This window comes from Hypanus sabinus, chromosome 3 (genome assembly GCF_030144855.1).
Source record: "Hypanus sabinus isolate sHypSab1 chromosome 3, sHypSab1.hap1, whole genome shotgun sequence".
NCBI lineage: Eukaryota > Metazoa > Chordata > Chondrichthyes > Myliobatiformes > Dasyatidae > Hypanus > Hypanus sabinus.
Genome location: NC_082708.1, coordinates 98,628,345 through 98,752,730, shown reverse-complemented (window position 1 = coordinate 98,752,730; position 124,386 = coordinate 98,628,345). Strand labels below are relative to the sequence as shown.

The 124,386-nt window shown below is 43.9% G+C and overlaps 1 protein-coding gene across 1 annotated transcript; it reads right to left on the bottom strand.

Annotated features, from left to right (window-relative positions):
* Positions 1–15,700: 15,700 nt before the first annotated feature.
* cpe (carboxypeptidase E) lies at positions 15,701–104,736 on the bottom strand. The gene is made up of 9 exons (XM_059964862.1): positions 104,410–104,736; positions 51,187–51,383; positions 47,071–47,235; positions 42,444–42,561; positions 36,574–36,756; positions 25,393–25,532; positions 24,789–24,888; positions 23,312–23,430; positions 15,701–16,888 (listed from the first exon to the last, which is right to left on the bottom strand). Exons 1-9 carry the CDS (start codon positions 104,666–104,668, stop codon positions 16,790–16,792), a joined length of 1,380 nt encoding a protein of 459 aa, XP_059820845.1. The 5' UTR covers positions 104,669–104,736; the 3' UTR covers positions 15,701–16,789.
* Between the last annotated feature and the right edge of the window lie 19,650 nt (positions 104,737–124,386).

Below are 124,386 nucleotides of genomic sequence, written 5' to 3'. Positions count from 1 at the left end.
GGGGTGCGCTAAGTTGTGAATGGAGTTGAAAACGTGCTGCCGCCAGGCTGCCGGAACGACGGGGCGGGGTAGGGCCCTCTCACCTGGGCCTACGGGGTGGTCCTGGAGCTGCAAACCGGAGACTGCGGTTCTGTAACTAGGGATCTCCGTGTCTGTCTGCTGAGCCTCTGCCAGTGCTTCATATTCTACCCCCTGGGACAGGGCTTGGATGTTAGGGCGGGAGAGGGCGTCCGCCACGACATTGTCCTTTCCCGAGACATGCCGGACATCTGTCGTGTATTTGGAGACGTAGGACAGATGTCGCTGCTGGCGGGACGACCAGGGGTCGGATGCCTTCGTGAACGCAAAGCTAAGAGGTTTGTGGTCCGTGAACGCGGTGAAGGGCCGACCTTCTAAGAAGTACCTGAAATGCCGGATTGCCAGGTAGAGCGACAACAGTTCCCGGTCGAAAGCACAGTATTTGAGCTCAGTTGGTCATAGGTGTTTGCTGAAAAACGCCAGGGGTTGCCAGCGACCTGCGATGAGTTGTTCCAGCACTCCACCAACTGCCGTGTTTGATGCGTCCACTGTGAGGGTGGTAGGGACGTCCGCTCTGGGGTGCCCTAGCATCACGGCGTTTGCTAAGGCTTCTTTGATTTTAATGAAAGCGGCGGCGGACTCCTCGTCCCAGGTAATGCCCTTGCCCTTACCCGACATCAGGGTGAACAGGGGGCGCATGATTTGGGCAGCTGAAGGGAGGAAGTGGTGGTGGAAATTCACCATACCCACGAATTCCTGAAGGACTTTGATTGTGGTGGGTCGGGGGAAACGGTGGACTGCGTCTACCTTAGCGGGCAGAGGGGTTGCCCCATCTGTAGTGATCCTGTGGCCCAGGAAGTTGATGGTGTCAAGCCCAAACTGACATTTGGCCGGGTTGATTGTCAGGCCGTATTCACTCAGTCGGGCATAGAATTGACAGAGGTGGGACAGATGCTCCTGACGACTGCTGCTGGCTATGAGGATGTCATCCAAATAGATGAAAGCAAAGACCAGGTCCAGTCCCACCACATCCATTAACCGCTGAAATGTCTGTGTGGCATTCTTTAGGCCGAATGGCATGCAGAGGAACTCGAAAAGGCCAAAAGGGGTGATGAGTACCGTTTTGGGGATGTTGTCAGGATGCATCGGGATTTGATGGTATCCCCGGACGAGGTCTACCTTGGAGAAGATCCGTGCGCCGTGCAGGTTTCCTGCAAAGTCCTGAATGTGCAGCACAGGGTAGCGGTCCGGTGTTGTAGCCTTATTCAGCCTGCGGTAGTCACCTCATGGTCTCCAGCCCCCTGTTGCTTTGGGCACCATGTGCAGGGGCAAGGCCCATGGTCTGTCGGGCTGCCGTATGATCCCCAATTCCTCCATCCTCTTGAACTCCTCCTTTGCCAGTCGGAGCTTGTCCGGGGGAAGCCTTTGAGCACAGGCATGGAGGGGTGGTCCTTGTGTCGGAATGTGGTGTTGTAGGCCGTGTCTGGGCATGGCTGCCGAGAACTGCGGCGCCAGAACCGATGGGAAATCCGCCAGGACCCTGGTGAAGTTGTTGTCGGACAGCGTGATGGAGTCTAGGTGTGGGGGTGGCAACTGGACTTCACCCAGGGAGAACGTTTGAGAAGTCTTGGTGTGGACCAGTCTCCTCCTTGGCAGGTTGACCAGTAGGCTGTGAGCTCACAAAAAATCTGCGCCCAGGAGCGGTTGGGCCACGGCAGCCAGTGTGAAGTCCCATGTGAACCGGCTGGAGCCGAACTGTAGCCGCACCATACCGGTGCCGTAGGTCCTTACCATGCTACCGTTCACGGCCCTCAGGGTGGGTGTCGTAACTCGTCAGAGGTAAGACGCTGATCTCGGCTCAAGTGTCGACCAAAAAGCGGCGTCCCGACCGCTTGTCCCACACATACAGGAGGTTATCCCGATGGCCAGCCACTGTAGCCATCAGAGGCGACTGGCCCTGGTGTTTCCCGGGAACTTGCAGGACGGGCTACAGCGGTGGGTTTCTGCGCCCCACCGCTGGTGGAAGAAGCACCATTGTTCGTTGGTCTCCTCACCCCTGCCTCTGGGGTTAGCGGGCTCTGCGGCCGGGCCTGGTCTGGTTTGCTGCTGGGAGCGTAGCCTGGTGATCTGTACTACAGATGCCCCACTCTCCTTCTTGGCTTTCCACAGCACCTCCGCCCAGGCCGCCACCTTCCGGGGGTCGCTGAAATCCGTGTCAGACAGCAGCAGGCATATGTCCTCGGGCAGCACTCCAGGAATGCCTGCTCAAACACAAGGCAGGGCTTGTGTCCTCCGGCCAGGGACAGCATCTCGTTCATCAAAGCCGATGGAGGTCTGTCTCCCAAGCCATCCAGGTGCAGTAAGCGGGCAGCTCGCTCGCGCTGAGAGAGTCCGAAAGTCCTTATGAGCAGGGGTTGAATTCTGTGTATTTGCCATCTGCTGGAGGCGACTGTATAAACTCCTCAACCTGGGTGGCTGCCTCCTGGTTGAGGGAGCTCACCACATAGTAGTAACGTGTGGCCTCCGAGGTTATCTGCCGAATGTGGAATTGGGCTTCTGCTTGCTGGAACCGTAGGTGAGGTCGCAGCGTCCAGAAGCTTGGCAGTTTCAATGAAACTGCATGAACAGATGCAGTGTCGTTCATCTTCGGCCCAAATATTGTTTGGGCCATCGGGGTCACCAATTGTAGCGGTGTGCTACATGCAGCACTGGAATAACGACACGGAGTCAGTGAGCTGCAGTTGCAAAAAGAGATTTATTCAAACTTCGCGGCCTTGCTTTAAAGCCTTCCTGATCCCGCCCTCCCCGGGTGGGAATGCTGTAGGGGCGCATATTCACAGTCCCGTCCCACGCGTGGGCTTTTCCCCTTACTGGTGAAGCAGGCTCGGTGCCCTCTTTGGAACCGGCCTCAATGCCAGCACACGCCACTTTGTGAGCCGGTTCGAGTGCGCTGGGAATTGGGTCGCCACAGTACCGGCAATTCCCACTCAGTTTTCCAATCTATCCAGTAATATGCCATGGTCAACTGTGTCAAAAGCAGCTCTAAGATCCAGTAAAACCAAAGCTGAAATGTTATCATCATCATGGTTTAAGCTGATGTCATTTCAGACCTGGACCAGAACAGTCTTCGTGTTATGGTGTCATCGAAATCCAGACTGGAAAACATCCAGACAGTTGCTTAATGCCAAAAAGCTAGTAAGTTGCTGATAAACAACCTTTTCAATGATTTTACTTAAGCATGGTAAGTTTGATATAAGCCTGTAGTTACTAATTACTGAGGCATCTCAGTTGTTCTGTTTAAAAGAGGCTTAATAACTGGAGTTTTCAGGGCTTTTGGGAAGCAGCCTGATAGAAGAGAATTGTTGACTTTTTTTCAAAATGTTTGGCTCAATGCAACTAAAAACATTTTTTTTAATGTTGTAGGTAAGATGTCAAGGGAACAGGAGGAGGATTTCAGGTGTAGCACAATTTCTTCTAAAGTTTTATAGTTAATAGGTTTAAATTGTGTCACCTTAACTAAGTTATTTCTAAGTGAGTGAAAGAATGACACTGGCTTCTGACATTGTGCAGAGACTGACAGCACATCTAATCTTCTGAATTTTGTCAGTAAAAAAAAACACAACACCATTGCATAAAGTTGTAGATAGAAATCAGGAGCTAGGGTGAAGGTAATTGTTTCTTATAGTCACATGTACTGAGGTACAGTAAATGAACTTGTCTTTCATACCCTTCACACAGTTCATAATGACACAATCCAAGGTAAAAGAATAATAGAATAAAATGCCACAGCTACAGAGGAAGTACTGTGCAGATAGATAATAAGGTGAAAGATCATTACAAGATAGTCTGTGAGGTCAAGAGTCCATCTACTGAACTAGGGAACCATTCAGCAGTCTGTAACAATGGGGCTAAAGCTGGCCGTACAAGGTTTTTGCATCTTCTTCCCAATGGAGTGGGTGGGCCTTTGATAATGCTGGCTGCTTTACAGAAGCAGTGAGAAGTTCAGAGTCTATAGAGGGGAGGCTGCTTTCCATGATGTGATGAGCTCTGTCCTCGACTCTCTGCAATTTCTTGCTGTCATAGGCAGCAGGGCAGTTACATTCACACAGCATGCTTCCTATGGAGCACCAATTAAAAATTGGTAAGGTCCATTGGGGACGTGCCAGATTTCTTTAACCTCCAGAGGAAGAAGAAATAACATCTGAGCTTCCTTGGCTATTGTATCCACTTGATTAGACAGGGACAGGTTATTGATGATGTTCACTCCTCAGAACCTGATGCTCCCAGCTCCTCATTGATGAAGATATCAGTAAGGGCACCACCCCACTTCCTTCAGTCAATGACCAGTTTTTGTGCTTTGCCAACTTTGAGGGAAAGACTGTTGTGAAGACACAAGGTTACAAAGCTCTTGATCTCCTTCCTGTACTCTGACTCATTGCTTTTTTGAGATTCAGCCCACTACAACAACATCATCTGCAGACGTAGAGCATAATCCAGCCACACAGTCATGTGTACAGGGAGGAGCTGAGGATATAACCTGGTGGTTTAAAATAATCATGCAGAAACGTTGCTGCCTATCCCTACTCTTTGCTGCCTATTGGTCAGAAAGTTGAAGATCCAGTTACAAAGGAAGGTATTAAGCCCCAGGTCTCAGAACCTGTTGATAAATTTACTTGAAATTATAGTATTAAGACCATAAGACATAGGAAGAGAATTAGGCCATTCACCCAATTGAGTCCTCTCCGCCATTCCATCATGGTCGATTTATTGTCCCTCTCAACCCCATTCTCCTCTTATTTGACTCCCTTACTAATCAAGAACCTCTGCTTTAAATGGCTTGGCCTCCACAGCTATACTAGCAATGAATTCCACAGATTCACCACCATCTGGCTAAATAAATTCCTCCTTATCCCTGTTCTAAATGGACATCCTTCTATTCTGAGGCTGTGCCCTCCGGTCCTAAGCTCCCCCACCACAGTATTTGAACCATCCTCTACGTATCCTCTCTATCTAGGCCTTTCAATATTTGATAGGTTTCAATGAGAGTCCTACAATATTGAAGTAGCAGTAAACCTGGCATGCTTAGAGAACCTTGGCTTACAAGTGATATTGAGGTTGTGGTCAAGAAAGTGAAGGAAGCATGGATTGGGATTTGGAGGTTGGGGACAAGTTAATCGCTGGATAACTATAGAAAGATTAAGATTATTTTTAAGAAGAAAATCAGGAGGGCAAAGAGGGGGTATGAAATGAATCTGGCAGGTAAAATTAATGAAAATCTCAAGAGGTCCTATAGCTATATCAGGAGTAAAAGAGAGGCAAGAAAGAGTATGTGGCCCTGCTGAGATCAGCAAGGTGACCTGCATTTAACAACTACTTCTCCTTGGTATTTGGTGAGGAGAAAATCATGGTTGCTCAAGAGCTAAGGGAAACAAATGGAAATGTTTTGAAGAACATTGACATTACCAGACAAGAGGTATTTGCAGAGCTACAGTGTATTAAGATAGACAAATTCCCAGGGCATTCTCATACTTTGTGGAAGACTAGAGAAGAAATTCAAGAGCCCCATTCTGAGGCATTTGCTTCATCATTAGCTACTGGTGACGTTCCTGAAGACTGGGAGATGTCTAGTGTTTTTCCATTGTTTAAGAAGGGTAGCAAAGATAAGGCAGGGAACTACAGGCCAGAGAGTCTGATGTCAATCTTGTGGAAGTTACTGGAGGGATAGGATCCTCCTGAGGGATAGGATCTACCAGCATTTAGATAGACAAAGTCAGATTAGGAGCAGTCAGCTTGGCTTTGTGCTTGGAAAGTCATACTTGATAAACCTTTTAGAGTTCTTTGAAGAGGCAGGCAAAAATATAAATGCGGGTAGGGTAGTAAATGTTGTCTATCTGGACTTCAAGGCCTTTGACAAGGTTTTGAGTGCTAGAAGCTCAGGTCTCATGGAGCCGGTGGGAACTAGGTAGGTGGATGCTAATCTGGCTCAGAGGTAGGAAGCAGAGGAAGGTGTATTAAGGTTGTTTCTCCAGATGGAGCCTGGTGACAAGTGGATTACGGCAGGTCAATGTTGAAACCTTCGTTATTCTTTATTTATATAAATAATTTGGATTGGATACAGTTGGGTTGATCAACAGGTTTTCAGATTACACAAGATAAGGAGATATTACTAATAGTGAAAAAGGTCATCATCAATTCCACGGTCAGTTACTGATCATTACTTGATCAGTTAGGGAGACAGACCGAGGAGTGACAAACAAGTGCGACGTGATAGTCAAACTGGAGTAGTACTTACACCATGAAGGGTAGGGCACTAGAGAATGAACAAAAGGATCTAGGAGTACAAGTGTTTAGATTGTTGAAAATGGAGTCACAGATAGAGTAGAGAAGGAAGAGTTTAGCCTGCTGGCCTTCATCAGTCAGAACATTGACTAAAGGAGGGCCACACTTGGACTAATGGATACAGTTTTGCTCACCTTCTTATAGGAAAGGAGTGGTTAAAATGGAAAGAAAGCAGAAAAGATTTCCATTCCTGTTCTGATGTGTTGATCCACAGCCTCCTCTTGTGCTAAGATGAGGCCACTCTCAGGTGGAGGAGCAACACATTATATTCTGTCTGGGTCCCCTCCAACCTGATGGCATGAGTATCTATTTCTACTTACGGTGAATTAATTCCAACCCCCACTTCCTCTATTCCCCACTCTGTCCTTTCACTTCTTCACACCTGCTATTACTTCTGCATGTCCCCTTTTCCTTCCATTTCTCCTATCGTCCACTCTTCTACCAGATTCTTTCTTCTCCAGTCCTCGACCTTTCCCATTCAAATGACTTGATCTTCTAGCTAGCCTCTTTCTCCACCCACTCCGCCCCTCCACCATTTTATTCAGCCCTTCTTTCCAGTCTTGAAGAGGGAGCTGGAGTGTTGGTAATTATGTAGGGAGGCTGTCTAAAATGCAGTTGTCCTCCACTGAACAAAGGAGATCAAGAGATCTAATCACTGTGCATGTAATTGTGATACCTAGAAAGGGTGCAACAGGAAGGATCTGCCTCCCTCAGTGCGGCAATTGATAACTGGGGAACCTAAATTGGTAGTTGGGTCAGCAACTGACTGCTGTGAAGGTGATGGAAACAGAACCTTCATCACCTTTCAAGATACTGGGCTGAGAGTCTTAGACAGTGAGTTCCACTCAGGTAGTCAATTCTACACACTCACCAGTCTTTTTTGTAAAAGCTTTTTCTTAACTTCAATCTGCTCCATCACCTCATGATTTTTTTTTTATTTCCTCCTCTTTGTTGAAGCATCTGCTTTGAAGAAAAAGATCTTTCCTGTTTATCCTGTTGAGGCCTGTCTTAATTTAAGCACTTCCAATAAACCAGATTCTCAAATAAATATTTATTATACTTAGTTAATTTAAATATTTTAAAGTTATGAACTTACAAATCGATTTTGAAATGTCTTCTATCAAAATTATGAAACAAATTAGGTGCCAAATCTCATGTGAATTCTTGAGCCCAATCTCATTCTTCCCCATATGTGTTTATTTAAACAAGGAAAATGATTCAGCAGGCATAGGGTAAGATTTGTCTGACCCAGCCTCTGACACCAGAAGCTGTCAAGTATCATTACGGGGTTCTGAAACCTGAGGCCAATTTACTGCTTTCAACTGATCCCCTCAGAAGGACCAGTTTGCTTACAGCTGGAAAAAATACATTAACAGCCATGGGAATGGTGCAGAAGGCAATCCTGAGTTGCAGGCTTGGGCTTATATAATCTGGCCCCAAGCTTGCTCAATAAGGTTCTAAATAAACAGACTTAAGATCCTTTTCACCAATGTAAGCACAAGACACAACTGTCATATTCTGTCTGGGAACAATATAGCTCTCAGGTTTCAATATTGAATTCAATGAGCTCAGTTAGCCAGTTTGTTTCAGAACTAGCTTGTGTGGCAGGGTGGAGATACATCTCTACTAAAGGAGGTGTAAGGTACTCCTTCCCTCCACTTGCCTGCAGGTCACCCTTACTTAGCACCTCCGATCAGAGTCACGTGAAGCCATGGAAGCAAGTGGTGGACGGTCGTATCAGCAGCTGGTGCAGATCACAAGTCCTGGTTATGTGACAACTGACAACCTCGGAAGAGTATTGATCGTGGCTGGGGTCACCTGTCTTGTAAACACTCTGATCAGAAAGTGGTAATAGCAAAACACTTCGGTAGAAGAAAATTGCCAAGAACAATCGTAGTCATAGACCGTGACTGCCACGTCATTCAACATGGCACATAATGATGATGAGGAGCTTGTTCTGGTGAAAGGTAATCCACTACATCCCCATCTTGCTCATGCCACAGATTCTGTCTAATCTGTGTAACTCCCTGGGTCGCCTCAGGCTCGCTCAGCTCATTTCGTCTAGGGGGAGCAGCCTTCGGCCCCGCCAAACTGGGTAATCAGCTGGTGTGGATGCTGTGTGATGTCCCCGCCTCACCCAAAAACAGACAGTACACCATATGCGATTAAATGAGTACAATTTATAAAGGTTACTATAACTAAGTGATTAATAACTATACAGTATATATGAAGAGAAAATTAAAGAAAAGGCGCCAAACTTATCAAAGTCCAAACCACTTCGTGCACAGCCGTTGGAGCTCAATTATTGAAGTCTTCTGGCCACCATTCGATCCCCTCCGAACTCCTCGACTCGCAGCTCAGGACCCTCCGAACTCCTCGGACTCTCCAAACAGCTCAGGACCCTCCAAATGGTCAACCAAGCACATCTAGCTTCATCCCCCCCTCCGTCCTCGGAGAATCTCCCGGCCTCGGACCCCCCTTTGGGGTCCGATCCTCGCCCAGCTTAGAGCATTGCGTCCTCTCTCTCGACCCCCTCGCGCCGATCTGCCCAAAAGCCCATCAACAAAAGCTTACAGACTCAGAAGAAAGAACATTAATCCCCATTTGGTTTACAAAGGAATACCATTCTCGTTATCAGTAAATTAGCACTCCTGCTAGTTAACAAAAAGAAGAAACCCTCTTTACACTCTCCCTCCACCAAATAAAAGTCATGTCCTCATGACTACTAAATAACTCGCCACTTTTCCTGCCAACACACCGTAACCCAAGCACAAACAGTGACATCTTCTCCCCACACAGTAACCCTCACACCCTGTTTTTCAGGCGCTACTTAGGCCAACTATCTGGGAGTTCCCTAACCCTTCTGAGACCTCTGTACCCCCTCACCTAAACCCTTCAGGCTCGGACACAACTGGGGATACCTTGGGCCCACTACCAACTCCTCTCTCAACCTCTCACTCATGCCCCACACTGCACACAGCTAACCCTCCCCGCTACACCTGACTCAATGGGAGAAGGGCCAAAGGTCTCTTCCTCAATCGAGGGAAAGTCAGCAAAAGGCAGCATGTACCACACATCCAGCACATCATCCATCGAATCTGTATTCTTCCTCATTCCTGTGATCGGTAGCTGCTGTTTGATCTTCTCCAAACGGAAACACGTGGCCTGCACTGCTCCCGCAGTCTCTTCAGCCTCCTTTTCAGTATTCACTGCACTTCTCTCCAGCTTTTTCTTCCTCATGACTTCTTCCAGATCAACTTTCAGGTTTTGCACTTCATTTGAACTGTCGATGATCACCTTCAGGTTCCCTTCAAGCCTCCGCTTCTCTCTTCTGAGATTTGTCTGTAATTTCTTCACCTCTGCAAACTCCCCTCTCCGGGTTCTCAGTTTGCTATTACCCTCAGTCAGACAACTTTCTTCATTCTCTCCAACTTGTAAGTCTTCCGAATGGTTCCAGATCACTTTCTCCAGTCTCTCCGTCTTCATTTCAAACTTGGTTCCGTAGAGACAGTCACTCACGAGCTGCGACCTTCGCCAGCCCTGGCACGTGTCCCGAAAACACTTTAACTCGGTGGTTCTCAGCTGCTCCTACAACGACCTCACTTCATATTCTCCTGAGGCAAATCCAAATACCAATAGATCATCCACATACACCAAAACTCCAAACGCCTCCACATCCCCTATGGTCTTCCACCTGCCCCACAGGAAGGTTGCAAGGGCTCCAGATATGTCCTGTGGCATCTTTTCGGACCCGAAGACTCCTAGGGAATTTATAACGGCCGTCTTCTCCTTGTTGGCCCCACTCATCGGGATCTGGCAACATCCACTCCTCAGATCCAGCACCTTAAACCACTTCACACCACTCAGACAGGCCATCGCCTCTCTGGCCCTCAGGGCCATATTCGGGTCACTGACAGTGCGCCTCTTCAACGCAATATAATCCATACACACACTGCCTACATCTTCCATGGCTGTAGGGGCCAGTCGCCGCAACCTCTCTCTCTCCGTAGTGTCTTCAGCAGTCAACTCCCCTCCCTTGTGGTATTTCGCAGCGTCCACGAAGAGGGTCTCACCATCAGATACTTCCCCCAGGCCGTACCACCACTGGCTCTTGTTTGAATTCGGTATCAGCCCAATGCTGCTACACACGTCTGCACAAGCAGCTCGAAACCCTGGGTGCATCGACAATGCCTCCAAACAGCGCTCACCCGCCTCCTCCGGGCAGGCCCCCAAGCGCACCAGCAGGATATTGGTTCTCTCTAGAACAGAAACCCTGCCCGTCTCAACAGGGTCCAGACACATCAGCATTAACGATTCATGAACCTCAGTCTCCTCCACATTTGCCTCTAAGAACTCCATTTTCACTGACCAACAACCGTTGTCTGGATAATCACCGGCACTGGTACCCCAAATCTCCAGTGTCCTCAATGTTGTCAAGGGTAAATGCCTCCAATAACGGTTATGAAACAAACTGTACAGCAACTTCACCGGTGCCCCAGTGCCGAGGATGGCTTTAACTTGACTTCCATCCATCCGTAACAACACCTGTGCCCATGGCCCCTCTAAGCCTTCAGGAATAGGGTCTGTTCCTTTCGGGAGTTCCTTGGTACATTGCTGGGAACGTGCTCCCCCAGAGACCCCAAGCCGTTCCCCCACTGGGCCTCCTCTAAGTTTCCCGACACCTCTCGAATCAACGGAACAACTGATCCCCTTGACAGATCCCCTTGGCACCACAAGCAATTTATCTGCCCCCCTAGGCAAAAAGGGATACCCTAAAAACTTCCCACCAATCTCCTGCCACAGATATAGTAAGCCCCCCAGCTGCAGCATTTGACTTCCAGTCGAACCACACGCATTTTCCCACACTTTCCCAGAACTGGCAGCGGTCACTTCGAGGTAATTGCGCCTGACAGTTCTAACAAAGTCACCAGCCCGCCTACTCAAACTTTCAACCCGTCCCTGTCGCTTTTCCTCAGCCAAGCACTGCCACTCACCCAACAACTGAGAGGTCCGCTCCGCCCACACCTCCGCCCCTTTAGGGCTGGACATTATTCCAATAACCGGGCGGAGCTCACCACTGCTGAAACATCCCAACCTGTCACTCCTCAATCTCCAAACAGTACGGACAACCCATGGTCCCACCACCATTTCGTCAGCCAACAGCAACCACCCCACCCAACACACACACCGCGATAACCAGCAATCGCACACCCACAAAGGCACACCAGCTCTTCGCCGCAGACACAATTTAAAGAGGGTGATCACACAGCTTCCACAGAAATCAATCCCGGACGAGCCCCCACAATGTAACCCCCTGGGTCGCCTCAGGCTCGCTCAGCTCATTTCGTCTAGGGGGAGCAGCCTTCGGCCCCGCCAAACTGGGTAATCAGCTGGTGTGGATGCTGTGTGATGTCCCCGCCTCACCCAAAAACAGACAGTACACCATATGCGATTAAATGAGTACAATTTATAAAGGTTACTATAACTAAGTGATTAATAACGATACAGTATATATGAAGAGAAAATTAAAGAAAAGGCGCCGAACTTATCAAAGTCCAAACCACTTCGTGCACAGCCGTTGGAGCTCAATTACTGAAGTCTTCTGGCCACCATTCGATCCCCTCCGAACTCCTCGACTCGCAGCTCAGGACCCTCCGAACTCCTCGGACTCTCCAAACAGCTCAGGACCCTCCAAGTGGTCAACCAAGCACATCTAGCTTCATCCCCCCCTCCGTCCTCGGAGAATCTCCCGGCCTCGGACCCCCCTTTGGGGTCCGATCCTCGCCCAGCTTAGAGCATTGCGTCCTCTCTCTCGACCCCCTCGCGCCGATCTGCCCAAAAGCCCATCAACAAAAGCTTACAGACTCAGAAGAAAGAACATTAATCCCCATTTGGTTTACAAAGGAATACCATTCTCGTTATCAGTAAATTAGCACTCCTGCTAGTTAACAAAAAGAAGAAACCCTCTTTACATCTGTATTCATTTTTTCAGATCTCAAGGGATTGAATCTTACAGTTCCCAAATGTACTTTATACCTCACTTATTGACTGTCTTTCTTTACTTGTTAACTAGCTGACTCAAAAAGCTTTGCCTCACCAGGACAACCTCAGTCTCCACCATTGCTATTCCTTTTATTTTTCCAACCCATCTCCTCTCCCTCCAACCTTCTCTGCCCCAGGTGAAGAGTTACTGACCTAGAATTAATTCTGTGCTCTCTCTCCATATGATGCTGCCTAACTAACTGAATATTTTAGCACCCTTTTATTTTGATCCCAGACTTCCCACATCTGCATTTCATTACTTTCAGTCACTCAGAAGGATTAAAGACAGCATCAGATCAGTGATGGGGTCTTTAGGGACTTGGGTAACTGGTGAGACATGTATCAATATTGGTGGTTGTGCGCATGGGACACCAAACAGGTGCTGAAGATTTGGCTAAGTTCATGACTTAAGGGAAAATTCCTAATGATGAATTCCTCAAAGTCTGTTTAAAGTAATACTGAAACAACCTAGATAAGTGCTGTCCCTGCTTCTGCATCAGTGGCGTATGTGTGTGAATGAAAATCCAGGCACCCATTGCATGCCATTAGACTCCACTGCACATGTGGACTCTCCTTGCTTGAAGGCATTTGCCACAGAACATATGGTTTGTGGTCCCATCCAGCCCACAAAATCCTTCCTTCTAGCCATGGAGCTTTTTGCATTGCAATGTGGAATTAATAAATGGGAGGTCCTCAGCTCCCTTCCACTTGGGCATTAGATACTTAGCATTCCAACTACCTAAAAATGTTACTGCTTTTGTTTATGAAGCCTTCCTTTATTGCACATACACATCATCTTAAACAGTTAACAAAACCAGCCAACATCCACAGACCAGTCCAGACGATTTCAATTCTCCAATGGCTATGAAGATTTATTTCCAACAGTTTATCTGAAAGCAAATGCAATAATGATAAATTCCATTTGGTGCCGAGGAAAGATCCAGCTGGTTTTATCAGCAGGAGGAAACGTGGTTGGGTTCATCAACATGCATTTTGCCAAAAACATGCCAGAAATGTTGAGCAAAAATCAAGACAAGGTTTCCAGACCATCAGCCAACAATGGTGTCTATGGATTAAAGCTATTAGTTTGAATCTTTACATACAAAGGGTATAGCTAAGTTACAAATATTGAAGAAAACTGAGGACTGAAACAAAATACCCACAACCTCAAATCTGGAATATTAGTCTTGTTCTCTGGCTGTCTTGAGAGGACCTCATTCATTGTGCCCTTTCCAACACCATGCTGATGCTGCTCAATTTCCATGGGATGTGCTTTCATTCAAAGTACATTTATTATCAAAGTGTACACATTATACAACCTTGAGATTCGTCTCCTAACAGGCAGCCACAAAACACAGAAACCCAAAAACAAACTGCTTATACTTGAAAAAAGACTGTCTAACACACAACGTGCAAGAATAAAAAAAACACATCATACCATAAAAACATAAAATAAAACAACCCATAAAAAAAGACCATCTTACATCCAATGTGCAATGGAAAAAAAGACAAAATGCCAACAATAACCACAAGCAAATAGTGTTTCTGAACTTAAGTCCACAAGAGGGTCCCATAGCTCAACGCAGATCCAAGTAACCATTGTGGAGCAGCCATCTTAATTGGGCTGTACCTTGTCTCAGGCCCCGACACCTTGACCTTTTCAATCTGTACCAGCGCTTAACTCTCCATCCCAACAACAGGCTCTGCTGCTCGGATATGCCAGACTTTGCCACTTCCATACGACCTGTAAATCTCTGTCCACACATTGTGCTCAATCGCCTCCGGTGCCCAGAGCCCACAGCTTTGATTCGGTCTGTGCCCAATCTTTCACGCTCTCGGCAATGGGCCCGCTACCTCGCCTTGCCTCAGTTCTGTCCCATCAAAATACTTCTAAGTCCAAAGGGAAGTTACAGCCCATCACCAGCGATGATCGTTTGACATAAAAAGTGTGGTTAGCAAAGTGTTTAGTTGCTGTCCTTGTTTCGTTAGCCACCAGCCAGAAGTCACAGAGGTTCACCAGCACCATTATTCAGTCTCCGCAGTGTCACTTATTCATTTATTTTGTTTTGGTAACTACTCAACATGAACCACAAAAAACCAACGTTTTTAATGATTTATAATCAAATACTGAAATGCCTGAACTTCCAGAATTTCTGTTTGTCAGGCATCAGGAACATTATTCCTCTCATCAAACCCCTATAACACGACACCACTCCTCAAATCAGCCAGTCTTGTCACATACTAGATCAAAGTGAGTGGGGGGGGGGGGGAAATCCAGAAGAAATTCACAGTTTTATCTGATTCCAAGTAAAATTCAATCCTGGTTTTGGACCTACAATTTCCAAATGCTCTAATTAGGTCAAATGTTTTGATATGTGGTTTATTAAATACCATAAGCAGGACATTGCATATTTAATAACAGCCAACTCTTCCACCATTTTATTTGGAATCCGATAAACAATTTCCAGAAAACAATCTGCAAGTTGACAGGCCAAGACTGGGACCAGGATTGGAGATGCTCTCCGATTTTTCACTTGCTTATTTATTTTTGGTCAGTGAACCAAGAGACCAACAGTAAAAAAAACACTGTATGAAATTGGAAATGGAATTTTTTTTCTCTAAACATCAAAGATTAATTGTTAAGAAGTTAATGTTTTAAAATGAATTATATCATTTAATTTGGATGTAGACCCAGGCTGTGCCTCTGGGATTGATAAAAGCTAAAAATGATTTCACACAAATTATGTTGCCAAACACAAACTATAAGTCATAACTTTAAATATGGAAACCATTATTGGCTTGGTGTTCTTCAGTACATATTTACATTTGAAACTAAATTGTTCACAACTTCCAACATCCATCCATTCAAAAATGTGACTAAAATGATCAGTATCCAGTCATATGCGTAAATTAGAAAATGCTTCATGAGTGGACGTCAAAAGAGATTGTGGTTGTTAGTCTGACAACTTCCCCTACTCCCACCACACATTCTGTCACAGCCAAAATACATGGAAAATCTAGCAGGAAATTGTTTGTGCAACTTGCAGAAAGTTTCTGAATTTTCCCCAAGTTTTATTTTTCACTGAAACTGGAAAGAAAAAAAAAGAATTGCAGCTGCACAATCCAGTTCCTGGTTTAAACCCATAAGGCTTCGTCTGGTCAACCAAGTGAATGAGCAATGAGTGATCAATTGCATTGCCTGTGGGCACTCTCCTGTATAGCTGCTATTTTACACTGCTCCAAATTCTTCTCTGGCATTGATACGACCAAATTTAAGCAGAGAGACCACATGTGGACAAATTACAGAAATCCTTGATTATTGGACAATAATTAAATTTTAATCACAAACACAATAAATAAAACAAATCACAGGTCAGTTAATTTGAGTCCATTATGACCATGAATATATGTAGGTGTCATCCACTAATACTTCTGAGGTAACTATATAATGTTCAGTGTGCAGAAACTGTGTACAGTACCTTTCTATGGAGAAATGAGAGTAGCATTATGAACATTCAGATGCAACAGGATTATGAAGACATGGATGAACTATACCACCATATGTTAAATTTGTTAGTCTTAACTAACAAACAAATGGAAAGCATGGCTATTAAGTTAGACTGCTGACATACAAATTTAATGCATTTACATTCCCCCAAGACATAATCTAAACCTTTAAACTGTTTACCACTAATTTAATAACTTGGGTTTCAGATCTTCACATATGATTAGGGTCAGAACAGGAATGCATCATGAGCATGAAAAATTGTTTCCATTAAGTGCTTAATTTCATAGTTTAGGAATTATAAAATATCTGTTACTGTAGGATTGATTAAACTGTAGCATACAATGTACAGACAATATTATAACCATGATAGTATATTAACATTCTTATAACTAATCAACAGCAGTTTTGATGTGAGAGCCTCCATTCATTTGCCTTTAAAACACACTTTCCATTTCAATTTGAATACTCGCAATAGATAGTTACATAACTCCACAAACATCTTACAAAATTAATTTGTCACAGGCTACTTCAGAAAATTCCAAGCATTGCCTGATGTGACACACCTCATGGGATATTTTAATGAATCACTCCAGAGACACAAACATGCACAGTCGCAGTAATCACATGTATCTAAAAAAAAGGCCTTGGGGGAACAGAAACCAGCTTTCAGTAAGGTGAACAGTTGAAATTATTGGCAAATACAAACATGTATTGCAGCTGAAGTGGTTGGAATAAGATCAGATAGAATGCCTTACCTCAAGGCATCACTTCCTACATTAATCTCAAGTAATATTAAAACATCAAACATAATAATTAAATGACTTTTTAAAAAGGATCTATTTGCTGTCATTTTCCATGAAAGCACAAGTAGAATCCTCCTCTTTAAAAATTAAGTGTTTCAGACATCATCTTCCACCATTGCATTATTTCTGCCTTCTCCTCTTCTTTTCGCTCAGAAAATGATTCAAGGCTAAAGTCAAGCTGCAAAAAAAAGTGTACAGATCAAAATAAGAAGTTGGAAAAATCACTCCTTTATTTAGTAGGGAACATGTATACGTATGAAAATGAAAGAAAAGATGACACCATTCTGTCCACTGAGCTTGAGAGCCCACAACACCAAATCCTTCTGATCTACATACAATAGCCACATGGTTGGCAGGAAGAAGGATGTGTCATGCAAGACTGGTTTAAGTTTTTTAGTATCATTGAGAAATGCAGCAAGTTAATATTTATTGATATCATTATGTGAACAATCAGTTCAGGGTTGTTAACTTTGCTGAGAAATTGGACTACAGCCATGCAGAATTTGACTTCACCCAGACCAGATTGCACTTGTAAACATTTCTGGGTGAAATCAAGTCAGTCATGGACCTAAAAGGGGCATACCCATTTCTAAGGGACGTTAGCTCTTCTGAATTTTTCTCTGCTTCAGCTGATGGCATTATTCACAATTCACACATTCATTCCCACACTTTTTATAAAGTGTCCTGGAACATTTCCAGTAGAAGTAGGTTAATGCTATTGATGCACCATCAATAACTCACACTGAGACGTAGGCGAGATATCGGCTTTTATTGACTGGAAGAAGGAACCAGGAGTGAGTGTCTATCATACAAGGTCCTGGAGACTGAGGCCGATCTTCAGGCCGCAGGTCTCCTTTATACAGGGGCCTGTGGGAGGAGCCACAGGAGCAGTCAGCAGGGGCGTGTCCCGACAGGCACATAGTTCACCACATTCACCCCCCCTTCGTTTGAAAAAGTCCTCATGTAGCGAAGGTTCTTACAAGTCAAGCCGATCAGGCGGTCGAATCTGTCGCTGCGATCTACGTAGCACCGGCTGTGACCGCATAGGTGCCGGCAACATTGGCGATTGCACAGGGGACGGGGGTTGCGCGTGTTCTTACCCACTAGGCGCCGGTGATCCCTCATGCATGTGCGAGGCGCCTGGTATAAATGCGTACGAAACGCCCGGTATACAAGTGTCGTGAGGAGTCTGTGTAGGGCCTGGTGAGTACGGTGTCACCTCTGGTGCAGGGTTCACAGTTACCGGAGAGCCTTCAGGGTAGTGGTCTGCTGCACCTGCGGGTGCCAGGTCGCGGATGGAGACCGTGTCCTCCCGCCCATCAGGTAAGACCACGTAAGCATACTGGGGGTTCGCATGGAGAAGGTGAACCCTCTCCACCAGCGGGGAGTATTTATTGCTCCTCACATGTTTCCGGAGCAGCACTGGCCCCGGGGACGTCAGCCAAACTGGTAGGGTGGTCCCAGTGACAGACTTCCTGGGAAAAGAGAATAGGCGTTCGTGAGGGGTGGCATTGGTGGATGTACATAACAGAGAGCGGATAGAGTGCAGTGCCTCAGGGAGGACCTCCTGCCATCGAGAGACCGGCAACCCTTTGGACTTGAGGGCTAAAAGTGTGGCCTTCCACACTGTGGCATTCTCCCGCTCTACCTGGCCATTACCCCGGGGATTATAACTCGTGGTCCGACTGGTAGCAATGCCCCTAGCTAGCAAGTACTGGCGCAGCTCCTCACTCATAAAGGAGGACCCTCTATCACTGTGGATATAGCAGGGATACCCGAACAGAGTGAAGAGCTGGCGCAGGGCTTTTATGACGGACGTGGCAGTGGTGTCGGGGCAGGGGATGGCAAAGGGGAACCGTGAGAACTCGTCAATAACACTGAGAAAATAGACATTGCGGTCAGTGGAGGGAAGGGGGCCCTTAAAGTCAACACTCAGGCGTTCAAAAGGGCGGGTGGCCTTGACAAGTTGTGCCGTATCAGGACAGTAGAAGTGCGGTTTGCACTCGGCACAAATTTGGCAGTCCCTGGTCATCGTCCTGATGTCCTCCAGGGAGTACGGCAGGTTCCGAGCTTTCACAAAATGGTAAAATCGGGTGACCCCCGGATGGCAAAGTTGTGCATGAAGGGCGTACAGCTGGTCGAGCTGTGTGCTAGCACATGTTCCCCGGGATAGGGCATCAGGGGGCTCATTGAGTCTGCCAGGCCGGTACAGGATATCATAGGTGTAGGTGGAGAGTTCTATCCTCCACCGCAAAATCTTATCATTTTTGATCTTGCCCCGCTGTTAGTTGCTGAACAGGAACGCAACCGAGCGCTGGTCGGTCAGCACAGTGAATCTTTTGCCAGCAAGATAGTGCCTCCAGTGCCTAACAGCCTCCACTATGGCCTGGGCTTCTTTCTCCACCGCGGAGTGCCGAATTTCCGAGCCTTGGAGGGTGCGAGAAAAGAATGCTACTGGTCTGCCTTCCTGATTAAGGGTAGCAGCCAGAGCGAAATCGGAGGCATCACACTCCACTTGGAAGGGAGCGGTCTCGTCCACTGCATGCATCGTAGCTTTGGCAATGTCCGCTTTAATGCAGTTGAAGGCCGCGCAGGCCTCAGCAGAGAGGGGAAACGAGGTAGACTTGACCAGGGGGCGAGCCTTGTCTGCGTAATGGGGGACCCATTGGGCGTAATAGGAAAAAAACCCCAGGCACCGTCTGAGGGCCTTGAGAGTGGTGGGAAGAGGGAGCTCTAACAGGGGGCGCATACGTTCGGGATCAGGCCCAATAACCCCGTTTTCCACGACATACCCAAGTATAGCAAGGCGGGTGGTACCAAAAACACACTTGTCCCTGTTATAAGTAAGGTTCAGAGCTGCGGCCACTTGGAGAAACCGTTGGAGGTTGGCGTCGTGATCTGGCCTGTCATGACCACAGATGGTGATGTTATCCAGATAGGGAAATGTGGCCTGCAGTTGGTACTGGTCCACCATCCGGTCCATTTCCCTCTGGAAGACAGAGACACCATTCGTGACACCGAAAGGGACGCGCAGGAAGTGATAGAGCCGGCCGCCCGCCTCGAAGGCGGTGTAGGGGCGGTCCTCTGGGCAGATGGGGAGCTGGTGATAAGCGGATTTCAGATCTATTGTCGAGTACACCTTATACTGAGCAATCTGGTTGACCATATCCGCGATGCGGGGTAGGGGGTATGCGTCAAGCTGCGTAAACCTATTGATGGTTTGACTATAGTCCACCACCATCCTATTTTTCTGCCCAGTCCGAACAACAACCACCTGGGCCCTCCAAGGGCTTGTGCTCGGCTCAATGATCCCCTCCCTGAGCAGCCGCTGCACCTCCGACTGAATGAAGGCCCGGTCCCCCGCGCTGTACCTCCTGCTTTTGGTTGCCACAGGTTTACAGTCGGGGGTCAGGTTGGCGAACAGCGGTGGGGGAGGGATCTTGAGAGTGGAGAGGCTGCAAGTGTCGGTAGCGCAGCTGTTGGCCTGGTTCTGGATGGGATGTGTGTGTCCGTGTGTGTGTGTGGTCAGTAGCGGGGTATGTGAAGAAGTCCCACAAAACTGAGGATTCTTGACAGTGAGTGGTGGGAGGGGCCCGTCGTATACCATAGTCACACTTTCGAGATGGCTCTGGAAGTCCAGCCCCAATAGCACAGGTGCACACAGATTAGGCATGACCAGCAGTTCAAAGTCCCGATATACTGTGCCTTGCACCACCAAAGTCGCTACACAACCCGCCCGGATGTCTGCGGACTGCGACCCAGAGGCCAAATGGAACCTCCGACTGACCGGCCGCGTTGCAAGTCCGCAGCGTTGCACTGTGTCCGGGTGAATAAAACTCCCAGTGCTGCCCGTGTCAAACAGGCATCCAGTCCAATGCCCCTCCACCTGGATGTCCATCATGGATCTTGCAAGCTGGTGTGGGGCGCTTTGGTCGAGAGTCACAGTGGCCAGAGTTGGATCGCCGTCAGGGTACCCGGTCAGCATCGGAGGGTCGGGGGCGGGGCATGCTGACGCCGACAAAGATGGCCGCTCACATCCGGGGTACCCGGTCAGCATCCGAGGGTCGGGGGCGGGGCGTGCTGACGTCGACAAAGATGGCCGCCCACATCCCGGCATGCAAGATGGCGGCCCCCACGTTTCACCCGCAGCGCTGCACTCCGCTCGAGGTTGAGACTTACAGACCTTGGCGAAGTGGCCCCGCTTTCCGCAGCTGGAGCAGGTCGCTTCTCGCGCTGGACAGCGTTGTCGAGGATGTTTCTTTTGGCCACAGAAATAACAAAGCACGAGTTTCTTACGGGCCACAGCCATGGTCTGGGTCGGGGAGCTCGTGGAATCGCGACTGGCGGCGGCGTTGGCGAATTCGCTCCCGGGAGCCGGCGGTGGCGGGGTCTGAGGCGTCCACGAAACCGGCGGGGAATCGCGCGACTGGACAGCGTCGGCGTTATGCCGCGCAGCTTCTAGAGCGTTGGCCTTCTCTATCGCCGAGCTTAAGGTAAGATCCGAGTTCTCCAGCAGCCGCTGGCGCATGTACACTGACCTCAGTCCCGTCACAAATGCGTCTCGCACCAGCAGCTCCGCATGCTGTTCTGCCGTGAGCGTCTTGCAGTCACAAGCTCGGACGAGTGTCTGTAGTGCTCGGAGAAACTCAGCGCACGATTCGCCAGGCCGCTATTGCCGGGTAGCTAAGCGATGTCTTGCGTAGACGGTGTTCACCGGCCGCAGGTACTGTCGTTTGAGGGCGTCCAGTGCCCCTTCGTAGGTCGGCAGGTCCCGGATAAAGGAGTAAACTTTGGAGGAGACCCTCGAGAGTAGGATTCTGTGCATAACGGCGGGTTCAGTCGCACGAAGCTCCGCCAAGTACGATTGGAAGCATGCAAGCCAGTGTTCAAAAGCGAGAGCTGCGTCAGGGTCTTGAGGGTCCAAATCCAACCGGTCCGGACGCAAAACGGGTTCCATGTTTTAAAACTTCCAGTCAATAAAATTGATGCACCATCAATAACTCACACTGAGACGTAGGCGAGATATCGGCTTTTATTGACTGGAAGAAGGAACCAGGAGTGAGTGTCTATCATACAAGGTCCTGGAGACTGAGGCCGATCTTCAGGCCGCAGGTCTCCTTTATACAGGGGCCTGTGGGAGGAGCCACAGGAGCAGTCAGCAGGGGCGTGTCCCGACAGGCACATAGTTCACCACAGCTATATTGCTTTTTGCCACTATTTAAATGAATACTCTGCTGAGATCAGGAAATCTGACTGGGCATCTCCAGACCACTACAGACAGCTTAAGTGTCTTCCAAACAGAGTGTACTTAAACCAACAAAATGTTTTTGCCAGCATTTAATTGCAGAGGTGCTCATCCAATGGGTGGCTCAGAAGGACATTGCAAGCATCCCTCCATTATGGGAGGCATGGATATAGCCGTTGCTCCGAAGGCGACAGGAAGACAAACATGCCTTTGGGTGAAGAAACTACTCTCAGAGCTTTCAGAGACACCACATAATAACCAAAGTATTGACAGGCACCAGCTTTCCAAGGCTATCGTCACTGCAGTGTGACATTTTAATGAAAGAACATTCGCTTGTGTCCAAACTGCACTTTCTGTGGAGATCATCTCTCACCACCAATCCAAGTTCCACTGAGTTTCCTTCCTCTACAAACACTCATGTGCTTTTAACATAGAAAAAGCATGACAGAGCATACACAAAAGCGCCATAATCTTAACTATAACAGCAGTCAAGTACAAAAGCAATCCACAAGGATGCCTCACATTAGCCCCAAGTTAATGAGTAAAGTTAAAAGGCAACTCACTTTTTTTTAAGTTGTGAAAGCAGGCTAGTCTGTTCATTTTTACTAAATTCATTTAAAAAATCTTCTCATGGTAGATTCATAAGACTATAAGATATAGGAGTAGAAGTAGGCCATTCGGCCCATTGAGTCTGCTCTGCCATTCAATCATGGGCTGATCCAATTCTTCAAGTCATCCCCATTCCCCTGCCTTCACCCCATACCTTTTAATGCCCTGGCTAATCAAGAATTTATCTACCTCTACCTTAAATACACCCAATGGCTTGGCCTCAACAGCCACTCGTGGCAACAAATTCCACAGATTTACCACCCTCTGACTAAAGTAATTTCTCCGCATCTCAGTTCTAAATGGATATCCTTCAATCCTGAAGTTGTGCCCTCTTGTCCTAGAATCCCCTACTATGGGAAATAACTTTGCCACATCCAATCTGTTCAAGCCTTTTAACATTAGGAGGCCATTGTGCCTTGTCTCACTTGGAAAAGGCACCTCCATCAAGCCCCACTCAGCAGGCAAAGTGAGAAGCAGGAACTCTCACCATGTGGAATCCTGACCAAGACCCTTTGACACATCTTTGTGAGTCTTCCTCTGAATCACAACAGTTTGCCTGAAGACCCACTTCATAATTGCCTCAATGTCACAGACTTTTAGTAACATTTGTGGAATTGCAGAGTATAAACTCTCACCTTTTCTCTGGAATGCGACTGTAGGATTTTATCACTCTTATATTTCTTTCACATTAAGGGGGCAAAATGTGAAGCAGTATGCACAAATGATTAACCAAAATATGAAGCTTACCACCACAGCTGGGCTATAAGGGACTGCCACTTTCTTAGTTATTGCCAGATAGCCAGGAGCAGAAGCTGTTATTTTATAGTTTCCAGGAGCAAGGAGCCGCCAGTAATCACCATCTTTTGCTGAAATAAAGAATACAATGCTTATGTGTGGCTATTTTACTGAAACAGCAGATATTTTCCAGACTGACAATGCCTTGGACAGACTTAGCAATTTAAACTTATGCCAACGAAAGGTAGTCACATTGATTGCAACAGACTTTCCGCCTGTCTTGAGACTCATGCATATTGAGGCCTACATAGAAGTTGGACATTACTGTATCAAAAATGGTGGGATTAGGTTGTTTGAAGTGATGTGGATGCTATCATTGAGGCCTCATGAGAATGGATCACTTCAGCTGCAGAAACATTAAAAAAGTAACTAATTCACAAATCCCATGTTCCCTACCACCAATCTCATCCTTCCAGTGCCAAAATGGGTTTGCATAAATTGAAGTAAAGATGAAGAATAGTTAGTTGCTGAACTGTAACACTTAAAGACAAATATTTTAGAAAAACTGTGTGCAATAGTTTAGCCACCTAGCATCAGATTATGTGGGAAAGTAGTGTGAAACCCCATCTCCAACCATTGATCTTCTCAATATGTCCCCCAATTATTTTCCTCTCTCCCTCAACTTTTTTTCCTCTCTCAGCAGATAAATGCTTCATGAAATGATTTATTAGCTCCAAATCAACATCTATTCAGGTAATAACTGATTCCCACCCATCCCCCAGTTTTTTACTATATTATTGGCAGAAAAACCTAAATCAATATCATCAATGTTCTCAATATCTTTGTAATTTTATAACATCTATAACTTATGTCTGATGTCTCTAATATCTTTGTAGTTTTATGAACTTTTATAGCTTATGTCCTATTGTACATTTGGAGGAAAAACAATTTCTCTCACTTTCTTTCTAAGAAACACATTCTTAATTGTTTCGTTTGTTTTCCTAGGAGTTACAGCACAGACTGTGTGAAAACTGCCAGTTTTCATCCCTAAAGAATTACACAAAAAGTTCTGTTATGTTGTACAAATGGTAGAAATATTGCTTCACTCCTGTAGATAGATAATTCCTCACAATTCAGAGTAACAATCCGAAGAGATGCTAGGAGCGAGAACCAGATAAACTAAAAGAGGTTATTGTTCTTTACCAAATGTTTAATCATTGTTCTCCACTGCAGCTTGGCCAAGCTTAATTGTACCCAAAAGCAGATGTGATGCAGACACTCCCAGCTGAGGTCATGTTGGGAAGTTAACAAAGGTTTTGTAAATCATTTCACACACAGCATTCCCTTTCTCCTTCCCTCCTCTCATCACGAATAATTGTTAATAAGATTCATGATAGTTAATCAATAAAGATTACATTAAAATGCACCAGAATTTCTCTGAATTACCACTACCATTCCCAACACAGAAATATAATAATTTCAAACATACCAGAGGTGATATCATGATTTATGCCTTCAACAGATATCGTAGCATTAGCAATTGGGTTCTGATGATAATCACGGACAAACCCTTTAATGCCGCGGTGGATCTGAAACACAACACAGCGATGTCATTACCAGCAAATGAAATCTATACAACCTGCTAGTGTAGGAGGCAAGTTGGCTGTGAACTGGATTTTCTCATTTCAAAAGCCCAGCAGCATTATTGCAACAAGAAAGAGTCAAATAAAACTGTAAAATTATTTTGTTGCATTTAATAGCACCCAGATCATATTTTACAAGAAACAAAATTAAAAAAGTAAAAAAAGCATTAAGGATAAACTATTTGCATAATAGGAATCTTCAGCAAATTTATGTTCAATGTGCCAACATGCTTTTTGATGCCTGACCTATCACACATCCAAAAGCTAAACATGGTTTCTCATTTCCCCATTGCCAGATTTAATTGATTAAATTGATTTAACAGTAGGAATGTCATACTTTCCATAATCAGTACCTTCACTAAAAATAAAGTAAAAGATGAAAAATACAATAAACTACCCACACTGAACTTAATGGCAAATAGCTTGCTACTGCAACTATTGCTTGCTAACCTGCTGAATGTAATTAATCAGGGAGTCTTTATTCTCGTCCCAGTACTGTGAAAGTGTATCTGCTGGGGGGAACTTCATGCAGCTTAGTTCCAATGTGATCTCAAAGCAATTACTGCTCAAGTAGTTGAAATCTTGCATACCTGGGAAATAAAAGATTGAAAAAAAATACAAAATCTTATTACGTTAACTGTGATATACAGATAAGAACAATGATACAATGAGGGGAAAAAATGTTCAGCAACATGGACATATACTATAGAGATTAATAACGTACATAAGTGTTCAAAAGTTCAAAGTAAAATTTATTATCAAAGTATGTATATGTTACCATATACTACCTTGAGATTCATTTTCTTGTAGGCATATACAATGAAAAAGCAATTCAATATAACTTAAGAAAAACTGTACATAAACAAAAACTGACCAAAAACCAACTTGCAAAAGATGCAAGTAAAAAAAATACTGAGAATGTGAGTGTAAAGTAATAAGGAAATAATGGAAGGCATCAAAATAAAAGCTTGTGTATACAAAGTCGTGAAGAGTAGTGGGAAACAGTGGATAACTTTAAAAAGCAACAGAGAGACACTGAGTAAGCAATAAAGAAAGGGAAACTAGATTATGAAAATAAACTAGCACAAAATATAAAAACAGATAGTAAAAGTTTTTATAATTATATGAAGCAGAAAACACTGGCCAAAGTGAATGTAGGTCCCTTGGAGGGCAAAAAGGGCAGATTGATATTGGGTAGTGAGGAAATGGCTGAGGCTTTGAATGACTATTTTGTTTCAGTTTTCATGGCAGAAGACAGATCTAATAGAACCATAGAACATTACAGCACAGAAACAGGTCCTTCGGCCCTTCTTGGCTGTGCCGAACCATTTTTCTGCCTAGTCCCACTGACCTGCACCTGGACCAAATATGCCAAAAAGAAAAGATGTGGATGCAATGGGAGGTGAGGACCTCAATACAATATAGCTATTATTATAGAGGTAGTGCTGAACAAGCTTCTGGGCCTAAAGATAGACAAGTCCCCTGGTCCTGATGGAATGCATCCCAGGGTACGGAAAGAAATGACAGAGTTTCTCTGGACTCTGGGCACGTTACGACAGATTGGAAGAACACAGAATATAGAATCTACAGCACATTACAGCCCATGTAACCTACTATAGAAATTGCTTAGCGTTTCCCTAGTGCATAGCCCTCTACTCTCCTAAGCTCCATGTACCTATCTAAGAGGCTCTTAAAAGACCCTCCTGATGAAGGGTTTCAGCCCGAAACATCGTCACTACCTCCTCCCATAGATGCTGTCTGGCCTGCTGAGTTCTGCCAGCATTTTGTGTTTTTATTTATTTCCAGCATCTGCAGATTCACTCGTGTTGTCTAAAAAGACCTTATTGTATCCACTTCCACCACTATCGCTGGCAGTGCATTCCATGCACCGACCACTCTCTGTATGAAAAACCTGACATCCCCTCGGTACCCATTTCCAAGCACCTTAAAACTATGCCCCCTCGTGTTAGTCATTTCAGCCCTGCGAAGAAACCTCTGACTATCTAATGTCATGCCACTGTTCAAAAAAAGATACAGGCAATAGGTAGGTAAATATAGGCCAGTTAGTTTAATATCTGTAGTTGGGAAAATGCTTGAATCTATCATTAAAGAAGAAATAGCGAGGCGTCTGGAAAGAAATGGATCCATCAGGCAGATGCAGCATGGATTCAGCAAAGGCAGGTCCTGTTTGACAGACATACTGGTGTTCTTTGAGGATATAACAAGCACAGTGAATAGAGAGGAACAAATGGATGTTATTTACTTGAATTTCCAGAAGGCATTTGATAAGATGCCACATAAAAGACATAAGATAAGGATACATAGAGTTGAGGGTGATGTATTAGCATGCATAGAGAATTAGTTAACCAATAGGAAGAAGAGAATTGGCATACATAGGTGTTACTCTGGTTGGCAATCAGCGGTGAGCAACGTACCACAGGGGTTGGTGCTGGGCTCACAACGGTTCACAATACACATTAATGATCTGGAAGAAGGGACCAAGTGTAGTGTGTCTAAGTTTGCTGATAACACTAAATTGAGTGGAAAAGCAAATTGTGCAGAGGACACAGAGAGTCTGCAGAGAGATATGGATAGGTTAAGTGAGTAAGCAAGGGTCTGGTAGATGGAGTATAATGTGAGGTCATCCGCTCTGGAAGGAAAAATGGAAGAACAGATCATTATTTAAATAGTAAAAGATTGCAGCACACTGCTGAGCAGAGGGACTTGGGACTTCTTGTGAATGAATCACAAAAGGTTGGTTTGCAGGTGCAGCAGGCTATCAAGAAGATAAATGGAATGTTGGCCTTCATTGCCAAAGGAATTGAATTTAAGAGCAGGGAGATTATGCTGCAACTGTATAGTGTACTGGTGAGGCCTCATCTGGCATACTATGCGCCGTTCTGGTCTCCTTACTTGAAGAAGGATATACTGGCTTTGGAGGAGGTTAGACTATGAGGAAAGATTTGAGTCGCCTGGGGCTGTACTTGCTGGATTTCTGAAGGATGAGAAGAGATCTTATAGAAACATATGAAATTATGAAAGGGACAGATAAGATAGAGGCAGAAAAGTTGTTTCCACTGCTAGGTGAGACTAGAACTATAGGGACATAGCCTCAAAATTCTGGGGAGTAAATTTAGGACAGATGAGGAGGAACTCCTTCTCCAAAAGAGTGAATCTGTAGAATTCTCTGCCCAATGAAGCAGTGGAGGCTACCTCAGTAAATATATTTAAGACAAGGTTGGATAGATTTTTGCATAGTAGGGGAATTAGGGTTATGGGGAAAAGGCAGGTAGGTGGAGATGAGTCCACGGTCAGATTGGCTACGATCTTATTGAATGGAGGAGCAGGCTCGACAGGCCAGATGGCCTACTCCTATTTCTTATGTTCTTACATTCTTAAAGAGTTCTTGGAAGTGAGTCTGTAGGTTGTAGAATCAGTTCAGAATTGTGGTGAGTGAAGTTAATCCATTTTAAGCAGAAGCTCCCATTTAACCATCTGTGGATGTGAACTTCCTACTATTCAGGACATTTACAAGTACAGGTGTGTAAAAAGGGCCTTGAAGGATCATTGGAGACCTGAGTCACCCCAACCACAAACTGTTCCAGCTGCTACCATCCGGGAAACGGTACCGCAGCATAAAAGCCAGGACCAACAGGCTCCAGGACAGCTTCTTCCACCAAACCATCAGACTGATTACTTCATGCTGACGCAACTGTATTCCCATGTTATACTGACTATCCTGTTATACATATTTATTATAAATTACTATAATTGCACATTGCACATTTAGAAGGAGACTTAATGTAAAGATTTTTACTCCTCATGTATATGGAGGATGCAAATAATAAAATCAATTCAATTCATTTCAATTAACCTTGCTGCTCCCAAACCAGATAGTAAAGGGTGCAAAGGGGGTGGGGTGGGCAGAAAGCACCTAACTACTACACAACACAGTTCCCAGTGGGGGAAAAAGACTGTCAACAGGTCAGGCAGCATGTTTGGGGGTTCAGGGATTGTTGACATTCCGGGTTAAGACCCTAGGTCAGGACCTGTATCTCCAACATAGTTCCCACTTTACCTTAGCTCGTTTACCGAATGTCTCCTCCACACTCTGGTCATCTTTAAATTTGACCATTCTAGTGCTTTCCTGTCAATCTCCCTCATTCTACTTTCCATAGTCTGAGGTCATCCTGTGCACTATAACTTCAGTGTTTGCTGATGTCTGTGGCCACTTTAATAAAGAATAGAAAAGTACATCACAGGAACAAACACTTCGGGCCACAATATTGTGCCCAACTAATTACCTTAGTAATCAAATGCCCAACTGAACTAATCTCTTCTGCTTACATAATGTCCATATCCTTCCCTTTCTTGCACACGCAAGTGCCTAACTCAGAGCCTCTTAAACACCATTAGCATATTCGTCTTCACCACCACCCCAGCAGCGCACTACATATATTCTTGTGTAAAAAACTTGTTCCACACATCACCTTTGAACTTACCCCCCCACCTTAAAAGCAGTCCCTCGGGTATTAGACATTTCAACCCTGAGAAAAAGATCGTGGCTGTTTACCTATGACTTCTTCATAATTTTAAAAGATCTCTATCAAATCTTCCCTGAACCGCTGCCAGTCCAAAGAAAAACTCATTTGTCCAACCTCTCTTTATAGTGCATGTGCTCTAATCTAGACTGCATCCTGGTAAAACTCTTCTACACCCTCTCTAAAGACTCTATATTCTTCCTATAATGAGGCAAGCAGAAGTGAATAGAGTACTACAGATGCAGCTTCACTGAAGCTGAAAAAACTTCCTGACTCTTGAACTCAATGCTTAATAATTGCAAGAATACCATACACCTTCTCTGCTGTCCCATCAATCTGTGTATCCACTTCCAGGGTCCTATGGACTTGCACACAAAGATCCCTGTCCGCATCAGCATTGTTAAGGGTTCTGGCATGAACAGTGTGCTGTCTTTTTACATATGATCTCCCAACGTGTAACACTTCACATCTGGCCTGGTACACATCATCCACCATTTCTCAGCCCATGTGTGCAACTGATCTGTAGCCTGTAGCCAGTCTTCTCCACTTCATACAAGAACAACAATCTTTGCTTTGTCGGCAAACTTACTAACCCACTCACCTACATGTTATTGATAAACACTGAGGCAACTTTACCTGGTACAGGAGGTACATGTTCATGGTCTCCTGCTGCTATAGTCCATCCCCTTCAAGGGTGAATGCGTTGTGCATTCAGAGATGCTCTTCTGCACACCAGTGTTGTAACACATGGTTATTTGAGTTACTGTCACCTTCCTGTCAGCATGAACTAGTCTAGCAATTCTCCTCTGACCTCTTTCATTACTAAGGCATTTTTGCCCACAGAACTGCACTCACAGGATTTTATTTTTTGTTTTCCACACCATGCTCAGTAGATTCTAGAGACTGTTGTGTGTAAGAATCCGAGGATATCAGCAGTTTCTGAGATACTCAAACCACCCATCTGGTTGTCATGGTCTGGTCCATGAATTCCACGTTCCGGTTCACGGTCTGGTCTGTGGACTCCAGACTCCAGGTCTTCCGGTTGTCCCTTGTTTCATTTGGGTTTAATCATAGGCACCTGATTCTTGTCTTGGGGGCGGGTTCATCTTGTCAGTATCCTGTCCTCGCCTCTGTGGGGTCTTTGCCATTATGCTGCAGTTGGATCTGTCCCTCCCTGCCCTTGCCTCCGTTGGGTAAGCCAGGCAGTCTTTGCCATTACCCTGAGGCTAGTCTGTTCCCTCCCCTTCCCCTTCTTTCTGCTATCCACGCCTGTATTGCTGTCAAGTTCAGCCGCCGGAGTGAGACCGGAGCCTTGCCACTCCAACAAAAGGAGCTATCTATCTTTGAGCTTGGAACTGTCTCTTTGTGTCCCTGTGTTTAGTGTCTGTGTATGAGTCCCGGCCCTATGTCCTGTTTACAAGGAGGGGTCCTGACTCTGTAAAACTCCGGCCCTATGTCCTGTTTACAAGGAGGGGTCCTGACTCTGTAAAACTCCGGCCCTATGTCCTGTCCCCAAGGAGGGGTCCTGACTCTGTAAAACTCCGGCCCTATGTCCTGTCCCCAAGGAGGGGTCCTGACTCTGTAAAACTCCGGCCCTATGTCCTGTCCCCAATGAGGGGTCCTGACTCTGTAAAACTCCGGCCCTACGTCCTGTCCCCAAGGAGGGGTCCCGACTCTGTGTAAAACTCCAGTCCTATGTCCTGTCCCCAAGGAGGGGTCCCGACTCTGTGTAAAACTCCGGCCCTACGTCCTGTCCCCAAGGACGGGTCCTGACTCTGTGTAAAACTCCGGCCCTACGTCCTGTCCCCAAGGACGGGTCCTGACTCTGTGTAAAACTCCAGCCCTACGTCCTGTCCCCAAGGAGGGGTCCTGACTCTGTAAAACTCCGGCCCTATGTCCTGTCTCCAAGGAGGGGTCCCGACTCTGTGTAAAACTCCGGCCCTACGTCCTGTCCCCAAGGAGGGGTCCCGACTCTGTGTAAAACTCCGGCCCTACGTCCTGTCCCCAAGGACGGGTCCTGACTCTGTAAAACTCTGGCCCTATGTCCTGTCCCCAAGGAGGGGTCCCAGCTCTGTGTAAAACTCCAGCCCTATGTCCTGTCCCCAAGGAGGGGTCCTGACTGTAAAACTCCGGCCCTATGTCCTGTCCCCAAGGAGGGGTCCCGACTCTGTGTAAAACTCCGGCCCTATGTCCTGTTCCCAAGGAGGGGTCCCGGCTCTGAGTTCTGTGTTCCTGTGCTCCAGTCCAAGGCTCTGTGTTCCTGTGCTCCAGTCCAAGGCTCTGTGTTCCTGTGCTCCAGTCCAAGGCTCTGTGTTCCTGTGCTCAAGTCCAAGGCTCTGTGTTCCTGTGCTCAAGTCCAAGGTTCAGTGTTCCTGTGCTCAAGTCCAAGGCTCTGAGGAGGTTCCAGTCATGTCCAAGTCATAGCCTAGGCCCTGAGTCCTGGTCTCATCCAGGGCTAATATCCGTGTCCAGCTACGCCTCTCTCCACTTTGCTCTCCCTCGACCTAGACTCTGCGTTCCTGCTCTCCCTTGACCAAGACCTAGTCTAAGCTTCACATCCTCGTCCAGCCCTGTAGTCCCACATCCTGCCCCCACATTCAGTCCTGTTGCCTTGCCACGTCCAGTCCTCGTCTGGATCCGGAGCCCGAGCCCGAGTCGAGACCCAGGTTCCGGCTCCCTGTCCAGTTTCTGGCTCAGTGTCCTTGTCCAGGTTCCTAGTTCCTAGTTTCTCATCTAGGTCCCACTTTCCTAGTCTAGTCTTAGCCCAGGCCCTGTGTCTTGTCAAGCATTGTTTCTCCCCCACTTGCTTTCTGACACACCAGGTCCCACTTTCCCTGGTACTTCAGTGTCTGTGTCTTGCATTTGGGTCTGCTCTCAATGCCTACCCTATGACACTGGCACCAACAACCATCCACAGTCAACATGACGTTTCTTCCCCATTCTGGTGTTTGCTCTGAACAACAACTGAACCTCTTGACCGTGTCTGCATGCTTTTATGTGTGGAGTTGCTGCCACATGATTGGCTGATACAAATACAGATATTTACACTTACATTAATGAGGTGTACAAATGTACTGAGTGTATATTTTAAACAGCAGATACCCTAGTACAGATCCCTGCAGAACACCATAAGTCACTGACCTTGAGCCATAATAGATCACATTGATCATTCCCCTGGTTTCCATGGACAGGCCAATTCTGAATCTAAATGGTCAATTCACCATGGATCCCTTGCATCTTAACCTTCTAGGTGAGCCTCCCATGAGGGACTTTGTCAAATACCATATTAAAAACCAAGTAGGCAACATCTACAGCTCTACCTTCGTCAATCACCTTCGCCACATCTTTGAAAAACACCATCAAGTTTGTAAGAAATGACTCGTCCAGCACAAAGCCATGCTGACTGTCCCTAATTTGGCCATGGTCTTCCAAATGCTCATAAATTCCATCCCTGATTCCTCTCTAACTTCCCCAACACTGACTTTGGTGAGATTCACCGGTCTAAAATGTTTACCCATTTTGCTTCTGGAATAATGGAACAACATCAGCTACTCACAAGTCCTCTGGTATCTTCCCTGTAGATAAAGGGGACACGAAGATATTGGTGAACAGCTCAGCAATCTCTTCTCGTCTCTCTCAATAACCTGGGGGACATAGCATCAGGCCCTGTGGATTTATCCACCATAATGTTCTTTAAGAGTCCCAACACTACCTCCTCCTTTACCTCAAGGTGCCTGAGCAGACTAGCATATTCCACGCTGATCTCACTATCCTCCATGTCCTTAGCCTTGGTAAATTATGATGCAAAGTACTCATTTAGGACCTCGCCCTCACCCTCACCTCCAAGCACAAATCCCTCCTTTATCCTTGAGTGATCCTATCCACTCCCTAGTTATCTTCTTGGGATTCTCTTCAAACATATTTGCCTTGGACATTTTATGGCCCCTCCTGGCTTTCCTAATTCCCTTCTTGAGTGTTTTTCTGGCTTCTTTATAATCCTCCAGGCCTCTGTTTGATTTTAACTTCCTAAACCTTATATGTGTTTCCTTTTTCATCTTGACTTTACGTGACTGTATGTGTGCTCACTATCTTGAATGTGCTGCATACGTTTTGTTCCTTGGCCCCAGAGGAACACTGTTTCCTTTGGTTGTATTAATGCACGGCTGAATGATAATTAAACATGAGGAAGCTTGAAATCATCGAGGCAGGTGCAGCAGCAAGTACTCAGGGCTGTCTACTCCCACTCGTTCGCTGCTGCTGGAGGAGGGTGTCTGCTCTTCCTCTCACTTTCTGCTCCCGAGGAAAGACCCTTGTGTTTGTGTTCGAGCCTTCAAGGCTGTCGGAGGATGGTGCTGGAGCATAGTTCAGTCACTGCGGTTTGTAGATTTGGACTCTAATTCAGGTTTATGATGTATTCTAGTTTCTTTTTTCTCGTTGCTACTTTTGGATGATTTCTGAACCAACGTGGCCTGCAGAAAACGAACACTGAGCTGAACTGGAATATGCCTTTGGATTTTGTGTTTTATACTCAGCGCTTTTTATTGTTGTGGTTTGCATGTTTTTTTTTGCACGTGAGGGTGGGGAGGGTTGTTACTTTTCTTTGAACGGGTTGGTTCCATGGGTCTTTGTTTCGTCCGTCTGTGGGGAAGATGAATATCAGGGTTGTATGCTGCATACTTACTTTGATAACAGATGTACTTTGAATTTCAATCACACGGTCAGATTTATAATCAGTCACATCAGAATGTTTAATTCTATGCAAATGTTATCCTTTTCTCTGTACACCAAGCAGAACGTTGGGGAGCTGTCCATAATCACCACTTTCCTTCTAAATTACTCATCATCCATTTAATTACAATTTCCTTAACATCTAAATCAAAGTTAAAATATTTGTGAATGTTTACTCTTAAAGCACAAAAAGCTAGCCATTGAGAGATGAATGTTTCAACTAGGGAAACATATTTTGAAAGTGGATTACAGTCTGAAGCTAACCTCAATGTACTTGGCATGTAGCACACACAACAATTTGTGGCATACATTTCCAGGGAAGTGGAAGCTGTCCTCTTGATGAACTTGGCCAAATTCAGCCTTCAGCTAAGAGTATTAAACCATCTTAACCAGATACTTATCTAATTTTATATACATCTTCTGTCTCAGTTGCCTACTCAACAAAGTCACTACACTTGAAATAAAGTCAACAGCTGTGCAGTCCTTTGGGTGTGTTCTGGGAAAAGTGAAAGACATTGTATAAATTTTTCCTTCAGACAAAGACAAGATTTGGTTCTTCTATGACAGGGGTTCTTAACCTTTCTTATGCCATGAACTCCTTTAGCAGTCCTGTGAAGCTAATGAACCCCTTCTCAGAACAATGTATTTAAATATACAAAATGAAATACATAGGATTACAAAAGAAACCAATTATTCTGAAATATAATAATCAAAACTGTATTTCAGGACCCTGGTCAGACCCCACTTGGAGTACTCTCAGCTCTGGTCACCTCACTATAGAAAGGATGTGGAAACCATAGAAAGACTGCAGAAGAGATTTACAAAGATGCTCCCTGGATAGGGGGGCATGCCTTATGAGAATAGGTTGAGTAAACTTGACTTATACAAAAGTTGGAAGTGTTGTGGATAGTGTGGAGGGCTGTCAGAAGTTACAGCGGGACATTGATAGGATGCAAAACTGGGCTGAGAAGTGGCAGATGGAGTTCAACCCAGATAAGTGTGAGGTGGTTCATTTTGGTAGGTCAAATTTGATGGCAGAATATAGTATTAATGGAAAGACTCTTGGCAGTGTGGAGGATCAGAGGGATCCTGGGGTCTGAGTCCATTAGGCACACAAAGCTGCTGCGCTGGTTGACTGTGGTTAAGAAGACATACGGTGCATTGGCCTTCATCAATCACAGGATTGAGTTCGGGAGCCCAGAGGTAATGTTGCAGCTATATAGGAACCTTCTCAGACCCCACTTGGGAGTACTGTGCTCAGTTCTGGTCACCTCACTACAGGAAGGATGTGGAAACCATAGAAAGAGTGCAGAGGAGATTTACAAGGATGTTACCTGGATTGGGGAGCATGTCTTATGAGAATAGGTTGAGTGAACTCGGCCTTTTCTCCTTGGAGCGACGGAGGATGAGAGGTGACCTGATAGAGGTGTACAAGATAATGAGAGGCATTGATCGTGTGGATAGTCAGAGGCTTTTTCCCAGGGCTGAAATGGCTGCCACAAGAGGACACAGGTTTTAGGTGCTGGGGAGTAGGTACAGAGGAGATGTCAGGGGTAAGTTTTTTTTACGTAGAGTGGTGAGTGTGTGGAATGGGTTGCCAGCAAAGGTGGTGGAGGGGGAAATGATAGGGTCTTTTAAGAGACTCCTGGATAGGTACATGGAGCTTAGAAAAATAGAGGGCTATAGGTAACCCTAGGTAATTTCTGAAGTACATGTTCGGCACAGCTTTTTGGGCCAAAGGGCCTGTATTGTTCTGTAAGTTTTCTATGTTTATAAAATATTTTTAAAATAAAATAATTTAAGGAAATGTTAAATTTCAGTTAGCGGTTAGTGAAAATAAAGATGCAACTATTTTCCCATCCAAATTCACAGACTCCCCCCCCCCACCCAGAATCTGTCCACAACCACTCTCCACCCTCCACCCTGATGGCTCCACAAACCCTAGGGTAGAAACATAGAAAACTTACAGCACAATACAGGCCCTTTGGCCCACAAAGTTGTGCCGAACATGTCCCTGCCTTAGAAATTACTAGATTTCCCCATAGCCCTCTATTTTTCTAAGCTCCATGTACCCATCCAAAAGTCTCTTAAAAGACCCTATCGTGTCCGCCTCCACCACCGTTGCCGGCAGACCATTCCACACACTCACCACTCTCCGAGTAAAAAACTTAACCCTGACATCTCCTCTGTACCTACTCCCCAGCACCTTAAAACCTGTGTCCTCTTGTGGCAACCATTTCAGACCTGGGAAAAAGCCTCTGACTATCCACACGATCGATGCCTCTCATCATCTTGTACACCTCTATCAGGTTTATGCATTTTATAACAAGGGTGGATTGTTCATGGATAGATTTCCACTTACCCCCCGGAACACTGTACCAAGCTCCTCCATTTGTCGTTCCATCAATGAAGCTGGTGTCATCATCATTCTTGTGACATGGTTTTCTGTGAGGATTTGACATGACTGGATGCAAAGAAGCATAGGCTTCAGCCAGGCTTTTAAATATCTTATCATCTGGGCTGGCACTATATTCACGTGAAGAACCTGCCAAACAGAATGTATGTTGGAACAAACAAATACAAAGGGTTTTATTCGAAATTTAAATTTCACTATTGCAATCATTAACACTAATTTATAAAATGCAATTCAGATTGATCCCAGCTAGCCATTTCATTTTCACCCAACTTACTGCACAAATGAAAGGATGGGTTTGCCAGAAATCAGGAAATCCTGGCTGAGTATGGAGAAAAAAAATTACACTCACAATTTTGGGCCTTGGCCTTTATTAGTTTTGAAACAAAGTAATGAACAGTCATTAGTCTAAGACATCAACACAGTTTCTCTTTCCACAGATTAGAGAGTAGAGAGGTTATGTTGCAACTCTACAAATCTCTGGTGAGATCACACTTAGAGTGCTTAGTGTTCAGTTCTGGTTACCTCATTATAGGAAGGATGTGGAAGCTATGGAGAGGGTGCAGGGAGATTTACTAGAATGTTGCCTGGATTGGAGAACAAGTCTTATGAGGCAAGGTTAGCAGAGCTGGGACTTTTCCTTCTGGAGTGTAGAAGGATGAGAGGGGACTTGATAGAGGTCTACAAGATTATGAGAGGCATAGATAGGGTGGATAGTCAGTACCTGTTTCCCAGGGCACGAATAGCAAACACCAGAGGGCATATGTACAAAGTTCAGGGAGGGAAGTTTAGGGGAGACATCAGGGGTAAGCAGAGATAAGTTGTTGTTTTTTTTAAAACACAGAGGGTTGTGAGTGCCTGGAATGACTTGTTAGGGATGGTAGTGGAGGCTAAAACATTAGGGGTATTTAAGAGCCTCTTAGACAGGCACATGGATAAAAGAAAAATAGAGGGTTACTGGGTGGTGTGGGTTTAGTACTTCTTTTTTAAGGAATATATTGGTCGGCACAACATCGAGGGCCGAAGGGCCTGTACTGTGCTGTACTATTCTAGTGTCTAGTGTCTAGATTCTGCCTGACTTGTGGGTTAATTCTGGCATTCTCTGTTATTTCAGACGTCAAACATTTCCACATTTTACTTTTGCCAGACCACATTTCAAACTTTGGGTCAATTGGGTGAATCTGTACAAATCCCATGGCTGAATAAATTCCTGTTGCTTTTACACAATTCACCATGCCTGCAACATCACAAATGCCTTCAAAACAAATTTGAAGTCCAGGGAGCACTCCCTAGGTAGAAAAAAAAACTCGCACCGACTATAGAGGACAGCTGACACACAATACTGCAGAAGTTGGAATCTGCAAGGAAAAAAAATAAAATCTTGAAGAACTCGTATCAAAATGCAAATGGAACCACAAAGGCAAGGGATAGGGGATGAGAAAGGGAAAAGAAATGCAGGTATACAGACGATGGTCAGATGGAAGTTGGTGGGGTTAGGTAGCAAATCTTGGCAACAAAGAGAGAAGGGATGGAAAAAAGGGAGAGTGCACTTTGGTAGAAGGAACAGAGGGGGGTGTGGGTTACCAGGAAAAGTAAAATCCAATGTTCACAACATTTGGAAGTAGGTTACCCAAGGAACCTGAAACATTACAAATGATTTTGTGGAGTAACTCGGCGAATTGAGCAATATTGGTAGGAGGAAATAAACTGTTAATGTTTTGGGTCAAAACACTGCATCAGGAATGTATGGCCAGGAGCTGCTCTACCTGCAGAATGTTTGGTGCTTCAGATTCCAGCATCTGCAGCAGGTAGTGAAATGTCATTACATTGCCAACTGGTGTTCAATTCCTGTCGCTGTCCGTAGGGAGTTTCTACGTTGTCCCCATGACCGTGTGGGTTTCCTCCAAGTGCTCCAATTTCCTTCCTCAGTCCAAAGGTGGATGGGTCAGGGTTAGTACATTGTGTCAGAAAAATGGCGACCTTGAGGGTTGCCAGCTGCATATACAACACATCATTTGCATCAACAACGGTGTTGGTTGTTGATACAAATCACGCATTTCACTGTAAGTTTTTATGTTTCAATGTACATGAAACAAATAAAGCTAAATCTCTTTTTAAATTTGTGTTAGGCCAAACTATGGCCATCAACAGACAGGGCTGGACCATAACACAGAGAAGCTGAATTAGGCCATTTAGCCCATCAAGTCTGCTCTGTCATTCCATCATGGCTGATCTATTATCCCTCTCAATCCCATTCCCCTGCCTTCTGATGCCCTGATTAATCAAGAACCTATCAACCTCTGCTTTAATACACATGGCCTCCACAGCCGCCTGTGGCAATCAGTTCCACAGACCTGTTACCCTCTGGCTATAGGAATGCCTCATCTGTCTTCTAAATGGACAGCCCTCATATCCAAAGCTGTGCCTCTGGTCCTAGACTCATCCACAACAGAAAACATCCTCCCCACATCCACTCTATCTAGGCCATTCAATAATCAAAAAGTTTCAATAAGATCCCCCCTCATTCTTGTAAACTCTAGTGAGTACTGGCCCAAAGCTATCAAATGCGCCTAGTATAGAAGACATAGAAAACCTACGGCACAATACAGGCCCTTCAGCCCACAATGCTGTGCTGAACATGTACATACTTCAGAAATTACCTAGGGTTACCCATATCCCTCTATTTTCCTAAGCTCCATTTACCTATCCAAGAGTCTCTTAAAAGACCCTATCGAACATTTGCCACATTTCTTCCGCACATTTCCCTGAGATCATCTGTTCCCAATTTATGCTTCTGAGTTCCTGCCTGAAAGCCTCCTATTTCCCCATACTCAAATTAAATGCTTTCCTAACTTATCTGTTCCTATGCCTCTCCACTGCTATGGTAAAGGAGATAGAATTGTGATCACCATCTCCAAACTGCTTTCCCACTGAGAGATCTGACACCTGACCAGGTTCATTTCCCAATACCAGATCAAGTACAGCCTTTTGAAGGCTTATCTACATATTGTGTCAGGAAACCTTCCTGAACACACCTAACAAACTCCACCCCATCTAAACCCTTGCTCTAGGGAGATGCCAATCAATATTTGGGAAATTAAAATCTCCCACCATGACAATCCCGTTACTAGTACACCTTTTCAGAACGTCTCCCTATCTGCTCCTCAATGTCCCTGTTACTATTGGGTGGTCCATAAAAACTCCAAGTAGAGTTATTGACCCCTTCCTGTTCCTAACTTCTACCCACTGAGACTCTGTAGACAATCCCTCCATGACTTCCTCCTTTACTGCAGCCATTACACCGTCGCTGAACAATAGTGCCATGCCCCCACCTCTTTTGCCTCCTTCCCTGTCCTTTCTGAAACAGCTAAAGCCTGGCAGTCAGAGTTAACCATTCCTGCCCCTGAGCCACTCAAGTCTCTGTAAATGGCCACAACATCATAGCTCTCAGTATTGTTGCACTTTGTTCATGATGCTTCTTGCATTAAAATAGACACATCTCAAACCATCCCTTCTCTATCACCTGCCTATCCTCCCTCTCGCACTGTCTACAAGCTTTCCCTATTTGTGAGCCAACTGCCTCTTCTTCCATCTTAACCCTTTCATTTCTGGGATCATTCTCGTAAACCTCTCCAATGTCAGCACAACTTTTCTTAGATAAGGGGCCCAAATCTGCTCAAAACACTCCAAGTGCAGTCTAACCAATGCCTTATAATGCTTCAGCGTTACATCCTTGGCATGTAAAATCTTGTCCTCTCATGATAATGAATGCTAACATTTCATCTGCCTTCCTTAACACTGACTCAGTTTGCAAGTTAACCTTTAGGTAATCTTACACATGGACTCCCCAGTTCCCTTTCACCTCTGATTTTTTAATTTTCTCCCTCTTGAGAAATGCTTTTATTTATCTACCAAAGTGCACTTCTATATGCCCTTCCTTTGCCCTTTCTCTCAATCTGTTAAGTCCTGCTTCCTCAACAGTACTTGCCACTCCATCTGTCTTTGTATCATCTACAAACCTGGCCACAAAGCCATGATTCAGTCATCCAAATCAATGACATATAATGTGAAATTAAGCAATCCCAACATGAACCCCTGCTAGTCACTGGCTGCCAACCAGGAGAGGCTTCCTTCATTCCCACTCTCTGTCTCCTGCCATTCAGCCAATCTTCTATCCATGCCAGTATCTTTCCTGTAATACTTTGTTAAAGAGCCTCGTGTGCAGCACCTGGTCAAAGACCTTCTTTACCACCAAACACAACATCCAGCGATTCTCCTATGTCTATCCTGCCTGTTATTTCCTCAAAGAATTCCAACAGGTTTGTCAGGCAAGATTCACCCTTAAGGAATTGCCTTATTTTATCATGTTCCTCCAAAGACCCCAAAAACTCATCCTTAGTAATCCACTCCAATTTTTCCCAACCACGGATGTCAGGCTAACCGGTCTAGAATTTCCTTTCTTCTGCCTTCCTCCTTTCTTAAAGAGTGGAGTGAATCTGCAGTTTTTCTGTTCTCCAGAACCATTTCAGTATCTAGTGATTCTTGAAAGATCATTATCAATGCCTCCACAATCTCTTCAGCCACCTTTTTCAGAACCCTGGGGTACAGTCCATCTGGTCCAGCTGACTTACCAATCTTCATACGCTTCAGTTTCCCAAGCACCCTCTCTTTAGTAATAGGAACTGAGCTTCTGCCTCTGACACTCTCACATTTCTGACCTCCTGCTTCCACTGTGAAGACTAATGGACAATACTTGCAGGTTTGTGTGGGGATGGGAAGAGAAGTTGCTTCAAGATGTCAGGAAGCTCAAGATGGCACTGGAGACAGAGAGCAGGTTCACCTAGTGTACACTTTGCTTCATTGACGTCAAGAAGCCACAGCATTGAACACTGAGTGCAGGTGGTGTGCATGCATCTCTGTCTCGCCTGAAAGGTGGACCTGAACAGCTGACAGTGAAAGGAAATCGGGAGTCGATGCTGCGCGTAAAACTGGAGAAACAAGTTTTTGATGGTGTGTCTTTAATGCCTATGTTATAGACAAAATCAAAGGCCAGTCATGTGACCTCCTGTACATGCCACACTGCAAGGTTCACCAAAAGAGAAGAGGTCAACATTCTATTATGAGTTAGTAGTGTAGCCGAGGGTTACTAGGTGGCGTATATCATCGTTTTCATTGTCGGGCTTGGTGAAATACCTCTTGCCCAATATTTAATTCCATTATGGGTTTCCATTATTGGTTGCAAATGGGTAACTAGAGCTCCACAATTGATTTTATCTGTCTACAACAGTTTAAACAACTGTCCAGAAAAGCATATTAAAGATGTATTCATCAGTTACTTTGTGATTGCTTTTGCCAATATGATAAAATATTCTGTTTTTAAAACCATGAGTAAAGGTGTCATCAGGTGTGGACGTTCACTGAACCTTCCCATAATGCTTTTTAACATTAAACAGAAGTAGATATTTGAAAACGTTATTTCAAAAAACACAACTTTGACCAAATGAAAAACAAATTAAGTTATAGGTACTATAAAATTGTTTACACATCAACTTTATGTTTGGCCACAGAAGGAAATTTGTATTGAAGTAAATAATTATGCTGGAGCTTCCCCACACCCATAATGGGTGAGGTTACTTACTGCCCTATTAAACCACGATGGATTTTTGCCTCCGATCTTGTCTTTTTGTATCCACCATGTTCAGTCTTGAATCTGAACATAACAGTGCTAACCAAAAAGTAACACTGTGCCTGTACTTTGCTTTCATTTCATGATTAGTTTATGTATCAACTTTATTTTTTTTAACAGAGTTCATGCTTACCTGTTCGAGTCTCATCGTAAGGATAATTTGCTACAACATCACCACCGTGAAGATTTGCAGACAGCACAAATGGAATGTCCATGATCCAGTAAATTACAGCTTTTGTCTCAGGAGCAAGCTGCGGAAATAATACTTTCTCAGTATAATCATGCTTCAGACAATTGCAAAAGATCTTGACATGTAGAGTATGTTCATGCACACCATCAACTTGGACATGAAGACTTTTGTATCCAAGGCATTAACTACAGGAGTTTGGATTTGTTGCTCAAATATACTATTTCAATCAGTACCTGATTTTGGTTTTATTATTTCTTAACCCAGTGATTTCCTACTTGCAATTCCATTTATTTAGGTTCACAAAGCTGCCTGTTGCAAAAGGAAGCACAAACTGCTGGAGAAGCTCCATGGGTCAGGCAGAATCTGTGGAATTAGATGTATGTTCGAGACCCTGTACCATCCCTGATGGTATAGAGAGGGGAGAGCTGGTTCACCTGGTTCTATCTCTCGCCTACTAACCCCCATGTCTATCCCCTCCCTCACCTCTTTATCTCCCCTCTACTCCCTCAGTCCTGATGCAGGATCTTAAACTGAAACACCAGCCATCATCTCTGCCTCCATAGATGCTGCCCGACACTGGATTCCTCCAGTAGTGCTCCAGAATATAGGATCTGCAGAGTCTTATTCAAGATCCAAGATCACTTATTGTCACTCTTTAGTAAACAGTGTAAAGGAGAATGAAATGATTATTACTCTAGATCCAATACAGCATAAAGAAACATAATAAGCAGAAAGAACACAATGGGAAAAAAAGAAAAAACATAATAAATGTAAAATAAATTTAAAAACTACAGCACTGTTTCAGTGACACAGCAGGTTAGGCTGCTCTCCACTGCGCATCTGTAGAAGCTGGTAAGTAGTTATGTGCCCAGACCAGCTCACTTCAGCCTCGTCAGAAGGCAGTGGCTTTGGTAAGCTGTCTTTATTGTGGAGGATGTGTTCTGGAAGCAACAGATGTGCACCGTCAGGAGTCTGAAACTGGCTGCAGTTTCCACTTCGATTTGAAGAGGGGTGTGAGTGGTGAGTTGTGTTACACAATGTCGCCTGCCAAATTTTGACTACAACACTGCAAAATCTTTTCTTTATTTTGTTTTAAAAACACTTTTCAAATACATTTGTCAACCTTGTTCAGAAGCCACATTAGTCATTTCTGTACCATTCCAGTGTTCATAGAGGTGCAGAATAAATGCATCTGGAGTTTCAACAAAGTGCAAACACCCCACCTAGTGGATTTGTTGGAGTAGATTCAAATAGCTCCCTCGATAATATCACGTCAAACATTATCATAAAACTGCAGGACAAAGGCTATTTCCAGACATGTGCATTTATTAACAGTACAACTGCTTAATTTGTACGTCACACATTAATGGCCTGTATAGCCAAATCCAGAAATAAAGACAGTACATTATGTTCCATGAGCAAGTTACCACAATACAAACAGTAACCCACAGACACTTTCTCATCAAGCACGTTGCATTAGTTTTGACTTTCCCAACTGCTGCTCAGTAAGTGCAGCAAATTAACTTTCGTAAACCCACTGGGTGCACACCGATTGGCAGAAGCACATGTGAGAGCAATCTTAAAACCAGCCTACAATGCCACTGATGGAAGGCCCAGTTTGCACAGAAGGAGCAGAACAGATTGCCATGTTGTCTGGTTATTACAAACAATATCCAAGCAACCCCAAGACTGTAAATAACCCAAAATCTACCACAAGACTGTTTGTGGTTACTTAGAATAGTTGAACAGTAGTTTTGTGTTCATCATATTCATTCTGGATGAACCAATGAAAGGTCTGTTTGAAAGGATTATAGACAACATGAACATCCATAGAGCGATCAATTAGACAACATGAATAGACAGAAAAGTGATTTATACTAGCAGAGGGAACAGTCCATCATGTGGCAAAATTCCTTCACTGAATAAGTCAAGGCACATTTACAAGCTGCAGGACTACCATTAGACTAGCAAGAGTTGTTCATTGAAAAGACAAATATAAATTTAGGATGTAAAAAGATAAACTGCTGGAGGAAGTCAAAGGGTCAAGCAATATCTGTGGAGGCAGAGGGATGGCTGATCAGGACTGAGGGAGTAAAGAGGGGTGTAGGGAAAAGACGGCCTGTATAAAAGGCGTGAGGCAGGAATTGCCAAACAGTAAGTAGAAACCAGTGAGGAGAGAGATAACGTGCAGATGGACCCTGGTGGAGGAAGGGGTGGGTGACGTTAACAGACAAATGGCGGGTGACAGTTAGAGATAGATAGGAATGCAGAAAAAAGGGGCAATGGAACCAAGTGGAGGGGGGAGGGGGGTGGAAGTAGAGACAGGAGCTGGAAAGTGATAAGTGGAGAGACAGAGGCTGCAGATACCGGAATCTGATGAGGAAAGTGATAGATACCAGTTGGCATAGAGTCTGTTTCACGTAAGGGAGGGATGACTGGTAGACAGAACCATTTGATAAATATATTATGAATATTATCAAATACCAAAGGTCCACAATTCTGATTTCATCAGATACATCTTATAACAGCTCTTCCAAATCACCACCCATTGGAGTGATCCTGAAAATGTCATTAATCCTGTCCAGTTTTAGGCACTGGAGAAAGATTGAAACCATGGAGCAGATATCATTGGGGTTTCAGCACAAATTTTTCTGAATTTTGAACACTTCACTCAGATCCCATCTTCATTTAAAGAGTCTTATTTTCTTCGGGTTCTGCTCTGAACTAAAGCCAAGTATCATATTTGGTATTTATCTTGGCAGACACAAGAACTGAAGAAGTTCATTTTTCTAAGTGAAGCTTAATCAAGGATTCATACAAGTTTAACATTATCAGTTTGTCCTCATAATCTATGCCTCAATTTCTAGCAGAATGATGATTATTTGATTAATAAGCATAAATTCCAGTTTCCTCATTTTTACCAGTCCTTGGATAAACTCGCCCTTGACAGAGGTTACTTTAGGTGGGGATTGAGAACTGTTGTACTATCCAAGCTGAGAGCCAAGTGTTGGGGGAGCTACATGCCGGTCATCGAGGCATGGTCAAAGTGAAAGTGTTAGTTCAAAGCTTTGTCTGGAGGCCTGGGATAGATCAGCAGATTGCCATGCACTGTTCAGAGTGTCAACATGTCAGAACCGCTTCCTGCAGTCCCAGAGTCAACTCCTACAACCACCATGGAGAGGGCCTCAGAACCTGAGATTGTTTCACAGCGATGCAGAGTGACCTCCCTCCACCAACCTTGTCAGGAAAGACAATATCCCAAAAGAGTAAGAAATTCTTCTCAGCGATCAAGTCTTCAGGCATGAATAGAAGAATTTATATGTTACAATGTTGTAGATGTCTATATAGTAGTTGTATTACATAGTAGACTGTGTATTGAGATGCATTCCATATTGAGTTGAAGTTTACAGCAAAGCAGGAAGGAGTGTTTGTATGTAATATTTGAGTAATGTTGTAAATATGTTATTTGATTCTGCATTCTTTGCTGTTTACAAATTATACGTACATTACAGATTATATGTACAAGTACATCATTACACTACATCATAATATTAGAGTGCCTCACTAAAGTAAAACAAAGTAGACACAATTTCCAGGCTCCCGTGGTTTTCTTTCAATTAGTTTTTTGAGTTACAAGACACCTATAGGTTCCACTATTGACAGTTCCAATCCCCACCTACCCCTCCCCAGAGTGACAGGGTCCTTTCACTTCAGCTCTTATAATGGGTGTCATAGTCTGTGCATTAAAGTGCCAGAAGGCCAAGCTAAAGCTATTGAAGCCAAGATAAATATTACTGACTGAGGATAAAAGAGGACTATTGATCCTTACCAGCTTGAGAAGCACCAGGCCACACTAGAACTTAATGAAACAATATATTCCGAAGGATGAAGGGGTATCTCATTGAAACCTTTCAAATGTTGAAAGGCCTAGACAGACTAGATATGGAAAGGATGTTTCCAATGGTGGGAGAGTCTAGGACAAGAGGGCACAGCCTCAGGTGCCGTTTCAAAACAGAGATGCAGAGAAACTTCTTTAGCCAAAGGGTGGGGAATTTATGTAATTTGTTGCCACATGCAGCTATGGAGGCCAGGTCATTGGGTGTATTTAAGGCAGAGATTAATAGATTCTTGATTGGACATGGCATCAAAGGTTACAGGGAGAAGGTTGGGAACTGGAGGAGAAAGAAAAGGATCAGCCATGATTGAACAAAGGAGCATTCTTGATGGGCCAAATGGCCTAATTCTGCTCCTACGTCTTAGAGAACTCTCAATTTCAGGGCAAGGCTAAAATACTTGCAAGAGAATACTTCTCAAAAACACATGTCCAAATAGGTAGAAGAAACACAAGCCAGAATGGATCAGGCAAATACAAACTTGTATGCTGTTTTCCTGAAAGTAATGACCAGGCTCCAGTGGTCTACAAGTTCAGAAACTGAGCTGGTCACAAGTGACACCTGGTCATGAGCTGCTTTTGGAGTTATTAGATCTATTTTGCCTGTGAACAGTGTGCAGTTACTCAGTAACAGAAAATTATACTGTTTTGTCTCGGGGATCTGTCGGTAAGCCCTACCTTTGTGTTTCTGTCCACAGAAAGCTTCATATTTTTCAGAAGATGGTTGTTGGGTCCTCCTTCCTGTTCATAAATGTAAACTATCCGGTCAAGATCAGGGAAATTTCTGTTGAGGTCTATCCCTTGCGCATTACTGCGGCCCACATACCAGTCCTTCGCATCCGTCTGGAAGAGAAAAGCAGGGGTAAACAACACAAGACTACAAATACAACAAGACATTGGAACAGCACTAGGCTATCAGACCATCAAGCCTGCTCTGCCTTTTCATCACAGCTGATTTATTGTCCCTCTCATTCCCTTTCTCCCGCCTTTTCTCCGTAACCTTTGACGTCCTTACTAATCAAGACTTATCGACCTCTGCTTTAAATACACCCAAAGACTTGGCCTCTACAGCCATCTGTTGCAATGAATTCCACAGAGTCACCACCCTCTAGCCAAAGAAATTCCTCATCTCTGTTCTAAAGAGGCATCCTTCTATTCTGTGGCTGTGCCCTCTGGTACTCAACTACCCCACATTCACTCGATCTAGGTTTTTAAATATTCAATAGATTTCAGTGAGATTCCTGCCCCCTCCCCCCCAATCTTCTGAACTCCAGTGAGTACAGGTCAAGAGCCATCAAATACATTAACTCTTTCATTCCCAGGATCACTCTCATGAAGCACTGCTGAAACCTCTCCAATGTCAGCACATCCTTTCTTAGATAAGGGGCTTAGATCACAATACCCTATGTGTAGCCAAACAATGCCATATATAGCTTCATCATCACATCCTTGCTTTCATATTTCATTCCTCTTGAAATGAACGTTAACATTGCATTTGCCTTCCTCACCTCTGACTCAACCTGCAAGCTAACCTTTGGGGAATCCTGCATGAGGTCTCCCCAGCCCCTTTGCACCTGTGATTTCTGAATTTGCTCCCCATTTAGAAAGCAGTCTGCACCTTCTACCAAAGTACATGACCATACACTTCCCTACAATCACTGTACATGAGCAAAGGGCTATGGTAACAACAGCAAGGCAGGTTTGCCCAGTTGTCCAAAAAGCAATAGGACAAGATCAACAAATTTTATGACGTATTCCAATGATATTAAACCAGGTTCTGATTCTAAATAAGAAGAAATTTTCTCAAAGAATACATTATAAACCTAAATTAGAAGCAACCATATGTTACTAGAAAGAATTGGAGCTTAAAAGACAACTTAGCCATTCCACTGTACTAAAATTAGACTGGAGGAGGCAAGACCACAAGACCATAAGACATAGGAGCAGAATTAGGCCATCTGACCCATCGAGTCTACTCCACCAGTCAATCATGGCTGATCCTTTCTTTCTATCTCCTCAACCCCAGTTCCCGGCCTTCTCCCCATAACCTTTGATGCCATGTCTAATCGAGAATCCATCAATCCCTGCCTTAAATACACAAGCTTGAAACTACTCTAGGATTTTGGATTTGTTAAATTTTTTTGCCACATTGCATCATGCATTTACAGCTACCTGATGTGCGCGCGCACACACACACACACACACACACACACACACACACACACACACTTGAATGATTAAGAATCAAAGTCATATGACATAGAAACAGGCCCTTCAATCAGCACATCCATACTGCCCATTGTACCAATCTCCAACTAATCACATTAGTCCTATTTACCTGCCTTTGGTCAGATCTCATAGATAGGAAGGTATTTGGATTTATATTTCTCATTACAACCAGTATCTCAAAGCAGTCTACACAATAAGCTCCCATGTTGATAAGAGGCAATAATTACTGACAGTGTATCTATTAATAAAGAGTCAAATATCCTCCCATTCCAATGTATCATTGATGTCTTCGGTCTATGGTTTGAACTCTGTAATTCAAGTTTTGTGTTTCTGGTCACTCCTTTGTTGCTATTTTTGTGCAATTTTGATTGAGGCAGACCAGTTCAGTGTCCTGTAGATCTACAACGCTGAACTGAGCAGGACTCAGCTTGGACTCTAGATAATCCTGTGGTCTGGTGTTTATATTCTGCTTTTTGCCCGCTTTTTTTGTCATTTGCATGATTTGTTCCTTTTTTTTGCACTTCGGGTGTTTGATTTTATTTAATGGTTTTCTGTGTTTCATGGCTGTCTGTGGGAAGACAAATCTCTGGGCTAAGTGTACTTTGAATCTTCGTATTTTACTAGATTATATTTTTCTGTCCACAAGATGGTGCTAGAATCCAATCTGACACAAGGACATTTGCAGAGTGCTGCCTGACCTGCATTTTGAGTAAGCTGCAGGATTTTAATTGCCTGTTTGGCTTATTGAAGTGAATGTGGACAACTGGCAATGCTGATTTGCTAGTTCTTTCCACATGCCTCACATCTACTCCGGAGTAAAGTGATAGCCAAAGAGTTGCAGATGCTGGAAATCTGAAACAAAAAGAAAATTCTGGAAACACTCAGCAGATCAGGCAACATCTGTAGAAACAGGAACCGTGTTAACATTTAGGCAACGTCTGTCAATGGAACTTCAATCAAAAATATAAACTTCATTTCACTTTCCACAGTGGATCATTGATATGCTAAGTGTTTCCAGCATTTTTTGCTTTGACTCAGGGAAAATGCTATTCTTTATGATGCCAACCTTGCCACATGAGGTCAAGAATGTCCAGGTAATACTAAGTTCTCTCTGCACTTTCACATAACACACACACACACACACACACAATGGCTTGTGGAATTGTTGCATTCCAGTTCCAGCGAGCTGAGTTCAAGCTGATCTTTTATGCTGTCTAAATCACTCCGATCTCGTAGATTAGAGATACAATCTATGGTCAGCAGAGGCAATAGAATGGGATTTATGTAAATGGACACTTGATAACTGGTGGAAAACTAGCTGCACTAATTTATGCTGTATAAGTCATGACAAACCAGAGATCCACACACAAGCATGCACGCTATGCTTGGGCAGTCAGATCTTGTGCCTCCAGACGTGGAACAGGACTATTTACAGCAGTGGAGCTGTTCCCACAGCAGCACAATGTTAGTTTCTACAACACTACAATGGGTCAGCAAGGCTTCTCTTTTTAGCTTCTCAATCTTTTCAATGGCAATTAGGACTGAACATTAAAAACTGACTTCCCACCCATGCTAGCCTCCTTCAAGAGATTACAGATAAGAGAGTTTGGAAATGCAGGGAGAGAGCTCCATTAATGGTATCACTCTGCCTGTTACTCATCTTTAAGCACAGAGTACAAGAATCACATAAAACAAAGATTATATACACAATCAATATTAAGAATATTGAGGTTGACATGTTGCCCCTGCAGGTACAGATAGTTATTTTTTTCCTTTCCAGCCTGTCAGGCCACACTGTCCAGCAACCCCAATTTAACCCCAGCCTAATCACAGGACACTTTTCAGTGACCAATTAACCTACCAACCAGTACATCTTTCAACTGTGGGAGGAAACCCACATGGTCACCAAGAAAAACACACATCCTCATTACAGACAGCAGTGAGAATTGAATCTGGGTCTCTGCCCACTACACCCCCAATCTTGGTGTCATTTGCAAATTTGATGATCCAGTTAGCCACATTATCATCCAGGCCATTGACACAGATGACAGACAACAAAGGACCCACATTCTGTCTATGATGAGTTGTTGATTTCAGACTAGTGGTTCTACACCTGTCATTGCCATTTCTGGTCTGGGTTGCAAAGGCTCTTCTTAGATCTCTGCTAGCAAATGAAAATGACCAACCTTGGCAGTGACAACATGCACATTCGAATAGCTTGTTTAATGTTACTGTGTAAACTTGCACACGGTGAAAGAAATATTGCTGAACTCCAGTTCAGTTTGCTGTCATTGATTCTAGTATGGTTATTATTCTAGGGATTTATTGAGTATACTCACAAGAAAATGTATCTCAGGATTGTATGTTGTGACATACATGTACTTTGATAATATATTCACTTTGAACTGCAGTTTGACAATGCTTTCAGCAGAGTGAAAAGAAATATTTTTTGGTATCAGATGCACTTTCAACATTGCTTCAAACCTGAATGCTTCCAAACCAGGTTATCTCAGTTTTACTAGAAACACTGAGACAGAGGAGCCAGTATCTCAGGCCTTGAGTTACCTGTGAATATGCCTTCTCAAACCCGTCAGGATTCATGGAGGGCATGATGTGAATCCGCGTGCTGTGAATCAGTCTGACAATGGTTTCATTTCCTTTCTGGTACTCGTTGCACAGATACTGAGCCAAGAAGACAAGCAGCTCTCTTCCCACCGCCTCGTTCCCATGCATGTTGCCAACGTATTTAAATTCCGGCTCTCCTGCAAGGCAGACAAGGTGCATGAGCATTTTATAAAAGACCTGTGGCCCTCGGGCACTTGAGAACCATTTGCAATTTTACAAAGGGAAAATGAAGTACAGGAGCATCACTTTTACCCCTCACTTTGCCTGAACTTCAGGCAACAGGACAGATAAAACAACTAGCTCACTCAATGTCAGTCTAAGTGATGCTCAGAAACAAGTGAGCTCACCCCACTGTAAACGGCTGCTTAAAACAGCCCGAGGTAGACAGAGATGTGGCAAAGAACTGTGACGAATTCATTCATCTACCCTCAGCGACACATTTTGCTAATAGAGACTGAGCGATAAATTCTCAAATACTTATTATCAAGTATTTAATGATAATACTGGGGTAATGATGGGGTAAAACCAGAGCCAAAAATGAAGTAACAGATTTACTTTCAAAGAAAAGAAGAAATAAAAATCTCTTTGAAAATGTTTCAAAATACTACATATGCTGCCATCTGTGATTAACAGGGAAGTCAAATGGTCTTCACCAGTAACGTGAAATTGATGCCAGTAAAGACCCTCACCACCCAGGCCATGCTCTTCTCTCACTGCTGCCATCAGGTAGAAGGTACCAGAACCTCAGGGCTCGCACCACCAGGTTCATGAATAATTACTACCCCTCAACCATCAGGTTCTTGAACTAAAGAGGATAACTACACTCACTTGCCCATCCATTGAAATGATCTCACTTTAAGAACTCCATCTCATTATCTCATATTCTCATTATTTATTGTCATTAATATACATTTGTAATATACATAAATGATCTGGATGATGGGGTGGTAAATTGGATTAGTAAGTATGCCGATGATACTAAGGTAGGAGGTGTTGTGGATAATGAGGTGGGTTTTCAAAGCTTGCAGGGAGATTTATGCCGGTTAGAAGAATGGGCTGAACGTTGGCAGATGGAGTTTAATGCTGAGAAGTGTGAGGTTCTACATTTTGGCAGGAATAATCCAAATAGAACATACAGGGTAAATGGTAGGGCATTGAGGAATGCAGTGGAACAGAGAGATCTAGGAATAACAGTGCATAGTTCCCTGAAGGTGGAGTCTCATGTAGATAGGGTGGTGAAGAAGGCTTTTGGAACACTGGCCTTTATAAATCAAAGCATTGAGTACAGAAGTTGGGATGTAATGTTAAAATTGTACAAATTTGTAAGGCCAAATTTGGAATATTGTGTACAGTTCTGGTCACCGAATTATAGGAAAGATATCAATAAATTAGAGAGAGTGCAGAGACGATTTACTAGGATGTTACCTGGGTTTCAGCACTTAAGTTACAGAGAAAGATTGAACAAGTTAGGTCTCTATTCATTGGAGCATAGAAGGTTGAGGGGGAATTTGATCCAGGTATTTAAAATTCTGAGAGGGATAGATAGAGTTGACGTGAAAAGGCTGTTTCCATTGAGAGTAGGGGAGATTCAAATGAGAGGACATGATTTGAGAGTTGGGGGCAGAAGTTTAAGGGAAACACGAGGGGGTATTTCTTTACTCAGAGAGTGATAGCTGTGTGGAATGAGCTTCCTGTAGAAGTAGTAGAGGCCAGTTCAGTTGTGTCATTTAAGGTAAAATTGGATAGGTATATGGACAGGAAAGGAGTAGAGGGTTATGGGCTGAGTGCGGGTAGGTGGGACTAGGTGAGATTAAGAGTTCGGCACGGACTAGGAGGGCCGAGATGGCCTGTTTCCGTGCTGTGATTGTTATATGTTATATACATTATTTATTTATATTTGCATAGTCTGTCGTCTTCTACAGTCTAGTTGGTTCTTAAGATTGTCGTAGCTGGGGGTGGTAGCGGGGATAAGCTCCCACTACCTATAAAGTGCTCCAAATGGTGTGTGACAGCCTCTGACAACCAAGTCGAACTCTCGGCCTTCACGTGTGGCTTGGTTACTAGGCCTGGTGGAACTGTTTCTACTGACATGAAAAATGGAAAAGGCGGACCATTGGAGCCTCAAAACCAGGTGCTTCGGGCAGGTAGAGTTCATCAGCCTTCAGGCAGCCCATCTCGGAGAAGGAAAACTCTGATTTTAAACCTCCGCTGCCTCTCAGCTTTAGGAGTAAACCCCGAGGAAGAAATCTGGAGCCGGGGTCTCTAATACAGTTTGATGTTACTTACAACCTCACTCTGGCAACCTCTGCAACGACACTGAATCGACGCTTGCCGTTCCCTTGGATACATCAGTGATGCAGAGAGGGGGAACCCACTGCATAGGCAACAGACGGTTCTTCAAATCTTCCCACCCAGGCTTGCACCCTGGAGAGGACACAGTCCACAAGAGGCACAAGTCCATGACCCCCTGGGATTGATGGCTACCTACTACTACACTCTGGTTGATCTTTCATTGATCCTGTTACAGTTACTATTCTATAGATTTGCTGAGTATACCCGCAGGAAATGAATCTCAGGGTTGTACCTGGTGACAAAGATGAACTCTGATAGTAAAAAGTTACTTTCTGAACTTTTTTTGACAGCCAGTTTAACCTCAATGGAAAAGTGACAAGGTAGAAACCAAGTTGCTACAGATCCACCACACCAAGACCTTATGCTCATTTATCCAGTAGATGTAAGCAGCACAGAATAACAGAATCAATACAAGCCAACAGCTAGCAGAAGAAGGCACAGTTTTAAGTAGGTACAGAGGAGATGTCAGGGGGTACTTTTTTTTTAAAAAATGCAGAGTGGTCAGTGTGTGGATTGGGCTGCTGGTTGCCGTTGGTGGAGACGGATACGATAGGGTCTTTTAAGAGACTCTTGGATAGATACACGGAACTTAGAAAAATAGAAGGCTATGGGTAACCCTAGGTAATTTCTAAAGTAAAGGCATGTTCGGCACAGCTTTGTGGGCTAAAGGACCTGTATTGTGCTATAGGTTTTCTATGTTTCTAAAAACAGTCATCTTAAAACAATGTAATTTATAAATTTATGAAGAACTTCACAGTTTTAAAAACGTTTACTTCAGATGAAGCCGCAAATATATACTCTAAAAAAAAATTATAAATTAACAAGTCACAATACTGGAAAACAATTTTCACCCAAATGCATCTTGACCTGGCCAGAGAAATTATGAAGCTCTATCCAATCTGTTCAACACAAAGCTTCCCTTTCCTTCTCTGGATTTAGATACCACATCTAAATTCATGCTGCTGCTTTCAGTCTTGCTGTTCTTTTTGTCACCTCTCCAAGTGAGAATTTGTCAGCTGAAAGCATTTGGTAACAACTTCCCTATAAAAAGACATTGAAGTTTGCCAATTAGTTTTACTTAAAAGCTTTCAGACAGAACTGGCTTTCATTGCACTGGAACTCCATTGTAAACCCTGCCAACACACCACGCCATCCCATCGCCAACAAATACCCTTCTGTAGCTTTATAAATCTCACTCTTGTGATGTGTATTTTTGTTTGCAACTTAAGTTCTAAAGTGAATTCAAGTAAAGGAAGGAAAATCAATTCACACTGTGCTTCAGTATGAACATTGCCCTGACTAAAGGGACACACAGATTATCTCAAAGAACTTATTTTTAATGTTAATTTAGAAACCAAGATGAAAGTATAAAATGGCTTACTATTTTTCTTAACTATTAAGAATGGAATCCTTCCTTTGAACCGCATATCTACATGGGGCAGGGATGAAGCTGTATCCGTTCTGTGTTATCTAACAGAACGTCTCATGTCTTAGTGTTTGAAGCAGAGTTGATGTACACTCTGTGCAGTTTTTAAACCAGTATTAAAAGTGTTTCACAGTTTCCGTCATTCAAGCGGATTCTCCTAAAGTAATGATCATAGTTATGGATATTAACACCACATTGTATTCCTCATCAGCTACTTTACCTACCAATCCCTTATTTCACCTCCTTGCACCCACATCTGCCCTATCATTTACATCTGCATTTTGAAACTTCAAACTGGCTGTTCTTCCGTTACTGTTGTTAAATTATTGGAAATACTTAATACATCAGGCAGCGTCTGTGGAGCAACTCTCTGTCTCTTTCCTCTAGTCTCATTCATCTTCCATTATTTACATCATCCCCAGAGAGAGTTCATTCCTTCCCTACTCTCCCTTAAATAGCGCCTGCACCAGCATCATTCACATCTTAGAGACGTTACCTTTGTTGTCTCCACATCTCCCTCTTCTCAGCTATTTAAAGATTGCCTAATGTCCAACATTCCCTAGCTCTGATGTTGAGCACTGACCTGGAACAGTTTTTCTCTCTCCACAGAGCTTGACCAGTGTTTTTGTGTTTGTTTTTATGACTTGGAAAGCTTGATATGATGGAAGGGATTCACAATGAAAGATGATTATTGTTGCTGTCATTATCAGTGTTAGTGTGTTATGCTATGCCTCTTCGTAATGTTCTGCAAGGAACATTCTGCTCTGGTCATCGAGTTATAGGAAAGATGTCAACAAAATAGAGAGAATACAGAGAAGATTTACTAGGATGTTACCTGGGTTTCAGCACCTAAGTTACAGAGAAAGGTTGAACAAGTTAGGTCTTTATTCTTTGGAGCATAGAAGGTTGAGGGGGTACTTGATAGAGGTATTTAAAATTATGAGAAGGGTAGATAGAGTTGACGTGGATAGGCTTTTTCCATTGAGAGTAGGGGAGATTCAAACAAGAGGACATGAGTTGAGAGTTAGCGGGCAAAAGTTTAGGGGTAACACGAGGGGGAATTTCTTTACGCAGAGAGTGTTAGCTGTGTGGAACGAGCTTCCAGTAGAAGTGGTAGAGGCAGGTTCGATATTGTCATTTAAAGTAAAATTGGATAGGTATATGGGCAGGAAAGGAATGGAGGGTTATGGGTTGAGTGCAGGTTGGTGGGACTAGGTGAGAGTAAACATTTGGCACCGACTAGAAAGGCTGAGATGGCCTGTTTCCATGCTTAGTTATATGGTTATATAGGAAGCTAGATGCCTTATTCAGACTTCCTGTGGATTATCTGTGTGGGAGTGGTACCTGTGCTTATACAGATCGAGGAAGTATCATAGTTGATCGGACACCTCACTGTCTCATGCAGATTTCGTACAATAACAGAACCTGTGCTGTCTTTGTGTTGGCATAGTATTGCTCAAAAGAGTAAAATGTAGCATCAGTTTCTTGTTATTTTTATAACTATATTTCTTTCTGACCAGTACCATCACTTTTTCTCAGTAGGTATGTGAAGGATCATGGGATAGCTAGCTCATCATGGACTAGATGGGCTGAAGGGCCTTTTTCTGTGCTGTAGTTATGATTTGATGATATTTTATGTATTGATTCGATGACCACAACAAAATTTCTATTGATTCAACTCCATAACCAGACCTCTCTCGTTTTTTTTTGTGCTACCTTACTTTCCCTTTTCTATTTTCTATTTATGATTTATAATTTAAATTTTTATACTTACTATTATTATACTTATTATTGATTAGTACTCCAGAGAGCGCGAAGCACGGAATCAAATATCGCTGCGATGATTGTACGCTCTAGTATCAATTGTTTGGCGACAATAAAGTAATAATAATAGTAATATTCAATGGATAAACTCTTCGTGTTTCTAGCCCAACACTTCATGGCCCCTTCATCAGTGTTCCAAAGACAAACACATACCATTTTCTCATTATTACAAGTTTCAATTTGATAGAAGTATAGGAAATATTAGTATAATTTATTAGGATATAAAAGCTTATGACTGCTATGAAAAATATGAAAGAGGAATTGCAATGAATTAATTGCACTCACACAGTACATTACATATTATATGCATTGTAATTTTGGTTTCACATCTTACTGTTTGTGGTGTACTGTGCTAACTGCTAGTCATGACCCGCAGATACAGCATGCATACAGATAAAGTCAGGTGCAGATTCTGCTGGACACTGGGAACTTTTTTACATTTGCCACCATGCTACAGGACAAGCAATAAATGAAACAATCAATATGACAACACAGGAGGAGACGTGCTGGGTTTGATGTACTGGTTTGCAACATTTTGTGGGCTGCACACAAAACTTCTAGATATATCTCTTCTGGACTACTATCATGGCAATCTGCAGCCTGCATTTTCCCTTGAAGAAACACACTTTTAAACCAGCCTAAAGAACCAGAGATTTCAGAGTCTTCTGAAGGACTTGGTAGACTTACCACTTTTCAGCAGTCACATCACCATGGCCAGAAGAGAGGGAGAAGAACCAGACTAAAACGCTGGGGTACGAAACTTCCTCTACCCAGCAAATGTCCAGTCTCTGGAGAAAAAGTACTGAGGAACTAAGGGCAAGGTTGGTGTACTGGGGGGAGAAAATGAAGGGTTGCTGTGTTCTTTGTTTCACAGAGACATGGCTGACCTCAGAAACGTCAGATATGTTGGCAAGACCCAAGGGCATCTCCATACAATGGATGGTCCCGACTGCTGATTCGAAGAGGGCAAAAGGTGGTGGGTCTGTGATTCATGACGAACTTCCATGGTGCTCAGACATGGTGGTCGTGTCACACTTGTGTTCATCCTGACCTAAAACCTCTAATGTTCAAGTGCCAACCACTCCACTTACCAAGAGCGTTCTCCTCTGTGATCACGACTGCATTTTACACACCACCAAAGACCAATGTTAGACATGCACTCGAGGTATTGAATGCAGCAACAAGCAAACAAGAAATAGCCTACCCCAACACATTTCAAATCATCGCTGGGGGCTTCAATCACTTACTTGATGAAATCTCTGCCCAGTTAGCAGCAACATATCACCTGCAGCACAGGGGTCCCATCACACTCAAACACTGCTATACTACCACAACGAATGCCTACCGTTTGATCCCTAGACAGTGTCTCAGGAAATCTGACCACCTGGCTGTCCTTCCACCTGCAAACAGGCAGAAGCTAAACATCAAGGTTCCAGAAGTGAGAACAACGAAGAGGTGGTCACAGGGGTCAGAGGCACAACTACAAGGCTGCTTCGAGTTTGAACTGGGCCACATTCAAGGACTTAGAGGATCTGAATGAACACACTGCTGTTGTCACTTGCAAAATGACCATTACCCAGTTGCACTTTAGATCCACAGTGATTAAATGTCAAGGAGTATGTCAACTCCTGAGGAGTGACCCAGAGTCACTCCAGTTTGCCTACCACATTGTTGCCATTTCACTGGCTCAATCCTGGAACTTCTGAATAGAGAAGATGCTCTTCATTGACTACAGCTCAGCATTCAACATTACCTCCTCAAAATTAATCACTAAACTCCAAGAGCTAGACCTCCATGCCCCCCATGCAAATGCATCCTCAATTTCCTCACATGCAGACCCCAATCAGTACAGACGGGCAACAACATTTCTTCCACAATTACTGTCAGCACAGGTGTACCATAAGGCTGTGTGCTTAGCCCCTGCTCTACTCACTTTATGCCTTTGTGTAGCTAAGTACAGCTCTAAAGCCATGGCACCACTGTTGTTGGCTGAATCAGAGGTGGTGATGGATCTGCATATAGGAGGGAGAATGAAAATCTGTGCAGCGACAACCTCTCACTCAACATCAGCAAAACCTAAGAGCTGATTATTGACGACAGGAGGAAGATGATGGGGGTCCATTAACCAGTCCTCATTAGGGGATCGGAGGTGAAGAGGGTCAGTAATTTTAAATTCCTTAGCGCTATCATATCAGAGGATTTGCCCGAGGTCCAGCACACAAGTAAAATCACAAAGGAAGACATAACATTGCATCTACTTTCTCCAAAGTTGGCACAGATTCAGCACGTTATCTAAACTTGGGCAATCTTCTACAGACGCATGGTGGAGAGCATCCTGTCTGGTTGCATCATGGCCTGGTAAGGAAACAGCAAGGCACAGAAATGAGAGCGGTGGATTCAACACAGTCCATCGCAGGCAAAGCCCTCCCCAGCACGAGCTGCCACAAGAAAGAAGCATGCATCAAAGCCCCCCAGCAGCCAGGCCACGCTCTCTTCTTAATACTACCATTTGCCAAGAGGTACAAAAGTATTAGGTCCCACACCACCAGTTTCAAGAGCAGTTATTACCCTACAACTATCAGGCTCCTGAACCAACGTGATATCTTCACTCTACTGAGATGATTCCACAACCTACAGGCTCACTTTCAATGACTCCACAAATTCATGTTCTCAGTATTTTGCATTTTAATTTGTGCAGCAGCAAGAGCCAACATGCAGAGCAAATGTAGAGCTCCCCAATATTACTTCCACTTACCACAAGTAAACCAAATATGAAAATTATTTCCCAGGCATTACACGTTCAGGTATGGATTTAACAGAACAGATAGTGTAGAGCAGTAAGTTTCCGTTCCTCCTCACTCACCATAGTCTTTTTTAAGAACCCCTGATCTTTTATCTAGGGTGGCAGAGTGGAGGTAAATCCCTACCAAAGGAGGTGCAAGGTGCTCTTCCCTCTGCTAGCCTGCAGTTTACCCTTGGGCAAGGTGTAGTACCAGGTCAGTTCCCCCTCCCCACCCCAATCAGGGTCAAGTGAAGCCATGGGAGCAGGTGGTGGATATCGCAAGACCTGGTTTTGCAACCACTGATGCCAGCCAGACAGTCTCTGAAGGTATTGATAATGGCTGGTGTCATCCATCTTGTAAAGACACTGGCCTGATGAAGGCAATGGCAAATCACTTCTGCAGAGATATCTGCCAAGAACAATCGTGGGACGTCCATGATCACCGACGACATAGAACATGACACATAATTATCATCCTGCTTCTTGGCCTCTTCTCCAAGTTCTCCACAACCCCTTTTCAATCTTCCATCCCCCCCCATCCATCTTTTTCCCCATTTATACTAGTCTGTTCTCTAGGTCTTCCAGTCTGCACCCACCATGCTCCAGACATCTACAGCATATTTGCTGAAAATTGTAATATAATCACAATCAAGAAACTTCATCTTCAACATGTGCTTCCAACTATAAGCACTGAAAGAAAATCTGAAAAAATTCTGGTGTAAATGAGGAAAGGAAACTAAATCTATGATCGCGAGGATATCTGCAGATGCTGGAAATTCAAGCAACACACACAAAATGCTGGAGGAACGCAGCAGGCCAGGCAGCGTCTATAGGGAGAAACACTGTTGATGTTTCGGGCCGAGACCCTTCGTCAGAACTAACTGAAAGAAAAGATTGTCAGAGATTTAAAAGTAGGAGGGGGAGGGAGAAATCCGAAATAATAGAAGACAGGAGGGGGTGAGGTGAAGCTAAGAGCTGGAAAGGTGATTGGCAAAAGTGATACAGAGCTGAAGAAGGGAAAGCATCATGGGACGGGAGGCCTAAGGAGAAAGAAAGGGGGAGGGGAGCACCAGAGGGAAATGGAGAACAGGCAAAAAGACTGATGGGCAGAGAGAGAAAAAAAAGGAGGGGGGGAATACAAACGTTTGTAAATAAATCAGCGATGGGCTAAGAAGGGGAGGAGGGGTATTAACGGATGTTAGAGAAATCAATGTTCATGCCATCAGGTTGGAGGCTACACAGCCGGTATATAAGGTGTTGTTCCTCCAACCTGAGTTTGGATTCATTTTGACAATAGAGGAGGCCATGGACAGACATATCAGAATGGGAATGGGACGTAGAATTAAATGTGATCTATAGCATCATTAAGTCTTACTTAATTACGCGCCATAGATTGCAGGGGTAAATGCTTGAAAAAATGTAAATACAATCACAATCTGATTTTCAAAATCCTCTGGAACACTTTACAGAGAAAGACATGCCCAAAAGCTGTCATATATGAAGACAATTTCCTTGAAAGATGAAATTAAATTTTTTTTTACAATAAAAGGAACTCTGAAAATGGGAAAACAAACTGGCTTCTTGGTCATGTGTCCACTCAGCTATTTAACATTATCAAGGCTGAGCTCTGATATACATTCCCCTCTCCCTCCTTCCCAAAAACAGTCCATTATATTTCATCATCTTCAAGGTAGATAACCAGTGCCTGACTTTACTTACCTATTCAGAGTTTCCTACATTGACATTGTGTTATACTAATGGCACTCGTTACTAAGTTACTGAGCTATTTGTGCATGTAATTATCAACAACACGCTGTCCCAGTTACTTTATGCATTTTATGATGCACGGTACTAGGCATTGATTAGTTAATGCAGTAATATTTGTGCAAATTGTACCCAAGTCCAACGCTTTAAGTGTCATTATGAAGAAAACACATCAGCACCTAAACATCCTTAGAAATTTGCAGAGATTTGGCACAGCATCTAAAATTTGACAAACTTCTATAGATGTGTAGTGGAGAGTACATTGTCTGGCTGCAACTCAGCCTGGTAATGGAAACACCAATGCCGGTGTATGGAAAAAGTAGCCCAGTCCATCATGGATAAAGCCCTCCCTACCACAGCACATCTACATGGAGTGCTGTTGCAGGAAAGCAGCATCCATCATCAGGGCCCCCACCACCCCAGCCGTGTTCTCTTTTCACTGCTACCATCAGGGAGGTGGTAGGAGAGCCTCAGGACCCATACCATCAGGTTCAGGAACAGTTATTACCCCTGAACCAGACGGGGACAACTTCACTCGTCCCATCATTACACTGTTCCCACAACCTATGGACTCATTTCTAAGGATTCTTCTTCTAATGTTCTATTATTATTTTCTGCTTTCTTTTGTGTTTGTAGAGTTTGTTGTTCACTTTACACCTTGGTTGTTTGTCCGTCCTGGTGGGTGCAGTCTTTCATTGATTCTATTATGTTTCTTTATATTTGCTGTGAATGCCTGCAAGAAAATGAATCTCTGGGTTGAATATGGTGACGTTTATGGACTTTGAAAATAAATTGACTCTGAACTTTGAAATATGTACCAGAGATCCTTGCATCCATCAGGACCCCAAACTGCCATGATATTGAAAATTCATCACTCCAGATTCAAATTACCTGGATGTAACTTTGCCCTCAGCCTTCTTGCTTAAAGGTATGGATTTAAGTGATGGCAGTTGACACAACCCTACCGAGGATACTCACTGCCATGCTCAAGCCAAAGGTAACATATTGTAGCACTCGGGGTGGGGCAGGGTCAACAGCCCACCACAGCATTCCCAGTCGCCAGTGCTATTCATTGTTCTTGTGTGACAATCCTTTCGTGGGATGGTGGTGGGACATTCAAATTCATTTATTGTTACATTTTATCTTGGGTTGTTCACATTTGTGGGTCAGCCTGTCTGTAACCGAGGTGTGTAAGAACCAACTTCCTCATCTGTATGTGAGTGAGTTCTCTCTCTGGGGTCATAGCACCCAGCCTGTTTTTGTGTTTATCACAATAAAAATAGCTATCGAGTTAAAACAAGCTTTTCTCATCTGACATCATGAACCAAATGACACAAAATACTCTGCAGATGCTGAGGTCAAACGTGTTGTGAGTGTTATCATGAACCAAATGCTCGCCACAATATCTTGGACAATCAGAGATTGCGGTTTTCTTCCACTGGCAAGATCAAGAGGAGTTCATCTGGACATCTTCCACAACATCGGCAAAAGCTAAAGGACAGAAGCTCAACCAGCCGCGAGCAATAAGCATACCATATATGTGATGGCTGAACTTTGGCATCCAATGTTGCTTCCACTAACTTCATCACAACCAAATTCTAGAAGTGAATAACAATGCACAGACACTAACAATATTGCATGAAGATTGTTTGTTGCCAATGAAAATTTCTATTCCTGATATCTGAGAAACTTCCTCGTTTTTGTTTGTGAGCTCATTTTGCAGGTAAGCTCGCTAAAACACTCACTTTATGCCAATAAATGCATTACAGGTTTTCCCCGCTATCCGAAAGTAGAACGTTCCTATGAAACCTATCATAAGCCGAAATGTCGTAAAGCGAAGAAGCAATTACCATTAATATGAGAAAAAATTTTGAGCGTTCCCAGACCCAAAAAACCTACCAAATCATACCAAATAGCACATAAAACCTAAAATAACACTAACATATAGCAAAAGCAGGAATGATATGATAAATACACAGCCTATATCAAGTAGAAATAATGTATGTACAGTGTAGTTTCACTTATCAGAATTGGGAAGATTTAACCAAAACCAATTTGTAGAAAGAAAAAAAAAAATCGGTACATACACGCATGAACACACACCTGCCCGCACAAGGCTTCACGGTCATGGTAGTCTTTCTAGGGGTAAGTTCAAGTTTAAAGTGGGCGCCTTTTTTCGTAAAAGCGAAAATCAACTTCAGATTTCTTTCAGTTAGCAAAATCAGGTACTAATGTAGGTCTTTTGTAAAAGCAAAGTGGCGTAAAGCGAACCTTCATAAAGCAGGGGATACCTGTATATTTACATTGTGTCATGCTGAATTTTTTGATTATACTAAATTGTGTATGACTGCATTAGAATAATCCAAGTGGCTCCCTTCCCAATCTTCTAGATACTGAGCACAGAATTCCAGCTACTACTAGTTCAACAGTTTTTTTTAAATAAACAATGCAAATTTCATCCATAATATTTATTGCAGATGTTGAACTCATTTCATAAATAATGGCAAAATATCAGAGACCACAGGAAAGTACAAAGCTGCCTCTTCCTTTTAAGATCACTGAGAAAGTATCCTAAAATTTCAAAAATGGACAAATCTATCAGATGATTAAAACACTGAAGCAGCTCAGAGCATGATGTATTTCTGTCTATTAGTTCCAACTTACAGAGACACATTGATTTATTTTTAATGCATGGACAAGACACCGGCAGATAAAAATGAGATGTTTGTGGCACCGGGATAGAAATCATCCTCCCCTGTGGACGATATGAATCAGCTAAAGGTCCTGCTGATTCATCAGGCAGTAACAATCAAAGAGTCCCAAGGAAATATGATTACAAATGCAATGAAGAAAATATAGCAGGATATTCAACCAAAATGTAGAGTTATTTGGCCAAATTGCCTCTAGAATCTTTTTTTTACATTGACAATAAATGCCAGAGTATTAGAAAGTGTTTTTACAGTAAAAATTATTAGTTTATGGTAAGAACATTTAAGAATAACAGTATAACTAGCAAAAAGAAAATCCCTCTAATTTGGTTGCAGAGTATATTCTTGCAAATTTATGATCAATTGAAACCCTTAGCAGCACTGAAAGGATGCTTAATAATTGATTGCATAATAGAAATACAAGTTTTATAATCTATAGGTTGACTCACAGAATTTTTTTTACAAGAATGAGGAAGTCAGAATACTGCATTAACTATAACTAGATACAAAATAACCATTCAAATTGTCCACTAACAATTAGAGGCATATGGTGACGTCCAATTCTGAGTTGTCTGCAATATATGTACATCTTCCTAAAAATTGTTAGCTGGTGTCTTTCATGGTGTAATCCACCCCCCAGTAATCTGCCAGATCTCCACTGAGTAAATGAAATAATGATGGCTTCTAGCCAGTGGAAATTTATATTGCCAACGCATTCTCAGACTCATGCAATGAAAGCTAATGCCACATTTAATCTTGTGAACAAAGGAGTGAGTGATTACGGCATATCTGAATCACAGTGTGTAAGCAACACGTCAGTTATATAATCCTTTGATGGCTTTTAATTAAAATCTTAATGCAGTAAAATCAGAAGTAAACAGGTGAACAAATGAGAAAAGGAAACATCTGAATGTTTCAAATGGATTAGCAATGGTTAAGACGGCCAATCAAGAATTTGATGATAACCCATGCGTTATCTTTAATGAGCCCTTTAGCAGTTCTGCTAGAAGCATCTGGCCATCAATCTGTGCTGCATTAAAATCAGTCATGTGGGACGGTATAACTAAATCTCCTCAGACTTTACACCGTTCTTTCCATACATACAAGGTCAGTGTACATCTCCAACAGGCCAGGATTATCATACCCATTTTTCTAAATACAAAAAGTAAATCATTTTATTATAATTTATTGATGCAGACAGAGCTTATAAGCACGTACGTCACTTGTCTCTACTGGTATACAGTTTACCAGGCTTTTTCAACTAATTATCTGAAAATGCTACTGTCATTCAGGAATGTGCACCAAAAAGATAGGAACTGGGAACTTAAAATTAAATGCAGGCTCTAGGCACAAAACCAACCTAAGTACAATGCTGCACCTAGAACAGCCTGCACAGGCTAGATGGTCTGCACTGCAACAACCTGAAGATCACGTCCATTAGACCATAAGACATAGCAGCAGAATTAAGCCACTTGGCCCATCAAGACTCTTCCACCATTCAATCATGGCTGATCCTTCCCCAGTCTTCTCCCTGTAACCTTTGATGCCGTGGCCAATCAATAACCTATCAATCTCTTCCTTAAATACACCCAACGACCTGGCCTCCACAGCTGCCTGCAGTCATAAATTCCACAAATTCATCAACTTCTGGCTAAAGAAATTTATCAGCATCTGTTTTAAATGGATACCCCTCTATCCTGAGGTTGTGCCCTCTTGTCCTAAACCCCCCCCCCCCCACCATGGGGAATATCCTTTCCATATCTAGCCTGTCTAGGTCTCTCAACATTCAAAAGGTTTCAATGAGATCCCCCCTCACCCTTCTAAAATGAGATCCCCCCTCACCCTTCTAAGTTCCAGCGAGAACAAACCCAGAATTATTAAAACATTCCTCGTATGATAAACATTTCATTCCCGGAATCATCCTTGTGAGCCTCCTCTGGACCCTCTCCAATGCCAGCATATCTTTTCTTAGATGAGGAGCTCAAAACTGTTCACAATACTCAAGGTGAGGCCTCACCAGTGCCTTAAAAAGCCTCAGCATCACATCCTTGCACTCGTATTCTAGACCTCTTGAAGTGAATGCTGACATGGCATTTGCCCTCCTTAGCACCAGCTCAACCTACAAGTTAATCCTTAGGGTGCCTGCTCAAAGACTTCCAAGTCTCTTTGCATCTCAGATTTTTTGGATTTTCTACCCATCTATAAAATAGTCTGCACATTTATTTCTACTAATAAAGTGCATGATCATGTATTTTCCAACATTGTACAGTATTTAATTTGCCACTCTCTTGCCCCTTCTCCTAATCTAAGTCCTTCTGCAGCCTACGTGTTTCCTTAACACTACTTTCCATCCATCAATCTTTGTATCATCTGAAAATTTGGCAACAAAGCCATCTATTCCATCATCTAAATCACTCATATACAGCATAAAAAGAAGTGATCCCAATACTGACCCCTGGGGAACACCACTAGTCACTGGCAGCCAACCAGACAAGGATCCTTTTATTCCTACTCGCTGCCTCCTATCAATCAGCCAATTCTCTAACCATGCCAGTAATAACATGGGCTTTTAACTTGGTAAGCAGCCTCATGTGTGGCACCTTATCAAAGGCCTTCTGAAAGTCCAAATATACAACATCCGCTACATTCCCTTTATCTAACCTACTTGTAACCTCCTCAAAGAATTCCAATAGGTTTGTCAGGCAAAATTTTCCCTGAAGGAAACCATGCTGACTTTGTCCCATCTTGTCCTGCATTACCAAGTACTCCATAACCTCATCCATAACAATTGATGCCAACATCTTCCCAACCACTGAGGTCAGGTAACTGGTCTATTTTTTTTCCTTTCTGCTGCCTTCCTCCTTTCTTAAAGAGCGGAGTGACATTTGCAGTTTTCCAGTCCTGTGGCCAGATTCCAATGATTTTTGGAAGATTATTACTAATGCTTCCACAATCTCTACCATGACCTCTTTCAGAACTCTAGGGTGGTCATCTAGTTTGGGTGATTTATGTACTTTTACATCTTTCAGTTTTTTGAGCACCTTGTCCTTGGTAATAGTAATTGCACTCACTCCTCTTCCCTCACAACCTTCAACATCTGGCACACTACTGGTATCTTCTACAGTGAAGATTGCTGCAAAATACTCATTTCATTTATCTGCCGTCTCGTTGTCCCGAGTTATTATTTCTCTGACCTCATTTTCTAGCAGTCCTATATCCACTCTCATCTCTTTTTTTTTAAAACATACTTGAAAAAGCTTTTATGATCCATTTTGATAGTTTGCTAGCTTGCTTTCGTATTTCATCTCTTCCCTCATAATGATTCTTTTAGTTGCTTCCTGTAAATTATTTATTTATTTTTAAAGATTCCCAAGACTCTATCTTCCTGCTAATTTTAACTTTGTTGTATGCCCTCTCTTTTGCATTAGCTTTGACTTCCCTTGTCAGCTGCTGGGGTACGATTTTGCCATTTGAGTATTTCTTTGTTTTTGGATAACATCTATCCTGCACCTTCCTTATTTTCCCAGAAACTCCACCAATGCTGTTCTGCTGTCATCCCTGACAGCAGTTCCTTCCAACTTACTTTAGCCAACTCCTCTCTCATACCACTGTAATTTCCTTTACTCCACTGAAATACTATTATGTCAGACTTTACTTTATCCTTATCAGATTTCAAGTTGAACTCAATCATATTGTGACCACTGCCTCCTCAGAGTTCTTTAACCTTAAGTTCCCTAACCCAGTTCATTACATAACACCCAATCCAGTATAGCTGATCCCAGAATAAACTCAACAACAAACTGCTCTAAAAAGCCATCTTGTGGGCATTCAACAAACTCACTCTCTTTCTTTTTACAATATTTTTATTCAGAAAAAAAACAAGATTTACAGAGTGCAACACATAGATACATCTCAACATAACTTGTGTACATTCATATATTGTAATAAAATTGATCAAAATGTTATAGCATAACACAGAGGTATACCACTCAGTAGTCAAAAATTTAAAGATAAGTCATACATCATAAAATGATTTTTTATATAAAAAAAGTCAATCCACTACCAACTACCAAAGAGAAAAGCTGATGGATGACAATGGATAATTTAAAAAAAGACATTCGCTTAAGAGAAGGTAAAAATATACATAAAAGTTAAACTTTATAAATTGGAAAAGTAATTTAGGAAAGGTCCCCAGATAACTCACTCTCTTGAGATGCATTTCCAACCTGATTTTCCCAATCAACCTGCATATTGAAATCTCCCATGACTAATACAACATTACCCTTATGACACACCCTTTCAATTTCAGGTTGTAATCTGTGGTCCACACATCCCAGCTACTGTTTGGAGACCATCAGGGTCTTTTTACCCTTGCAGTTTCTTAACTCAACCCACAAGAATTCAAGATCTTCTGACCCTATGTCACATCTTTCTACTGAATTGATGCCATTCTTTACCAGCAGAGCTATGTTACCCCCTCTGCCAGCCTTCCTATCCCTCTGATCCAAGTAACCTTGAACATTCAAGCTCCCAGTGATAACCATCCTTCAGCCATGATTCAGTGATGGCCACAACATCGTATCTGACAATCTGTAAAAGTGCAACAAGATCATCCATCTTATTTCTTATACTACGTGCACTGAGATGTAACACTTTTAGAGTGTATTTGCTTCCCTTTCTGATTCTGCATCCCTCATGTCAGCAACAATCCAACACAAAGCAGCAGTTTTTTTAAAAAGTTAATACAAGTTGAGAACACCCCCCACCCCAAATGTTCTGGTGATAGATTTGTGATCAACAGACGCTTTAAAAATTTAATGCCGTCCCATTTCTTAGATATCTGCATTCAGCTTGCAGGATATTCAAATGTTCAGTTTGTCATTATAGATCTTTGCTTGTTCCATGATTATCATACCGTTAAGCAGCACAAGTTCACTTTGACATTAATGATACATCATCTAGATCTTCATATTTTGCTTCACGCAGGGTTCTATTTTTCACTAACTTATCTTCATTACATTTGTGAGGTCACTTCTCAGAACAGTCTGTGTTGTGTAGAGAGCTTCACATCTCTTTGGATCCATCCCAGTGCCTTGTGGGAGTTCCCCTTTGTGGTGTCATATCAGCACTCAAAAGAGTTCGGATTTTGGAAAACTTCCAATTTTGGAATTTTGGATGGGAGATACTCAACCTGTATTCAGATATTCTCAGAGCTGGCTTGCTCCTTCATTGCTTTTTTAAAAAATTATGAATAGACATTTAAAGTTATGTTACTGATCAAAGAATGTAAATTCACTGTAAGTCTCCCTCGTACATTTAATTAGTTTTAAATTGAGTCTAACTAGTTGCATCTGGTAATAGCAACTCACTGACTCACCCCTCTAGCAATTAAAACCCACTGCCAAGCCTTAATAGGAATCAGTGAGCCACACATTCCGACCAGCAATCAGAGTCCACGGGCCACTGATTCCAGTACCCAAATTCCTTCTGCTACACAACCTTTCCCTGAAATCAACACACAAAGTAAGAGAAGAAAGGAGATCTGAAAAAACTGTTTCCAAGCAAGAATGGGGCAGATCATCTACCCATAGTTTCTCTCACCACAGATGCTGCATGATTTGACCCCACTCTCATCCTCACAGGCAGCAACAGTTTCAGACCTGTTGGGAAGCTTAAGGGCGAAGTCTCCTGCAGTACCTCCTCTTGTCCCAGGCCACAGACTGAAGCTGAAGTAGCTAATCCAATGGATGCAAATACCTCGTGTCCAGGTAACTCTTCCCTCCTGGCTGCATCACAATGTCTGAGCTAAGATTGAAGGTCATCAACTTTGTGCAGGAGTTCCTCGAACATCCAACACTTGCTGGAGACGTGCTCATCAGGAACCACAGTGAGATCCACCCACTCCCACCTGATACTGCATCCCTACTTTATTTAATTAATTATACTTTGGTATGTTTTTAGTTATCTATCACTAAAAAAAAACTTTACTTGCTCTTACCTGCTACTCTGAGTCTCTTTGCTGAAACCACTCAAGCCAAAACCTCAGTTCCCCACTCTAACTCTACCCAGTCCCACATTGGCCACTCTGCTTAAACCTCACATCTTTTTATTGACCTAAGTCTTTTTCCAATGGTTCCCACTCCTGCACAGATTTTGCTCTTACTGCTCCAAAGGTTGCCTCAAAATGAACTGTAACTCTGTCCTATCCAGGAATTAGAATGAGCCCTGAACTCATTTCATTTGGAGAATAACAGTCCTGCACTAATTTCAGTAAAGACATTCAGTGCACATAATAGGTTGCATAACACCAGAAGAAAATATCATTAATTTATCTGTCACGTAAATAAATAAACATCTTAACATTTGAAATGTAATTGTCTGAAGGTATTTTTGCTAAATCAACATATCAGCAGCCTTCTTTTATGTCTTTTTCTTTCAAATGTGGTTCTGGGTCTGTTGAAGCCAGTTTGATGGTGTGTTTCAGGCCAACTGTGTGATCTGGCACTTTGCTGTCTCCGGGAGGATTCTAGTGGGTGAGAGGCCTCAAGGCCAAGAGGCTTAGAGACAGGGCAGGGTCAAAGCGCTGAGGGAGACTGAAACATCGAGGAAAGTGACTGTTCAGTGCCGTCCACCAGCCTCTCACTCACTGCTGCCAGAAGAAAGCACTGTGTCTGATGCTCTTTCTCTCTCTCCCCCCTCACTTCTGCTCCCAAGGGAAGGTCCCTGCATTCAAATGGTCTCTCCGTCTATTCCCCTCTCTCTCTTCACTCCCGAGGGAAGGCCCCTGCATTCGAATGGTCTCTCCCTCCCTCTCTCTCTCTTCACTCCTGATGGAAGACCCCTGTATTCGAATGGTCTCTCTGTCCCTCCCTCTCTCTCTTCACTCCCGAGGGAAGTCCCCTGCACTCGAATGGTCTCTCTCTCTCTCCCTCAATGCTGTTGGACAGTGGTATCAAAGTTTTGGGTCTGCAGTTTGTGGATTGGTCTCTTTCAATGTTGCATTTTTATAATCTGGGTTTTCGTTCATTCCTTCTTGTTGCCATTTGCATGGGGAGGGTTGATGTTCTTGTTGCCATTTGCATCGGGGGGGGTTTGATGTTCTTGTTCCCATTTGCGTTGGGGGGAGGGTTGATGTTCTTGTTGCCATTTGCATCGGGGGGGGGGGGGGTTGATGTTCTTGTTCCCATTTGCATCGGGGGGGGGGTTGATGTTCTTGTTCCCATTTGCATCGGGGGGAGGGTTGATGTTCTTGTTGCCATTTGCACATTCCAAGAAGCCTCTGGTCCCTGTAACATTGCTCTTCCCTGAGCACTGTTTTCATCCATGCCAACTGTCTTGAACATCTGTGTTGTGGCTGACCTCAACTGAATTTGTGCCTACATCACCAAAACTCCTTGCTTCAACAACACCTGCTCCCCCACATTGCCCAACTCCAACCATGCTTCACTACCTGAAACTCACAACTACACTCATGCAAGGTCAGATGGGAGAACTTACGATTAGAAAATAAATCTCAATTTTCATTGCATATCTCCTTCCTTACATCCTAAGGCTCACCCAAAACATTGCTACAGACCATAGTTACACAATAAATCTCTCTTACTTATCATTCTGTCCTGCCTGATCTACTTTGATTCTTGATCCAAAAACATCTCCATTTTAAAATCTTTAATACTTTAAAAAATATCAAATCTTTCCTTTGCTTCCTATCTCTGCTCTTCTTCACAGAAAGCTTTTGAGAATATTAACTGTAATTCTGGCTTCCTGTACATTTTCGTTTTTAAGGACTATACCATTGTAAAATCCTGAGAATTCACACTTAACCCCTCTGCCTTTCAAACAATTCCAACCTTTAAATGCATCATGAAGCCTACTTCTCTGACCAAAATAGTACAGTGGATTCTGGTTAATTGGGTTATTGAACTATTCAGGGCAGCCACTTATTTGGAACAATTAAAAATAATTGAGAGAACAGCCAGGATTCCCTTTGTTTATTTGGGACAGGAGAATGTGGCGAAGTTTCTAGTTTGTATCAGTAGCATGCACTGCTTGTCCATTAGACAGAACATCGAGCAAACAATATTTAACAGGTTGTGTGTCTGTCTGTCCGTGTCTGTCTCTGGAAAGTCTGATCACCCAGCTGTACTTCTACTCCCAGAGTATAGACAGAGGCTAAAGACCGCAGCACGAGTAGTGAGGACCAAAAAGGAATGGACCAGGGAGGCAAAGGAGTGCTTACAAGACTACTTCAAATTGATGGACTGGACTGTATTCAGGAATTCATCTCAGAGTCTGGATGAGTATGGCACAGTTGTTATTGACTTCAGGAAAACCTGTGTGGATGAGTGTGTGCCTACGAAAACTTGCTGTACATTCCCAAACCAAAAGCCATGGATGGGCCAAGAGGTTCGTTGTCTGCTGAATGCTAGATCTGTGGCATTCAAGTCTGGTGACACAGGTCTGTACAAGAAAACCAGGTATGACTTGCAGAGGGCTATTTCAAGAGTGAATAAATAATTCCAAGTGAAGTTGAAGGCAATATCAGATGTACGTCAACTCTGGCAGGGTTTACAGGACATTACTTCCTACAAAGAGAAAACCCAAAAGCATGAATGGCAGTGATGCTTCACTACCAGAAAAGCTCAAAGCCTTCTATGCCCGCTTTGAAAGGGAGAACAGAACTACAGGTGTGAAGATCTCTGCTGCAACCAGTGCCCTGTGATCTCCGTCCCAGAGGCCAATGTCAGGCTATCTTTCAAGAGGGTCAAGCCTTGCAAAGCTCTGAAAATTTGTGCCAACCAACTGGTGAGAGTGTTCAAGGGCATCTTCAACCTCTCCTACAATGGCCGAAAGTTCCCACCTGCTTCAAAAGGGCAACAATTATAAGAAGAGTAGTGTAAGCTGCCTTAATGATGAGGGAACACGAACCAATCCTCGTAGGGATCAGAAGTGGAGAGAAGGAAGTTCCTGGGTGTCAAGATCTCTAAAGATCTAACCTGGTCTTCTCGAAAACTTCTATAGCTGGACCATGGAGATCTTTCTGCATCACTATATAGTGTGTGTGTGTGTGGGGGGGGGGGGGGCTGCTACTGCAGAGGGGCAAAAGAAGCTACAGAAAGTCCTGAGAAAGGGTCTCGGCCCGAAATGTCGACAGTGCTTCTCCTTATAGATGCTGCCTGGCCTGCTGTGTTCCACCAGCATTTTGTGGGTGTTATTTGAATTTCTAGCATCTGCAGATTTCCTTGTGTTTGCACAGAAAGTTGTAAAGTTAGTCCGCTCCACCTTGGGTCCTAGCCTTTGTAGTATCCAAGACATCTTCAAAGAACAATGCCTCAGAAAGGTAGTGTCCATCATTAAGGACCCTCATCACCCAGGGCATGCTCTCTTTCCATTGTTACCGTCAGGTAGGAGGTACAGAAGCCCAAAGGCACACACTCAATGATTCAGAAACAGCTTCTTCCCCTCTACCATCTGATTCCTGAATGGACATTGAACCCATGAACAGTACCTCACTTTTCTAAATATTATCTGTTTTTGCACTATTTTTAATTTATCTATTTAATATACAGATACTCTATTTACTTACTTTAATTTATTTATTTATTTTCTTTTTATATTATCATGTATTGCATTGTACTGCTGCTAACTTACCAAATTTTATGATTCATGCTGGTGATAATGAACCCGATTCCAATTCTTCAAAAAGCAGTGAAGTTTGTCACTGATAGTTGGCGAGAAATAAGCAGTAGGACAATTCAGAAATGCTTTGCTCACAGTAGTTTCAAGCATTCAGGCTTGGAGATGCCAGAAAAGGCCAGGAATGAAAATGAAACGATTTCACTACTTCCAGTTAGAAACTACAAAGAATTGGAAAGTTTCAACAATCATCCTGAATGTCAGTAAAAATAAATATTATTAGGCTGCAATTGTCGACAGCGTTGTATGAAAGCAGTCCATTATCCACACGCTGTGTCTGCGTGATTTGGTTAATTTACAGTCAAAAGAATGCAACATGGATAAATTCCTCTGTCAATAAGTATTTGGGACTAATATAGTTTTATAGAACACTACAAATACTATTACAGTACTAATTTATACTGTATTTCATTTAAATACATAACTTGATAGTTGACTTTTTAAAATTTTTAAACTATTTCTATGAAACTTCAGCTTGTTGGGTAACCACTTAATTGATCAAAAATATGCTAGTCTGTGTGTCCCAATTAACCACAATCCACTCCAGGTGTCAAAAGCATTGTTTAATAGATAATTCTCTTTATAACAGCTCTGAGTTGTGTGATGTTAAAGATATGTTGAAGATGAGCTGTTGCTGGAGACGTAGAGAATCTGTATTGAAACAGCTTAATAAAGTACAGCTGGCCCGTTTCTCAAACGTTCACTTTATAATACCTCGCTATTATTAGTTACCTGTTTTCGCTAACAGGTGTTTTTACTGTTATGTAAAAAAGACAGCGTGTGATAAAAGGCAATAGTGAGTTTGGCTAAGGAGGCTGGGCTTGTGGAAACTGACAAAGATGATGTTGAAAAGGTTTTGGCATTCCATGACCAAGAACTGACAGATGAAGAGCTGATGTAATTGCAAGAGGAAAGGATAACAATCCAAACCAAATGCAGTAGTGAATGGCCCGAAAGTGAAATCATCCAGGAACTGAACATGAAGAAACTGAGTGAGATTTTTGCTGCGATTGACAATGCTGCAATGATTGCAGAAAAGTATGACTTTAATCTTGAAAGGGTACGTAGGTTTAGGGCAGGTTTGCAGGATGTTTACTTTATAGTCGCCAAACAATTGATACTAAAGCTGTCACGTTCTCCTTCGGGTGTAACGAAACGCCGAATTTAACGTCCGGATAAACCACAGCCAATGCAAACCAGATCGCAGTAAGATTAACCATTTACTGTTCACTCTTCACATTAACATATGGTGAAAACTGTTGATAAAACAATACAAGATTGATACAGTATTTGTTCCTTCCTTAATATCACATTTCAAGTGTAAATACTTGCAAAGGTGACTATAACTACATTACACTAAGGTGCAGTATACAGGGAGAGTTTACCTGCTCCATTGACTACTTTAAATACACTTCCATGCAAACTATCCGCGACTCTTTAACTAACGAAAGCATAAACATTATCTACCGTCGTTACCTCTAACAGGATCAGCATTAATATCTTAGTTCAATATATCGATTATCTATTAACTTACAGCGTTGCTCTCACTGTGATTTCTCATGCCTGCAAAACTGCTTGTGCTCAGGTGAGCCTCGTGGAAAGCCCCCACCCTCGCGCTAATTTCAAACCGGTGTTTTCCCACAAGACGCGGCGAAACCGGATGTGACGTCATCGCATGCCGATATATTTTACATGCAATGAATATACTTTAAACACTCCTAATTCTAACTAGAAAATACTATTGAATGAATTACTAAGCGAAAATATTATAAACTAAATAACTGTCGTAAAGACAGCACAAAAGCATACAAACATCACAGCAATATTTGATTCTGCGCTTCGTGCTCCCTGAAGTACAAATCCAAGTAAATATAATAAAAAATTTAAATTATAAATCATAATTTGAAAATAGAAAAGGGAAAGTAAGGTAGTGCAAGTCAGGTCCAGATATTTAGAAGGTACGGCCCAGATCTGGGTCAGGATCTGTTCAGCAGTCTTATCACAGTTGGAAAGAAGCTGTTCCCAAATCTGTCCATACGAATCTTCAAGGTCCTGAACCTTCTCCCAGAGGGAAGAGGGACAAAAAGTGTGTTGGCTGGGTGGGTCGTGTCCTTGGTTATCCTGGCAGCACTGCTCCGACAGCGTGCAGTGGAAAGTGAGTCCAAGGGTGGAAGATCGGTTTGTGTGATGTGCTGGGCTATGTTCACTATCTTCTGCAGCTTCTTCTCGTCTTGGACAGGACAACTTCCATACCAGGTTGTGATGCACCCTAGAAGAATGCTTTCTACGGTGCATCTATAAAAATTAGTGAGGGTTTTAGGGGACAGGCCAAATTCCTTCAGCTTTCTCAGGAAGTAAAGGTGCTGGTGGGCCTTCTTGGCAGTGGATTCTGCTCGGTTAGACCAAGTCAGGGGTTTTGTGATATTCACACCAAGGAACTTAAAGATTTTGACCTGTTCCACCTGCACACCACCGATGTAGATGGGGTCATGTGGTCCGCTACTCCTTCTGAAGTCAACAACCAATTCCTTCGTCTTGCTGACGTTGAGGGATAAGTTATTGTCTTCACGCCATGCCACCAGGTTCTTAATTTCCTCTCTATCCTCCGACATCATTACCCAAGATACGGCCTACAATTGTGGTGTCATCAGCAAACTTATATATTGAGTTTGATGGAAACTTGGCCACACAATCATGGGTGTACAGTGAGTACAGCAGAGGGCTGAGTACACAGCGCTGTGGGGCACCGGTGCTCAGAGTAATTGTAGAGGAGAGCTTGTCCTGTCTGTGAGGAAGTTGAAGATCCAGCTGCAGATCTGAGAGCTAAGACCCAGGTTCCAGAGCTTAGAAATCAGTTTATTTGGAATGATGGTATTAAAGGCAGAACTGTAGTCAATGAAAAGGAGCCTTACATATGAGTCTTTATTCTCCAGATGTTTTGAGGAATGTAGTGCCGGAGAGATGGCATCTGCCGTTGACCTGTTGCTCTGGTAGGCGAATTGCAAAGCGTCGAGGTTGACCGGTAGGTTATGGTTGATGTGTGCCATAACCAATCGCTCGAAGCACTTCATAACAATTAATGTCAAAGGCACAGGTCAATAGTCATTCAGGCATGCCACCTTGCTTTTCTTCGGCACTGGGATTATCGTTGCCTTCTTAAAACACGAGGGGATCTTAGACTGAAGCAGGGAGCAGTTGAAGACGTCTGTAACCACTCCAGCTAGCTCTCTTCCACAGGCCTGGAGAACCCGTCCCGGGATGCCATCTGGGCCTGTCGCCTTCCTTGGACTTATCTTCAGGAAGGCTCTTCTACAGTCTTCCTCGTTTAAACGTTTTGAATGCTTACAAAGAACTGTAGGATAGAAAAATACACGAGACTAAGCAGTCAAGCATACTGTCGTTTTTCAAGCCTTCCACATCAGCCACAGCAGACAACAAACCTTGACCTTCGACATCAAGGCAGGCAGACATAGAAGACGTTAGTGACCTGCCTGCCCTGATGGAAACAGACGAAGAGATGACACCCCAGTTTCCTGTACCTCCCACCACCCCAACCTCCGACGACTCAGCCTAATACACTATCATCAGTGTGCTCGCTACCTTCCCGATTCCGGTAAGTGAAACTACACTGTACATACATTATTTCTACTTTATATAGGCTGTGTATTTTTAAGTGTCATTTGGCATGATTTGTTATTTGGTATGGTTTGGCAGCTTCATGGCTTAAAGGTTACTGGAGAGAGTGTTCCTGCTGAGACTGCTTCCATTATGCTAGTAGTGCTACGTAGTAAGATTACACCATAGTGAGATTATACACTACGTAGTGAGATATTTGCTATGCTAGACAGTGCTGCAATGATGGCAGAGAAGTATTTCAACTTTATATAGGCTATGTGTTTATCATATCGTTCCTGCTTTTACTATATATGTTACTGTTGTTTTAGGTTTTGTGTGTTATTTGGCATGATTTTGTAGGTCATTTTTTGGGTCTGGGAACTCTCACAAATTTTTCCCATATTACTAAATGGCAATTGCTTATTCACTTTACAACATTCTGGCTTACAAACTGTTTCATAGGAATGCTCTACCTTCAGCTAGTGAGGGAAACACTTCAATAATCAGCAGTGGATTTGCACACATCTGAAGCTCATGGCTTTTATTTCCTAGGATGAAGGAAGTGTTACACTGTCAATCAATCCATAAGATGTGTATCTCCTGATTTCTGCCCAGATTTCCAATCACAGTTGCACAAATGATTAAAGAGACCATATATCTCTAAGTTATGGTACCAATTACAATATAAAGGCTTACTAACACCACGTAAGCATGAACACAAGAAATTAGTATTTAGACACAGATCTTCAAAGTTTCCAGATGAATTTGTTAAGCAACTTCATAAAGGGGTAGATTAAACCCAGCAAACAGAGAGACAAATGAATCCTCAGTATTCTAATGGTGATGATAAAACTTCAGTTGTGTGTTTCCTGACTCATTTGCTAATGTAAACTGCAGCTGAACATCTGTTCACCATTGACAATCTAATCTCATATCCAAGGCAACTTATGAGACAGAATAGATACAGACAGAACAAAGAATTTCTCACGTCATTTCACATGATCTAAACAAAGCTATCAGAGCAATCTGGGTTACAGAAGCAATAAATGGTTTTAAAGTAATAATTAGAGAAGGAAGGTTATGTGCTGTAATATTTATCCGGGAATAATTGTTCTTTAAATGTAAACCCTCCCACTGTCAGTAAATTGTCTTTTAACTGTGATATGCATACAAATTGGTCTGGTATGTGTGGATCCATAGTTCTAATTCTTTGAGTCCACTGCTGCTAAAAATGCACATTTGACACACATGCACACACCAAATTCCTGAAAGGACAGTTTTTTCTTGATCCAAACTGTTCTTCATATAGTTGGATTTACATAACCACTGCTAAATTACACATGCCAACATGGGTGCATCTTTCATGTTACACAACTTCCTCAACGGATCCGAAACACGCATTGTGCTACTGGTCTGATAAAATTGTTGCATATTTTTCTTTCACATAACAAGTCAAAATTTCACAAGTCTGTATTTCATAATGTGTCAGATCAGTACATTATGCTATTTAAAGCCAGATTTGATTAGGTACTTCCGCTCCATCAGCCACAAGCGGGATTTCCTGGTTACCAAACATTTTAATTCCCTTTCTTGTTCCAACATGTCAGTCCATGGCCTCCTCTTGTGCCAAGATGAGGCCACCCTCAGGGAGGCTGCAACCGATGACGACTCTACCAACTTAGAGGAGTACACAGCATCAGTGACCAGCTACATCAGAAAGTGCATTGATGATGTTACTCTGTCCAAGACCATCACTATACGTGCCAACCAGAAGGCATGGATGACCGCAGAGGTGTGTGCACTGCTGAGGTCCCGTGACTCCACCTTCAGAGCAGGCGACAAGGCAGAACTAACAACAGCAAGGGCCAAACTGTCCCGAGCCATCAGAGGGGCAAAGTGTGCACACGCCCAGCGAATCCACAGCCACTTCCAGGACAGTGGCGACATGTGGCGCATGTGGAAGGGCATCCAGGACAACATCACCTGACTGTGCAGGTGATGCCTCCCTCCCAGATGCACTGAATAACTTCTACACCCGGTTTGAGGTGGAAAATGACGTGGCGGTGAGAAAATCCACCCCTCCTACAAATGACCCGGTGCTCTGTCTCACCATGGCCGATGTGAGAAGAACCCTGTGCAGGGTCAACCCACGGAAGGCTGCTGGACCAGACAACATCCCTGGCAGAGTGCTCAGAGGATGTGCAGACCAGCTAGCAGATGTTCTCACTGACATCTTCAACATCTCCCTGAGCAGCGCCACCATTCCAACGTGCTTCAAGGCCGCCACCATCGTCCCCGTGCTGAAGAAGTCTTCAATGTCCTGCCTAAATGACTACTGTCCCGTTGCACTTACATCCATCATCATGAAGTGTTTCGAGAGGCTCATCGTGAGGCATATCAAGACCCTGCTGCCCCCTTCACTAAACCCCCTGCAGATTGCGTACCATCCCAACCTTTCTTAACAGATGACGCCATTGCCACCACCCTCCACCTGGCCCTAACCCACCTGGACAAAAAAGACACATACGTTCAGATGCTGTTCATAGACTTTAGTTCAGCATTCAACACAATCATCCCTCAGAAACTGACTGGAAAGCTGAGCCTACTGGGCCTGAACACCTCCCTCTGCAACTGGATCCTAGACTTCCTGACTGGGAGATCTCAGTCAGTCCGGATAAGGAGCAGCATCTCCAACACCATCACACTGAGCACGGGGCCCCCCCAGGGCTGCGTGCTCAGTCCACTGCTGTTCACTCTGCTGACCCATGACTGTACTGCAAAACCCAGCTCGAACCACATCATCCAGTTCGCTGATGACATGACCATGGTGGGTCTCATCATCAAGAACGACAAGTCAGCATACAGAGAGGAGGTGCAGCGGCTAACGGACTGGTGCAGAGCCAACAACCTGCCTCTGATTGTGAACAAAACAAGAGATGGTTGTTGACTTCAGGAGGGCACAGAGTGACCACTCCCCACTGAACATCGACGGCTCCTCGGTAGAGATCATTAAGAGCACCAAGTTTCTTGGTGTTCACCTGGCGGAGAATCTCACCTGGTCCCTCAACATCAGCTCCATAGCAAAGAAAGCCCAGCAGTGTCTCTACTTTCTGCGAAGGCTGAGGAAAGTCCATCTCCCACCTCCCATCCTCATCACATTCTACAGGGGTTGTATTGAGAGCATCCTGAACAGCTGTATCACTGCCTGGTTCGGAAATTGCACTATCTCGGATCGCAAGACCTTGCAGCGGATCGTGAGGTCAGCTGAGAAGATCATCGGCGTTTCTCTTCCTGCCATCATGGACATTTACACTACATGCTGCATCTGCAAAGGAAACAGCATTATGAAGGACCCCGTGCACCCCTCATACAACCACTTCTCCCTCCTGCCGTCTGGGAAAAGTCTCCGAAGCATTCGGACTCTCACAACCAGACTATGTAACAGTTTCTTCCTCCAAGCTATCAGACTCCTCAATACCCAGAGCCTGGACTGACACCTTGCCCTATTGTCCTGTTTATTACTTATTGTAATGCCCGCACTGTTTTTGTGCACTTTATGCAGTCCTGTGTAGGCCTGTAGTCTAGTGTAGCTTGCTCTGTGTTGTTTATTTTACATAGTTCAGTCTAGTTTTTGTACTGTGTCGTGTAACACCATGGTCCTGAAAAACGTTGTCTCATTTTTTACTATGTACTGTACCAGCAGTTATGGTCCAAATGACAATAAAAATAAAAGTGACTTATGTTCCATCTGGGTATTCTCCAGACTGATGACATGAATATTGATTTCTCCTTCCGGTAAACAGAATCCTTCCCGTTCCTCTATTCCCCACTCTGACCATTTACTTCCTCTCACTTGCCTGTTACTTCCCCCTAGGTCCCCTCCTCCTTCCTTTTCACCCAAGGTCTACTCTACTCTCCTATAGATTCCTTCTTCTCCAGCCCTTGACCTTTCTAACCCACCTGGCTTTACCAATCACCTTCCAGCTAGCCTCCTTCTCCTCTCCCCACCTTCTCACTCCTGAAGAAGTGTCTCAGCCCAGACATCAACAATCATACACGCTCAGCTACCTGACCTGCTGAGTTCCTCCAGCATACGGTGTGCATTGCTTTGGATTTGCAGCACCTTAAGATATTCTTGTGTTTATTAGTTATTTGTTGTGTACTACGTGTTTTAATCAAAATGGCTTCTTTGTTTGTTAGAAGTAAAACTGCTTCTTTGTTATGCTAACTGGAGAGAGAGTGTTTTCTTGCAGAGCATTCAGGAAGCTTCTCACAGCTTGTTTAGGTTTAGAATTGCTGATAACGGGGATTGTATTCATTTGTTAACCAATGGGGTTGGATGTTATTTTTTTCTTGTAGGTTTGGGAGCTGGGATTTCGTGATCTTTTGGGGGAGTCGGGGAAGAAGAAGCCGCGGAAGGTGGACGTGTGCCGCACTGCTCGGTCGACCACTTCGGATGATCCCAGGTTCAATGGTTGAGTTCCAACGATGTGCACTAGATTGACTGAACTCTGATAAGATTTGGCGCCTTCTTCTTTATTTTCTTTTCCTTCATATATACTGTATCGTTAGTAATCATTAGTTTTAGTAAAATCCTATATTCTATAACTGTATCTGGTGTGAGCTTGATATTGTGTGCAATGCTGCGTTAACTTGTTTTCCACAGCATCTGCGTATACGGAAGTCGGGGTTGGAGAGCGGCTGGAATTTTTCCCCTAGATGTATACCAGCCCATCGCATTAAGTGTTACATTTGTGGGGTGCTCGTGTCCGGGATTGGATTTTCAGAAGCTGTGGAATTGCGCAGGCCAGTAGTGTGAAGATGGACAGAGATAAGATTGCAAGCTGGTGCGATTTAGAAGATGTACCCCTGCATTATACGTGTGTGGTAAGCGGGGTGGATTTTCGGGTTTCGGGAGATGCATTAGTGCAGGGATTGAGTTTGGTCAAAGGTACGAGGAAGGTAGAACTGGTAGCTAGATTGTGTGGAAAAAAGGTGGAGTGTAGCTGGGTGTTGGTTCGTACGAGTGCTGACGTCATGACGTTAGAGCTGCCAGCGACGGTCAGTGTTCCAGGGCAGGCGGGGCCGTGGGGCCTCCACACCCTCTCAGAGGATGAGGCTGAGGAGACACCGGAGGAGGAGCTGGAACTAGAGTTGACCCCACGGGGATCACTAGTAAAGGGGTGTCGGGGGGGAGGCGTGGCTAGTCCTCGCCCCCCCAGGTAGGGTGGAGGCCTCCGAGCTGGCAGCTGCACTTAAATCCCTGGTGGGAGTGGCCGAGAGGTCACAGCTGAAGCTGGGGGTGTTCTCAGGAGCCAAGCCTACTCCGGACGGGGAGGTGGACTATGAGACCTGGATCGAGCATACGTCTGTGATGTTAGAGGAGTGGCCAGGCTCGGAGGAGAAGAGGCAGCGATTGGTGGGAAGTTTGAGGGGTTTGGCGGCCAAAGCAGTCCGGGAGTTGAAAGCTGAGAAGCCTAGGGCCTCAGTGGAGGAATGCATAGAAGTTTTGGAGGGAGTGTTTGTGTTGTCAGGGAATCCCTGGCTGCTTTTAGCGGAGTTTGAACACATGCACCAATGGAGAGGGGAAAAGCTCTCTGAGTACAGCTGGAGAGAATGCTTACGGGATTGTGGCACCAGGGGGTAGTGAAGACACCCGACGTGGCTGGAGTGAGGATGAGTCAGATATTCAGCAGCTCTCTGCAGGAGGACAAGGTGGCATGGAGTATCCGGCAGTCTTATAGAAAGGGCCCCCCTCCATCATTCGGGCAACTGATTAGACTGGTGTGGGAGGAAGAGAGGCGGAAAAGGGGCTCGGGCCACCGGGAGTGATCCTCAGCGATACAGGAAGTGGTGCCCGGGTGGAGGACCAAGAAACCAAGAAACCCAAGGGGTCCCACCAGGGAGTAGGGACGCCCCCCCCCCCCCACCGCTGGAGGGGAAGGACAGGGAAAGTACCCACTCCAGGGGGCGGCCTGTGCAATGGGCAGGGAGTGGCGGCCTTCCCGGGAGAGGAGGGGCAGCAGGCAGAGTGTGCTTTAATTGTGGGGAAGAGGGGCATTTCCAGTGGGACTGTGAGCCAAGGGTGTGCTATAGCTGTGGGGAGGAGGGACACTTTCGGTGGGATTGTGAGAGACAAGGCGTCCTGCGGAGGCCAAGCTCCCCGGTGACTAAGAAGGGAGAGGTGTGGGGAAACTTAGGAGAGGCTCAGTGAGGGAACGGACTGGAGCCTCTGGAGGAACACATTCCCAGAGATCAGCCAGGGGACCACCGGGAGTCCAAGCCTTTATTCTGGATGGACTGGTAGGACCCCGTTCCAGTGTGTGCCTACGGATAGAGGAAAGCTGGTCTCGATACGGGATCGCAGGTGACCTTATTGTACCGGTCATTCTACGTATCTAAAGCACTTGCCCGTAAGCCCATTTGACACAGTGCAGATTTGGGGTGTGAGCGAGGGTGATTACCCATACGATGGGTACCTGTAAGTGAGAATGGAGTTCTCAGAGGGCGATGTGGGAGTGTCTGAAGCTATTGAGACATTGGTGTTGGTGTGTCCGGACCCGGTGGTGCTGCCCTCCTGGTGGGGACTAACTCCCCCGTTGTGCGACGGCTCCTGGGAGCTTGTAAGGAGAAGGAGGGTGGGGAGAACTTCCTGGAGATCCTCTCGGTGCATCCACTGTTTCGAGCGGTATTCGAAGAAGGGGGTGCCCCCCAATGGCTGGACCCGGAGTGTAAACGAGGGACGGTGTGGTGTACGCAGGCGAGGCCCAAGGTGATTCGACCAGGTGAGGTAGCACTCATGATGGGGACCCCCAGATTCCCCGGAGTGCCCACGGGCGAGGCCCTGTTAGTAGACGCCCCAGACGATCCTGAAAGGGAGACATGATTTCCAGCATGAGGCCTGAAGTGCAGAGGCCAGCGGTGGTTGGCCATAAGTGTCAGGAACACCACGGCAAGAGAAATCACCTTTAAAAGAGGGATGCCACTGGCGCATCTCTTCCTGGTGACAATAATGTCTAGCGCACCAGTGAGGACCCCTGAAAGGGAAGGATTGGAAAACTGAGGGGAGCTGACCGCAGAGGCTTTTAACTTTGGGGATTCTCCTGTGAGAATCATAGCTGAGTCCCAAAGTCCCTATGTGTCCGCAATAGTAGTGTCACGGAAGAAGAAGGGGAGGGTGAGCATGTGTGTGGACTACAGGACTTTGAATCAGCGAACTGTCCCTAACCAGTATACCATCCCAAGGGTCGAAGACACGCTGGCCTATCTGAATGGAGCGAAGTGGTTTAGTGTGCTGGACCTGAGGAGTGGGTATTACCAGATCCCGATGAGTGAGGGTGATAAAGAGAAGATGGCCTTTATCTGCCCGCTGGGGTTCTTTCAGTGCGAACAAATGCCCCGGGCATATCGGGGGCCCCAGCCACCTTCCAGAGGCTCATGAAGAAAACTGTGGGGGATATGAATCTGCTGGAGGTGTTGGTGTACCTGGACGATTTGATAGTGTTCGGATCGACTTTGGAGGAACATGAGGAGAGGCTGTTGAAGGTGTTGGGCCGGCTTAATGAAGAAGGGTTGAAACTTTCCCTGGACAAATGCCAGTTCTGCAAGTCATCGGTTAGCTACGTTGGCCATATCATTTCGTGAGAGGGAGTGGCTACTGATCCAACCAAGATAGAGGCCGTGACCACCTGGCCGAGACCCCAGAAAGTGGGTGCTCTGCGCTCATTTTTGGGGTTCTGTGGGTATTACCGGCGATTTGTGAAAGGATACGCCAAAGTATGTCACCTGTTGACTCAGCTGTTGTGTGGCTATCCCCCGGTGGGGAAGGAGAGGCCGGGGAACCAGAGGCAGGATGCTGGAGGATACTGGAACCCGGTGGAACCTTTTGGTTCGAGATGGGATGATCGATGTGAAGAGGCGTTCCAATCCCTGAAGAGGGTGCTGACCCAGGCCCCTGTGTTCGCTTTTGCCGATCCCCAGAAGCCGTATGTGCTGCCCACTGATGCCAGCCGAGAGGGTCTAGGGGCTGTTCTGTACCAGGAGCATGGCAAAGCATTGAGACCGGTGGCGTTTGTCAGCCAAAGCTTGTCGCCATCTGAGAGAAACTATCCCACTCACAAGTTGGAGTTCCTGGCACTGAAATGGGCAGTGGTGGACAAGCTGGGCGATTACCTATATGGGGCCAAGTTTGAGGTGAGAACGGATAACAATCCCCTCACTTATATCCTGACTTCGGCGAAACTGGATGCCACAGGACATCAGTGGTTGGTGGCCTTGTTGGCATATGATTTCAGCCTGAAGTACCGGCCAGGAAGCAAGAATGTCGATGTGGATGCTTTGTCACGTGGGGAGCCGAGGGAACAGGAGAAGGACGAGGGGTGGGAGAGCATTCCTGCCCCTGGAGTGAAAGCTATGTGTCAGTTTGCTATCACTGTGAAGGCCGAGGGAAGGGGAAGTCTGGAGTGAGCTGTGGACCCTTTGGGGGCTTTTGATGATGCCCTGCCCCAAGCTTACTGTCACCTGACCGCACTGCATACTAAACAGTTGCTAAGTCTGTGATCTTAGGAACTAAGTCTGGGGGAAGTGGCAGCTGCTCAGAGAAATGACCCAGGTCTTGGCACTGTGTGGAAGGCGGTAGAGAAGGGGGATGTGACGTGGGCAGGGAAGACAAACCACACTTCCGTGGCACCAGCAACACCACGAATGTCTTAGTCATCACGGAACATTACACTCGCTATGCTCAGGCGTTTCCCACTAAGGATCAGAAGGCGACAACAGTGGCGAAGGTGTTACGGGAGAAGTACTTTGTCCATTATGGCCTCCCCAGGTGGATCCATAGTGATCAGGGACAGGACTTTGAGAGCCGGTTTATCCATAACTATGCTTGGGGTTGAGAAATCCAGGACCACCCCCTATCACCTGCAGAGTGATCCTCAGCCCGAGCGGTTTAACCAGACACTGTCGGATATGCTCGGGATGTGGAGATTGGGCAGAAAAGTAAGTGGAGTCGTCATATTGGACAATCGGTTCACTGTTACAATTGTACTCACAACAACGCTACAGGGTACTCACTTTATTATTTGATGTTCGGGCGGGAAGCGAGGTTGCCCATTGACTTGTGTTTTGGGGCTGAAGTGGGTGAATTACCTGGGAAGCCCTATCTAAAGTATGTGTCTGAGACATGGGGTTCTTAGGTGAAGAGGGAGCCCAGTGAGGGAGAGGGTGGGGGTCCAACAAGTAGGCCTGGAGTGTCCCCCGTGGTGTCTGAGGCGGAAGGGTTGGCAAAAGGGGTACAGAGATCTCAGAGAAGTAGGCACCCCCCACAGCAGTTGACATATGCAGTGCCAAGAGAACCGAATGTGATCTCTACCGCCCTGAGCAGTTACGTCGCTGCTTTCTGCACCTGGGTTGGGTTTTGTGTTTTGCAAGAAGCATTGGGGAACACTAGTAATGTCATGAGGACATGACTTTTGTTGGTGGGGGGAGAATATACTGCGTATGTTAATCAAAATGGATTCTTTGTTAAAAGTAAAACTGCTTCTTTGTTATGCTAACTGGAGAGAGAGTGTTTTCTTGCAGAGCATTCACGAAGCTTCTCGCAGCTTGTTTAGGTTTAGAATTTCTTTTCGAGAGTGGGGAAGAAGACGCCGAGGAAGGTGGCCATGTGCCGCACTGCTCGGTTGATCACTTCGAGTAGTCCCAGGTGCGAGGTCGTGGAGGTCGGCGGAAAGCGACAAGGGGTTGAACAGTTCGATAGTTGAGCTCCAACGATGTGCACTAAATTGACCGAGCTCTGATAAGTTTTGGCGCCTTCTTTATTTTCTTTTCCTTCATATATACTGTAGCGTTAGTAATCACTTACTTCTAGTAAACTCCTTAAAGTATATTCTATAACTGTATCTGGTGTGAGCTTGATATTGTGTGTGCAATGCTGCGTTAACTTGTTTTCCACAGCATCTCCATATACAGGAGGAGGGGTTGGTGTGTGGCTGGAATTTTCTCCCTAGACATATACCAGCCCATCACATAAGCATTATAATTGTTTGTTTGCTAGGTTTGTACCAATATTCCAATGTTCATTAATTTCCTGGCATTTAATCATTGGCCTTTCAAAATGCCTTAAACATACTTGAAACATCTGCTGTCACTGTTTGCACTGAGCTGTGTACTAGATGTTTGCCAGATCAAACAGCAAAGAATAATTATGAATTGCAAAATCTTTGTTCAGTTTTCAGCAAGTAGACATGCACAGGATTTAGCAAATGTTCTCCTTACCCAGTATAACGTGCTCAATAGATGCTATCTGCAAACTAAAAGGGAAAAAATAAATGGCACATCACTGTGGTCAGCTCCAATATCAAGAGTAAAAATACCCAGCAGCTGAAACCCAAAACTGAAAGTAGATCAATACTCTCTGCCCAGGATAGAGGACATCTTTTCAAGCCTTTCTGAAGGAAAACACTTCAGCAAAGTGGAATTAGCTGAGGCTTACTTACATATGAAGATGGAAGAAGAGTCCAAAGTGTTTCTCACCATAAATCCCCACAAAGGGCTTTATCGCTATAATAGGCTTATTTTTGGAGAAGCTCCTGCACTCTGGCAGAAAGCTATGAACCAGGTGCTGCAAGGCTGCCAGGCACTCAGTGCTACCTAGATGACATCGGTGTTACCAGTAAGTTATGATCCACATCAGCCAGTGAAGCTTGCCATGCACTGTTCAGGATGCCAACGTATCCAGAAGAAAGGTTTCTAGAGCTTCCTGCAGTCCCAGTGTCAACTGCTACCACCACCACAGAGGAGGCTCCAAAACCTGAGATTGTTTCACAGCCACAAGCCCCTCCTGCCAAGGTGAATGACCCAGTTCGTCAGGAAAAATGTTATGCCACAGAGTAAGAAATCCTCCATCAGGATTAGATCTCTACTATGCTGTGGACATCTATATAGTAGCTGTTGTGTATATACAGGTGAAGAGATTGAAGGCTGATTAAGTAGGGGAAGAGCATGTGTTGGCAGGTGACTGGAGAATCCTAGTGGGGGGGGAGGAGGAGTCTACTGTTTAGTCTTGTTCCTCTTGTTTAGTCTTTTACCTCTTCCACCTCTAATCTTCCAGTTTCTTGCATCATTCCCACTTTCCCCTCCTTACCCACTTTCCTATCTTCCACCAGCCTCATGCTTCTCCCCACTCCCCTTATATCCATTCTGACTTCTGTCCACCCTTTCTTTCCAGTTCTGATTAAGGGGTCTCGCACCAAAATATCAACGGTTCATTTCCCTCCACCGATGCTGCCTGACCCACCTCCAGGTGTGTGTGCGTGCGTGTGTTGGTCCAGATTTCTGTGAGTGAGACTGATTGTTTTAGTTGCTCCTCTGTTTCAAAAGGTGCTGACAGAAAGGAACTGGGTGAGTATCAGACAGACTAAACCGGGGGTCGGCAACCTGCGGCTCCCGAGCCATTTGTGGCTCTTTCACCTCTGTGCTGCGGCTCCCTGTGGCTTTGGGAAATAATTGGTCAGTATTTAATTAAAATGTATTTTATGTTAGTTTGTTAGCTTTTGAAATGTAATTATGGTGATCTTGTACAACCTAAGTGTAGCGACACATTTCCTGCCACATCCGAAACGGCTCACAATTAGCCAGCATTCCGGCTAAGGGAGATAGCCTACGGGGGTTTGTGAGTACGCGTCTTTTGCAGCATCTGCGTCCATGGGGGGCTGGGTTGAGGGAGGCTTAAAAGCAAGGCTGTTTAGTTCGAATAAAGCTATCTTTGACTGCAGTTTACTGACACCGCTACAACGTGTTTTTATCGCTGGCTGTCCAGACGGAAGGTGCTGAAACGCTTTGTCGCGTGTCTGGAAGAAGTGAAAACTTTCCTGGGCAGCAAAGGGCTCACCTTTCCTGAGCTGGAACAGCCAGAGTGGCTGGAAAAGCTACACTTCATGGTAGACATGACAGCGCACCTGAACACGCTGAACACAGCTCTTCAGGGGAAAGGACGTACAGCCCTGCACATGTTGGAGGATGTTTTGGCATTCGAGCGCAAGTTGACAGTGCTTGCCAGAGATTTACAGAAAGGCACTTTGTCTCACTTCCCCAATTTGAGAGAGTTCAAACAAGGTCACGACATGATAATTTCGGAGTATTTACATTCTGCAATCATCGCAATGCAAACATCGTTTGGGAAACGCTTCTGTGAGTTCAGAGAGGAAAAAAACACATTATCCTTCCCGGTCACTCCCTTAAGCATCGATCCTTCCCTATTGAATACGACTGCATTGGCAGGTGAGTCAACCTGATCTTGAGATGGAACTGGCCGACATAGCCGACAAAGACATATGGGTGTCCAAGTTTAGACGCTTGACAGCAGACCTTGAAGATGTTGCCCGTCAGAAGGCCGTTCTTGCTCAGAAACACAAATGGAGTGATATTGAAAACCTCACAGATGACAGCTTGCGATCCTGTGTAAAGATGAAGGTGACATCATACAGCCCTGATGTGCAGACGCTGTGCGCTGAGGTCCAGGAGCAGAAATCCCATTAACCAAGTATGATAAATATTTTAATTGCCTATTATTTTACTTATATTCATATTTTTTCATTGTTCAGTGAAATAGTCCTTTCATTTTTCAGGATGACAGCTGGCTGACGTTATTTTTGGTTTGCTGCTGGCGGAAAATTTAAGTTCGGCGTTTTTCATAAATACAAGAAGGACTCAAATAGACATTGAATATTTTACTTAAAAGTAACTTTCAACCCAACGTCTTTTTTTCGGAGTTCAAAATGTTTTTGTTGCATGCAGAAATGTAATTTCGTTTTCTCTGCAGGAGTTCATCAATTTCATAAATGCAACACATTATAGTTTGTTTATACATAGCATAAAGGCAAAAAAAAACGTTGTATGCAGTGTTATTTCATTTTAAATGTCAAACGGGTTTTGCGGCTCCCAGTGTTTTCTTTTCTGTGGGAAACGGGTCCAAGTGGCTCTTTCAGTGGTAAAGGTTGCTGACCCCTGGACTAAACAGATCAAACCAGTATGCACAGGTGAGAAAAAGGTTCCCTGGGGAATTGGGTGGTTCCCTGCAAAGGAAGAAAGCAATCAAGAGCAATGGCAAAAATGAATTCTATAGTTAGTGGAGCCTAGGCCAGTGCCCTCACAGGTAGGTTTGCTAGTGTTCTTGGCAGGGGGTGGGTAGCTAAGCTTTAGTTCAAAAGGCAAGAAACAGATAATTAGTGAGTTTGTTTGGAAAACAGAGGAAACAATCTTTAGAAAATGGACAAAGAGACAGTCTGGTTTGCATCACATTAGATACCCAAAAGGAAGGAGTTCAATCCAAAGAAATTTCACCGAAGACACTAAAATAAAGGAGCAGAATTAAGCCATTTGGCCCATCAAGTCTGCACCACCATTTCATCATGGCTGATCCATTTCCCTCTCAGCTCCAATATCCTGCCTTATCCATATAACCCTTCATGCCATGACTAATCAAGCCTCTATCACCCCTGCCTTAAATATACCCAATTACTTAGCATTTACAGCTGCCTCTAGCAATAAACTCCATAGATTCACCACTCTTTGGCTAAAAAATTCCTCACCTCCATTCTAAATGGATGTCTCTCTATTCTGAGGCTGTGTCCTCAGGTCTTAAACTCACACCAGAGAAAATATTCTCTCCATATCCACTTTATTGAGGCCTTTCAACATTCAATAGATTTCAATGAGATCCCCCCTCATTCTTCTGAATTCCAGTGACTACTGGCCCAGAGGCATCAAAAGCTCTTCCTATGATAAGTCTTTCAATCCTGGAATCATTTTTGCAAACTTCCTTATTGTTGCATTAGCTGCAGCAATGGCATAAAAGAGCAGAAATTTTAAAAAGCCGGGAAATTCCATGGATCAGTCATCACCACTGTTAAGAAAAGCAATGTTTTGGACGTGTTGTGACTTCTTGTCAAAAGAAACAATCACGCCTATGAGAAAGTGATGGCACGTCACAGGAGCTTTCGGGTTAAACTAAAATGCAACAATGGTACAAACACACATACCAGTGAAGGCATCTCTCACACATGCAAAATCCGTAGGACTAAGGTTTAATTGGGAAATATCAATTGTAGACACCATAGATACAAGAAATTCTGCAGATGCTGGAAATCCAGAGCAACACACACAAAGTGCTGGAGGAACTCGGCAGGTCAGGCAGCATCTGTGGAGAAGAGTCAACAGTCGATGTTTCGGGCTGAGACCCTTCATCAGGACTGGAGATAAAAAAAGATGAGAAGGGAAAATAAGAGGGTGGGGGAGGGGAGGAAGAAATACAAGGTGGCAAGTGATAGGTGAAACCAGAAGGGGAGAGGTGAAGTAAAGAGCTGGGAAGTCAATTGGTGAAAAAGATAAAGGGCTGGAAAAGGGGGAAATCTGATAGGAGAGGGCAGAAGACCATGGAAGAAAGGAAAGGGGAGGAGCACCAGAGGGAGGTGATTGGTAGGTAAGGAGATAAAATGAAAGAGGGAAATGGGAACAGGGAATGGTGAAGGAAGGGGTGGGAGAGGAGAAGAGGAGAAAATACCAGAAGTTTGCGAAATTGACAATCATGCCACCAGATTGGAAGCTACCTGGGGTATAATGAATTACCGGAGTAAGGGTGATAACAGTGAATTACCACAGGATTCTGTATGTAGCCGTGTGTTTTCTGTAGAGTATATTTTTAAAAATTGGATTTAAATATAGGATGCATGGAGGAGTACTTTGAAAATGACAAAAAAAGTTGCACCTGTGGTTTCCAAAAGAGAAAGACCTTCAGCTACAAGATATAGATAGTCTGCTCGGTAGAATAGAAATGAGACATATGGAACTTAGCCCAGATAGTGTATGCAAATACATTTGAAGGTTAAGGTACATACCTGCAGATGGTCAGATATAGTCCATAAGACTTGGGAGCAGAATGGAGCTCTGCTCTGCCATTCCACCATGGATGATCTATTATTCCCCTCAACCTCGTCCTACAGCCTTTTCTCCGAAACCTTTGACACCCTCCAATGACTTGGCCACCACAACCATCTGTGGTAATGAACTGCAGATTTGCTGCCCTCTGCCTAAATAAATTCTTCTTCATCTCTGTTCTAAAGGAATGTCCTTCTATTTTTCAAAACTCCAGTGAATACAGATCCAGAGCCATCAGATGCTCCTCATACATTAACTCTTCACTCCCAGGGTCATTCTTATGAAATGAGAATCTCATTTGGTCCCTCTCTAAAGCCAGCATATCTTTTCTTTGATAAAGGGCTCAAAAAGCAAGCATGCAGGTACAGCACGCAGTGAAGAAAGCTAATGGCATGCTGGCTTTTATAACAAGGAATTGAGTACAGGTGTAAAGAGGTCCTTCTGCAGCTGTACAGGGCCCTGGTGAGACCCCACCTGGAGTATTGTGTGCAGTTTTGGTCTCCAAATTTGAGGAAGGACATTCTTGCTATTGAGGGAGTGCAGCGTAGGTTCACAAGGTTAATTCCTGGAATGGTGGGACTGTCATATGTTGAAAAATTAGAGCGATTGGGATTGTATACACTGGAATTCAGAAGGATGAGAGGGGATCTGATTGAAACATATAAGATTATTAAGGGATTGGACACACTGGAGGCAGGAAACATGTTCCCGCTGATGGGTGAGTCCAGAACTAGAGGCCACAGTTTAAGAATAAGGGGTAGGCCATTTAGAACAGAGATGCGGAAAAACTTTTTCACCCAGAGAGTGGTGGATATGTGGAATGCTCTGCCCCAGAAGGCAGTGGAGGCCAAGTCTCTGGATGCATTCAAGAGAGAGTTAGATAGAGCTCTTATAGATAGCGGGGTCAAGGGATATGGGGAGAGGGCAGGAATGAAGTACTGATTGTGTATGATCAGCCATGATCACAGTGAATGGCGGTGCTGCTAGAAGGGCCGAATGGCCTACTCCTGCACCTACTGTCTATTGTCTAAAACTGCTCACAATACTCCAAGTGCAGTGTGACCAGTGCCTTATAAAGTTTTAGCCTTACATCTTTGCTTTTATATTCTAGTCCTCTCAAAATGAACATAAAACATTGATACATTTCTCCAAAAAGTCCTGAAGAGGTTTCAGGACAGGTCAACAATGATGAGATGCTTTCCTTTGTATGATGAGCCATGGAATAAAAGAGCAATGAAATAAAAACTAGTTGGGCCACAACATGAGTACTGGTCCCTGCATTACAGAAATGTGGTGCAGAAGAGATTGGCAGATAATGCCAAAAATTAGAAATTGTTAGCTACAAGGAAATATTGGTCATGCTACAGTCCTTGGATTAGAAACACTGTGTTAACTGAAATATACAACAATCTACATAGGATATAATGGACATAGGAGGGTAGTGGGGTGGGGATACGTCTCTACAAAAGGAGATACAAGGCATTCCTTCCTTCTGCTAGTCTGCAGGGCACCCTTCGACAAAGTGTAGCACCTGCATAGCCCCCACCACCTCCCCACCCCCCAATCAGGGTCATGGGAAGCCATGGAAGCAGCTGATAGATGGTCACATGAGCAACTGGTGCACATCGCAGCTCCTGGTTATGCTACCACTGACGCCAGGCAGACGATCTCTGAAGAGTATTGATCATGGCTAGGGTCACCCGTCTTTCAAAGACACTGCCCAGAAGGTGGCAATGGCAAATCACTTGTGTAGAAAAATTTGCCATGGTCATGGATAGAGAAAAGAACAACAGCATGAAGGGGGTCTTCCTCACAGATTAAAGACAGACAGAAGTCCATGATCATCCATATCATAAAGATGATGAGAAGGCATTCATAGGAAGGACTGAAGGACCGGTAGAAGGATGAAAGAGAGGGAGTAAATGTTCTTCCAGAACACTAGAAATGGTGCAAGTGACAGAGAAGCATTCAGACCTGAGGTGACCTGCAGGGCTATATCCCAAGCTCTAGGAAGTTCAAAGCTTTTTAATCCTCTGCCACGTAGTCCAGTGAAGTGCTTTAAAAAGCAGGAAGTTTTTCAATGGGAGTCATCAATTGGAGTACTGCACAGAAGCATTCTTGCGCAGGTCTGGCGAAGAGCTTTAAAAGAGTCTCCCACACAGACACATTTGCACCAGGTGCACTGAGCTGCAGCTCCCGAGAGAACGTATTGAGGAACCGGAGCTGCAGCTCAATGACCTTCGACTCCTACGGTATAACGAGGAGGTGACAGACAGGAGCTACAGGGAGGTAGCCACCCCTAGGCTGTAGGAGACAGGTAACTGAGTGACTGTCAGGAGGAGGAGGAGGGGAAACGTACCTGTGGCTGTTCCGCTCAATAATAAGTATACAACTTTAAATACTATTGAGGGAGATGACCTACGCAGGGGAAAGAGACAGTGTCCAGGTCTCTGGCACTAAGTCTGGTGCTGTGGCTCAGAAGAGCAGGGAGGTGATGAGGACTGCAGTATTAATAGGAGTCAGAGGAACAGAGACGAGGTGCTGTGGGTGCGATACAGACACCCAGATGGTATGTTACCCTCCTGGTGCCGGGATCAGGGATGTCACAGATCAGGTCCGTGACATTCTAAAGGGCGAGGGTGAGCAGTCAGAAGCCTTAATACATAGTGGCACCAATGACATAGGTAGATAAGGTGAGGACATCCTGAAGAGAAATTTTAGGGATCTAGATAGAAAGCTGAGATATAGGACCTCCAGGGTAGTAATCTCTGGATTGCTGCCTGTGCACCATGCCAATGAGGATAAGAACAGGATGATTTGGCAGGTGACTATGTAGCTGGTGCAGGGGGCAGGGGTTCAGATTTATAGATCATTAAGATCTCTCTGGAGAAGATATGACCTACACAAAAGGGACCTACACAAAAGGTTTACCTAAAACCAAGGGGACGAATATCCTTGCAGTCAGGTTGGCCAGAAAAGTTCAGGTGGCTTTAAACTAATTTGGCAGGGGATGGGAACCTGAGTGACTGTGCTGAAGATGAGGTAGTTGGCTTACAAACAGGGCAATGTTTAGTGAAGAGAGGCTGATGATAGGGCAAAATTGCAGTCAACAGGATGAGCTGCAATGTTAAAAGGCAGGCAAAAATCAAAAAGGGTGAATACGGGACTAAAGGTTTTATATTTGAATGGCAGGTATGATGTTGTAGGCATCACTGAATCATGGCTGAAAGAAGATTATAGTTGGGAGCTCAAGATCCAAGGATACAGATTGTTTTGAAAGGATAGGCAGGAAGACAGAGGAGCGGCACTGCTCTATTGGTAAAATATGAAATCAAATCATTAAAAGGGTGACAGAGTCATAAGGTGCTGAATCATTGTCAATAGAGCTAAGGAACTGCAAGTGTCAAAAGACCTCGATTAGAATTCTATAGAGACCCTAAACAAGTAGTAAGGCTGTGGTTCCTCTTGCAAGTTGCAAGGGTTCCTCTTGTCCTTACCTACCACCCCACTAGCCTCTGTGTCCAGCACACAATTCTCTGTAACTTCCACCATCTCCCACAGGATCTCACAACCAAGCACATCTTTCCACCCACCACTTTCTGCTTTCTACAGGGATTATTTCCTACACAACTACCTTGTCCATTCGTCCCTCCCGACTGACCTCCCTCCTGGCACCTATTGAATTGAATTCAATTTCAGTTTATTGTCATTTAGAAACCACAAATGCAATGCAGTTTTAAAAATGAGACAACGTTCCTCCAGGATTATATCACAAAAGCACATGACAAAACAGAATACACCAGAAAATCCACATAACGTTTGGCAATCCCCAATCCAGAGTCCGGAGAGACTGCTGCATAGCATCTTAGCACATTCCCCAGAAAGGAACTCCAATCCATCCAGAGACTACCCAGACACACCAGGTCAGGAGACCAACTCTACCAGCCAACAAACCAAAAACTAAAGCTACGAGATCTACACAAAACCACATAGTTACATTTAGTTATAGTTAACATATAGTTATAACAGTGCAGTCAATACCATAATTGATAAAAACAGACCATGGGCACAGTAAAAAATAATCCAAAGATGTTAAAAGACTATAAGTTCAAAAGAAATCACCACACAGTTTCCACAAGTCCTCAGAGTCCCGACAGACTCATCATCCCACGCAGGCAACAGAAGGGAATACTCCCGCTATGGTCTTCCAAGGCACCGCCGGACTCAGCCTCACAGACGCAGCACACAGTGAAAGCACCTCAACCGCAGGGGTGACCTAATGAAGCCTATCGAATGGTGAAAGGCCTTGATAGTGGATGTGAAGAACACATTTCCTACGGTAGAAGTGTCCAAGACCAGAGGACAGGCTCAGAATAGAGGGATGTCCTTTTAGAACAGAGATGAGAAAGAATTTCTTTAGCCAGAGAGTGGTGAATCTGTGTAGAGGCCAAGTCTCTATGTATATTTAAGACAGAGGTTGATAGGTTCTTGATTAAACAGGACATGAAAGAATACAGGAGAGAAGGAAGGAGATTGGGGCTGAAAGGAAAAGTGGATCAGCCATGATGAGATGGCAGAGTATTCTCAATGTGCCAATTACCTTAGTTCTGCTCCTATATCCTAGGGTCTCTAACGGTCGAACCACACAAGGACTGTTAGGTGTCAAATCAAAGATAGCAAAGAGCTTCAAAAATGTAAAAATATAGGGAGAGATTTGAAAAGGTTTGTGGAGTTTGATCCACGTCAGCAACTGCAGTAATCAAACAACATGGGCGGCAACAGGGCTTTGCCTCCAAGTGGGCTCAATGCCCTCTATGCTCGTTTGACCATCAAAATGTGGAGGAACTATCACAAACTCCCAAAGCCCCTGATGATCCTATGATTTCAGGATCTGAGGCCAACGTGCAAGCAGCCTTCAGGAGGGCGAACACAAGTATGCAGGCCAGACGGGGAACCTGGCCAGTTACCAAAGACCTGTGCTGATCAGCTGCTGGAGAGTTTACTGAGATCTTTAACCTCTCACTTTGGTTGTCTTCAAACAGGCTTGAATTATACTGGTGCCCAAGAAGAATACAGTCACCTTCCTCAATGATTATCACCCAGTAACACTTACATCATAGTTATGAAGTATTTTGGGAGATTGGTGATGACATATGGACTTCTGCCTGAGAGTCAGGATGTTCTTTATTGATTACAGCTCAGCATTCGATACCACCATCCCTTCAAAACTAATCAATAAGCTTCAAGACCTCAATATCTCCATATGCAAATGGATCCTTGATTTCCTCACTTGCAGAACTCGGCCAGTATGGATCAGCAACATCACCTCCTCCGCAATCTCCATTAGCACAGGTGCACCAAAGGCTGTGTGCTTATCCCTCTGCTCTACTCACTTCACACTTATGACCATGTGGCTAAGCACAGCTCCAATGCCATTTCCAAGCTGGCTGTCAACACCACTGTCATAGGCCAAATCAAAGATGGTGATGAGTCATCATTTAGGAGTGAGACTGAAAATCTGGCTGAGTGATACCATGACAGTCACCTCTTTCTCAATGTCAGCAAGACCAAGGAGCTGATTACTGACTTTAGGAAGAGAAAACCAGTGATCCATTATCCAGCCCTCAAAGGATCAGAACCAGAGAGGGTCAGCAACTTTAAATTCCTCTTTGTTATTATTTCGGAGGACATGTCCTAGGCAAGTGCAATTACTAAGAAAGTATGGCAGTGCCTCTACTTTTTAGGAGTTGACAAAGATTCCACATAACACCTTAAACTTTGACAAACTTCTGTAGTGAAGAGTATATTAACTGGCTACATCACAGCCTAGTATGGAAACACCAATGCTCTTGAATGGAAAATTCTACAAAAAGTAGTGGATGCAGTCCGGTCCATTAATGGTAAAGCTCTCCCCACCATTGAACACATCTACATGAAAGCAGCATCCGACAGCAGGGACCCCCACCATCCAGGTCATGATCTTTTCTTGCTGTTGCCATCAGGAAGGTAGTACAAGAGCTTCAGGACCCACACCACCAGGTTTAGGAACAGTTAATAACCCTCAACCACCAGATTCTTTTAACGTCACCCAGCTTCACTTGCCCCATCACTGAAATGTTCCCGCAACCTATGGACTCACTTTCTAAGACTCCTTGCTTATATATTATTATTCAATTTTGTTGTCTTTTGGATACTGGATAAACACTCAAGTCTTTTATTGATTGTATTATGGTTATTATTCTATTATGGAAACATTGAGTGTGCTAGCAAGACAATGAATCTCAGTGTTGTATATGGTGATATGTACTTGATTTTAAATTTACTTTGTATTTGGAATTGCCATTACTGCTAATGGCACAGCAATTAAAATTGACACGGAGCATAGTATCACTGTGAATTGCATGTTTACAGAGATCGTGCAGAAAAGAGGTAAAGGCGAGAAAACAAAGATAAGGATTTCAAACATCAATACTGTTTAAATAGGATTGACCACAGGACTAATTAGTGAACTTACAGTATAATGGTGCAAATTAAAAAATATGGAAAATGTTTTGCATTATGTAAATTTTACAGAAGTTCCAGCACAGTAATGTATCCACTCAGAAAGCCACACTTTTTATTAACATCCTGTTAACATTATTGTCACACCAGCCACACATTTAATTGAGTTGATACACAGCCAATTATCAGGCACATTATTGGGTGCAAATAATGAATGTACTGATGTGTTGTGGTCATAAATCATATTGAGGTCTGATATAACACTAAAGTTACAAATGATTGGATTCAATCCCCAACAGCTGCAAGGGAGTGGATTAAAGCATTTGTGGCAGAGATCAAACATTGAAAATTATTTTGGCATTCCTGCAATGATGGGGAAGTTCACAGAGGTGCAAGTGGGATAGAGCTGGATCTCATCAGCATATATGAAGAAACAGATTTTCTTTTAATCTTGGGCATCAATATGCATCATGTAAATAATAAACTGGAGGGGATGACCGATCCATGTGGAAGAGAATCTGAAGTCTGCAGTCAATTTGAAAAGGATGAGGAAGGAGAATTTACCTTTATCACTGTATTTTATTAAAGAGATTGGTCTTTTAATCATTGGTTTAGGAAGGAACTAAATCATTGTTACAAATTCTGGTCTGAGGCCAATGTTGTCACAAGTTTTGTTTCATCAGCTATTCCCTGCATGAAGGGAATCCACACTTCATGTCTTCTGAAATGGGCTTAAACGTTTTATATCCCATCGTCCTTGAAACCAATTGCGTATTTCCTTTGCTTGTATCCCGGTGTGTAAAACCATTGAGCTGCTTCATTTCACAGGACCGGACTACATTGCATAATAGTTATAATTAGTTTTGTCCAGTTCAATCAATACAACTTACCTTCACAAAATGTTAAAATAAAGATAATGTCCTGTTGAAAATGACTTACGATTTTGTTTAACTTGACCAAAATAAGCCATTACAACAATTTCCACTCACTTCCTCAGAGTGGCTTAAACTGGTCTTCTCAATCCTCCTTATTCCAATTCAATGTGAATAAACCATTGCTTAAAAAATCAATGTGACAATAATTTATCGACTGATTTATTCAGTACTCTTTTAGATCACTGTTGAATATTTTATTACCCATGGAAATATTGATTGGTTCATTAATTTTTCCTATATCATCTCTTGGGAAATATCAGTGATATTTACCAAATCATAAATAGAAGAGACATGATCAAAAGAAATATAACCTCTAGCTTTAAAGTGCTTTGCTCAGGACTTCAATATATTATACCTTACATTCAAAACACCAGAAGCATGATGTTTGTTAAAGATGAAGGAGGAACAGAATGATCCATGCCTCAAGTGACACTACATGGTCAGTTTGCTTTATGCTCAGGACAATTGCCAGGTGCTGGTAAACCATCGCTAATTTTGTGCCTTTATTCAGAACAATGTTTGATTTTACCTCCAATCTCTGGCAAATTTGCATCAGAATTGACAACAAAAATCCCAGAAAACATGTCAGACACAAGTTTTTCCAATGCGCCTTTGGGGAAATGCTCACCTTATACTAATTAGATGAAGATCTTTGTTTCTGACTTGTCTGCACAAAGGGAGGGTAAATACAACAGAAACTGTTGGAGCTGCTCAGCAGGTTAAGCTTGACACCGATGTTGCCTCAACTGCTATTTCCAGTATTTTCCATACACAATCTATTAATGTTTTATTATCATCAATAAATTAGTTACAGCTTCATTATTATACCATAGTAACAGAACATTGGGCCAGACAACATGGGAAAAGGCCCTTATGCCCAACCTGTCCATATTAACTAAGTTGCTTATCTGAGTTATTCCCATTTGCTAGCATTTGACCCATATCCCTCTGCATGTTTCCTATCCATTTACCAGTCTAAAGTTTGCAATTCCACCCACCTCCACCAATCCCTCCAGTAGCTTATTTCACATACCCATCACCCTCCGTGTAAACCTTTCCCCTCAGTTCCCCTTTAAACTGTGAATGCCAGACACCAGGAATAAAAACATCTGGGGCGGCACGGTGATGTAGTGGTTAAACAACGCTTTACAGTACCAGCAACCCAGATTCAATTCCCACCGCTGCCTGTGAGGAGTTTGTGTATTCTCCCTGTGAACACATGGGTTTCCTCCAGGTGCTCTGGTTTCCTCCCACAGTCCAAAGCCGTACCGGCTGGTAGGTTGATTGCTCACTGTAAATTGTCCCGTCACTGGGCTCGGGTTAAATTGGGGGACTGCTAGGAGGCACAGCTCAAATGGCTTACTCTGCTCTGTATGTCAATATATACATAGATTAATTAATCATTCCCTTTTTGCCTTAGCAAGTTTGCACAACAATCAAATAAGCTACAATTCTGCAGCTGTGTGAAAAGGATGACGCAGAATATGCTGTTTTCAGTACCAGACAGATTCAGAAAAAAAACATTATTCTGGCAGCAATAATAATTCCAGAGCAATGTCCTCCTATAGAACGTGTTACAATGTAAAGTTCAGTCAGTTTAGCAATCAAAGGAAAATACATTTTATTAAAAATGTAAACTCCATTCATTTGTTCACTCCCCCCTACCTTTTAACGTCAAAACAACAAAGGGCTGTCTGCTATTGTCTTACACTCCTGCATTATGTCATTAGTTGATCAACCTGTTCAACACATTGACCCACCTAAGCAACATTTAATGAGTATGCTCTTAAATACCTGAGAGGGAGTAACAAGCTGAAATATTATTAGTAACTGGAAGCACTCACGGGAATGTTTTTTTTGGAGGGGTGTGAAATGCAGACAGAGAGAAGATACTGAACAAGTCAAGCAGCAATTATCAATGGGGCAAATCAAGACATACAAACAAGCTGGATGAACTCAGCAGGTCAGGCAGCATTCGTTGAAAGGAGCAGTCAACGTTTCAGGCCAAGGCGACCTGACGAGGGGTCTTGGCCCGAAGTGTTGACTGCTCATTTCAGCGGATGCTGCCTGACCTGCTGAGTTCATCCAGCTTGCTTGTCCGTGTTGATTTGACCACAGCATCTGCAGTGTACTTTGTGTTAACTATCAACAGGAGTAAGGAGCCAAAATTTCGGGGCAGAGCACATCAACAGGATTGACAAGGAAGGGAGCAGAAGCCAGAATAAGCTAACCATTTCAATTAGACTTTTCTTTCCCATTCCAACATGTCTGTCTATGCCCCCTCTGCTGCCACAATGAGGCCGTACTCAGGTTAGAGAAGCAACACCACTTTTATTCTGGGCAGCCTCCAACATGATGGCATAAGCATTGATTTCTCCAATTTTTAGTAATTACTCCCTCCTCACCCTCCTTCCCTATTTCCCATTCTGGTTAACTTCTCTTCACCTGCCCATTACCTAACTCTTTTCCCCTCCTACCCTCCCTTTCTTCCATGGTCAATTGTCTTCCCCTATTAGACCCACTCACTCTTCAGCCTTTTTGCCTCTTCCACCAATCACCTCCCAACTTCTTCTCCCTTCCCCCACCCACACACCCTCTCCCTCACCTGGTCTCGCCTGTCACCCGGCAGCTTGTTGTCCTCCTCCTCCCCCCAGCTTCCTGCCCCCCTCACTTTCAGTCCTGATGTAGGGTCTTCACCTGCATAAATATGCCTGACTTGCTAAGTTCCTCCGACATTCTGCGTGTGTTGTTCAATATTTCCAGCATCTGCAGAATCTTTTGTGGTTATGGAAAACACGGAGGGTGTTAAGCTGCAAGAAACAGCTGGTATTGGAAGCTCAATAATTAAAGAAAAACTGTTTAAATCGAAAGAGGTTTAAACATGTTCTGTGCTCTAAACTGTGCTGGTCTTCGTGTTCAGCAGCCACACAAGCTGTCACCATTGGTCTGTCACTCACACGAATCACACGGATATTCTCATTGCAACACAGCGAGCACCAAACTGCAGGCAGAATAAACTGCCCGTGTTTTTATTAAAGCAAACTATTTCTGAAATGCTGTTTGTTGTTAAAATTGTAGCTTGGCATTCAGTTCAGGAAGAAACCTTGAGGAAACTAAGCCACAAACCATTGTGTTGAAACATTTTGAATCGGCACAAACACTTGGAGAAATGGTAAGATGATACCATTAATACATTAATTTGAACAAGGGTACAGGCAACTGAAATTAATTCCTCAATTATACCTGAAAGGAAACGAACCTCAGAGTTGTATATGGTGACAAATATGTACTTATATAATAAATTACTTTGAAATTTTTTGAACATAATACTGTCCCACTCACAAGGGAATTGCATTCAATTGCCTAGAATCTGGCCACTCGAAATTATACTGGGAAGTAACATTCTCCTCTTAGTTTTGCTCTCCCCCCCCCCCTTTCAGTTAGGTAAGGCATTTTTAGTTTTGCATATTTTAGTCAAAATACCAATCGCTTTTTCCTCCTCAAACCAAGGATCATGACGATAATCTGTACTCGTCGTTCGAGCTAAAATATTTGGAACATTTCCAAGTAGTACAATAGTTTGTTTTATAACAGAGTTCATTCTCAGAACTAAACCTGAAAGAATTATTTTCTCAAGTTACATATTTGTTGAAGTTTGCACAATAAAGCAACCCACACCTCAAACAATGTTTACGTTGCGAACTGAATGCGTCTAGAAGCAAAGCCGTGAACTGTGGTTAATACGTTTTCAAATTGTGTTTTCAACTGCTCATCTGCAAATATTAACATTTTGCAGAAAAATGGAGCCAGATGTTTTAAATGTATTATTTACGAGAGCGAAAATTGATTCAACTACGAAAATAATATAAAAATCCGCCGCGGTGATTCGGTTGCATCCGTTTTCTAAGCATCAACAACAATGCCAGAGATGGAGAGCGACAGCGGCGAACTGGGATTCGTCACTCGCTTACATAGACATGAAGAGCCGAGTCCCTATCTGCGTCGTGCAATCTCAAAGATCCCAAGAAATCGATTGTCCCTTTCTAAAATTTAAAATTATAATCTTAGATAACAGACTTCTCCTTCCATCGTATGGGATGCCCCAGACAAAAAAACATTAATGGATAAATCCGCACAGGCAACAATCTCGAGTACTCCATGTGAATATAAAAGGAATTAAATTGGAAGGCATCCTTATGAAATTAAATGGGCTGAATGGGCTGAATAACGTCATGTTTTAATGTTTTAATTTAATTTATCTCCTCTCGGGGAGGAGAGGGATGATGTGAAGGTACATTAAGTGTGAAGCGCCATATAATTAGCTGTGGGATAGAAGCGAGCTACCAGGCAGGTGCCGACGCACCCTTCAGCAAAGGTTAACGCTGGGAAGTTGATCAGCGGTCATTACAAAATATTTGGCGACTATCGAACTAAGACAGAGCACATCAGGTTGAGAACATCAAAGAATGCTTGCCTCTATCCACCCACCTTCAAAAGACGGGGTCATAGCCCAGCACAAGCACCCACCACCCTACAATTTTAACATAAAGATTAACCATCAAATAATCTTTCTAACGGCAATCCGTTTAATGCGCAGACTCGCGGGGCTTTGAACGTGCACATTACCAGCTTCATGCACCCCGGGCTGGTCCGTTATCTCGATGGCCAGTAGGTCCCGGTCCTCGACGCTCTTGCCCACCGTGTAAATGCGGCTGATGCTGGGGCACTGGAGCCAGACTCCGACCAGCACGTCGCGCAGCTGCTGGTATTGATGGTACTGGAAGTCGATTTCGTCCGAGGGCTGAGCAGTCACCGCTGCCCTAGCCCAGGACACGGCCGAGCAGAGCAGCAAGAGGCGTCCCCAAGTCATGGTCAAGCCGGCCATCTGCTTCAAACGCTGGCTGGCAGCGAGCGGCTGAATGGGAAGCAAGCCGAGGCGGAGTGGAGGGGCGGAGCAGCTTCAGCCCGCATGCGCGCAGTTACATTGACCATTTGGCCAACCGCGTTCCGGTGGGTTGTACCTCCTTCCCGGGGGTGGTCAACACTCCCTTCCGTGTGTCTCTGGCGTGGACGTGTGACTGACTGCTTCAGCTCGGTACTCCCGAAGCTGCTTCCTTCGAGTGGGGAACGGGGAGTAGCGGATTCAAGAGCAACTCTTGATCTAGATGGAGACACAAGAGGGTGCAGATGCTGGAAACCTGGAGCGACACCCAAAGGAGTTGGAGGAATTCGGCAAGGCAGACAGCGGCCAAGAGGGGAAATGAACTGTCAACATTTTAGATCAAGACCCTGACTTGCTGAGCTCCTCCAGCTCCTTTTGTGGGCTGCTCTGGAGGTAGACATCTTGGTGCAGCCCACAGCATCTCGTACTCTGAGATTCCTCTCCGGTGACAGGTTGGGGGCTGTCATCGGAGAATGCATGCCCTCAACCTGACAGAAATTTAGTCCTTCACAGGGCACTGGAATCAAATGGCAAATCTATGAAATGAGAAGAGCGGCACTGGTGTCATACTAAGAATTAAACCCCGAGCCCTGATGGCATCAGAGTGTCTAAAGTAGCACCTCTATTTAAGATTGTTACAGAGTGTTCCGACCGAAGTCGGAATGTCATCTATCAGACACTGCATTACGTTTGGTGCCCCGTGTCAACGGGGAGCTGGCCGCTACTTCATAAATGATGCGGAATAACGACTCCAGGCTCCATCAGTAGCCGTGAGGATCTCCTGACCCTTTTCTCCCAGGCACCTCACAGGGGGCTTCAGGCAGGCCAGACAAGTTCCAAACATCTCTATTTGAAACTTGCGTCTCTCGATCTCTCCAACATCTGAGTTCTCAGAAATGGAACAGCTGAGTGACCTTAACCCCCCACAATCTGCTACTTATTCCATCTTCCCCCAAACCAACAACAGCCCAATTTTGTCTGGAAATGTGCTAGGTACTCTTTCCTACCCTGTGTCCTAAGTGAAATGAAAGGATCTGATCTGGTGAAAATCAAACTAAGCAATCCTGTCTTCTGGAATGTCACTCTTGGATCAGACTTGTAAAATCCTTAATATACTAAAGTTTGTGCATTGAGCTCTGTTTCCAAAATTTGTTTCTGTTAAAATCAATGAATCAGAATTTCTAAAATTAATCAGAAGGTACAGAATTTACCATTTGACATGTTCAGCAGTACTAATCAGGAAACAACTTTCACCCCTACCGTCTCCTTCTCTGTCGCTAAGGAGTAGCCTGATGATTAGTCTTGACAATATCAAATCAGAAGGTCAAAAGTGTATGACCTGGTGAGGAGGAGAAATTGGAACAAGGACAGATGCTGAGTGTTAAGAAGCTAGATCACTGTGGGATGAGGGATAATAATGGAATTAGATATGAATATTCTTTTCCTACTTACAGCCCTGCTAATTGCCTCCACCTTCATCCTCCCCTCTTCTTCACGTAACTCCAACTGCTACTTTGTGATTTGCTTCCACCTATCATAAAAACTACCCAAGATTTGCAAATCCCTGCTCCATCTGCTAGTCATCTTTCTGGCCTCTGTCTCCCCATTCCTTCCGTCTGACGATCTCCCCTCTCCTCTCTCAGGCCTAAACCAAAACATTGACAATTCCTCTCCCCACCCCACCCCATAACACCCACAGATGTTCCTCAAACCATTTAGCTCCTTGAGAAGTTTCTTGTGTCATTATCAATGATCTTCAATGCAGCTCCCAGCTAGAACTGCAGCAATACAGCCAGTGACCACCAGCACCTTCTCCACCTGTCAGCCAGTTTAATTCTTTTTAATCTGGATGGCAGAATTCTCTAGCTAATGAGGCTCTCATGACCCAGGTCTAACACTCCCAATTGCTGCTGCCCACGTAGGGTCTGCACAGTGACCATATGGGTCCCCCTGGGCTGGTTGTTATACCTAGTGACCATTGTAAGTGGCTGGTGAGAGAATGAGATTGAAGGAAATTCTCGGAGAGCTGGCATTGATATGCTGAATGGCCTCTTTCTATGTCACAATGAAATATATACATGAGCTCCTCCCTTTTGAAATAAGGAAAGAAAATAACAGCTATTTTTTTTTTTTGAAAGTGCTGCTTCCGCTGGATTTTTTCATGGTTATGATAGACCACTTGAGATTGAACACCTATATATAATTTCAGACTACTTATATCATGTAGGAATATGGAGAAACAAGTAATTAACATTTATTGAATATAAATGTTGTGGGATTGAGTTCAAGAGCCGAGAGGTAATGTTACAGCTATATAGGATCCTGGTCAGACCCCACTTGGAGTACTGTGTTCACTTCTGATCGCCTCACTACAGAAAGGACGTGGAAACCATAGAAAGGGTGCAGAGGAGATTTACAAGGATGTTGTCTGGATTGGGGAGCATGCCTTATGAGAATAGGTTGAGTTAACTCAGCCTTTTCTCCTTGGAGCGACGGAGGATGAGAGGTGACCTGATAGAGGTGTACAAGATGATGTGAGGCATTGATCATGTGGATAGTCAGAGGCTTTTTCTCAGGACTGAAATGGCTAGCTCGAGAGGGCACAGTTTTAAGGTGCTTGGCAGCAGGTACAGAATAGATGTCAGGGTTAAGTTGTTTTTATGCAGAGAGTAGTGAGTGCATGGAATGGGCTGCCAGTGACAGTGGTGGAGGGGGAAATGATAGGGTAATTTAAGAGACTCCTGGATAGGTACATGGAGCTTAGAAAAATAGAGGGCTATGGGGAAGTCTAGGTAGTTCTAAGGTAAGGACATGCTCAGCACAGCTTTGTGGGCCAAGAGGCCTGTATTTTGCTGTAGGTTTTCTATGTTTCTATAATGTGTTTAATTGCTGATGTTTTGCAATAGTTTGTACTCCATGTCTGAAGCTTCTCACTTAAGTGTCCAACAATATTAGTCAGTACATGCTTATAATATGCCTGCAGTAATAGAAGAGGCTGAATGTGTATTTAGGACTTGAAATGCCATCAGGATGTTAGATGGGATAAGTGTGTAAGTCTGGCAATACGAGTGATGGCTAGTGATCGCTGACACTGTTGAACCTGATTGCATAATCCTTAGACTATCTAATTGGTATTTTCTTTGCAATGTAATAATGAGTTATTGGCTTGTACTTTAAGTAGTTCCTATATACAAATAACAAATCTTCTCACCTGCCTATCACCTCCTATTGGGTCCCTCCTCCTTCCCTTTCTCCTATGGTCCACTCTCCTCTCCTGTCAGATTCTATCCTCTCCAGCCCTTTACCTTTCCTACCTACCTGGCTTCACATATCACCTTCTGCAACTGCACTGGTCCAATGAAATAATGGCCACGCAACATACAGATGTCCTTGAAGATTTATTTTATTTCTCTCTCTCTTTCTTCAGTAGACACCGTGAGACCTACAAGAAAATAAAGGTCATTAAAGGTTTGAAACATACATCTCTCTGTCTTTTAAAGTCTCTCAAGCTAGTGTCCACCAATAAACAGGCCCAAACATGTTAGCACATCAGAAGTGTGCTGAAATCAAATAAATCACTAAAAACATATCACACTGTCCATATAAAGACACATCAACAATATTTTACATAATATAAAACAAATAAAACAATTACCATGTGCACCTCATGGACCACATACAGAATAAGGTTATTTTAGGGCCATATGTCTTTCTCTGCTTCCATGTTGGTTCTGACCCATAATACCACAGTCATGCTTTTATTAAACTCTGGTCATATGACCTGTTAAACTCTGGTCATGTGACCCATTACGCTCTACGTTAAATAAAACCTTACATAAAATATTTAAGATGATAAAATAATCATGAATTTATGACAAAAACATAAAATAAACATCTCAATGAAACATGTCTCTGAGACAGTCACACTCCCACCAAACTACTATGATCTATGATAACATTTACACAAATATTTGAATAAATCTAATAATTTCCAGAACCAAATAATTGGTATTTATAACAAACTCTAAGATCAAGACTGACACTGTAAACTCTCCACACAGGCAGGTGTTTAGAAATTAGTTCCACTGAAACACAATTTAGTTGTTTTCTACAAGGATAACTAGTTTATGAATAGGACATTCAAGAATGGATGGATTAATGAGTCATTGACCCTCTTTTCCAAGCTTTTTATTTCCTAATTGTATTGTGGCTCTTCTCACCAGTCCATCTTCATCTTCACAAACATCAAGCACTCTTCCAAGTCTCCATTCACTATGAGGAATCCCTTCCTCTTTTACAATGACAGTATCTCCAATCTTCACATTTCCTCTTGAAGAGTGTCTGCGCAGTCTGGGGTTGATGTTTGCTAGATATTCCTTCTTCCATCTACTCCAAAATTGATCTGTCAGGTATTGCACTCTGCACCACCTTTTCCTGGCATACAGATCTTCTGCCATAAATTTTCCTGGTGGAGGCAGTGGGACAGTGGTTTTTATGGTAAGTAAATAGTTTGGGGTAAGTGGCTCTAGACCTTTGGGATCATTGATAGCATCAGTGGTGAGTGGGTGGCTGTTTATGACTGACATGGCCTCATAGAAAAAGGTTCTCAAAGAATCATCATCTAATCTTCCAATGCTCTGTGAGAGGACCCAGCTTAGGACGCTTCTAACTGTCCTGATCTGCCGTTCACAAACACCTCCCATGTGACTGGCATCAGGTACGTTGTTTTTCGGCCAAGTAAGCAGTCAGTCTGTCTTTGTTCACTTCCTTTAAGGCTTTTGTTAGTTCATTTTTCACCCCAACTAAGTTTGTCCCTTCATCCAATCTGATTTCTCTTACAGCTCCACTGATAGCTATGAAACACCGTAAAGCATTTATGAAGGTATCAGTTGTTAGATCTTCCAACATTTCTATGTGAATTGCCCTCCAGGACAGACAGGTGAATATGAGACTGTATCTCTTGGACTCTTTTCGACCTTGCTTAGTGTGAAATATTCCAAAACAACCCATCCCCCAGCATGAGAATGGTGGCAAAGGATCAACACGGTTAGCAGGAAGATCCGCCATCTTTTGCGTTTCTGTTGGCCTGTGAGCTTTCCTGCATGTAACACATTGTTTAATGTAGTTCACCACAACTTTGCTGCCACCAACAACACAGTAACCATTTGCTCTCAATTCATGAAGGGTTTGTCCTCTGCCTTGGTGCTGAGTTTTTCCATGGCAGTAATCGAGGATCAGACATGTGACCACACCATCTCTTGGTAGGATTATTGGATGCTTCAAATTGAGAGGTAAAGAAGCCTTCATTAATCACCCTCCCACCCTGAGAACACCATCTTGCAATACTGAGACAAGTTGGAACAATGGATGGCTGTGTGGCAGTGTGTCATGTCTCAGTATTCGCATTTCTTCTTTGAAAGCATCCCTTTGAGTCAATTTTACAAGCACAAGACTGGCCTTTCTTCTGTCTTCAATATTTATGGGTTTTGCTGTTTTGGCTCTCTTTGTTAATTGCTAGATCCGGGCAATATGCCATATGCCATTTTGAGAATGTTTAAGTCTCTCCAAGAAATTGTCCTCTTTTACCACCTTTGTTTGGAATACTTGTGTCGTTTTGACTTCAGGATCGCCCACCAGAAGCTCTGAGTTGACTTTGCGACCCGTGGTGAGCTGCCGGCAATGCTCCAACCCAGGTCAGTCTTGATGGCATCCGGCTCATCGTCACCTCCTGTCGTGGTGCCAACACTCTCGCCCAGTCATAGCCTGTCAGGAGTCCTACCTCGCAATCCATCAGCTCTGGTACTTCCTGTGCTATTCTATTCAGATGTTTCCACCTTTTGACCATTTCAGGGGTAGGAATGTGGGGACGTTCAAGTGGGATGAAATCTCTGGTATAGGCAGGTGGCAAGTTGATGAAACTTTGCGAGGAAAACCCTCTAACTCTAAGCCCACTAAGTCTTCCACTCTGAACAATGGAATTTTTTCCCATCATAGTGGTAAGCTTTAACTTGACAGGCTCTAATCCTGCCCCCATCTTCTCACATACCTCTTGGTCCACAAAAGAGTTGCTGCCTGTGTATCCAGTAGGGCATACACTAGGGACTCTGTTTTAGGGGTGGTGACTGAAGAAATCCATACAGGCACTATCATGCATGTGCTCCCACCATCGCCTCTGTCTATGCTGCAAGAAAGGGAAGATGTGTTTTCTTCAGCTTGCATAACATTAGAAGATGTGTCTGCTGCAGCAGAAGGACGGTCGTCATGAAATAGTGTTGGAAGATGCTTCTTACATAAGCCACAAGTAGCTTTGATCTTACAATCCAAGACAGTCAAAGCACAGGTTATTGTCCAATATGAACCTTCTCTTGTCCTCCACAGTCTTATTGGTGAGCTTCTGGCATCTGTGGGTGGAGTGGCTTTCTCCACGGCACATGTATGTGACTGGGTTTGAAGATGAAACTGAAGTGTTCAGCTTGTTGGATCCGTTTGAATCCTCCGCAGCTCTGTATGCTTGATTTATCCGATGCTTTCACATTTGTGATGACCACATTAGCCTTTGTGCGCTTCATGTCTCTAGATGGCTTTTCTTCAGTCGGCTTCAAGGCATGAAAGGATGTTACAGGATTGCACGCGATTTCTGCTTCCTGTGCCACAAAATCAGCAAACTCCTTGAAATCAGGGAATTCCCCCATTTGTTGAAACTGCTTTGTCATACGACGATTCCAGTGAGGGGTCACCCAATCAGGGAGTTTTTGGAGTATCTTTTGATTCTCTTCACAGGCATTTAACACCTGAAGCCCTTTGATGTGTGGCATGGCATTGCTGCAGGCTGTCAGAAAATCTCTGAATTGTCTCAGTTTAACTGACTCCCTCGAGCCAGTCTTTGGCCAGTTATTCAGTTTTTCTCTAAATGCGTGCGGGATTATGAAGGGGTGGCCATACCAAGCATTCAAAGCCTCTCATGCTTGGTCGTAGGCTTCATCGTCCTTTCTGTAGAAGCTTCCTTCCAATACAGATTGTGCCTCACCACTGATGTATTTTTCTAGGTAGAACAACCTGTCAGCTGGATTTGTGCATCGCCGTTCTATCAATGCCTTGAAACTTGTGCTCCACTCTATGAACCTAAGTGGGTCCCCTGGGAAGACTGAGGGCTCAGGTGCAGGAAGTCTGGTGAGAACCATTGTGTCATGTAGGGCTTGTACTAATGACGTCATTGTTAGTATTGCTTGTTTGTTCATTATTATGTGGTGACTAGTGGGGTGCCACAGGGCTCGGTATTGGGACCACAGCTGTTTACAATTTACGTCAATGTTTTGGATGAAGGCATTGAGAATAACATCAGCAAGTTTGCTGACGATACTAAACTGGGTGGCAGTGTGACATGCGAAGAGGACGTTAGGAGATTTCAGGGTGACTTGGATAGGCTGGGTGAGTGGGCAGATACTTGGCAGATGACGTTTAATGTGAATAAGTGTGAGGTTATCCACTTTGGGAGTAAGAACAAGAAGGCAGATTATTATCTGAATGGTGTAGTTAGGTAAGGGAGAAATACAAGGAGATCTAGGAGTCCTTGTTCATCAGTCACTGAAGGTGAATGAGCAAGTGCAGCAGGCAGTGAAGAAGGCTAATGGAATGTTGGCCTTTATTACAAAGGGAATTGAGTACAAGAGCAAGGAAACCCTCTTGCATTTGTACAGGGCCCTGGTGAGACCACACCTGGAGTATTGTGTACAGTTTTGGTCTCCAGGGTTAAGGAAGGACATCCTGGCTGTAGAGGAAGTGCAGCGTAGATTCACGAGGTTAATTCTTGGGATGTCAGGACTGTCTTACGCAGAGAGGTTAGAGAGACTGGGCTTGTACACGCTGGAATTAAGGAGATTAAGAGGGGATCTGATTGAAACATATAAGATTATTAAGGGATTGGACAAGATAGAGGCAGGAAATATGTTCCAGATGCTGGGAGAGTCCAATACCAGAGGGCATGGTTTGAGAATAAGGGGTAGATCATTTAGGACAGAGTTAAGGAAAAACTTCTTCTCCCAGAGAGTTGTGGGGGTCTAGAATGCACTGCCTCAGAAGGTAGCGGAGGCCAATTCTCTGGATGCTTTCAAGAAGGAGCTAGATAGGTATCTTATGGATAGGGGAATCAAGGGATATGGGGACAAGGCAGGAACTGCGTATTGATAGTAGTTGATCAGCCATGATCTCAAAATGGCAGTGCAGGCTCGACGGACCAAATGGTCTACTTCTGCACCTATTGTCTATTATTGTTCTTACTTGTTTGTTCCCCTTTAATTTCTTTATAAGGTATTGGAGGACAATTAGCCGGCTCACTGCTTGCAGTTCTACTTTCCTCCCGAGGCCTCACCTGAGTCAGCTTCAGAGTAAGCATTAACCTTTGTGGCTATTACTTGAAGATCTCCCTGATTTTCCAGTCCTTCAAGTTCTTGCCTTCGTATAGCCATAGCCTCTTCCTTCTCCATTTCGGCCTGCTTTGCAGCAAACTGTGCTCTTTTTACCGTAATGCAGCAAACTCTGCTCTTTTTACCGTAATGCTTTGCTGTTCTGATAAACAGCTTGAGTGGCGGCTTCAAACAGTGGATTTGGAGATTGTAGTCCCAGATATCAACGGGGCATACTCTTTATCGAATACCATACAAAGTCTTGCGATTTCTGCCTTAGCATCAAACTCCTTTTGCCCCACTTCACTCATACGTACTTTCATTAGCCCCATCAAATCTGTTGTTACTGCTGTGCAGGAATCCATCTTTCTTCAAATCTCAGTAGAAGGTGCCGATTGGGATAGTATATTTTCACATACATCTCTCACTTGTGTCTCCAGCCCTTCAACAGCATCCATCATGTCTCCCAAGTCTTGGTCGGAGCACTCATCCTTAAGTTTGGTGTGTGTAGCTCTAACTTGTTCTTTCCAGTTTTCATATAGCTTGATGAATTTACTCTCCCTCTTAGAAGCCTCTTGTTGCTTTAGCTCCAGCATTTTTGGGGTTAACTTTCTTTCGCGTGAAGATTTCCTAGGCTCAACACTCTCTGAAACAGTTACCCTCAAATGGATGTCCTCTGGTATTGTAACTCAGGTTAATTAGACCACAAGATGTAATGTTCAAAAGCTCCACCCATGCATGGACAAGCAAGAGAAATGCAGCAAACAATAGAAACTAACAGCAGGTATAAACTGTTAAATGTGGAATTAGCAGTTCGTGTCCCTTTCTAGCTTCTCCCAATAGCACCGTGTCTGGCAACTTTCTGGGCAGACTGTGTCAGGCCCCTAGGTTCCACTTCTTCCTACAGTCAGAGGAATACACCGTGGAAACACATCTACCGTCCACTGGCACCATGCTGAACATTAACCACTTCTTACTCTAAATATACAGTAGCGCGGCATCCTTTTATAACAGAGATGAGGAGGAATTGCTTTAGCTAGAGAGTGGTGAATCTGTGGAATTCATTGCAGTAGGTAGATTATGGAGACCAAGTCATTGGGTATATTTCAGGCAGTGGTTGATAGATTCTTGATTAGTGAGGCCATGAAAGGATACAGGGAGAAGGCAGGAGACTGAGGTTGAGAGGGAAAATGGATCATCCATAATGAAATGGCGGAGCAGGCTTGATGAGCCAAATAGCCTAATTCTGCTCCTATATCTTTATTTTACTTTATTGTCACCAAACAATTGATACTAGAGCGTACAATCATCACAGCAATATTTGATTCTGCGATTCGCGCTCTCTGAAGTACAAATCCAAGTAAATATAATAAAAATTTAAATTATAAATCATAACTAGAAAATAGAAAAGGGGAAGTAAGGTAGTGCAAGTCAGGTCCAGATATTTGGAAGGTACAGCCCAGATCCGGGTCAGCATCCGTTCAGCAGTCTTATCACAGTTGGAAAGAAGCTGTTCCCAAATCTGGCCGTACGAATCTTCAAGGTCCTGAACCTTCTCCCGGAAGGAAGAGGGACAAAAAGTGTGTTGGCTGGGTGGGTTGTGTCCTTTATTATCCTGGCATCCTGGCAGCACTGCTCCGACAGTGTGCGGTGTAAAGTGAGTCCAAGGATGGAAGATTGGTTTGTGTGATGTGCTGGGCTATGTTCACGATCTTCTGCAGCTTCTTCCGGTCTTGGACAGGACAACTTCCATACCAGGTTGTGATGCACCCTAGAAGAATGCTTTCTACGGTGCATCTATAAAAATTAGTGAGGGTTTTAGGGGACAGGCCAAATTTCTTCAGCTTTCTCAAGAAGTAAAGGTGCTGGTGGACCTTCTTGCCAGTGGACTCTGCTTGGTTAGACCAAGTCAGGTCATTTTTGATATTCACCCCGAGGCACTTAAAGCTTTTGACCTGTTCCACCTGCACACCACCGATGTAGATGGGGTCATGTGGTCCGCTACTCCTTCTGAAGTCAACAACCAATTCCTTCGCCTTTCTGTCATTGAGGGATAGGTTATTGTCTTCACACCATGCCACCAGGTTCTTTGTTCCTCTCTGTACTCAGACTCATCATTACCCAAGATACAGCCTACAATTGTGGTGTCATCAGCAAACTTATATACTGAGTTTGATGGAAACTTGGCTACACAATCATGGGTGTACAGTGTACAGTGAGTACAGCAGGGGGCTGAGTACACAGCCTTGTGGGGCACCAGTGCTCAGAGTGATTGTAGAGGAGAGCTTGTCCCCTATTTTTACAGCCTGGGTCCTGTCTGTGAGGAAGTTGATGATCCAGCTGCAGATCTGAGTGCCAAGACCCAGGTTCCAGAGCTTAGGAATCAGTTTATTTGGAATGATGGTATTAAAGGCAGAGCTGTAGTCCATGAAAAAGAGCCTTACATATGCGTCTTTATTCTCCAGGTGTTCTAAGGAGGAATGTAGGGCCAGAGAGATGGCATCTACCATTGACCTGTTGCTCCGGTAGGCGAATTGCAAAGCGTTGAGGTTAACCGGTAGGTTATGGTTGATGTGCGCCATAACCAATCACTCGAAGCAATTGATGTTAGAGCCACAGGTCAGTAGTCATTCAGGGATGCCACCTTGCTTTTCTTTGGCTCCGGGATTATCGTTGGCTTATTAAAACACGAGGGGATCCTAGACTGAAGCAAGGAGCAGTTAAATATGTCAGTAAACACTCCAGCTAGCTCGCTTGCACAGGCCCGGAGAACCCGTCCCGGGACACCATCTGGGCTCGTCGCCTTCCTTGGATTTATCTTCAGGAAGGCTCTTCTAATGTCTTCCTCGGTGAGGATGAATCTCGATGCCAGCAGGTCCGATTCATCTGGAAAGGGCAGAATGCTCCTCTTCTGTTCGAATCTTGCGTAGAATACGTTAAGTTCATCAGGAAGAAAAGCTCTTGCAGGGGTGTCAAACTCATTTTAGGTCACGGGCCGGATTGAGAAAAATGCGACTTCATGCGGGCCGGATCAGTTGTGCACGCATGTGTGCTCCCACAGCTTTCGTTGCCTTCATTTTTTCAACCTGCTCTCATGTGTCTCAGTCTCTGCTATATCTAAAATTGTTTCACTTTACGAATTTCATTTTTTATGAAGCAAATTGCCTAGCAAGCATTCTTTTTATGATTGGTATTAACTTACAGACGTAGATTACAAGAAAATAGGCAACGAGAAAGAAATGATGCTATTTCGGCTAAGATTGTTTTGGGAGCCATACCTTTTCCATTAATAAACCGTTTGAAATCAAGCATTAGCAAACACAAATGTAGCCCTAATGCAGGGGTGTCAAACTCAAATACACAGTGGGCCAAAATTAAAAAATCGGTACAAGTCGAGGGCCGGACTGATTCAGCGTTTATTGCAAAACTTATTGAAATGAATTTATTACACATATTAACCTGGAACTAACAAAGCTTAGGTTATTGCCTACAAAAACAACTTTGAACATTAAATAAATAAAAAATCAGTTGCATTTATTTCTTATGGCTTTATCTGAAGCTTTTCCGGAGTAATTTCTAATGAAAACATTTTTCCACAGGCCAACACTCTGTGATCCACATTAGTCTAAGCCAGATACTTGGCATCTCATCTTGGATGCAAGTTCATCAATGTTTGGAGTCAGGCTCTGAGCTGAGGAAATCCTCAGAATTGAGTGAAGGTGTTCATCAGAAAGACGACTCCTGTGTGATGTTTTGTTTATCTTCATCAAAGAGAACAGTTGTTCACACAGATATGTGCTGCCAAACATAGAGAGCATTTGAGCAGCTTGGGTACGCAGCTGGGGCATTGTGTCGGGAATGAAACGTAGAAACTGTGCAGCGCCCACCGAGTCATACTTTGTCTTGCGTGTGTCACTACATTGGAGTTCAATCAGCTCCATTTGTATGTTGGTTGGTGCGCTTTCCGCGTCAGCTGCAAATGGATTACTGAGCAGTTCAAACCTGCTTTTTTGGGCTTCAAAGTCAGCAAATCGCCGTGTGAAGCCGGCACCAAGTATGCTAAGTTTTTCAGCAAACTTTGCACGTGGGAACACTGCGGTAGAAACCTGCTCTTTCATAGTTTGGTAACACGGAAAATGGCTCAAGTTTTCTTGCTGCATCTGCGTCTCCCACAGGCGCAGCTTGGTTTTAAAAGCCCTCACTGCAGCGTACATGTCTGTGATCCCACAACCCCGCCCCTGAAGCTGCAGGTTGAGCGCATTGAGATGGCTCGTGATGTCACACAGAAACGCCATTTCACAAAGCAACTTTTTATCCCGGAGCTCTGTTGTGTCTTTCCCTTTGCTTTCCATGAACTGACAGATCTCCTCACGCAACTCGAAACATCTTTTCAGCACTTTTCCTTGGCTTAATCATCGCACCTCTGTGTGATAGGGCAAATCATTATATTCTGAACCCAACTCCTCCAGAAACGACTTGAACTCGCGGTGATTTAAACCTTTGGCTCTTATGAAGTTAACTGCTCGTGTTATGGTGCTCATTATATGTTCCATTTTCAAGGCTTTGCCACACAACGATTCCTGGTGTATGATGCAGTGATAAGCTGTCAGCTCACCTGCGCCGTTTTCCTCCCGCATCTTCTCCCGGATCCTGTCCACCAATCCACTCTTTTGACCGCACATCGCGGGCTTCTGTTTCTTGTCCAGATGCTTGTATTTGTCGTGGTGCTTCGTTTCATAGTGTCGTCTTACGTTATATTCTTTAATTACAGCCACACCGTCTCCGCACACAAGACAAACAGGTTTGCCCTTTATACCTGCGAACTTATACTCTGCCTCCCACCTGCCTGTTTTCAAAGTCCACCTTTCGTTCAGCCAGTTTTGGGGTGAGGGATAGCTGAAAGTTGACCACACGTGACTAGCGCCATAAGGATGCTGATGAGAGAGTAAGGCAAGCACGAGCAATGCACTGGCAGTGCATTGTGGGATTTGTAGTATTAGTGGTGCATGCAATATACCGGCAGGCCAGCTCTAATAGAGAAAAAAATTATTCATTAATAATATTCAGGAAATAAACCAGAATCAGAATCAGACTTTAATCGCCAAGTACCTGTGCACATACAAGGAATTTACTTCTGGCAGATCTTGTCTCTCTGCTCATAACAATAATAATGATAAATATAAATGAAAATATAGATTATACATACAAGTAGTGCAATCCAAGTAATAGTTAGCCGACAGTTAACCGGCAGTTAACTGTTCAGCAAAGTGACCGCAGTAGGGAAAGAACTTCTCCAGTGCCTATTAGTCTTAGTCTGGAGGGATCTGAAGCGCCTACCAGACGGAAGCAGTTCAAACAGTCCGTGCGCAGGATGGAAGGAGTCCTTTATGATGTTCCCCGCCCTCTTCTTCAACCTGGAAGAGTACAGGTCCACAATAGAGGGCAGGGAGGCTCCAATGATGCGCTCGGCAGTCCTCACTGTGCGCTGTAGTCTGGTTCTATCCTGCATGGTGGTGGCTCCAAACCACACAGTGATGGAGGTGCACAGGACAGACTCAATGACTGCAGTGTAGAACTGCAGCAGCAATTCCTGAGGCAGACCATATTTTCTCAAGAGCCGCAGGAAGTACATCCGCTGCTGGGCCTTCTTCAGGATGGAGCTGATGTTCTGCTCCCACTTCAGATCCTGAGAGACGGTGGTTCCCAGGAACCTGAAGTTCTCAACAGTGGACACAGGGCTGCCGAGGACTGTGAGGGGGGACATAACGAGGGGATGTCTCCTGAAATCCACTATCATCTCCTTTGGTGGTGTCGTCTGCAAACTTCAAAAGCTTCACATAGGGGTTGGAGGAGGTGCAGTCATTGGTGTAGAGGGAGAACAGCAGTGGAGAGACGACACACCCCTGGGGGGCACTGGTGTTGTTGATTCGAGTATCCGAGGTGACCTGTCCCATCCTTACCTGCTGAATTCTGTTGGTCAGAAAGCTGTAAATCCAATCGCAGAGGTCAGGTGGCAAAGTGAGGTGAGACAATTTGGAGCAGAGGGTATGAGGGACGATGGTGTTAAACGCCGAACTGAAATCCACAAACAGCATCCGAGCATAGGTCCCAGGACGATCCAGATGTTGCAGGATATAGTGCAGTCCCAGGTTGACAGCATCGTCTACTGACCTATTTGCCCGGTAGGCAAACTGCAGGGGATCCAGCAGGCTGCTGGTGAGGGTCTTCAGGTGGTTCAACACCAAGCGTTCAAAGGATTTCATGACCACAGATGTCAATGCGACACTAAACACTAAGCACTAAAAACCCTGAAAACCTGGTACCTGAATAAACTCAGCATTAGCCATATCATACGCCATAGGTGCTTCGATTACTGGGGCCAGCTTTAATAGTAATTAGATATTATCTCGCGGGCCAAAAATAATTCCACCGCGGGCCGGATTTGGCCCGCGGGCCTTGAGTTTGACATATATGCTCTACAGTTATTGATATTCCCATCCTTTTCTTTGCACTCAAGTGATCTCATTTAGACCCTGCCATAGTCTACTGGCATCCCTCTGGTTAGCCTGGGCTTCCAACTTGGCTCGATACTGCCTCTTGGCGCCCTTAATGGCTTTCTGGAGTTCACGCCTGGATTCCGTGTAGAGACTGGTATCTCCGGACCTAAAAGCCACAGTTCTAGCCTTCAAAAGGGACTGGACCTCATAATTCATCCAAGGTTTCCGGTTAGGGAATACCCGGATCTTATGATCTTAATCCATTATATTCCTCCCATATCACTCCCATCATCCACCTAACACACTAAGGGCAATTTTCAGTGATAATTTACATATCAAATGTGAGAGGAAACTGGAGAACCAGATAAAACCCACATAGTTACAGGGAGAATGAGCAATTTCCACATAGTCACCTCCCACTGGAAAGGACTGAACCTGAGTCTCTGGCACAGTGAGGCAGCCATTCCACCAGTTCACCAGTTCCCAATAAGATTTTGAGACTGGCATCCATGAAATAAGATGCCCACTTGATGGGTATCTTCAGCTTCCCTTTAAGAGATTCAGACGTGACTGTAATTAGCTCTGGTTATTTGAACAGGAACACAGCAATCCTAAAACAATTCAAGTGTAATATGCATCAATGTGGAACATATCGCAAATGATGATCGAAAGATTTGTTCCAGAGTTTTAAAGTTACATCACAGTTATTAATAGCTTAACTATTGCAAAGGTCATAGTTGTATGTTGATAAAAAAAAATAACTTGGTGACATTATAACCAAATATAAAAGGAGCATGAAATCAGCAATAAACATTGATAGTTAATTTTTAAAATTAACTTATGGGGTGTGGGCATCGCCAGCTAAGCCAGCATTTATTGCCCATCCCCAGTTGCCCCTGAGAAGGTGGTGATAAGCTGCCTTCTTGAACCGCTGCAGTCCCAATGTGTGGAGATATGGATTTCAATGTAGATGACTGGTGACTATCCATTTTGAATTTAAAAGGATCTGAACATTTTAGAAAAGACTTTAAGCTTGGAAAGCCACAGGTTCAAAGAAGCATTTACACATCCAAGTAAATTGAAATGAATTGAATTGACTTTATTTCTTACATCCTTCACATACATGAGGAGTAAATATTTTTACCTTACATCTCCCCCTAAATGTGCCATGTGCAATCATAGTAATTTATAATAATTTATAATAAAGAGAACAGTCAACGGGATACACTCAGATCAGCGTGAGTTCGTCAGTCTGATGGCCTGGTGGAAGAAGCTGTCCCAGAGCCTGTTGGTCCTGGCTTTTATACTGCGGTACCGCTTCCCGGATGTTAGCAGCTGGAATAGATTGTGGTTGGGGTGACTCAGGTCCCAAAGATACTACAGACCCTTTTTACACCTGTCCTTGTAAGTGTCCTGAATCATGGGAAATTCACAACTACAGATGCACTGGGCTTTTAGCACCACTCTCGGCAGAGCCCTGTGATTAAGGGAGGTACAGTTCCCATACCAGCTATCATTTCAAACACAAAAAAATGCTTCTAATGGAAATATAGCCTTTATAGCAGAAGGGATAAAATAGAAATGGTTCAACTACACAACATTGTAGTTCGATTAGATCTGTAGCTTCACAGTAGCCTAGTGGTTATCGCAACACTTTACAGCAGCCAGCTGTAACATTGAGGTTCAATTCCTGCCGCTGCCTGTAAGGAGTTTCTACTTCCTCCCCAGAACTGCATGGATTACCTCTAGGTGTTCTGGTTTCCCCCCATACTCCAAAGATGTACACCCTGTACAGCTTAGGGTTAATAAATTGTCAGAGTGCAAGCATGGCACTGCTAGTGAGGGGCTGCCCAGGACAACCTTCACTCATTTGATTTGATGCAAAACAATGCAATTCACTGAATGTTTCCATGTACATGTGATAACTAAAGGGACTGTGCACAGGACTGAGTACAACTCAAAATGGAGATATTGATCTTGAAAGCAGAGCATCTTGGATTCAACAGAATGTAGGCACAGTCCCATGGGATTGATAATGAAACTTGTGTTTCATGGATTATAAGAGGTTTGAGGTAATAACTGAAGAGCTTATGGCTTTGAAAGAAACTGATAAAATGGACAAAGCTAATTCATTTTTGCAGTTAAAAGAGATCACGACGTGGAAACAAAGTCTTAAAACCCAAAAAAATGCTATCTGAACAAAACAGTCAAAAATCACTACCTCACACATACTGTTTCCCATAAAAATCTTCTTCTGAGACTTTTCAACCTTTGGTAGACATTGTGGATATGGAACCAAGATGTGTGCATGACATTAACATAACAATCAACGAATGGCAGATGTGGTGAATAGTTTACTGCTGCCTCTATGTTTGAGATGTCATTGCAATTTTAAATTTCTTTATAATGGGAAATGATCTTCAATATTCTGAGGCTACAATATTATCAGCTGTTTGAATCAGTTTCCACAGTTACAATGCAAAAATATGCTAAAGACTCATTGCATCATGACACTAACTTACAAGCCCCTTGAGAAAGCATGTGCAGAGTGTTTAGCTTCAGTAGGCAGCATATTTACTGGATTCACAAATTAGCTGTGTGGGTTTTATCTGGGTTCTCTAGTTTCCTCACACATTTGATATGTCAATTATCCACTGAAGCCACCTAGGGGATTCAGGGGAGTAGATTTAGGACAGAGATGAGGAGTAACTTCTTCTCCCAAAGAGTGGTGAATCTGTGGAATTCTCTGCCCAATGAAACTGTGGAGGTTGCCTCAGTAAGTATACTTAGGACAAGGTTGGATAGATTTTTGCATAGTAGGGGAATTGAAGGTTATGAGGAAAAGGCAGGTAGGTGGAGACGAGTCCATGGTCAGATCAGCCATGGTCTTATTGAATGGCGGAGCAGGCACTAGATAGCCTACTCCTGCTCCTATTTCTTATGTTCTTACGTAACCCAGAATGTGATTAACAGCCTGGTTTTAAATCAAAATTGTATTAACTAAATGCATTGGTTAATATGTACTAGCATTACCTGCTTGTATATTAACGTACAATATATTCCAACCAATTCCTTACAATACTGAAATTAATAACAGGCTCTGTTCGACCTCCCCAGTTCACAATCAAACTGGACAAACAATGTGCTATAGAATAATAATGGATGGTAGCAATATCTGAAGTCGAAACTTCAGAGAATGAGCAAGTTGAATCGTGCAGGATTTTATTCATACCTTATCATGCATCATTTTCGTATTACTTCTTTGTTAGTGAGATTTCTAATTTATGCATATACACTTACGTTGAGATGGTACAGGGTTTGCTGTCCGCAAAGTTCTGAACTCAGGTGAAGATCTTAAGCCTTATCCGATGTATATAGCTATAGGTACCTTCACTAAAGGAGTTACACTATGGCCACCTGTTTTTTAAAGGCTAGATCACTTCCCACTTTATCCTCCTCAGTGAGTTAGCTGCCAATACCCACCATTTGAGCGGAGATACTTCCAGCTAATGAAGTAGTTTAAACACAATTTATTTATTTTTAGTGGTAAGTGTTTAAGTTTAGATAAAAAAATTTAAAACACGTTTAAAACACAGGGGATTTCTATCTCATATAAGCTTTCCAAATTATAAGTGATTTCTAAAAGACAAACAATTTCCAAAAACACAGGTGTAATCCTATAAGCTAAAAAGACCATAAGATATAGGAGCAGAAGTAGGACAATCAGCCCATCGAGACTGCCCCGCCATTCAATCATGGGCTGATCCAATTCTTCCAGTCATCCCCACTCCCCTGCCTTCACCCCATACCCCTTGATGCCCTGGCTAATCAAGAACCTATCTATCTCTGCCGTAAATACACCCAATAACTCGGCCTCCACAGCTGCTCATGGCAACAAATTCCACAGATTTACCACCCTTTGATTAAGGTAATTTCTCCACATCTCTGTTCTAAATGCATGTCCTTCATTCCAGAGTTCGTGCCTCTTGTCCCAGACTCCTCTACCATGGGAAGTAACTTTGCCATATCCAATCTGTTCAGGCCTTGTAGCACTCAGAATGCTTCTATGAGATTCCCCCTCATTCTCCTGAACTCCAGGGAATACAGCCCAAGAGCTGCCAGACGTTCCTCATATAGTAACCCTTTCATTCCTGGAAACATTTTCGTGAATTTTTTCTGTACCCTTTCCAATGTCAATATCTCTGCATTTTGAATTCTCTCCCCACCTAAATAGTAGTCTGCCCATTTATTTCTTCCACCAAAGTGCATGACCATACACTTTCCAACATTGTGTTTCATTTGCCACTTCTTTGCCCATTCCCCTAAACTATCTATATCTCTCTGTGTTGTCTGTTTCCTCAACACTACCCACTCCTCCACCTTTCTTTGTATCATCTGCAAATTTAGCTACACATCCATTAGTCCAAATCATTGACGTACATTGTAAAAAGCAGCAGTCCCAACACCGACCCTATGGAACTCCACTGGTAACTAGCAGCCAGCCAGAATAGGATCACTTTATTCCCACTCTTAGTTTTCTGCCGATCAGCCGATGCTCCACCCATGCTGGTAACTTCCTTGTAATTCCCATGGGCTCTTAACTTGCTAAGCAGCCTCATGTGCAGCACTTTGTCAAAGGCCTTCTGAAAATCCAAGTACACCACATCTACTGCATCTCCTTTGTTTACCCTGCTTGTAATTTCCTCAAAAAATTGCAGTAGGTTTGTCAGGATGGATTTTCCTTTCAGGAAGCCATGCTGGC

What these genes read in the sequence shown, in the direction of transcription:
- cpe (XM_059964862.1), bottom strand. Translation starts at nt 104,668, where the DNA reads ATGGCCGGCTTGACCATGACTTGGGGACGCCTCTTGCTGCTCTGCTCG. An exon ending in TTGAGAAGGCATATTCACAG is followed by an intron (nt 47,236 to 51,186) that starts GTAACTCAAGGC and finishes TTTCTCTTCCAG; the next exon opens with ACGGATGCGAAGGACTGGTA. An exon ending in AAATCATGATATCACCTCTG is followed by an intron (nt 23,431 to 24,788) that starts GTATGTTTGAAA and finishes TCTTTATTTCAG; the next exon opens with CAAAAGATGGTGATTACTGG.